At 37.3% G+C, this 144,179-nt stretch overlaps 1 protein-coding gene, 1 long non-coding RNA gene and 1 pseudogene across 7 annotated transcripts; 1 reads left to right on the top strand and 2 right to left on the bottom strand.

Annotated features, from left to right (window-relative positions):
* Positions 1-40,025: 40,025 nt before the first annotated feature.
* On the bottom strand, positions 40,026-43,327 carry LOC131502682 (uncharacterized). Its single transcript, XR_009257113.1, has 2 exons — positions 41,583-43,327; positions 40,026-41,332 (listed from the first exon to the last, which is right to left on the bottom strand). It is a non-coding gene; the product is annotated as an uncharacterized LOC131502682 (long non-coding RNA).
* A 2,815-nt stretch (positions 43,328-46,142) lies between these two features.
* HEPH (hephaestin) lies at positions 46,143-136,172 on the bottom strand. Of its 6 annotated transcripts, XM_058713002.1 has the most exons (22): positions 135,967-136,171; positions 134,363-134,716; positions 127,133-127,335; positions 124,795-125,039; positions 120,508-120,720; positions 119,189-119,371; positions 117,590-117,844; positions 115,549-115,717; positions 114,195-114,331; positions 108,587-108,718; positions 104,367-104,578; positions 101,733-101,883; positions 99,133-99,345; positions 84,606-84,819; positions 82,606-82,745; positions 81,586-81,717; positions 57,111-57,217; positions 55,467-55,692; positions 52,839-52,978; positions 51,804-51,966; positions 48,967-49,011; positions 46,143-46,875 (listed from the first exon to the last, which is right to left on the bottom strand). In XM_058713002.1, exons 2-22 carry the CDS (start codon positions 134,390-134,392, stop codon positions 46,643-46,645), a joined length of 3,543 nt encoding a protein of 1,180 aa, XP_058568985.1. In that variant the 5' UTR covers positions 134,393-134,716; positions 135,967-136,171; the 3' UTR covers positions 46,143-46,642. The 6 variants fall into 6 exon arrangements, with proteins under 6 accessions (XP_058568985.1, XP_058568990.1, XP_058568986.1 ...); XM_058713007.1 differs by lacking the exon at positions 120,508-120,720 and having other exon boundaries at positions 135,967-136,172; XM_058713003.1 differs by lacking the exon at positions 134,363-134,716 and having other exon boundaries at positions 127,133-127,338.
* Positions 136,173-140,753: 4,581 nt separating this feature from the next.
* LOC131503317 (U6 spliceosomal RNA) lies at positions 140,754-140,854 on the top strand (annotated as a pseudogene).
* The last annotated feature ends 3,325 nt before the right edge of the window (positions 140,855-144,179 follow it).

The raw sequence follows: 144,179 nt of genomic DNA, 5'->3' as shown, positions 1-144,179 counted from the left end.
AAGCTGAAAAGGAGAGGGAAAGAAAATTATTGCATCACAAATGTAAACTTAGGTAACTCAGTGACTCCATAACGTGTAATAACATTCATTATCATAGGAGTCCCTGAAGAAGAGAGGGGAAAATGGCAGAAGGTTTATTTGAGCAAATTATAGCTGAAAACTTCCCTAATATAGGGAAGAAAAATAGTCATCTAAGTCCAGGTGGCACAGAGTTAATACTTATTCTCAGACTATTAAAAAAAAATGAGGAAGAAAATCTTCCAAGTTCATTCTATAAGGCCAGTATTACCCTGATACCAAAACCAGTATTACCCTGATACCAAAACCAGATAAGACACTACACAATAAAGGGAACTGTAGGCGAAAATCTGTGATGAACATATACAAAAATTCTCAACAACTACTAGCAATTTTCATGCAAAAATATATTTAAAAAATTATTCACCATGATCAAGTCAGATTTATTCTCAGGATGCAAGGATGGTTCAATACTTTCAGATTAGTCAACATGATACATCGCATCAATAAGATTAAAGATTTAAAAAATATGATCATTTTAATACATGAATATAAAGCATTTGACAAAGTACAGCATCCATTCATGATAAAAACCTTCAACAAAGTAGGTCTAGAGGGAATACACCTCAGCATAATAAAGGCTATATATAAAAATCCCACAGCAACCATCATCCTCACCAGTTTCACTCAATACTGTACCAGAAGTCCTATCCACAACAATTGGACAACAAAAAGAAATAAAACACACCCAAATTGGTAAAGAAGAAGCAAAACTCTATTTGCATATGACATTATACTCTGTATAGAAAGCCATGAAGACCCCACCAAAAAAACTATTAGAACTGATAATTAAATTTGGTAAAATACAGGAAATAATACCAAGATACTGAAATTCATTGCATTTCTATACACTAAAAATGAAGCAGCAGAAAGAGAAATTAAGAAAACAATCTGATTTACAATTGCACCAAAAAGAATAAAATACCTAGGAATAAACTTAACTGGAGGTAAAAGACCTGTACACTGAAAACTATAATACCTTAATGAAAGAAGTTGAATATGACACAAACAATACTCCATGCTCATAGATGGGAAGAAAATATTATTAAAATGTCTATAATATTCAAAGCAATACTTATCAAAATACCAAGAGAATTTTTCACATAACTAGAAGAAAACAACTTTAAAATTTGTATGTAACCAAAAAAAAGAGCCTAATAGACAAAGAAATCTTGAAAAGAATAGTGAAGCTTGAGGTATCACTACATGAGACTTCAAATTATATTACAAAGCTGTAGTAATTAAAAGAGCATGGTACTGGGGCGCCTGGGTGGCGCAGTCGGTTAAGCGTCCGACTTCAGCCAGGTCACGATCTCGCGGTCCGTGAGTTCGAGCCCCGCGTCAGGCTCTGGGCTGATGGCTCGGAGCCTGGAGCCTGTTTCCGATTCTGTGTCTCCCTCTCTCTCTGCCCCTCCCCCGTTCATGCTCTGTCTCTCTCTGTCCAAAAATAAATAAAAAACGTTGAAAAAAAAATTAAAAAAAAAAAAGAGCATGGTACTGGTATAAAAAATAGACACATAGATCAATGGAAAGAATAGAAAGCCTAGAAATGAATCCACAATTATGTGGTCAACTAATCTTCAACAAAACCAGAAAGAATATCTAATGGGAAAAAGACAGTCTCTTCAACAAATGATGCTGGGAAAACTGGATAGCTACATGCAAAAAAGTGAAACTAGGCCAGTTTCTTTCATCAAACACAAATATAAACTCAAAATAGATTAAAGACCTAAATGCAAGACCTGAAATTATAAAAATCCTAGAGGAGAGCATAGGTAGTAATTTCTCTGACATTGGCTGTAGCAACATTTTTCTAGATATGTCTCCTGAGGAAAGGGAAGCAACAATAACCTGTTGGGACTACATTAAAATAAAAAGGTACTGCATAGCGAAGGAAAGAGTCAACAAAACTAAAAGTCAATCTACTGAATGGGAGAACATATTTGTAAATGACATATCTGATAATGGGTTAGTATCCAAAATGTATAAAGAACTTCTACAATTCAACACCCAACAAACAAACAATCCAATTTCAAAATGGGCAGAAGAAATAAACAGACCTTTCTCCAAAGAAGACATATAGATCACAAACCAACACATGAAAAGATGCTCAATATCACTTAGGGAAACTCAAATCAAAACTAAAGTGAGATATCACATCAGACCTTTAAGAATGGCTAAAATAAAAGACACAAGAAATAACAAGTGTTGGCTAGGAGGTGGAGAAAAAGGAACCCTTTTGCACTGTTGGGAATGCAAACTGGCACAGCCTCTGTGGAAAGCAGTATGAAGTTCCCTCAAAAAGTTAACAATAAAACATTTTATAATCCAGTAATCACACTACTGGGTATTTACCCCCAAAATACAAAACCACTAATTAAAAAGGATACATACACCTCTTTGTTTATTGTAGCATTATTTATAATAGCCAAATTATAGATGCAGCCCAAGTGTCCATCAATAGATTAGTGAATAAAAAAGTGGTATACATACATTGTGTGTGTGTGTGTGTGTGTGTGTGTGTGTGTAAAATTCAGCCTTAAAACAGAATGAGATCTGTTCGTTTGCATCAACATGGATGGAGCTAGAGAGTATAATGCTAAGCAAAATAAGTGAGTCAGAGAAAGATAAATACCATATGATTTCATTCATATGTGGAGTTTAAGAATGAAAAATGAGCAAAAGGGAAAAAAAAGAGAAAGGGGCAAACCATGAAAAAGGCTCTTAAGTGTAGAGAACAAACTAATGGCTACCAGATGGAAGGTGGGGAGGGGGGCTGAGTTAAATAGTTGATGGAGATAAAGAGTATACTTACCTTGTTATGCACTGAGTAATGTATAAAATTATTAAATCATTATATTGTACAGTTAAGCTAATATAACAGTGTATGTTAACTATACTAGAATTAAAATTAAAAACTGATAATTTAAGAATGTATTTTGTTTGTAATCAAGGAGAGCAAAATACATTTATTTGGAACCACTGAATTTCAATGCACCACATTATTGTTTATAGTTCTTAGGTTTTGAACAAATCTCCAACGTGTTTCCTTCCTTCCTTCCTTCCTTCCTTCCTTCCTTCCTTCCGTCCTTTCTTCCTGGTAAAATAAGAGTGTTACAAGATCTAGCACAAGGAATTGTGAGCCCACCTATATATATATATATATATATATATATATATATATATATATTCTTGAACAATAGTTTTATTCAACTTAATGCATCTTATTTGAGTGGATATTGTCAAATATTAAGTAATAGCTTAATGATATTGACAGTCACCTTACTAGGGGCTGGTGATTTAATTTTTCCAACATTAGAAAAGGACCATAATTCCCTCAGGATTTGAAATAACAAATGTTTACCTTCCTGCTGTTTTGTTTGGTATATTTGTTTTGTAATAAATCAGATTGTGGCCTTTACATATATCTTTTAAATCTAAAAACATTTCACTTTTTTGAGAAAAGGTCATTATACACCTCTAAAAGTGCTCATCATATAAAATGAATAGGGACACAATTGGGCAGCAAAACAAACAAATATCAAAAGCCAAACAAAGCATACTTTTCTATAAAATTTCATATGTGAAATTTTACTGGTTATGACTTAAATACTGAAATTGGTAGATTTAAAACTCCTACCTTTTGAACTAATTTTTAGCCCAAGGGAGAGGGCAATAGAGAAAAATAGGGTTAAGAATAGCTAGTGTAGTTCCAGGTCTATTTGGGTCTTTGAAGTTTTCCCTACAATAGTGATACTGACCTTTCCTAAAGTATTAGTGAGGAGGAAGGGAAATGCCCTCTCATTTTCCTCTGAGCATTCCTATTTTTTTTATTTTGCTCAATGTGCCATTTAATTTTTCAACTGCATCATTTGAGATGTCCAGGGTTTTCATAATAATAGAAGATACAGTCTTCTTGCCTTTGAGTGTTTGGAAAGACATTTTAGTGAAACCATGAAGATGTTGTAATTGTAAATTCATAACTTTAGCTGTTTTTCTTTCCTTATTTTTTCATTGGAAGCTCTTAGAAATTTGATCCACAAAAGAAACAAGGTTATTGGTAGGTAATGTTGCCTTTTCTAAGTCAAATCTCCTTACTAGTGAAACCAATTCTTCATCTAGATCTTCTAGGTAGGCTGAATTTAAGAACAAATCACTTTGATGACTTTGAAAACTCTCAGGAACCATTTCAGAATATTGTTAATTTTTTTTTCAAATCTTTCAAAATAGTCGAAAGTAGTCTCTCCAGGCTTTTCTTTATATTGTTGAATTTTTGTCCAATCTACTCTTTTTGTGGAAAATCTAAGGAATTTCCAGTACAATCCATGGGCAATTCTTCTACAATTTTCAAGATCACTTCATGTCTAAGGAAATCTTCCATTTATGTTTTCCATTATGCCTTCTTTAACCATTCCTTTGTTTTACTCTCAGATATGAGCATATGCACAAGCTGGTATAAGCCAGCATATCCACAATTCATATGCCCTAACAGTAAAATCAAAATTCTCTAGCAAATCCTATGGGATCTTATAAATAGTCTAGGAATTCTTCAATTTTTTAAGCACTATTCTGGTCCAGCAGGGTATAAATAAGTGTCAGATCACCTCTCCCTGACATTGGTTTTTCCTTAAAGGTTACTTAAATAATTGTTGATCCCTCAGTATTAATTCCTTGAGTTTTGGGCGGTTCTTCTTTGGGAAAGTAGGTGGAGGTAAAGCAGATAAATAGTGGACAAACAGCAGATAAATAGGGGATTTCATAGAGAAAGGGATGCAAAGAAGTGAAAGGGGGCAAAGGTGGGAAAAAGTTATTGGCAGTTGTTTCCATGGTGTTTTCTAGCTTACCACTAGATTCTAAAAGTTTGTTGTTGTTGTTGTTGTTGTTGTTAGTTTCCTGTAAGGAAGACATCTTGTTACCACATTTTTAAGCTTCTAAATACCAATCAAAATAAACTTTCCTTTCCATTTCTTTAATTTTATAGCTGTTTTAAAAATAAATAAAAATAAAATAAAATAAAATAAAATAAAATAAAATTATAGCTGTTTTTCCAATTGTGCATACAATACAATTATTTTTGGTAAATCAAATGAATCCCATTTTGGCCATCTAAGACTTAGATTATCTTTTGTTAAATTTTCTCATTTAATTGAGTACTTAAAAATAGGAATTCTGTATGCATTTTCCATATATAAAATCTCCCTGATTTCCTGTGTGTGACTGTTTTATGTTCAAAGGTTGTTCAGCTTTAGAAACACAAATTCCCATATTACTTGGGTTGTAGTTTTAGTATAAAGACTGAACAATTTTCGTGGGAGAGGAGAAAAATATAGTGGATAAAAATGTGCTGTTTATAAGTGACACTTCCAAGAGGCCATGAAACACACTCGTACGTGTCTCTGGTTTCCCACTAATCATCTAAACTGCTGTGAGGGTTGGGGAGCCAGATGATCAACCCTTATCTGTGCAACCCTGGATGAGCAAAACTTTACTCACTATGTTAAAAAGATGGAATTCCCAGGGCGCCTGGGTGGCTCAGTCGGTTAAACGTCCAAATTCAGCTCAGGTCACGATCTCGCGGTCCGCGAGTTCGAGCCCCGCGTCGGGCTCTGGGCTGACGGCTCAGAGCCTGGAGCCTGCTTCCGATTCTGTGTCTCCCTCTCTCTCGGCCCCTCCCCCGTTCATGCTGTGTCTCTCTCTGTCTCAAAAATAAATAAACTTTAAAAAAAATTTTTTAAAAAAAGATGGAATTCCCTATGGCACCATTTTTTGTCTTGAGGAATAACTTCAGAAACTTTCTATAGGTTCTGGGTCTCCAGAGAACATCTTTCAGCTGGAAAAAGAAAGTGTCCCTTATTTTTGGAGCTGAATAATTTTTAAAAGATGTAAAAAATATATATATATATAAATTTTTAAAAAGAGCTCATTCTTCAGAGCATTTCCTCCCCTGTAAAGGTTCCTCCCCTGTGTTTCAGCTGGAAGGGGAAAGTGTCCATTATCTTTGGAGCTGAATAATTCAGTCTCTTATTTTCTGACCAATTAGCATTGTGCAGTCTTTAAATTTTTATGCTAAATCAAAGCCAAATATGAATTAGCCAACCCAAGTTTTATTACTTTTCCTTAGGTTTTGTATCTAGAAAAATGTACTGGTATAAACAAAATCAGTCTAAATAACATATTAAATAAAAGTCAGGACCGTCAATGTAAAATAAGGAGATCCACATATCAGGAGAATTCACCGATCCACCAGAAAGGTGGCAAGAAGTCAGAGGGGCACAAGGAGCCTGTGCTGTTACCAAGCATCAAGTTCCAGAAGATGTCAGGTGGCCTCAGGTGGGTATCTCTGATATCCTGACAACTATGCCAAGAAATGTTGACACAAATTTACTAGAGAGAGGACTCTATAATTAAAAAAAAAACAGAGAGTTTTATTCAGGCCTAAATTAAGACAGTTGTCCAGGAAACACAATATTCACAGGGAAGAAAGTGCTCCAGAAAATAAACAGTTTTTACAGGTTTATATACATTTTTAAAGTTTATTTTTGAGAGAGAGATAGAGGAAGAGAGAGAGAATGAAGAGGAAGGGCAGAAAGAGAGGGAGAGAGAGAATTCCAAGCAGGCTCTGTACTGTTAGTGGAGAGGCTGATGTGGGTCTTGAATCCATGAACCGTGAGATCATGACCTGAGCCAAAATCCGGAATCAGACACTCAACCAACTGAGCCACCCAGGCACCCCTATACTTTTTTATATCTTGCAAAATCTCAAAAGATTATAGATTAACATATAGGCAGGAATTGCAAGTTTTAACATCAAGAAATACAGGGAGTAGGAACAGTGATTGATATCACAAAGAGAGATGGTTTTCCTTTAGGCTACTCATTCACAAAGCAAATGTACAATGCCTATGTGATGGGCCATAAATCAGGTTTTAGTTTGAACAAAGTTTATGTACAGTCATGCTGATTTAGGAAGAACTCTAAAATGGCTTTCCTTGTATATCAGACTTTAGAAAGTTTTTTTCTCATTTTTTCATTTGTGTATATTTATGTAATTATCTGTGTATGAATGTGTTTATGTTTATGTGTATTAAAATGGATACTTTTAAGGGTTTGTTTTTATGTGTGTTTAAGCATAAAATGAAGTGAATTTTCTTTAGAACAACAAATACCCAATAATTGGCATTCTTATACACATTTGCTAATAAGATACTTACTATGTTATTATGTCAGAAATGTAAATGATACAACAAATTTTAATAAGTTAGGATTAGAAACTGCAACGATGTACAAAATAGTCATCTAATCACCCAGAATGATGAAACTGTTGAAAAGATTACAGAGTTCATTCATTAAAACAGATAATTGACTGAAAATTAAAATTAAAATTTGAAATATATGTTATGAGAAGATTCAGTGTGTTTCTTCTAAGAACACAATAAATCTGTGTGTATTTTTCTGTATGTGTGTGCATGTGTGTGTATGTGTGTGTATGTGTGAAGGTATTTATGTGTATTCATACCTGTGCAATGTGTAAAGGGTATCTGTATGTGTGTATGTTTTGTGTGTGTGTGTGTGTGTGTGTGTGTATGAAGACACCTTAAATGAAGGAGGGGAGAGAATTTTCAATGAAAGATGTCTTCAGCTCAGAAAACCTAAAAGTGAATCTACATTACACATGCATACATGACTAACACATAAGATTGATTACCATCTAGTTATATGTGTCAGAGGATAAATTCCTCCTCTCCAACTGTTTCAGTGAAGTGAAACATTGGACAAAATGCATGTAGATCTTGCTTTCTCCAAAGTATATCTCCAAATGTCCTAGGTTGGACCACACTACAGTTTCTTGGCATTGGACAAAGACTAGTATATGCATTTGGATGTGTGAAAGGGGAGAATTTGGCAACTTCTCCTATCCACCATTGCTTTAACTCTCTTTGCTCAAATACACATTTCAAAAATAATGTCCTTCTAACAAAGTGACATTACTACACGCTATTATTAAGGAATACACTTTAAACTGTTTCTGCATACATGAAAATTTTGCAGGGCTATTGATACAATGGTTTTGCTGGGTCTTCCAGGTAGCTGATAATCCATGTTCAGAAAAAGTCTGGTCCAAGTGAGTGGTGCAGTCTATTACAATCACTCTTGGGGTTTTGAAATCACATGACCATTGTTCTCTGGCACCATTGTCAAATCCATGGAGCTAAATAGCTGTACATGGGTTACAGTCAAATGCCTAGAGCTCCCCAGCACCATGTTCCAACCAAATTAGCCCACCAGTCAGAAACTACTTACAATGGCAGCGTCCTCATACTTGCCAAGTTCAGATTAGTTGCTGCTGAAAAAAGTCTACAAAAAACTCACAAGAAACTCAAAGTATCAAGAGGCCCAATTCTTCCAACATCCTGTATACACCAAAGTTGACAGATAGACAAAGTTCTATGAGTGTGGCGTTGAGGTAACAGCAAACTTTGAAGCTGGATCATCTGTCAATCATGGAATTTTCCAGATCTTCAGCCTTGCTGAGCGTAAACAAAAGTGACTTTTTGGAGGATAAAGATGAGAGTAGGGAGGGGTTTTCCTGGGAATGAAAAAACATGAGGTGAAAATATAATAGCACAATAATCACTTAAAATACAATAATAGCCCATTTATCTGACTTATTTCTAAGTCAAAGCAGGAGAAGGAGCATCACAAAACAAGATATGATTTATCCAAGAAGCACAGGTACCTAGGGGTATTTTCATTCTTTTCTCTCCTTTAGGGAGACCATAGACAGTCAGCCTGATTGTTCTGGGATATATCCATTCGACAAAAGGAGAATAGGAAGCATAACTCTCTGTCCTTAGTTAAAAGAGTGAGAAGGATTTACAAGAGGAAAGACGAAAAGATACCAGCAGAGCTCAACACTCACAAAAACTACTAATTTCAAAAACAGCTAAAGATAAAAGATGATAGGTGGATGTGCAATTGACAACAGTGGTGATAGGAGATTGGCCATCTGCTCAGCCCAGGACTTCTCTAAATATTTAATCTTATACTTGTGTGGAAAAGTAATATATACAGGCAGTGGTAAGATTTCGAAGAGAGAGGAGATAAAGGGTACATCAATGAAAGCAAAAAAATGGAAAGAAAAAAAGACAATTTAAACTACAGATCTTTTCCCTTAAAATCTCCTTGACTAAAAAGGTAGATGCAATACTCTAACACGTATGGAAATTTTAAAGAGATTCCTGGAGTTCTGAACCCAAAATCCACCTTTCCCTGTCACAAGGTGGGACAAAACTACCAGAAGTTAAACTCCAGTTAATTTGCTTTATGCTTTTAGAGATTGGCTTGCCCTTTTCCAGAGGAAACTCAAGGACACAAAGGACTTTGAGTAATATGTCCTCATTACAAAGAGAATGATCAAGGTAGAAGAAGAAAGAGAAGATGGTTGAGGAAAAAGAAGAGGAAGGAGATAAACGCATAAACTCTAATCAAATGATGATAATCCATTTTCTAAACTGTTAAACCTAATGGAGTAGGAGAGCCATTATGAAGTTGACAACAAAGGCAGCAGCAGAAATCTGAAGCCAGTCAGCTGGGCCTGGGACTTCCAGGAATCTCCACAGTTGTCCTGTGTTGATAAGAATCTATTGTTGTTATTGTTGTTTTTAGTTATTTTCTATTTTATAAGTTATTTTGCTTCCTTGGGAATGGCTATGTGAAAGGGATCAAGAGAGGAAAGTGAACAATAGCTAAAATGCTATAAAACAGACTTTGAAAAAAAAAACACAAGTGGCTAGAGATGAAACATGCTTGAACTGGGTATAATTCCTTCAGAGTGAACTGAGCCATGTTCTAGGTGCTCACTGCATGGTAATAACTTCCCTGAAGACACAGAAGTTATGGCCGAAGTCTGTACAATTTCCGCTATTATCCTAAGGTGAACCATCCTATCCCTCTAGAGGGCACAATGGCCAGTCACCTTTTAATAGTTACAATTGTATGAGAAAGAGAAATATAGAAGAGAAAAACATTTGGTGGTGGTAAGATTTGGAAGACAGAGGAGTTAAATTTACATCCATGAAAGCAAAAATGCAAAGAAAAAAAGACAGTTCAAACTACAGATCTTTCCCCTCAAATTCTCCTTGATCTAATAAGGATATCAAACGCTCTAGCAAGTATGGAAATTTTCCAGAGATGTCTGGAGTTCTGGCTCCAGAAATCCACTGTGGATTCTTGTAATCAGTGACTACCACTCATTCTGACCATCACACATTCCACACAGAGGCCTATGCACCAATGAAGAGACTGCAAAGTTTAAACCCAGAGACAGTTGCTCCCCAAATCCTTACCTTCCAATAAGGATAAAAGATAAATCCAAATTCTGAAGAGAAGAGAAGAGAAGAGAAGAGGGATATGGGAGGAAATTTATAAACACTAGCTAGAATGCAATGGGAAAATAGTAGCTTCAACTATACATCAGAGTACAAAGAAGTAAAGAATAAACAAATAATCCTGGGAAGAAGGTGGCGTAGAAGGACGCTGGGCTCACCGTGTGTCCTGCTGATCACTTAGATTCCACCTACACCTGCCTAAATAACCCAGAAAACAGCCAGAAGACAAGCAGAACAAAGTCTCCGGAGCCAAGCACAGAGGAGAGGACCACGGAAGAGGGTAGGAAGGGCAGCGAGGCAGTGCACGCTACACAGACTGGCGGGAGGGAGCCCGGGCAGAGGGGTGGCAGGCCAGCCAAGCAGAGCCCCTGATTCTGGCTTGCAAAAGTGGAGGGGCCGGAAAGAGTGTGTTCTGACAGCAAGAGGGACTTGACATCTGGAAGGTTATAAGCTAACAGTTCTGCTCAGAGAATGGGAGGGCTGGAGGACAACGGGAGGGAGAGTTGTTGACCCCCTGACAACAGAGCTCAGCTTGGCGGGGAACAAAGGCACTCGCCAGCACCATCTCCCTCGCCCATCCACCAGCCAAAATCCCAAAGGGAACCAGTTCCTGCCTGGGAACTTGCTTGCTCCGCATAAACACCCAACACTGTGCTTCTGCAGATCCATCCCTCCGGCAGGTCTGACTCCCTCCCGGTGCCACAGGGACCCTCCCAAAGTGGATGACCGAAGGGAAAGCCAGCTGAGCCTGCCCCTCCTGCCCCTGTGCACCTTGCCAATCCAGCCCAGCTAATACGCCAGATCCCCAGCACCACAAGCCTGGCAGTGTGCAAGTAGCCCAGAAGGGCCACGCCACCCCACAGTGAATCCCGCCCCTAAGAGTGGGGAAGAGAAGGCACACACCAGTCTGACTGTGGCCCCAGCGGTGGGCTGGGGGCAGACATCAGGTCTGACTGCGACCCTGCCCACCAATGCAAGTTATTCAAGACAGCACAGGGGAAGTGCCCCACAGTCCCGCACCACTCCAGGGACTATCCAAAATGACGAAACAGAAGAATTCCCCTCAGAAAAATGTCCAGGAAATAACAACAGCTAACAAACTGATCAAAAAGGATTTAAACAATATAACAGAAATTGAATTTAGAATAATAGTCATAAAATTAATCGCTGGGCTTCAACACAGTATAGAGGACAGCAGAGAATCTCTTGCTACAGAGATCAAGGGACAAAGGAAAAGCCAGAAGGAGCTAAAAAAAATGCTATCAATGAGCTGCAAAATAAAATGGAGACAACTACGGCTCAGATTGAAGAGGCAAAGGAGAGAATAGATTAACTAGAAGATAAAAATTATGGAAAAAGAAGAAGCTGAGAAAAAGAGAGATAAAAAAATGCAGGAGTATGAGGGGAAAATTAGAGAACTAAGTGATGCACTAAAGAGAAATAATCTACCCATAATTGGTATTCCAGAGGAGGAAGAGACAGAGAAAGGTGCTAAAGGTGTACTTGAAGAAATCATACCTGAGAACTTCCTGATCTGGGGAAGGAAAAAGGCATTGAAAAGCAAGAGGCACAGAGAACTACCTTCAGACGTAACTTGAATCAATCTTCTACATGACATATCATAGTGAAACTGGCAAAATACAAGGATAAAGAGAAAATTCTGAAAGCAGCTAGAGATAAACGTGCTCTAATATATAAAGGGAGACCTATAAGACTTGTGACTGATCTCTCTACTGAAACTTGGCAGGCCAGAAAGGAATGGCAGGAGATCTTCAATGTGATGAACAGAAAAAAATATGCAGCCGAGAATCCTTTATCCAGGAAGTCTGTCATTTAGAATAGAAGGAGAGATAAAGGTCTTCCCAAACAAACGAAAACTGAAGGAATTCATCACCACTAAACCAGCCCCACAAGAGATCCTAAGGGGGATCCTGTGAGACAAAGTACCAGAGACATCGCTACAAGCATGAAACCTACGGACATCACAACGACTCTAAACCCATATCTTTCTAGAATACCACTGAATGAAATTGGACTAAATGCACCAACCAAAAGACATAGGGTATCAGAATGGAAAAAAACAAGACCCATCTATTTGCTGTTTACAAGAGACTCATTTTAGACCTGAGGACACCTTCAGATTGAGAGTGAGGGGATGGAGAACTATTTATCATGCCCCTGGAAGTCAAAAGAAAGCTGGAGAAGCCATACTTATATCAGACAAACTATACTTTAAAATAAAGGCTGTAACAACAGATGAAGAAGGGCATTATATAATAATCACAGGGTCTACCCATCAGGAAGAGCTAACAATTATAAATGTCTATATGCCAAATACAGGAGCCCCCAAATATATAAAACAATTACTCACAAACATAAGCAACTTTATTGATAAGAATGTGGTAATTGCAGGGGACTTTAACACTCCACTTACAGAAATGGATAGATCATCTAGACACATGGTCAATAAAGAAACAAGGGCCCTGAATGATACATTGGATCAGATGGACTTGACAGATCTATTTAGAACTCTGCATCCAAAAGCAAGAGAATATACTTTCTTCTCCAGTGCACATGGAACATTCTCCAAGATAGATCACATACTGGGTCACAAAACAGCCCTTCATAAGTATACAACCATTGAAATCATACCATGCATACTTTCAGACCACAATGCTATGAAGCTTGAAATCAACCACAGGAAAAAGTCTGGAAAACCTCCAAAAGCATGGACGTTAAAGAACACCCTACTAAAGAATGAATAGGTCAACCAGGCAATTAGAGAAGAAATTAAAAAAATACATGGAAACAAATGAAAATGAAAATACAACAATCCAAACGCTTTGGGACGCAGCGAAGGCAGCCCTGAGAGGAAAATACATTGCAATCCAGGCCTATCTCAAGAAACAAGAAAAGTCCCAAATACAAAATCTAACAGCTCACCTAAAGGAAATAGAAGCAGAACAGCAAAGACACCTTAAACCCAGAAGAAGAAGAGAAATAAAATCAGAGCAGAAATAAAGAATATAGAATCTAAAAAAAAAAAAAAACCCCTTTAGAGTAGATCAACGAAACCAAGAGTTGTTTTTTTTTTGAAAAAATAAACAAAATTGACAAACCTCTAGCCAGGCTTCTCAAAAAGAAAAGGGAGAGGACCCAAGTAGATAAAACCATGAATGAAAATGGAATTATTACAACCAATCCCTCAGAGATACAAGCAATTATCAGGGAATACTATGAAAAATTATATGCCAACAAACTGGACAACCTGGAAGAAATGGACAAATTCCTAAACACCCACATGCTTCCAAAACTCAATCAGGAGGAAATAGAAACCTTGAACAGACCCATAACCAGCGAAGACATTGAATCAGTCATCAAAAAGCTCCCAACAAATAAGAATCCAGGACCAGATGGCTTCCCAGGGGAGTTCTACCAGACGTTTAAAGCAGAGATAATACCTATCCTTCTCAAGCTGTTCCAAAAAATAGAAAGGGAAGGAAAACTTCCAGACCCATTCTATGAAGCCAGTATTACTTTGATTCCTAAACCAGACAGAGACCCAGTAAAAAAAAGAGAACTATAGGCCAATATCCCGGATGAATATGGAAGCAAAAATTCTCAATAAGATACTAGCAAATAGAATTCAACAGCATATAAAAAGAATGATTCACCATGATCAAGTGGGATTCATTCCTGGGATGCAGGGCTGGTTCAACATTCGCAAATCAATCAATGTGATATATCACATTAATAAAAGAAAAGATAAGAACCATATGATCCTGTCAATCGATGCAGAAAAAAGCCTTTGACAAAATTCAGCAACCTTTCTTAATAAAAACCCTTGAGAAAGTCAGGATAGAAGGAACACACTTAAAGATCATAAAAGCCATTTATGAAAAGCCCACAGCTAACATCATCCTCAATGGGGAAAAACTGAGAGCTTTTTCCCTGAGATCAGGAACACGACAGGGATGTCCACTCTCACCCCTGTTGTTTAACATAGTGTTGGAAGTGCTAGCATCAGCAATCAGACAACAAAAGGAAATCAAAGGCATCAAAATTGGCAAAGATGAAATCAAGCTTTCACTTTTTGCAGATGACATGATAATATACATGGAAAACCCGATAGACTCCACCAGAAGTCTGCTAGAACTGATACATGAATTTAGCAAAGTTGCAGGATACAAAATCAATGTAGAGAAATCAGTTGCATACTTATACACTAACAATGAAGCAACAGAAAGACAAATAAAGAAACTGATCCCATTCACAATTGCACCAAGAAGTATAAAATACCTAGGAATAAATCTAACCAAAGATGTAAAAGATCTGTATGCTGAAAACTATAGAAAGCTTATGAAGGAAATTGAAGAAGATATAAAGAAATGGAAAAACATTCCATGCTCATGGATTGGAAGAATAAATATTGTCAAAATCTCAATACTACCCAAAGCTATCTACACATTCAATGCAATCCCAATCAAAATTGCACCAGCATTCTTCTCAAAACTAGAACAAACAATCCTAAAATTCATATGGAACCACAAGAGACCCCGAATAGCCAAAGTAATTTTGAAGAAGAAGACCAAAGCAGGAGGCATCACAATCCCACACTTTAGCATCTACTACAGAGCTGTAATCATCCAGACAGCATGGTATTGGCACAACAAGAGACACATAGACCAATGGAATAGAATAGAAACCCCAGAAGTAGACCCACCAATGTATGGCCAACTAATCTTTGACAAAGCAGGAAAGAACATCCAATGGAAAAAAGACAGTCTCTTTAACAAATAGTTCTTGGAGAAGTGGATAGCAACATGCAGAAGATGGAAACTAGACCACTTTCTCACACCATTCACAAAAATAAACTCAAAATGGATAAAGGACCTGAATGTGAGACAGGAAACCATCAAAACCCTAGAGGAGAAAGCAGGAAAAGACCTCTCTGACCTCAGTCATAGCAATTTCTTCCTGGACACATCCCCAAAGGCAAGGGAATTAAAAGCAAAAATGAACTACTGGGACCTTATGAAGATAAAAATCTTTTGCACAGCAAAGGAAACAACCAACAAAACGAAAAGGCAAGCAATGGAATGGGAAAAGATATTTGCAAATGACATATCGGACAAAGGGCTAGTATCCAAAATCTATAAAGAGCTCACCAAACTCCACACCCGAAAAACAAATAACCCAGTGAAGAAATGGGCAGAAAACATGAACAGACACTTCTCTAAAGAAGACGTCCGGATGGCCAACAGGCACATGAAAAGATGCTCAACGTCGCTCCTCATCAGGGAAATACAAATCAAAACCACACTCAGATATGACCTCATGCCAGTCAGAGTGGCCAAAATGAACAAATCAGGGACTATAGATGCTGGAGAGGATGTGGAGAAACGGGAACCCTCTTGCACTGTTGGTGGGAATGCAAACTGGTGCAGCCACTTTGGAAAACAGTGTGGAGGTTCCTTGTAAAGTTAAAAATAGACCTACCCTATGACCCAGCAATAGCACTGCTAGGAATTTACCCGAGCGATACAGGAGTACTGATGCATAGGGGCACTTGTACCCCAATGTTTATAGCATCACTCTCAACAATAGCCAAATTATGGAAAGAGCCTAAATGTCCATCAACTGATGAATGGATAAAGAAATTGTGGTTTATATACACCATGGAGTACTACGTGGCAATGAGAAAGAATGAAATATGGCCCTTTGTAGCAACATGGATGGAACTGGAGAGTGTGATGCTAAGTGAAATAAGCCATACAGGGAAAGACAGATACCATATGTTTTCACTTTTATGTGGATCCTGAGAAACTTAACAGAAACCCATGGGGGAGGGGAAGGAAAAAAAAAAGAGGTTAGAGTGGGAGAGAGCCAAAGCATAAGAAACTCTTAAAAACTGAGAACAAACTAAGGGTTGAGTGGGTGTGGGAGGGAGGGTAGGGTAGGTGATGGGTATTAAGGAGGGCACCTTTTTGGATGAGCACTGGGCGAGGTATGGAAACCAATATGACAATAAACTTCATATATTGAAAAAAAAAGAAGTGAAAAGAAAAACAGAAACAGGAATGCCATGATCAAAGGTCAGTAGTTTGTGTAAATACTGTAGGAAAAAAAATTAACCCGAGACTTCAACTTTAAAAAATATCATTTGCAAGGTAGCTTTAATATTTTATTCTAACATTACTTGTTTTCTTGTATTTTGATTTGGCATTTGTCCTCATTTTGCAGACACTTATGCATTTTGTTCATTTTTCTCGTCCAGTCCCCTAGGTGTTAACTTCATTAACTGTGAAAAATAAAATTTCCACCATAAGGACATTTAAAAAAATAGGTATAATAATTTGTGTCTTGTTTCCCTCATAGGATATCTGTCAGGGTCATGCATATTTACCTATAAAGAAACAATGGTTATTGGTAAGATATTGTTGCTGTTGTGCATTTCGACCATTGCTTGGCATCTGTTTGATTTTTTCACTCTCTTTCTCACCTGTTAAGCTCTCTGCCATGAGAATTTCAACTTTTTAATTTAGAAGTTCTTTTATTTGTGTTTCAGAAATTATTTCCTTTTTATATATAATTTTTTAACATTTATTTATTTTTGAGAGACAGAGACAGAGCATGAGCAGGAGGAGCAGAGAGAGAGAAGGAGAGACAGAAATCCGAAGTAGGCTCTAGCTTCTGAGCTGTGAGCACAGAACCTGATGCAGGGCTCAAACTCACAGACCACAAGATCATGACCTGAGCCGAAGTTGGAAGCTCAACTGACTGAGCAACCCAGATACCCCTAAAAAATACCTGTGCTGCTGTTTATGTTGTTTACTCCTGTATTGTTCAATATAATTTTCTCCCAATAGTTCTCAATTAAAAGCACAAATATACTGCTGCAAACACCCTAAGCTATTTTCTTGGCAAAAGTATTTTTTTAAGTTTTTATTTTAATTCCAGTTAGTAAGCATACAGTGTTATATAGGTTTCAGGTATAAAATATAGTTATTAAACACTTCCATTCATCATCCTGTGCTCATCATGACAAGTGCCTGCCTTAGTGCCTATCATCTATTTAACTCATCCATCCATCCTACTCCCCTCTGGTAACCATCAGTTTGTTCTCTATAATTAGGAGTCTGTTTCTTGATTTATCTTTCTTTCTATCTTATTTTTTTCTCTTTGCTTGCTTGTTTGTTTCTTAAATTTCACATGTGAGGGAAATCATATAAAGATATATATATCTTTATATATTATATATTATAATCATATATATATATTATATATTTATATATTTTATATATTATATATTATTATATATATAATATATAATATATTATATATTTATAATCATATAAAGATATATATATATATATCATATATATATATGCACATTGAGATATATATTGAGAAATGCAACTAGGCAGCAAATAAGCAGTAGGACATGTGAGTCAGGGATTTAAAGGAGAAGTCCATATATGAAATCATATTATAGATATGCATGGAGATAAGTGAAATAAATCAATCAGAGAAAGACAAAGTCTGTTCTTTTGTGCAACCCTGCATTAACTTCCTTGAGGCATGTCCACGGGATGCCTATTGACTCTGTCTTATTTATATATATGATGGAAGTCTTAGTTGTACCCTGTAAACTAGCAGGGCCTGCCCTAACTTACTAGAAAGTAGGAAACTAGATGAAGAAAACAAACAATGTGAAAAATCACTGAGAGCCAAAGCTAACTGATCAACATGCAAACAATGAAAATTTACAAGCAGTAAGTCCTTGAAATTACTATACCTGCCCAGGCTTGCCAATCATTCTGTTTAGGATCATTCCTCTTAAAAATCCTTAGTTGTTCCCAAATTAGAAAGAAACATTGATAGCCAAAGACAAGTTTTGTAAGTGATCACAGACTGAGAAAACTAAGGTCCAAAGAGCAGAAAGTGCTTAATCAAAGTCACATAAATATACAAATGTTTAGGTCTGGAGTTGTGTCCACTAAAACCTACTAACTACTCATCAATTACTGACTTGTATGAAAACTTTTTAAGAACGGCGCAGTAGAATATTAAAACAGAAATTGTATTTCTATTTTAAGGATTCTTATTCATTCAGTTAGTCGTTCATTCAGTAACTAGTGCATGATCTGTGATTTCATTGTGATGGGTACTGAGAGATCCACAGGTAACCTAGCATTTAAAGCCAATTAATTAAATGTAAGTTGGTTACTGTGTTTGCTTATTACATCATAAAATATTGCACTTTTATGGTGTTTTACTGGTGCCTGCCTTTCTATGCCAACATACCTGGGAGGTGTGAGCCTTGTCTTAGGGCCATAAGAAGGATTGCTTATGGCAGCAGCTTTAACAAGTACCTCATGGGTAACAGAGGTGGTTCCTAGGTCTCATTGACTCAGCCCCATGTTTTGTTCTGATTATCATACCTCATCAGGCTAAGAGTTTCCCAAGGGTTGGAAGAATGACATTCCATTTCTCTTTTTTGTCAGTAATTAGGTTCTATATGCTGTAAGTACTATAGTTGTGCTGAGAGATAGAAGTCAGACACATTATCCTGAGTCTTATGGGCTGGGAATGAAGGAGGAAAGAAGAAATCATTTCCTCAATGTAGACACAAGGGGGAACTAAATGCAACCATAATTCCAATCCTATATGTATGAGACATTTTAGAACTTAGAGAGGGCCTTTTAAAGGCCATTATCTCAAGGCTCTAGAACGTTGCAAAGTAGGTGGTGTAGAATTCATTGGTTCTACTTCACAACTACAAAAACTTAGATTCAGAGGTTAATGTGACTTGCATAAAATCACAAGCCTGCAAAGCGACAAAGCAGATTTCAAACCTAGGTAAGTATTCTGATCAAGCATCCAGAAGTCCTTTTTCTAAGGGCAGATCATCTGCAGGCGGTTTTATTTTGGAAACTTGGATAAAAGGAAACAGTACAATGGGAGATATTTGCACTGGGGAATAAACAGATTTTGGTTTTCTTTATTCATTCAGTTCACAAGAATTTACTAAGTGTCTACTCTATGCAAAGACCTATCTTCAGCTTTGGGATACAGAGATGACTAAGACACATCTTTTGACTTTGAGGAGTTCACTAGTCAATGATGTGACAGACTTGTCTATAAATTATTGCACGGAGTATGATAAAGTTATATTCAAAATAGAAAGGGAACAGTGGTGATTTAGGAAGATCTCAGGGAGGAGTTGATGCCTGAACTGACCACGTGGCACTGGTTTCTAAATTGCATGATCTTTTAAAAACTGTTTCTCTATTTTTACCATGAGGGTTTGAACTAGATAGTCTCTAAGGAAACACGTAGTATATTTTTTAAAGGTTGTAGTTCACAATAGGGGAGAGTTACAAGTCTGTAAACTTTCAAAAGGACTGAGATTTATTAGTTATGCATCTTCTTTGTCCTACTGCCTTGATACACAGAACCACCTGGAATGGTGCTAAGGTTAATTGGCCTGAGATGTCTTGAATAACTAGTTATAGGTGCTATCTGAATTTTCAGGCATATTCTGCGTTCCTAATCTATTTTTCCTGTCTACTCTCTTTTTCTGTTCCCACTGACATATCTCAGTCATAATTTCATCACTCCTTTCTCTATCCATTCTACCCCTAATAATCATCTTGGACACTTCAATACCTAGCAGGCCCTGTCTTCTTCAACATTTTCATGTATTCAATTTACCACAATGTTTTGGATACCTACCATACACCTGATGTGGCACTAGTTTCTGGGGATACAAGCATGAGCCAAAACAGATTTGGCTTCAAACTTCAGTGAGCTTACAGTTTAGTAAGGTAGATTTTAAGGTAATTGTAAAAATCATACAAAAATGTAAAAATACAGGTGGGATGATTTGTAAGAGGTAAAAGTATGGGGCTATGAAAATGTAAAAATGTGAGACCTGAAACCATAAAAATCCTAGAAGCAAACTCAAGCAGTAATTTCTCTGACATCAGCCATAGCAAATTCTTTTTAGATATGTCTCCTGAGGAGAGAAAAACAAACGAAAAAAATAAACTATTAGGATTACATCAAATTAAAAGCTTTTGTATAGCAAAGGAGACAATCAACAAAAGTAAAAGGCCACCTACAGAATTAGAGGAGATAATTGCAAATGACATATCTGATGAAGGATTAGTATCCAAAATCAAAAAAAAAAAACTTATACAACTCAACAGGAAAAAATCATTAAAAAATGGATAAAGACATAAACACATATTTTCCCAAAGAAGACATACAGATGGCCAAAAGACACATGGAAACATACTCAATATCATTCATTGTCAGAGAAAGACAAATCAAAACCATAATGAGATATCACCTCACACCTGTCAGAATGGTAAGAATGGCTAAAATCAACAACACAAGAAACAATAAGTGTTTGCAAGGATGTGGAGAAAAAGGAACTCTTTTGCACTGTTGGTAGGAATGTAAATTGGTGCAGCCACTGTGGAAGACAATATGAAGGTTTCTCAAAAAATTAAAAATAGGACTACCCCATGATCCAGTAAATTCCCTACTGGGTGTTTACACAAAAAATACAAAAATACTGATTCAAAGGGATATATGCAACCTTATGTTCATTGCAACATTATTTATAATAGCCAAGTTATGGAAACAATCCAAGTGTCCATCAATAGATAAATAGATAAATAATATAAATAGGTAAAGAAAACAATATGTATAGCAACTATACATACACATATACATACCATGGAATATCAGTCAGCCACAAAATAAATGAAACATTGCCATTTACAACAATATGAATGGAATCTAAAGGGCATAATACTATGTGAAAGAAGTCATTCAGAGAAAAATAAATACTATATGTTTTTATTCATATGTGGAATTTAAGAAACAAAAAAAATTAATAAAGAAAAACAGAGACAAACAAAAAAACCCAGATTCTTAAATGTAGAGAATCAGCTAATTGTTACCAGAAATGTAGAGAATCAGCTAATTCACAATAGGGGAGAGTTACAAGTCTGTAAACTTTCAAAAGGACTGAGATTTATTAGTTATGCATCTTCTTTGTCCTACTGCCTTGATACACAGAACCACCTGGAATGGTGCTAAGGTTAATTGGCCTGAGATGTCTTGAATACCTTGAGGGGAGGTAGGTGGCAGGATGTGTGAAACAGGTTAAGGAGATTAAGAGTACACCTATCTTAATGAGCACTGAATAGTGTCTGGAGTTGTTGGGGGACAAAAGTTGGGACTTAAATTAGTCAAGGATGTCAGGGAATGTTTCCCTGAGAGTGGCACAAATTATTATCTGAAGAAAGAGCAGAAGTCAACCAGGTAAGAAAGATATGTGTGGGAGAGAGTTGGTCCAGGGAGAAAAGCATGCACAGAGGCCTTGTGGTAGGAAAGAGTGCAACCGATTTAAGAAACTTAAATAGGGGCACCTGGGTGGCTCAATCAGTTAAGCATCGAACTTTGGCGCAGGTCATAATTTCACAGTTGGTGAGTTCAAGCTTCACTCTCTGCTGTCAGTGTAGAGCCTGCTTCAGATCCTCTTTCCCTTTCCTTCTGCCTCTCTCTCTCTTTCAAAATTAAATAAACATTTAAGAAACTGAAATAAAGACAATGAGTTTTGAGTCAAATAAATGAAGTAAAATATGGTGAAAGTAGAGCTGGAGAAATGGGCCGGGCCAGACTATTCAGGACCTGTAGTCCATGGTAAAGACTTTAGTCTTCATTCTAAGAGTAAGAGAAAAAAAAAATTAACGCGTTTTTAGGAAAAGATAAGGTTGCGTGAAATGATCAAATTCATGTTTTGGTAAGACCACTTCGGCTGCATTAAAGGAGTACAGGTCAAGTGTGGATTCAGAAACAACTAATAGAAGGTCCTTTTAGTAATCCAAGTAAGGGATTAAGGTTGTGCCAGTGTAATTGGAAATAATATTATTCAAAATAGTAACAACATACTTGAGATATTTAGGAGTTAGGTATCATTGGCAGGATGTGGTGATAGACAGGATGTGGGTAAGGGAGAGAAAAATGTCAAGAATGACTTTAAGGTCTCTGGATAGATGGATCCATTCACTGAAAAAAACTCTGGAAAAGAAACAGTTTTGAAGAGCAAGAGCATGTTGAGCAATACGGAGATCGAGATGCTTCTGTGACATCCAGTGGAGAAGTCAAGTAGATGGTTGAATATAGAGGACTGCTGTTAATAAAGAATAACTTGGCTAGAGTTATAATTTTGGGAGTTTTTAACATATACATTATTACTAAAGCCCAGAGTTTGGATAAGATCACCTACACAGAGTGTATGTATAGATAAAAAGAGAATGAGGTACAATAAAAGAATATAAGACTCACTAAGGACTCAGGGACACCTGTTATCTGTCTTTGGAAGAAACATATGGGTTCTGTGGGGTCCTAAGGTGACAGCTAGTCAGGAAGGAGCCAAGGGCAAGTAAAATAGCGAGAAACAAATTATCACACTGGGGACCCTGCATGGAGAAGATAAATCCTTATAACATTTGGCTCTGAAAATGAGAAGGGCTGGATTTCACAAGTTCTTACAACCAGCAGAACTTAAAACCTGGAATTTTAAAACTCGGTAGGATCAGCTTTGGGCGAGTTCAGAGGACTTTAGGAAGCTAAGTCCCCACCCTTAAATAGATAAAAGGACAAAAAAACCTCTTGGATTTACAACCTGGAAGCAGCAGTTTCAGAAATGCCTGGGGCATATAGGAGGGAGAGTTGTTTACTTATCTCAGAGGATGTCCCAGAGAGGCAGGGATCACAAGAAAAGCTGTCCAGTAGCAAAGGAGCAAGTAGTCACCATTTCCCTTTCTTAGAAAGTAACAGAGAAAATCTCTGGAAACAGTGATAAAAAAAGTAATAAAATGGCACTAAATACATATCTGTCAATAATTACTCTGATGTAAAAGGACAAAATGCTCTAATCAAAAGACATAGGTGTCAGAATGGATAAAATATAAAACAAGAGCCATCTATAGCTATGTACAAGAGACTCATTTCAGATATACAGACACCTGCAGAATGAAAGTGAGGGGACTGAGAAATATTTACCATGCAAATGGATGTCAAAAGAAAGCCAGACTAGCAATACCTGTGTCAAATACACTAGACTGTAACAAGAGATGAAAAAGGGCACTATATATATTTTTAATTTTTTAAAGATATATATATACATGTATATATATATACATATATATATGTATATATATATAATTTATTTATTTATTTATTTATTTTGAGAGGGGGAAGTTGCTGAGGGAGAGAGAGATTTCTGAGCAGGCTCCACACTGCCAACATGAAGGAAGGGCACTATATTATAATTAAGGGGACAATGAAACAAGAAGATCTAATGATTGGCCCGGATCTAACAATCCGAAGTTTCCTCCTCTCTCAAACAAAGCAGGGTTGAGGCCAAAGGACTTTGAACTCCAAGAGTCTGGGTGGAAAAGTGACAGAGATGCTTCCAGAGACCCACTGGAACAACCTGACAGGTCATAGGTGTGTGATTGTTAATGGAGAGACATAAAATGAATGGTGGGGAGGGATCCCTTTCTGTGGAGAGAACAAAGGGAAAAGAAAGACAGGCTGGGGAAACATAGGACTATATCTTGACAGGAGAAAAACCATGGACTGGGATGGGAAAAGATCCAATCTCTAATAGTGGGGCTTTCTCCAGACTGGGGTCAGCTGCCCTATTCCTGCACCTGGAGAGGAGGGGAGCCAGCCCTGGACTCAGTAACTAGTTCAGAGGCACAGTCTGTAGTGGCAGAAATTGATCCCCTACCTGAACTGCTGTGGGAAGAATGTCCGCTCAAAGAAGCAGCACTTCCCAGAAACCAGGAAAGATGGAGTGGGAACCTTAAAGACTTCTGGGTTTAAGTCCCAGCTAAACACCAGGGAGGTGCGGGAGTTGGCAGAGCAGGGACAAACTGCACACACAGCATTGTGAGGCGGTGGGGCAGCTCTTCCCCGGAACTGGGAAGCACGGAGTGGGAATCTTTAAGACAAAGGGGTTTAAACCCCAACCAAGTGCCAGGGAGGCATGGGAGTCAAAGGAGCAGGGCAAACTGCTTAATTTGCACCCTCAACACAGTGAGGATGGCTTGAACAGAGTGGTTTGGGACATCCGGTCCATGAAGGAGAAACTAGGGAGTCGCCATTTTTCTCTCCATCACCAACAAGGTGGGGCTTCAGGGAATGGGCAGTGGGCCCACAGTGGATGCAAGACCCGCCTACAACAAACCACACCCCTCCACAATGGTTAACTGCATGTCTACAAGAGCAGGATTGACTTTGACTAACCAGACAGCCCATCCTCCAGACCAGTGCTGTTGTATTTCTTGATTTAATTCTCTGACAATTCTAATTATATAGATATATTCTTCCTTTTTTTTCTCCTTATCTCTTCCCTCCTCTAGTCTGATTACTCTGGTTGTTGGTTTGTTTAAGCAGACATATTTAATCTATTCTCTTGATAAATGTTCTACAACTTCTTTATTCTCCCTTCTCTCTCTCTGGATTAAGCCATATAGTTTCTCTATCTGATCAATTTTCTTTTCTTTTCTTTTCCCTGCCTCCTTCTTTAATTTCTTTTCTCTCTCTTTGGAGTAAGTCGTATAGTTTCTCTTTCTGGTCAATTTTTCTTTTCTTTTCTTTTTCCCCACCTCTGTCATTTATCTCTTTTTATGGGATAAGGCCTCTTCCATCATCAACACCACCTCCTCCCTGTTGTTTACTTGTAGCTGGTGTTTATGGTTTTTTGTCTTTTTTTTCCTCCTTGTGTGTTTGTTATTGTTTTCTGTTTGGTTTTGTGGTTTTTTGTTTGTTTGTTTGTTTGCTTGTTTGTTTTCCTTTCCAGGACTACTTCAATGAACAAATCAAAGAACATCTAGTGGAGGGTCCAAAACATCACTAAGAGTAGGGAGATAAAATAACCAAAGTCATAACAACAGAGAGCAAGTAACACTCTCCAAAACACCGCCTGAAGGACCAGGCCCTGGACAGTGTATTATCCCTCTTTTATATAGTAGTGCTCACAGGTGCAGGCCACATAACAAGCTTTTAAAACACATAAGGGACAGAAAACTAGCGACAATGATGAAATGGAAGAATTCTCATCAAAAGAAATTCCAGGAAGAAATGGCAACTAAAGAAGTGATCAAAACAAATATAAACAGTATAACTGAACAATAATTTAGACTAAAAGTCATAAGATTAATTTCTGGGATTGAAATCAGCATAGAAGACAGCAGAGAATCTATTGTTGCAGAGATCAAGGAACTAAAAAATAGTCATAATGAATTTAAAAATGCTGTAAATGAGGTGAAAAATAAACTAGAGGCGGTGACAGCAAGGATTGAAGAGGCAGAGGGCATATTAAGTGAAAAAGAATATGAAATTATGGAAAAAGATAAAGCTGAGAAAAAGATAAAAAAAAATTCTGGACCATGAGGGGAGAATTAGAGAACTAAGTGATTGAATTAAACAGAACAATATCCATATCATAGGAGTTCCAGAAGAAGAAGAGAAAGAAAAAGGGCCGCAAGTGTACTTGAACAAAACATAGCTGAGAACTTTCTCAATCTGGGGAAGGAAACAAACAGTGAAATCCAAGAGGCACAGAGAACTCCCTTCAGACATAACTTGAATTGATCTTCTGCTGAACATATCATAGTGAAACTGGCAAAATACTTCTGCCCAACATATCATAGTGAAACTGGCAAAATACAAAGATAAAGAGAGAATTCTGAAAGCAGGTAGGGATAAACGGGCCTTAACCTAGCATACTGGACACATAAGGGTAGTAGAAGTCCTATCTACTGAAACTGGGGAATTCACAGAGTGGATCTTGAGAAATTTAACAGAAGACCATGGGGGAAGGGAAGGGGAAAAAATAGTTACAGAGAGGGAGGGAGACAAACCGTAAGAGACTTTTAAATACATAGAACAAACTGAAGGTGGATGGGGGTGGGGGAGAGAGGGAAATGGGTGATGGGCACTTGTTGGGATGAGTACTGGGTGCTATATGTAAGTAATGAACCTTCTCTGACTGATATATGTCCTTCTCTGACTGACTTACCTCACCCAGGATAATACCTTCCAGTTCCATCTACGTTGCTGCAAATGGCATGATTTCATTCTTTCTCATTGCCAAGTAGTATTCCATTGTATATATAAACCACATCTTCTTTATACATTCATCAGTTGATGGACATTTAGGCTTTTTCCATAATTTGGCTACTGTTGAAAGTATTGCTATAAACATTGGCGTACATGTGTTGCTATGAATCAGCACTCCTGTATCCCTTGGATAAATTGCTAGTAGTGCTATTGCTGGGTCATAGGGTAGTTCAATTTTTAATTTTTTGAGGAAACTCCACACTGTTTTCCAGAGTGGCTGCACCAGTTTGCATTCCCACCAACAGTGTAAAAAGGTTTCTGTTTCTACATGTCCTCACCAGCGTCTGTAATTTCCTGAGTTGTTTATTTTAGCCACACTTACTGGCGTGAGGTGGTATCTCAATGTGTTTTTTTTTAATGTGGTTTTGATTTGTATTCCCCTGATGATGAGTGACATTGAGCATCTTTTCATGTGTCTGTTGGTCATCTCTGCCTATCCCCTGCTTGTGCCTGCATTCTCTCTCTCTCTCTCTGAAAATAAATTTAAAAAAAAAACTTAAAAAAATGCAAACATGGAAAAACACTGTCTCTTCCTTCTTCTTCCTTCCTTAAATACAGTTATGATTGCTGGAATAACAGTAACTATTTTGTGATGTGAGAAAATAGCTCAAGAGTATCTCAATGACTTCACCCTAATGTCACTGGGTTACTAAATCACTAGCAACCACTTTATATTTCTTGTTATGTAAATATATATATATATATATATATATATATATATATATATATATTTGTTTAAGGTACTATAGATGGATTTTCTCTTACTTACAGCCTAAAGAAACCATAATTGAGACTACTAGTGTGGGGTAATAATTCATTACAGGTGTGCCTGAATATAACTCTTACTTTATTGACCAGTATCCTATACCATATGCCATAATTAGACACAATTTATAAATAGAACACAATACTGTAGATTTAGTGATAAGTGAAATGGTACAGATTCTTTGTGGTATGGAATAGAAAGATAGGTAAAGTCTGGTGTTGGCAGGAAAGGCCTCTTCCAAGGATGGAGTTGGGCATTTCATGTCACTGAAAGTGCATAAACACTGGGCATTACTTTTGCTCCAGAAATGATTAGCTCCTGCCTGAGGTTCCTTCATGAGTCCCACTCACTTCCCAAAGGAGCCCTTATCTCTTGGCTCCATGAAATCAGACATCTTAAGTGTACCTCTCAACTAAATAACAGCCTATAGTAGGCCTGGTATATTCCATAGAGCAGAGGTCAGTGGAGGTTGTGGCAACCCTGTCTGCTTTATTGAAATTCTCCTGGTAGGGATCAAAGTACTGCATACAGAAAAATCCAAAAATACCTCATGGACTGCTATAGAGCAGATGTGTAGGATCTCTCCAAGAATCTTACAAATTGTCTTGGGACCAAAATTCCTCAAAATTTCCACCTGACTTGCACCCCAATTAATTCAGTGGGCCTGGCCTTACTTGTTTATGATTATCAGCCTCAGTTCCACATTATCACCCTCAAAACTTCATGTCATTGTAGCTCAACATCAGCTATTAGATTCATACTAAGATACTTAGCACTTACTACAGGATTTAGCAGGGATGGGTGTCAGTGGGCAGAGAGTGAGAAGGTAGGAAATAACCAAAATTTTCAGTGCACTTGCCTGTCATTTTTAATGCTCCATCCATTTATGTTAAATCATCATTACATCAAGTTTTAACCTTTTAAAATGGAAAATATTTTTTCCAGCTTTATTAAGGAATAATTGACACACAAAGTTGTATATATTTGAACTACACAACATGCCAATTTGGCATAAATCAGTCAAATGATTACTATGATCAAATTAATTAACATGTCCATCGCTTCACATAGTTTAATTAATTTTTCTCTTTTTGTGGTGAGAATGCTTATAATCCACTTGCAACAAGTTTCAAGTATGCAATACTGTATAATTAACTGTAGTCATCATGCTAGGTATTAGATACTCAGAGTTTACTCATAACTAAAAATTTATACCCTTTAACTATTTCCCACATCTCCCAGCCCCTGGCAACCATCACCATTCTATTCTATGTTCCCACGAGATAGGCTTTTTTTTTTTTTCAGATTCCACATAAAAGTGATACTACACAGTATTTTCTTTTCTCTGTATGGCTTATTCCACTTAGCATGATGCCCTTCAGGTTTACGAATGTTGCTGTAAATCGCAGGATTTCCTTATTTTTCATGGATTAGTTATATATACACACACACACAACATTTTCATTATCCATATTCATCCATCAATGAACAGTTTCTTTCCACATCTTGGCTATTGTGAGTAATGCTGAAATGAACATGGAGGTGCAGATATTTCTTTGAGATATTAATTCCATATATGTTGGTTATATAACCAGAGTGGGGTTGTTGAATCATATAGTAACTCTATTTTTTTTTAGGAACCACATTACTGTTTGCCATAATCGCTGTACCCATTTCTATTCCCACTATCAATACACAAGACTTGCCTTTTCTCTACATCCCTGCCACCACTTCTTTTTTCTGGTCTTTTTGAGAATGACAATCCCAACAGGTGTGAAATGATATCTCATTGTTTAATTTAATTTAGTCTTATTTCATATTTTTAGGTTTTTTTTAATGTATTTAAATTCAAGTTATTGAACGTATAGTGTAGTATTGGTTCAGGAGTAGAATTTAGTGATTCATCACTTAAATATAACACTCAGCCCATCCTAACAAATATGCTCCTTAATGCCCATCAGTCATTTAGACCAACCCACACACACTTCCCCACATCAACTTTAATTTTGTTCTCTGTATTTAAAGGTCTCTTATGGTTTGCCTTCCTCACTGTTTTTATCTTGTTTGTTTTCTGTATTTAAGAGTCTCTTATGGTTTGGCTCCATCACTGTTTTTATCTTATTTTTCTTTCCCTTACCGTTTATTCGTCTGGTGTATTTCTTAGATTCCACATATGAATAAAATCATATATTTGTCTTTCTCAGACTAACTTGTTTAACTTTTGATAATACACTCTAGTTCCATTCACATTGTTGCAAATGGCAAGATTTCATTCTTTTTGATTGCCAAGTGATATTCCATTCCATGTTTGTCAATTTCATTTGCATTTCCCTGATGATTACTGCCATTAAAGCACCTTTTATTGTACCTGTTGGCCATTTGTATGTTTTCTTTAGGGAAATGTCTATTCAGGTCCTTTGCTCATTTTTTGATTGAGCATTTGCTTGCTTGTTTGTATATTGTATCCTTTCTCCATTGTACATTCTTGAAAATTTTGTCAAATATTAGCTGATCATATATACATGGAATTACTTCTGGACTCCTTATTCTATTTCATTGGTTCATGTGCCTTCTTTTGTACCAACACTGTACTATCTTGACTACTATAGTTTTGTAATATAGTTTGAAATCAAAATGTGTGATATATCCAGCTGTGTTCTTTGTCAAAATTGCTTTGGACATTTAAGGTCTTTAGTGATTCTATAAAAAAAATTAGAAATTATAGAAAAAAATTTTTTTCTATTATTGTAAAAAAATGCCATCGGAATTTTGAGTCACATCATGCTTTCAGCTGGTAACAGTCATTAGTTCTGCACTTTGAATTAGTGATCTGACAGCAGAGGTTAGTGGCCTGAAGGAATACAAATTTTAATGTTACACTGTCAAAGATCTTTGCCCTTCTATACTTCTTCAAGTTTGATGCAATATATTTTGAGAAGTATAATTTAAATATTAGAAGACAGAACAATATGTAGCATTGTTGTTGACACAAATCTCCTCTGCAATATTTACAGATGTGGATAGATAGTAGATAACAAGCTTTTTGTTTTCTCAACATTTGTCAATTTATGATGCAGAAGAATATAAAATGCCCACTAGATTGTTTTCTAATATTTGTATTTTATTATATTAAGTAAGTTATAAAATAATAAAATCATTTTTGATAAATTTTATTTGCAATAAGCATATTGTTTTAATAAAAACAAATCCCACTTCTTTTGTAGACAAATGTGTATCATACACTGTTCTTACCCAAACAATATTTAATTTGGTTTGTATAAGTGGTTTACAGATCATTCAGATCTTATTAATTAAAAATTAAAAAAAAACAGAATTCAAATGAAAAGAAGGCGGAATACATTTGAAATATATGGCACTAGTATAGGAGGGCCATTGTAAAAAAAAAAAGAAAAGAAAAAAGAAAAAAAAGAAAAAAAAAAGAATCATGAGGATATTGAGAGTTAGGTAAAACATTAGGAAGTGTATATGGATATTTGTCTTTATTTTACTTATTTATTTATTTTCTTAGCTGCTTATTCTAAAAACTCCCTTCATATGTTTAGGGAATCCATCATTGTGTGAGTGTTGGCAGAAGGTAAGAAGACTTGTCCAATTGATTTTACTACATAAGACTATAAAAATGGAATGATAGCAAAGAATAAGAGAATAATTAAAAATTTACTCCACACGTGGCAATAAAAATAACACCCAAGTTTAGAGGATCATAAAGTGAATATTTTCAACTCTTTGAGCCATCCAATATTCTGTAAATAAATCATCTTTCTTATTATGTTAACTACAGAAAGTTTATGTTGCTTGCAACCCAGAACTCTGACCAGCACAAAGAAGATGAAAGCTGATGAATAACGTTATTTGCAACATCATGAGGCAGATATGATTAATTCCAAGACTGAAAATAGATAAGCCCACTTGGGTGGAACTGGCACACTGGCATAGTTCCACATTTTTATTTTTTATTTTCTTTACCTTTGGTATCAAATGCAAACAAATCATTACCAAGATCAAAGTCTAGGAGCGTACAATTTTTTTTCTAGGAGTTTTATGGTTTCAGGACTTAATGTTCAAGTCTATAGTCCATTTTGAGGGGTTTTGTTTTTGTATATGATATAGGATAGTGGTCCAGTTTTATTTATTTATTTTTCATGTAGCTATCCAGTTTTTACAACACCATTTATTGAAGGGACTGTCCTTACCTCATTGTATATTCTTGGCTCCTTTGTTATAAAGTAATTGATCATATTTGCATGGGTCTATTTCTGGACTTTCTACTCTGTTCTATTGATATATGCATCTACTTTTATGCCATTTTAATACTTACTTGATTGCTATAGCTTTGTAATATAACGTGGAGTCCAGAATTGTGAAGTCTCCAGATACATTTTTCTTTTTCAAAATTGCTTTCGCTATTCATGGTCTTTTGTGGTTCAATACAAATTTTGGGAATGCTTGCTCTTGTTCTGTGAAAAATGCTGTTGGGGTTTTGATAGAGATTGCATTAAATGTGCAGCTGCTTTGGGTAGTATAAACATTTTAACAATATTTTTTTCTTCCAACCCATAAACATGGGATGCGTTTTTTTTTTCATTTCTTAGTGTTGTCTTTAATTTTCTTCATCAGTATTTTATAGTTTTCTGAGTGCAAGCCTTTCACCTCTGTGGTTAGGTTTACTTTTAGGTATCTTATTATTTTGGGTGCAATTGTAAATGGTTTGTTTTCTTAATTTCTCCGTCTGATGTTTACATTATTAATATATAAAAATGGAAGATATTTCTCTACATTGATTTTGTATACTGTAGCTTTACTGAATTTGTTTACCAGTTCTAGCAGTTTTTTTTTTTGTGGAATTGTTCAGGTTTTCTTTATATCGTATTATGTCATCTGTAAATAGTTAAAGTTTTACTTCCTCCTTATTGATTTGGATATCTTTTATTTATTTTTGTTTTCTGATTGCTGTGGCTAGGATTTCTGGTACTATGGTGAATAAACGTGGTGACAGTGGACATCCTTGTCTTCTCTCTGAACTTAGGGGGAAAGTTCTGTTTTTCCCCATTAAGAATGATGTTGGCTGCGGATTTTTCATATATGGCTTTTATTATGTTGAGGTATATTCTCTCTAAACCTACTTTGTTGAAGTTTTTATCATGAATTTTGTCAGTTTTTTTTTCATCTATTGAAATTATCATGTTCTTATATTCTTTTATTGAGTGATGTATCACTTTGATTGTAAATATTGAACCACACTTGAAACTAAGGAATAAATCCCACTTATTGTGGAGAATGATTTATTTTAATGTATTGTTGAATTCAGTTAGCTAATATTTTGTTGAGGTTTTTCACATATATATTCATGAGAGTTATTGGGTCTATAGTTCTCTTTTTTTGTGGGTCTTTACCTTGTTTTGGTGTCAGGGTGATACTGGCCTTATACAATTGTCATAGACTCTAAGTCTAAAGTTCTCTTTTGTCTAGCAGAAGAGCAGATGCAGGATTAAAACGAGAGATGGCTAATGTCCGGGAAAAAGACAAGAGCCCTGAATAAGGGTCCTTGCCCCATATTTATTCAGATCAGAAGGCTTGCAAATGTGATGGGCATGTACAAAGAGACAAAGAATCTAGGAACATTAACGTGGGGACGTGAAGAGGAAAAGGGGATTTTGAAGATATACAGTGTTTGGGGTTTGGGCCAATATAAAACATAATACAGGCGCTGGGCAGATGGGCAGATGTGTGCTGTTGTTAACAGCAGACAGGAGGCGCCATGCCTGTTTATCTTTGCCAGCCTAGGGGATGAGACAGATAGGGGGAATAACCTCAGGGTTAACAAGACACCTTTTCTTTTGTTAACCATCTCAGCTCTGGGCTGCCTTGCCTGCAGCACAGGAGTCCAAAGTCCAATTCACCAGTTTACCTGACCTGGCCCTATTCTCCTAAAGCAACTTTCTGCTATAGTACTAAACTTAGGGTGCCTTCACCCTTAATATCTAATCTTGTTATTCTTATGTATTTGGAACCTTTGCACCGATTCTATTTCAGACCTTTGCCTCTCTCCATATATTTTTGGGGGTTCAGCACCCTCTCCCTATTTTGGGGAGCCTTGCACCTCCCTATTCCTGGCACCTTTGTGCCTCCCTATTATTGGGGTATCTTTGCACCCCCCTATTCTTGGAGTGCCAAACTGGTTTACCCAAACTCGGGTGTGAGCATTTTATTGACTTTGTATTTCTTTGTGTCTTGTTAAGCCATTGGTATAAGCCTGGGTGATTCTTAAGCTTATCCCCCACATACATTGAATTTGGAAGTTTTCCTTCCTCTTCTATTTTTTGGGAAAATTTGAGAAGTACAGGTATTAACTCTTCTTTAAATTGGTAAAATTTACCTGTGAACCCATCTTGTCTTGGACTTTTGTTTATCAGAAGTTTTTGATTACTGATTCAATTTCATTTCTGGTAAATGCTATGTTCAAATGTTCCATTTCTTCTTGCTTAAGTTTTGATAGGTTGTATGATTTTAGAAATTTATCCATTTCTTCTAAATTTGTCCACGTTTGGTGACATTTTGATTTTCATAATATTCTATTACAGTTGTTTGTATTTCTGTTTTTATCATTACTTTTTTTTCCCATTTTACTTACAATGTGTTGATGTGAATCTCTTTTGGTTGAGTTGTTAGGGGCTCTCTGTGCCTCTTCAATCAGAATTGTGTTTCCTACCACAGATTTTGGAAGTTCTCAGCTATTATTTCTTCACATAAATTTCCTACCCCACTATCTCTTTTCCCTTTGAATATTATCAGTGTTAATGATTTCACAGAGTTTCAACCTATTCTCATTTTCTAAATTACTTTTTTTTCCATTTTACTGTGCATCATGGTTGTTTTCCATTACCTTGTCTTCCTAATCATTGATTGGTTCCACAACTTCTAATGTGGTGTTGATTCCTTTTTGTGGATTTTTAATTTTTTTAATGTTTTTATTTATTTTTTGAGACAGAGAGAGACAGAGCATGAGCAGAGGAAGGGCAGAGAGAGAGGGAGACACAGAATCTGAAGCAGGATCCAGGCTCCGAGCTGTCAGCACAGAACCCGATGCAGGGCTCAAACTCACAGACTGTGAGACCATGACCTGAGCTGAAGTTGGACGCTCAACTGCCTGAGCAACCCAGGCGCCCCTCCTTTTTGTGGATTTTTAAATCTTCAGTTATTAAATTATTCCTCTCTGACTGGTTATGTTTTATATGTCCTTTTTTTTTTTTGAAATTCTCACTGAGTTCTTCCACTTATTTCACAAGCCCAGTGAGTATCTTTATGACAATTACTTTATGTCCTTATCAGTCACATTATGTATCTCTCTTCCATTTACGTATCTCTTGTATTTAGCTGTTTTTCTGTGATTTTTGTCTTGTTCTTTCATTTGGGACATAATCATCTTTATTTTCATATTTTTATATTTATCTTTGTATGTCTTACTTAGGTCAACTATGTCTTTTGGTCTTAAAAATTGTGGCCTTGTGTAGATGAGTTCTTATGGTGCCCTGTAGAACAATTTCCCTTGGTCAATAGGACCAGACACTCCATGGGTGTCCTTTGTATGGATTGTGTGTGCCTTCCTGTTGTGTCTGAGATTTGGTTGCCTTCATCCCAGCAGATGTAGTGACCTGCTTTGCCTGTTGTGGGGACACCAGGCAGAGTTTGTTCTCAGTTCTTTTGAGTGGGCTGTCTGTAGCTACCACATTCTGATTTGTAGGTAGGGTTGAAAGTAAATTTATGTGTCTACAATTATCTTCTCTTCCATAGCTCTAGGTATGCCAAATGGCAGAAGACTGCCTGCTAGGTGTGGTGGGTCAGAGACTGCTTTGAAAGGGTGTTTGCTGAAGCAGGTGAATTGGGTGAGGCAAGTACACAAGGGAATTCTGGGACAGAGCATATAGTGTTAGCTCCTATAAATATCCAACTATCTAGGTTGGATGAGGGGAAGAGAAATGGCAACCACCAGCTCTTGGAAACTAACAGAACTTTTGTTCCCAGGGAGATCTCCTAAAGATCCCTGCCTCTCCATAGCATGTTCTAAGATTAGTACTAATATAACTCTTGTGTATTACACCACAGCTTTTTTTTTTCTTTTCCTTTCCTTTCCAAGTGCTTTTCCTGTGCTGTGTCTTAGGCTTGTTTTGTAATATGTCTCTATAAGGGTGGGGACTCAGGTTCCTATCACCCTCTGGCTCTCCTGGAGTTAAGTCAGCTGATTTTTAAAGCTCCATTGGTTTTTCAAAGCCAGATGTTATGAGAACTTGTCTTCTCAGTACAACTCCCTAGAGTCAGGGGTGCCTGCTGTGGGGTCTGATCCTCTTGCTTTTTGTTTGTTATACCCTTTTTGTTTACACTTAATTTTACTGGAGGTTTGGTTCTCAACCACATCTCTGTCCCTTCTACCCTTTTTGATATTGCTTTCTTCCCTTCTACCACTTTTTATATTGCTTTCTGTCTATAATTAACTATGGAAAATTTGTTCTGCCAGTCTTCAGGTCATTTTCAGAGTTAGTCACATAGATGTAGTTGTTACATCATTGTGTCTGTGGGACAAGTTGAGCTCAGAATCCTCCTACTCTGCTATATTTCCTGAGTATCACTTTTGATATATATCTTTTGTGTGTGTGATACTTGCCTGTTCAGTAGTGCATGGTTTTATTTCCATATATTTGTGTATTTTCCAGTTTTCCTCCTGTTATTGATTTCTACTTTCAAATAATAGTTGTCAGAAATAAATAATTTCTAACTTCTTGAAATTTTTGGACTTGTTTTGATGGCTAATACTTAACTTTTCGTTAAAACATGTCTGTGTGTATGGGTGCCTGGGTGGATCAGTCAGTTAACCATCTGACTCTCGATTTCAGCTGAAGTCATGATCTCACAATTGTGAGTTCGAGTACCACATCAGGCTCTGTGCTGACCGTGTAGAGTTTGCTTGGTATTTTCCCTCTTTCCCTCTCTCTCCACCCCTCCCCTGCTCATTCTCTCTCTCTCTGTCTCTCTCTCTGTCTCTCTCTCTCTCTCTCAAAAATAAGTAAAACTTGTAAAAACTTATGTGTGTGCATCTGAGAATGTATATTCTACTGCTGCTTAATGGAATGTCCTGTATATGTCTGTGAACCCATTTGGTCAATAAAGTTTTTGATATCCACTGCTTTTTATTGATTTTTTCTTTGGATGATCTGTCCATTGCTTATAGTAAAAAATTATAGTCCCCAAGTGTTACTGTATCGTTGTTTAGTTTTCCTTTTAGTTTTATTTGCATTTACCTCATGTATTATGTGCTCTGATGATTGGTGAATAAATATTTATATTTGTTATATCACCTTGATCAATTGACCCTTATATCATTATATATACATACACATTATATATTCTATATCTTTTTGTCCTTTTGACCAGTTTTCACTTAAAGTCCATTTTGTCTGATACAAGTATAGCTACCCCTGATTTTTATTTTGGTATTCATTAACTCAAAATATCTTTTTACATCCTTTAATTTTCAACCTTTCTGTGTCCTTAAACGTAAAATGAGTCTCTCTTAGGCAGCACATCATTGGATCTTTTTTGTTTTTAATCAGTCCAGTCATTGGATGTCTTTGGACTAGAGAATTTAATCCATTTACATTTAAAGTAATTATTTATGGTAGTTAAAGACTAGTACCATATTATTAATTATATTTATGACTGTTGTAGATCTTTTGTTCCTTGGTTCCTGTCATGTTGTCTCCCAATTTAATTTGATTACTTTTTGTAGTGGTATACTTTAACACCTTAACAAAATTTTTTGTCACAACTTAACTTCAATAGCTTAAACAGAGCTATATTTTTACTTTTTTCCTCTTACCTTTAAATTTTTGATGTTACAATATACATTTTTTGAGTTTACTTATTTATTTTTAAAGAGGGAGAATAAGAGCAGGGGAGGTGCAGAGACAGAATAAGAGAGAGAATCCAAAGCAGCCTCCAAGTGTGAAGCCTGATGTGGGACTTGAACCCATGAATCATGAGATGGTGACCTGAGCCAAAGTCAAACACTGAACTCACTGAGCCACCCAGGTGCCCCATACAATGTACATTTTTAATAACATGTATCAAATAAAAATTACTATAGTTATAATTACTTTATATATACTTTTCTTAATGTTTATTTATTTTTGAGGGAGAGAGAAGGAGAGAGACACAGAGTGTGAGTGGAAAAGGGGCACGGAGAGAGAAGGAGACACAGAATTCAAAGTAGGATCCAGGCTCCGAGCTGTCAGCCCAGAGAGTGACATGGAGCTTGAACTCATGAACTGCAAGATCATGATCTGATCCAAAGTTGGACACTTAACCAATTGAGCTATCCAGGCACCCCTACTTTATATATCCTTTTTAAAAACTATTAAACTGAGGTTGTAAGCAATTTACACACCACCATTACAATATTAGAGATTCTGGCTTTGACCATATGTTTACTTTAATCAGTAAGTTTTATACTGATTCATATGGTTTTACATGTGAATTAGCATCTTTCCATTTCGGCTTGAAGGGCACCCTTTATCACTTCTTGTAAGGAAAGCCTACTGGTGTTGTACTCCCTCAGTTGTTTGTTTATTTTTTGTTTGGGAAAGCCTATCTCTCCTTCATTTCTTTTTTATTTTTTTTAAATTTTTTAATATTTATTTATTTTTTTTGAGAGACAGAGAGAGGCAGAGCATGAGCAGGGGAGGGGGAGAGAGAGACACACACAGAATCCAAAGCAGTCTCCAGGCTCTGAGCTGTTTGTTATCACAGAGCCTGACGTAGGGCTTGAACTCATAAACTGCAAGACCATGACCTGAGGTGAAGTCAGACACTGAACCGACTGAGCCACCCAGGCAACCCTCCTTCATTTCTGAAAGACATCATTGCCATGTATAATATTCTTGGTTGACAGTTTTTTTTTTATTTTAATATTTTGAATATGTCATCCTACCCTCCAGGCCTACAAAGTTTCTTCTGAGAAATACACTAATAGTCTTATGGGGCTCCTTTGTATGTGACAATTGACAGGTGACTCTTGCTGCTTTCAAAGTTTTTTTTGTTTTTGACATTTGATCACTTAATTGTAATGTATCTCAGTGTAACCCTTTTCCAATTTTTCTTATTTGCAATTTTTTGAGCCTCATGAATTTGGATGTTCATTTGTCTCTTCATGTTTGGGAATTTCTCAGCCATTATTGCTTTAAATCAACACTATGTCCTTTCATTTTCTCTCCTTGTAATGCCATGATGTGTATTTTGTTTCTCTTGATAATATCCCACAAACCTCACAGGATGTTTTTAGTCTTCTTTTTCACATTTGTTTTGGTTCCTCTTTCTGCAAAATTTCAAATGACTCACCTTCAAGTTAATTGATTCTAATGTCTGCTCAGTTGAGTCTGTTCTTAAGCTCTCTGTTGAATTCTTCAGTCCATTCTCTTTATTTTTCAGTCTATGATTTCTGTTTGTTGCTGTTTGCTTTTATTTATTTAACTTATTATTTTGTCAATGCATTATTTTTCTAGATTTATTTAGTTATCTGTGTACTTTTGCATTCGGTGGACTTCTTTAAGAGGATTATTCTGAGTTATTTGTTACACAGTGTTTATATCTCCATTTTTAGAGGCTCATTTATAGCTTTATTAGTTTCCTTTTGTCATTCCAGTTTTACTTGATTCTTCATGATCCCTGTATCCTTGCATTGGTATTTGCACATTTGAGTAAGCAGTCTCCTCTTCCAGAACTTACAGGTTAACTGCATCAAGGAAATAACCTTCACAAGTGAGCTTTGCTTGAGACACTGAAAGGGTCAGCTGGTAACATCCACAGGCTGTCAGTGTTTATCATCAATGTCTGTAGTTAGGTGAGGCCAATTGTGGAGGCAAGCGACCAATGGCTGGGCTCTGATGTTGAGTGGGTCTGCTGGCTGAACTCAACACTGGAGGGTGGCCACTGGGTAGGCTTCTTGGTTGGGCAGGATTATTTGGTTTTATAGTCAAGTGGGGATATTAGCTGGGCTCTAGTCACTTTTTTGTGGGTGATATTGAAGACTGTGTTCATTAATCAGGCATGGCTCTTGGTTGGGCTCATGGGTGGGCAAGACAGTTAACAGTACTCAAAAGCTACACAAAGTCACTCTTTGGGCTTCCTGGTTATGCAGATTTAGAGACTATGTTCAATAGTTGGCCAGGAGATTCCAACAATACATTAAAAAAATCATCCACTGTCATCAAATAGGATTTATTGCTTGTGTGAAAGAGTAGTTCAATATTTGCAAACCATTCAATGTTAGGAATCACAAAAATAAGAGAAACAATAAAAATTAAATGATCATTTCAATAGACATAGAAAACTTATTTGACAAAGTATAACATCCTTTCATGATAAAAGCTGTCAGAAAAGTAGAGAGAACGTACCTCAACATAATAAAGGCAATGTATAAAAAAAAATCTACAGTGAACATCATTCTCAATAGTAAAAAAAAAAAATCTGAGAGCTTTTCCCCTAAGGCTAGGAACAAGACAAAGATGTCCATTCTCACCACTTTTATTTAAAAGACTACTGGGAGTTTTAGCCACAGCAATTAGATAACAACAAAACAATAAAATGCATACAAATTGGTAAAAACAAAAGAAGTAAAACTCCTTATTTTCAGGTGACATGATGCTCTATATAGAAAAACTTAAAGATTCCACCAAAAAACTACTGGAACTGATGAATGAATTCAGTTCATTTGAAGGATACTAAATCAACATGCAAAAATTTGTTGCATTTCTATACACTAATAATGAAACAGCAAAAAGAAAAATTGAAAAAAAGTACCATTAAAACTACACCAAAAATAATAAGATATCTAGAAATAAACTTCATCAAAGAGGTAAAAGATTTGTACTCTGAAAACTATAAAACACTGATGAAATAAATTGAAGAGTACATAGAAATGGAATGACATTCCATGCTCATGGATTAAAAGAATAAGTACTGTTAAAATGTCTAGACTTCCCCAAGCAATCTATGCATTTTAATGCAATCCCTATCAAAATATCAGTATGTTTCACAGAGTTAGAACAAGCAATCTTAAAATTTGTCTGGAATCACAAAAGACCCTCAAGAGTCAAACAGTTTTGAAAAATAAAAGCAAAGCTGTCGGTATCACAATTCCAGACTTCAAGTTATATTACAAAGATGTAGTAATCAAAACAGTGTGGTACTGACACAAAAATAGACATGTAGATCAAGGTAACAGAACAGAAAACCCAGACATAAACCCACAATTATATGGTCATATAATCTTTGTCAAAGCAGGAAAGAATATCCAATGAGAAATAACACAGACTCTTAAACAAATGGTGTTGGAAAAACTTCTCAGCTACACGCAAAAGAAAGAAACTGGACCAATTTATTACACTATACCCAAAACATAAAATATATTAAAGACCCAAATGTAAAAACTGAAAACATAAAAATCCTGGAGGACAGCATATACAGAAAAGGTATTTGAGAAAGTATAACATCATTTATGATAAAAACCCTCAACAAAGTAGGTTTAGGGTAGGTTTAGATGTCTTTGAAATCAGCCATAGCAAATTATTTCTGTATGTCCTGAGGCAATGGAAACAAAAACAGCAATAGTCTATTGAGCCTATATCAAAATAAAAAGTTTATTCATACAAAAAGAAACAATTAAAAATTTAAGTTTCCACCCTTGAAATGAGAGAAGTTATTTGCAAATGATATATCTGATAAAAGGTTAGTATCCAAAATATATAAAGAACTTATGCAAATCAACATCCCAAAAACAAATAATCAAAATTAAAAATTAGCAGAAGAGGGGCGCCTGGGTGGCGCAGTCAGTTAAGCGTCCGACTTCAGCCAGGTCACGATCTCGCGGTCCGTGAGTTCGAGCCCCGCGTCAGGCTCTGGGCTGATGGCTCGGAGCCTGGAGCCTGTTTCCGATTCTGTGTCTCCCTCTCTCTCTGCCCCTCCCCCGTTCATGCTCTGTCTCTCTCTGTCCCAAAAATAAATTAAAAACGTTGAAAAAAAAAAAATTTATAAAAAAAAAAAAAAAATTAGCAGAAGAGATGAACAGACATTCCTCCAAGGAAAACATCTAGATGGCCAACATTCGCATGAAAAGATGTTCCACATCACTCATCAGTAGGGAAATGCAAATCAAAACTACAATGAGATATCACCTTGCACCTATAAGAATGGCTAAAATCAATAACACAAGAAACAAGTGTTGACAAGGATGTGGAGAAAAATGAGCCCTCATTCACTCTTGGTGGGAATACAAACTGGTGCAGACATTATGCAAAACAGTATGGAAGTTCCTCAAAAAATTAAAAATAAAACTACCCTATGATCCACTAATCATACTAGTTATTTACCCAAAAAAATAAAAAGACAGTAATTCAACAGGATACACGAACCTCTCTGTTTATAGCAGCATTATTTATAATTGCCAAACAATGAAAGCAGGTCACGTGTCCCTGGCTAGATGAATAGACAAAGAAGATGTGTTGTATATATACAAAGGAATATTATTCAGTCATAAAAAAGAATAAAATCTTGACATTTGCAACAACATGGATAGAATGAGAGAGTATATTGTTAATTGAAATATGTCAGTCAGAGAAATAAAAATACCATATGACTTTACTCACATGTGAAATTTAAGAAACAAAACAAATGAGCAGCGAAAAAAAGAGAAAGAGAGAAACAGACACTTACCTATTGAGAATAACCTGATGGTTTACCTGGTGAGTGGTGATCTGGGCAAAATGAAACTGCTACTCTACCTTTCCTTTTCTTTTTCCTTTTTCTTTTTCTTTTTCTTTCTTTCTTTTTTTTTTTTTAAGTAGTCTCTAGGCCAATGTGGGGCTCCAATCACAACCTGGATATCAAGAGTCACATGCTAAACTGACTGACCTAGCCAGGTGCCCTCCCTTTTACCCTTTTACTACTGTTATTCTCCATCTCTCTGATCCAGTGTGGTGCTTGTGCCTCACCTATAGGTTCTAGGGTTTTCCAGTGGCATTTTGTCTATGGATACATTTTGTTGGTCTTTTTGTGAGAAAGACTAAAGTGAAATGACCTTTGTTACAATCTTGATGATATCATCATCCATGAATACAGGATTTGCAATGAAAATCCATTTCAATTCTGATACTGGTGGTTTTTACCTTTTCTACTATTTTTATTTTTGTCACTATTGCCGGTTTTTCACTTTTATTTTATATTTTATTGACTTTTTTAAGTGACCAAGTTTTGTTTCATTTGTTTTCTCTGTTATTTTTCTTTTTTCAGTTTCATTTATTTCTGCTTTTATCTGTATGTTTCCCATTATTTTGTTTTCTTTGGACTTACTTCCTCTTCTAATTATAGTTTCTTTATGTAAGAATTTATTTTTTTAATCAGCTCAAGAAGTTTTATCTTTTCTAATGCATTTTAGTTCTATAAATTTGCTTATCAGCACTGCTATAGCTGTATCTTACATTTTTTTTAAAAAAAGTTTATTTATTTATTTATTTATTTATTTATTTATGTATCTATTTATTTATCCAGAGAGACAGAGCACACAAGTGGGAGATGGGCAAAGGGGTGGGGGGAGAATCCCAAGCAGGCTCCACACTGCCAGAGCAGAGTCCTTGAAATTTTGAGAGCTTTTTTTATAGGTAAGATTCCTTCTCTCTGCTACCTTAAAGCGATATTTCTTTGTTGCCTGTAAGTTCAAGCCTCTCTGAAATTTTGGTGTGAGACTGCAGACAACCAAGTTATAAAGTAGGGATGAGATAAGATGATCCACCCTCACTATATATCCATAATACCATTTTACATGGTAAACGGAGAACAGAAAATATATATACATAATATATATTACATATATATTATATATATACATGTGTATATATATATACATAATATATATATATATATAATATATGTGTGTGTGTGTACATATGTACCCATATGTATGTATGTATGTATATATATATATACACATACATACATATATATTTTTTAATTGCTTTGCTGAATTTTTCTATTTTCTTAATTTGTCTCAGAGACATTTGTAATTGCTTGTTGTAGCAGTTGCATTATAGCTATTTTAAAATCCTTTTCAGGTAATTTGAACATCTGCTTCATTTCAGTTTTTGTGTTTGGTGATCATCTTCTCATTCAAGTTGTGATTTTGCTGGTTCTTGATATGATGGAAATATGAAGCATATTTAAGCAATCTATTTTAGAAGATATTCATCTTGTTTATATTTAGCACACAAGTCCTGGCATAATTCTGTGTTCCAATGACAGTGTAATTTTCAGAGACCTTGCTGTGGGATTTTGGTTTGCTTGGTTTCTCTGGTGTCACTAGTGTTTTTGTTGATCCCTGACAGAGCCACTTATTATTTCTGGATAGTGAAAGGGATTGCAGCTCACAGCAAAATTGCTTCTTGGGCTTGGCAGCTTGCTATGTTGAGATTCCCCCTGCAGGTCCTTCCCAATGTCTAATTAGGAAAGGGGAGTCTCTGACCAAAAGAGATGAATACCAGTTTCCCTGCCTATTTGATGTAGGCAAGGCTCTTCCTCAATCCCCCTTTTTGTCTCCAGGGCCATCTGGGGTTGTCATTAGGATTCCTCGTTGATCTTGGTCTGTATTCTGCTAGGTTGGATGTTGGAAAGATACCCAGTTGCTTTGTCATCATGTTCTTTTCCACATTGCCATTTTCTTTCTATATTTTTCAGTCTTTCTATTGCCTCTTTCATTATTTACAGTGTTTATTTATCATTAAACACAGATGACTTTGTGGCATCTCACCTGAAAAGTAAGCCCAATTTATATTTTTAAAACATCACTTTTCTGCATGGAGGAAAAAATGTGAAGGGTTAGAGTAAATGCAAGGAGAGTAATAATGAGGCTACCACTCTAGTCCAGGTAAAAGATTGTTGTTTTTTAGACTGAGGTGGTAGCAGTAAAGATACAAACAAGTGAATCAGTTATAGCAATTTAGGAGGCAAACAGACAAGGCTCACCAACTGGCTTGACCAACTGAACGAATGGAAGTGTCACTTAATTGTCAAAAACATCTTCTACATCCCCACTGGGAGCAAAACCACCACAAAATATATATATATATATATATATATATATATATATATATATAGGCTTGAGCTTAGTTTCCCCAATCTGTAGGAGGGTTACATCCTCAGGGGAAACTTATCCTCATTCCACTTACATTTCTTTGTCTCTGATTCATGACCATGACCAAGATAACAACATCCCAGTTGTGTGCAAATCATAGCTATTAATTGACTCGAGTCCTCAGTGTGCACTGGGTTTTCAATAACCTCCACATTTACCATAGACCAAAATTGTTTGCTTTTATGTGCATTGATTTTGCAATGGCTTAAATACCCCACCATTTTATTTTATAACTAGCAATTTAAACCTTCCATCATCTCCTTCCCCTGTTATGTTTCTGAGATTTCCAGTAAAGCTCACCAGAAAGCCACTGACCACAGTAAAGCAAGATGAATAATAGTCTCAGGACCATGTTTTCTCTTCCAAACTTCAACATTATATGGCAACTGAATACTAGCCCTGTGGGTTTCTACATTTGATCTGTATAGGATACCTAATTAGGCAGAGAGATTGGCTGGGAAGACAAGAAAATTGCAGTTACTATGGGTACAAAGGATGGAGATTGGTGGATGTTTCTATGATACACCAGGATAAAACAAGTATTTGGAGTCAAATAGATTGACATGAATCCTTGCTCAACTTCTAGTTGAATGTCCGTGGATAAAATTACTCTATCTGATCATTTGTTTACTCAAATATAAAACAAAGTATCACTCTGATAAAGCTAAGGCGAGTTAAATGCAATCAGGTATTAGATGTTTTGTAAAGTGTAAACCAGTACATATTTCAGTTATTATCTTAATTCTACTTCTAATGTCTTCTTTTCTTCATTTCCCATGTGAAATGGTATTATGGATATATAGCGAGGGTGGATCATCCTATCTCATCCTTACTCTACATCTTGTTCATCTGTGGTCTCCCACCAAGATTTCAGAGAGGCTTGAACTTACAGGCAACAAAGGAATATTGCTTTAAGATACCAGAAAGGAGTCTGTCCTATTTAAAAAAAACTCCAAAAATTGCAAGTAGACCTCTCATACGCCCAATTGCCAAAGAGTCCACAAGATTGGTGCCCATCTCACCTTGCCCAGTGGATAGGTTTAAGCTTTGTCTCAGACTTCTGTTTCTCTCTGGAAAATTTTCTTAGAATTCAAAAGTGTTTTGGCACCTATGTGTTAGAAGATGGTACCCACCAGTCTGACTTATTTTTTTTTTCCAAAACACAAACACATATGCCCCACAAAAAGGATAGGTAGACACATATTATACCCCCTCCCAGTGAGTGTTCTTTGTTTCAATCATGGTCACAGATTCCCAGAGGCCACAGAGATCATTAAAATCACCATATTCACTCTTATAGTGTTCTAACAAGTACTTTAACATACAGTATTTTTTGCCTACAGTATGGAGTGGAAAACTGTGCCAGAAATTTTGAAGACTGACTTCCTGAGGAGCTTCTGGCTCCAGAGGTTGTAGGTGCTCATAGCAATAATATTCCATCTACTTCTTTTCCAAAATAGTTTATTTCCAAGGAGAATCAAAATAAAATTTGGATCTTCAAATCCCACCCCACACATTCTCCATCATGCCCATGTTGTTAGCCCTTAGTTTAGATGTGGATTATCTTCACAGCTCACTTACCTAGATTCTGAAAAAGCAATAAAAACCTAATCAATTGATTTTACCTTAGGTATCTACTTTGTAAGAATAGATTATTAGTAATTTCCAGATCTTCCAAGTGTCAGTGGTTGATATAATCCAGCTGTTGAAATTTGTGATATAAGATAATATGGGACTCTCTTGCCCCAGCTTCCTAAGTGGAGAAAAAAATAAAGAAAAAGAGAAGGTACATAATTTCCATGTAAATAAATAGGTGAAGAAATTCCCAGATGAGTTTATTTCCCTACTCTGCCTACCACTCATGTCCCTTTGACAGTGGAGTCAGTTACTAGAGCATGACCTGCTGAGACTGCATTCAAGATGTGAAGTTGCAGGACCCAACTGCTACTGTTTGAGGGACAGAAGCTTGAAGCTGTCATCCAGGATGGACCTCCTGTTGCGTCGTAGCTTTCTCTGTTGAAACTGGTACCAGATCACACCACCAAGAGCTAGAGCAATGAGGAGGAGAATGATACTCATGGCAATTAAAAGAGAAGCCAGTATCTCAATATTCTTTACAGGGATCTGCATGCCCAGCACTCTCACATTGCCTTCTCCAATGTCTCTGAGGATTGATGCTGAAATAGAACAAGAGAAAAATGGCACCCTGAGCTGGAGAGTACTCTAATGTGGCACCATTCGCGGTCAACTCGGGAAATAGGAAATAACTCCATCAACATAGGGCAGAGGAATTGCTCCTATCCCTAAAAAGACCAGCTGATGAATACAGGTTTATAGGTTATAAAGAATTTGTGTAACAGGAAGTCACTGCTAAGAAAGCCCTTAGGAATCACTGTGTTCTTTACCCCCATGGAAAGAACTAAAACTGAGTAGAAAGGGCCCTGATATATGTCTTCAAATATATAAATGTTTGTGATGTAAAACTAACAATAAAAAGAATTGGGTTTGGTTTATATGTTTCCACAGGATAGAATTGGGAGCAATGAGTGGAATTTTCAAGGAGGCAGTTTGACTCAATCATCTAGCTTATAAATGCTCAATTTGACTATTTGTACCATGACAACAGCCTACCACTGTGCCGTCTTGTCTCTCAGCTCTTTTAGTCCTGATACACTGATGTCACATCGATCTTTTGAGGTGAAATAATATGATTGTTTAGTTACAAACTTTTGGTGATCTCCAATCAACCTACACAGCAAAGCTATGAATCAAGCCAGGCATTCCAACTCTCACAATCAGGCTCTAACTTAACATTTTGGTTTTATATTATACTCTTTAGCCACAGCAACTGATTCTTTGTTTCCAAGAACAGGTGACCCTCTTTCAGGCCACCCTTTCTCCCTCTTCACTTTTCTATACACATATTAAATGTTACATTTGAGGTCAGTTAATGGTCCTTTCTTCTGTGTTCTCAAAGTATATGTACTGTTTGTATTCTCATGATTTACTTGCCTGGGCCAAGTGAACTATCTCCCTCACTTTTGGACTTCAGTCTCCTCTTTTATAAAATGATGATAAGAACTATACTTAGGCCATAGGTTTATTGTGATATTTAAATGAGTTAATATTTATAAAATATTTAGCATAGCACCTGGAAGATAGCAAATGAACAATAATTAATAGCTGTCGTGTTGCCCCTTTTTACAATATATGCCAGCAATGCAATTATTGTTTTTGTATCTCATTCCATTTATAGATGTAAATCTCCTGGATAGTAATATCTTACTTGTTTTGGTTTCCCTGGAACTCAGCACATGTTTGATAAATATATAAATGGATGAATGAACATTATTAAAGAAATAAGAAAAGATGAACTGTGAGTTAAAGTGGAAGCTGGAAACCTCATAGTTCTAAGTTTACATTCTACTACTTACTCCTCTTGTGATCTTGGACAAATTACTTTCCATTTCTCAATTTCTCATGTAGAAAATTATTGGGCTTTATTAGACCAAGAGTTTACACTATCCCAACCTCACTTTTACTATTCCCAATCCCTCCAAAACATACCTTAGTCTCCTGGTTCACAGTTTATAAAATACTTGGGGAGATCATTAGGACTTTTCAAAACATAGCTGAAAAAAAATCCCCATATTAAACTGATGGTCTGTAGCATCCCTTCTACTTCTCATAACTCTCTGAGCCTTTCTCAGTCCATGTACAAATGGGATGGGGGAGAGTGAGGTAGGTAAGGTCCACTATTTGGACCTAGTTTAGGTAGGAAAATAATTTCTACTTTTGTGAATGGCAGAAATGGCTGGTTCCAAAGAGTCAACTATTTGGTATTCCATAGAAATAAGAATAAAAAAGCTGATGTAGACTGTATGGTATTTATACTAGTTTCATACTGTCTCTGTGAATAATTTATGTCTGTGTTACAGCTCCTTCATGTCTAACCCAAAGAAACCTTGAATCCACCACCACCACCCCCTTCACACATTAGGTGAGAAGCTAAGATAGCAACTTTCAATTGGGGTAAGGCTGTTTTCCCTAACTTAGGATGTTGGGAATAGGGGACAGAGAGAGTAAATATGCTGAGAAAAACTGAACCTTGGGTTCCTGACTTTTGAAGTATTACAGAAATTTCAGGGTGTTTCCTGCTAGTATTGTAGTCCATGTTTTGGTAGTGAATCTCATTTTCTAGAGGCACTACACCTCCCCCCAAGTACATACCACATATAACTACACAGTTTATACATTATCCTTCCTACCTTTTCCAATCTCTTTGGTGATGGTGGTGATAGTGCTTACGTGTTCTGGTAGAAAAGAAAAAAAAAAGAGGTTAGTTAGCGCTGTTATTCTTCCCACCAATCCATAAGTTTGCTGTGGGCATTGGCATTGGATAGAGGAATTTCTCTGTAGTATCCTAAGCAAAAGGAAGGTGCCTGGAATTAATTACCTTATGGTCAAAGTCATTATTGGCATATGTATTTGATTTTGAGTAGTGACAAAAATATAAGCAAAAACATAGGCTTAGGAGTCCAAAAGGTAAGTCACCCCTCTGCCATTATGTACATATTTATTGATATTTCCTACCCACATTCTTGTGTTCTTTGTCACCCTTTCCCACCCTCCCTTCAATAAATCTCTGCTCCTTGTCAAAACTACATCCCTACATATTCAAACCCTTTCGAGAACACTGCTTCCTCTTCTTGCTTTAATGAGGCTGAGCTCTTCTCTGAGGACTATGTTTCCTTTATATCCTCTCAATACTGCTTTTAGATAATTGTTCCTCCCTTTTTGTGGTAAATATTTATCTGTTTCGAAGATTATATTATTTGGCTACAAAACCCACAACCACTTTTTGTTACTGTTACCTAGTAGTTCTTTTCATTCACGGAAGTCTTTGCTACCTGACTCAGTGTTCCCATTCCTCCATTCCCACCATAGGTGTTGACCTATTCATCCTTCAAACTTCACAGTTTCTGTACCTTTTAATTCCAACAACTTTTATGTCTACTCTAATTCTATTAACAATTCCCATGGTCACATTGAACTTGTTATTCAGAACTGCTCCATCTCAGAAATATAAAATCTAACAACAGCCTCCTCTTCCTTACATAGTTTAATGATACTTATTCCATTTAACCTGTTATCATCACCTCATACAGATCTCTAGCTCCTGGATCCTTCCATTTTTTCCCAAACTGTCAGCTTTATCATGCCTTTTTTTGTTTACCCCATTCTTGGTCTAGCTAGACTCTATGGTCTATCACTTCAACCACTGACTTACCAATCAGTCAATTATAATTGACTGATGAAACCACAGTGAGTATGATTTCTCTGTGTTTTGTCTGGTATGCTGAATGTTGGTGCATAAAAATCATGTAATTGTAAAGATAAGTATTCTTTGTGTCAAACTTTAACTAAGCCCTCAATTTTTCCTGCCAATAATTATTTTCCATCACTCAGAGTAAGCTTTGTTTTCCCATCTCCCAAAGTGGTTATTTCAAACCTTAGCCCACTCTCTTCAAGTTCCTTATCCTACTTTCTATCCTTCACTCTAAGCAGATGAATTCTCTCCCACAAATGAACAAATGAAGCAGAGACCAGGAAATAAATATTCTTTCTGTCAGACTCTTCACCCAAATTTATACAATGATCATTTACTTTTCTGTCTTCTCTTCTTTTAGTAAAAAAAAAATCTATTCCAGTCTAATTTTTCATTTTATCTCTGGTTTTCATACCCTGTTTCCTCATCAGGAACGTTGTTTCAACAATTAGCCCTTTCTTCCCTGTCTACAACTATTCCCTCTGGTTGGCCAGGTAGCATATATGTGGTTGGAGCAATACCGAATTAGACTATTGTGAGGTATAAACAAACAATAAAAAGCAAATAAGTAGGCTTTGTAGGCTGGCTCATTGTCAGAGAGAGATATGAGTTATCTTTATTCATAGAAGTTCTTTGATGTTATATATTGAGATAATTTTGTGAAATGGTCCAGATTTTGGATGACCCATTACTATACACAGACATAACCTGTTGTCTTGAACCTATAGCATCTTGATGACACATCAAATTATCACTTGACTTTGTTTCTAAGGGCTGACAAAACACAACAAAGAGTTTTGTGTACCTGTCTGAGTAGTAAGGAATAGTACTATAGTAGTAAGTTGAAGACACATTTTAGCAGTATAGATTATTAGAGAACAAAGCTTTTCAAAGTTACAGGTTATTATAATGGAAAATTTCTCTTCCCCTGGGGGTAAAGAGCAGAGTTGTATTCTCTACCCTGGTTTGCTAAGCTTGTTTAAAAGCCCAAAAACATTTTCAAACTTTGTATTTCTGCTGATAGAGTGCAAATGACTGAAAATCCTAGACACAGGTCAAGAGATTCCTAAACAATTAATGACCAAAATACAAAATCCATAGCCAGCCAAAACTTTTATGTTCTTGGTAATGATCAAAAATTGACTGATAAAGAAACCAACCCAGCAATTCACTCTCCATATTAAAAAAGAAAAAAAAGGCAAAACCTTTTTGCACCCTTGGTAGCAACTCTTTCTGAGATAAGCCATAACTAAAGGCCAATATGTCCATCTAGCTTTAGACATAGTTGTTCCAAGACAGACAGAACTTTTTCACAAGATCCACAAAACAAATCAATTAAGGGGTGACTATTAGAACTATATTTTTTAAAGGACTCATTAGCAAGATTTCTTGAAATAGTGAGTACTTCTAATGAATCCTAAAATAATAGATTTCTATTTAAGTGAAATATATTTCAAAGGAAGTCATATTTCAAAGGAATATATTTCATAGGCTCTATGCTAAGCAACAATGCATAGAGCCTAATGAGTTTCAGGCAGGGTCAACCCATGTGAAATCAACAAGTGTCAAAGTAATTAGGATGGGGAAGGAGCAAGGGAACAATGGAGAATGAGAAATATAGTCGGGAGAACACCTGAGTGTGGCATGCACTGTCTTAAGTCCTGGTTCTTCTGGGATCAGAAAGACAGGGGTAAGGAATTTCTTGGGATTATCTGGTTCCTGTAGACTACATAAAGTATTCAAAGATTTCCAATCTTGGGGGAAGTTATACGTTACCTCTTTGGGACAAGACAGTAAAAAGGGTCTCCATGCCAGCATGGACATGGTCAGAAACGTGGCAGTGCATCAGCCATGTCCCAGGGTTGCTGGCTACCATCTCCACAACCTCAAAGGTCCCTGGGAACAGATCTACAACATCTGCACGGTAGCTCTCTCCATTCTGCAAAAGAGATTGGGGTGGAGGAGAAGAAATGAAGGGTAAAGAGTTCATCTTAGAGCTTATAGGAGCTAAAAAACTTGGATGCCCAAATCAGGGACATGGGGCTTCAAGATTCATAGATCAGAGAGCAGCTTAACAAGTACACCTGATCCATCTCCTCTATAAATCTGCCCACACAAATTGAACCATCAGCGGAGACCCTATCTTCCTACTTTTCCTTAAAGTGTCCCAAAGGACGCTTTGAGAGCTAACATTAGTATCTCCATACTTTTCATCATGCTGACATCTGGGGAAATTGGCTTAATCCTTGACTCCTAGGAAGGAACTACTTATTTCCTTTAGAAATTGATCTCAATTTAGATTCCTCCTCTATGCTATCCTTCAACTCCCTTTCCCTTCAACTGCTCCCTTCCCCTAAGGCTAAAACTTCTTTTTCAAAACCTACATGTTGTTCCATGTAGCTTCTGAATTGAAGTTTCTTATAATGGATTAAGAACTTTCATAGATTCTGAGACATCACTATGAAATTTCTTGCTCTTAGGATCACTGTTTACTGGCACTCCAGTCCTTGACTGATGTTCAATTACTTCGGTTTCTTCAATCTACTTACACCACAAATGAGCTACTCACTTCTTTTTTTTTTCCTTTGAGCTACTCATTTCTTCTATATCAGAGGGGAAAGCCAAAGACTAGAGGGAAGTGACTAACCCTGGAGTACACAGCCAAACTAGAATTCCCAGTTCAATTCTCCATGTACAAGACCTCTCCTCTTTTAACTATTATCTTGTTCCTTAAGAAGCTATCCCTTTCTTAATGACTGTTAAAGCATTCCTCTAATTGTTCCTGAGGTACTCAGCCCTTTGCCAGCTCACCCGATATAGGAAGCTCTCTGCATGGAAGTGGATAGTGTGTAGGTCAATATCTTGGCCCATGGCCAGCATGTACCATGCCACTCGTTCTCCTTGATACATGGTAAGACCCCTGAGGTTGCTGTAGAGCTTTCCATTAATGGCTGTAAAAAAAAAAAAGTCTCATATCTTGTTTTGATTTCCCATTGCCATTGCCTTAGGGCTAGTCCCTATCATGTTTGATGATAACAATATCTTCTTAATTACTCTAATCTCTATAACATTTGCATCCCATAAGTCTATCTTACACATTGGTGTTGTAAGAGTGGTCTTTCTAAATATCTAATCTGACCATTTCTTTCTACTGCTTAAAATACTCTAATAGATGCCTCATGCCTAAAAGATCAAGCTCCTTAGTTCAGCCAACAAGGTCCTTCACAATATAAGGCCAAACCACCTTCTCAAAATCATTTCCCATTATCTAACACATTTTTTCCAATGAAGGTGATTTATTCACCATACCCAATATGGCCTCATATTCATGTTCTTTGTGTCCTTGCTCATGCTTCTGATATTTCCCCCTAGAAATCCTGCCTTCTTTTATTCATCTTTTCAAAGCCCAATCATAACTTTACCTTATCCAAGAACACTTCCTTGATCTAGCTCCTCTTAGTAACTCTCTTTCCCTTCATTTACTTCTACCTCTGAACTCCTCCAGTACTGTCTGTACCATATTTGGAAGTCACCAAAACCTCCCTTATATACTTACCTATCTTTAAATTGGTGGAAGCTCATATCCCCAACTGGACTATAGGTTCCTAGTAAGCAGGAAATGAAAGTATATACTATACTAATATAGTTTCCTTATATTCTTCAGAGCACCCAGAAGACACCTGAGCCTACAATACATGTTAAATAAAAAGTACTTGCAATATTCTTGGAATTAATAATTATATTAATTGCATAGGCTTCATTATCTGTTTCTTCACAGGCCACATCCTATGCTCTAAAGACAACAAACTACTCATAGCCATGTTAATTCATATTGTCAGGACTATGCCCAGAGCACATTCCTGTACCCCACATATTCTTATGGAGGGAAAGTCATTTTTACTCTACGTTTCAAGAGTGGAAATAATGGAAGGAACATTTGTAAACTGTCATTTATTTACCCCAATCAAATTGTGAATTTGTAAAAAAGGAACTAAAGATGCTCAACTCTACCCTTTGTGAATCTTCTCTCTCTTGAATCAGTCTTGACATAGAAAAGAATTCAAATTGATTTAATATTACATTGTAGAGAAGATTCTACTGCTGCAAAGGGGAGGCTATTGTTGTTTATCTATATCAATGTCAGGGTAGAAAATCTATTCCCTGCAGGAGGAGTATCAGCAAGCCCATTTAGCTTCAGAAATAAATTCAGTGTCCTTCTCAGGAACTAATTCTCAGTAAGCCCACATTTGGTCATAAGCATCTCTATCTTTTTTTTTTTTTTCTCAAATGTTTCAAGAATCTGGAAGGGAAAGGAAGGATATATTATTTGTTTTCCCTCAGAATCTAACATTATCTTTCTATCTTCAGTACCAGCATTTAGAAAGTGTTCAACAAATTCCTGATACATAAGTAGATGGATTGATGTCTGAGGAGTTTGGATGAATGAACATATAAACAAACAGATAGAAATGGGCGTTAACCAAATAAATGGACACTAGCAAGTTGTAAATGTGCCCTAATTCCCTTTTTCTCCTGGGCAACTAATTTCTCTGATTTGTCAGAAGATACAAAGTTCATATTGTTCAGTTTGTGAATCTTCTATTTCAATGTGAATCATTTTTATCTCCAGCAAGGGGAAATAGCTAGAATCAATGCGACAATGAGATACTAATTTTGAGTTCCATTGGAATCACTATCAAAGCTGCACCTTATCCTCACGTCAAAGAAATATTACACTAGAAAGGATGGTGAGAAATCACTTCACACATTTAAATGTATTTAAGTTCTCACTCTTATTTTAGATTTTCTTTTGTTTGTGAAATGCTACACAGATCTTTGAAACAAAGGAAGGCTTGGATGCACAATTTTTTTCCAAAATCCATTCAAGCATCAAAATCTCTTCATTGTATGTAATATAAATCCAGCATTATTTTCTCTGAGGTTCTTTCCTATTTGTAAATTGAAACTTTGTTGTGAAATTAGACTAAAAGACAAGCTGTCCTTCATTTGTCTATCTTGGAATCTATTGAGAAAGTACATTCCAGATCCAGGGGGGGAAAGAAATAAAATGATATTGAGAGACTAAACTCAGGATTTTGAAATAGAAGGACCCTAAACAACCAACCTACCAGGTACATTGAGAGTCACAAATCTCCATCTTTCTTTTCTAGTGTGTTAAAGTATGCTGGTGTCACTACAACAACTTTACAGAGTCAGTTTCTTGCTTTATGTGCACCTGATCTAATGCTGACTACTTATATATTTTGTGTATATAAATGTACAATAGTAGGAGACAGTTATTTTAATTTGCCCACATACCACCTTCCTACTTTCCCATAGTTTCAATTATGCTCCCTTAAGTAGTGATGGGCCTATCATATACCTCCATGAAACCAATGGGGAGTTCTTTGGAAGAAAGGTAGGTTATTTTCTACAGACCATGCATTTTATTGCTCTCCAAAAAAGTCTCATTCTGTAGGTTAACACGGCCTGGCTCCTGGGCCCCATGGGTTGCTACATTCTCCTCTAGATACCAAGACTGGTTCTCATCAAAGATCAAGAATAACAAGGCAAATTCTCTGTCCATGTCACTCCGTCCTCCATAAGGCTCCAGGATGCCCTTTCGGCAGATGGTCAAGGGTCCAACAAGACCACTATACATGTCCTGAGGATGGGAGGAAGGGGGAGACAGTAAATCAAATGGAGTTGTTCCTGGGTAGCAGTGTTGTACATGGTGCCAGACTGACTTCTAAGTCAAGCCTACTGTACTCAGCACTTGATCATAATGTCTTACATTTATAAGCACCTCTAATACATTATCTGAATTCATCCTCACAATAATTTGAGATACAGATAAGAGGTACCTATGCAACCTATGTTTTAGCTAGGCTGGCCTATCCATTGATCTCCAAACTCACAAGGCACTTTCACAACCCAGTGCCTTTCCTTATGTTGTTTCTTCTTTGTATAATGCCTTCCCTCTGCCACATACCTTATCTTAAGGTATACTGCTACTTAGTCTTCAAGGCTTAAAGTATGAAATACATGTACCTTTCATTGTGGTGCATTCTCCAGCTTCCCTTTAGTCATCTCCTCCAACCAAAAGTAATCATTCTCTCATGGGCCCCTCACAGCACTTTCTATTATATGGGTTCTTTTATTATTTTTTAAAGTTTATTTATTTATTTTGAGAGAGAGAAATAAAGAGCACATGAGCAGGGGAGAGGCAGAGAGATGGAGAGAGAAAATCCCTAGCAGGCTCTGCACTACCAGTGCAGAGCCCAATGTGGGGCTCAAACCCACTAACTGTGAGATCATGACCTGAGCTGAGGTCAAGGGCTGGATGTTTATCCAACGTAGCCACCCAGGCACCCTTCTATTACATGTTTTTTTAAGGAACTGTTACTATTTTACTTATTTGTATATATAAAATATATATATATATATATATATATATATATATACATATACATATAATATATATTTATATAAATAAATATATGTAAAAATAAATTTATATTATATTTAATTTATGTTATATTATATTGTTATTTATTATAATTATAATATATTTAATTATATATATATATATATATATATATGATTGAAGATGGGAACTGTATCTTACATTTTTATCATCCAAAGCACCAAATAAAATCCCTAAAATATAGTAGTCTCTCAATAAATTATGCTGACAGATGGCTGTGAATGGTTGGATAAATAGATACACTCATTTTCCAGATGAGGAAATGGGGAGATAATGCCCTATCGAAATTCACTCCAAAAGCAATATTGAAACAAATTTTGGGACTAAAACTCCAATTGTTTGACAACCAATCCTAGGCTTTTTAAATGGGAACATACTCACCTATAGGATCCAAAAGGAAAAAGAAAAGAAAAGAAACAAAGTAGAAAACCCTTAGGACAAAGATATGGCACTACCTATTCCCTTCATCCCTCCTTCTGTCTTTAAAATAAGTACCACATTTGAGGAATTTTCCCCAAACTCTGGGCTGCATTATTTCAGGGTTGGGCTCTGCCCATTTATGAGACTCACCTCCAAGAAATCAATATTGTCTTTACCTTGATGGGATCCACTGCAGAATAATAGATCCAGGAAACACAAGCAGAATCATTAGGCCCTGGGCCAGATCTTTCTGGGATGTTCCATTGGTAAGTGAGAACCTCACCTAGGAAGGGTAACAGGGATCTCCAGTTGGGCCAAATCAGCTTTTTCCCAACTCTCAGGTTTTCCAAGAGGCTATGGTGGATAAGCCTCAGGACTTTTAAGATCTTTTTCCATTATTTCCATACCATTCTCCGTTTTAGTTTTATGATGTTGCTCTTCTAACTCCTGGGACACATTCAGCCTCTCTTCTATACCTCTATCTTTAAAAGTCCAGTTCCAATCCCCTGGTAAATCCACTCTGATATTGTTCTTTCATCTTATAATGTCTTCCCTCCTTCCTTTTTTAGCACTGCTTTGTTCTCCTTTTCTTGCTGCTGCTTCTTATATTCAACTATTTTCTCAAGGCTCTGTCTCTAGTTCTCTTCTCGTTTTTTTTTTTTTCCCCATACTCTCTCTATGAACGCTTTTAGCTACCTTTCCGGTGTCAATTATGAACTATGTATTGATGACTCTTAAATACTTAACCAGAACTCCCTTGCTAGCATTAAGGTCCAATCTGAAATTTTTAATTAGATACTGAGCATCTTTTAAAGATTGTCCTGACAACACATCAAAAACTAAAATTGTTCTGAATTCACTTACCTCCTTTGAAAAAAGAACCTATTAATCTGTGCTCCCAGTATCTAGTAATGATAACAAAACCCCCTTACTTACCCGCACACAACACTTTAGTTTTTGTCTTCTAACCTTTACACACTCCAAATGCAACTAAATAGTAAGTTCTACTGATTGTACCTCTACAATATATTGTGTTGCCATGCTCTCCTCCTTCCAATTCCCAAGAATATTGCCCTCGTATAGACCTTTATTTTCTCAACCAGACTATTACAAAAACCCCTAACATGTTTCTCTGCCTCCAAGTTCCGTCCTCTCCAATCCTTTTTCCAACTGATGCCATATTACTTTTATAACATTTCTATTGAGATAGAATTTGTATACCATACAATTCAACCATTTAAAGGGTACAATTCAATGTTTTAGTATATTCACAGAATTTTGTAACATAACCACATCAATTTTAGAAAGATCACTACCTCTGAAATAAAATATTCACTCTTTCTCCATCATTCTGTAATCACCCACTCACTCGAGCCCTGGACAACCACTAATCTACATCTTTATAGAGTTGCCCATTTTGAGTATTTTATACAAATTCAGTTATATAGGATGGATGTCAGCAAATTAGCAAAGTAAGAAGGTCTCAATGCTCATTTCCTTCCACAATAATAACAAAAATAAGGAATAAGCAACTATATACTCACAAAAATATATCTGAGAGAGCTCCAGAATATATGAAATAATTATAACAATCCAGGGGGGTAAAAACCTGAACATGGCCATACAAAAAAGTATAGGAAGTATCTTACCAACCTTGTCCCAGTCTGGTGCAGCTGGTACCAAGAGGGAACACTCATGGGGGAAAAGAACAGAAGGTGAACCCCAGCAGCCCTCACCACCAGGGAGTCTTTCTTGGCACTGACCCCAGTTGATGGTGCTGCCTGGATCCCATGCTGCTCTGCCACTTCTATAAGGAATCATTACAACTTTACCCCAACCCAAGAAGTTGTATCTTATCTGCATCCTCAAAGGAGCTGCCATTCCCTTGCTCCCCAAGAAGGATCCTCCACTGCACTGCCCCCTAAGGATCCACTATCAATCTTCCTTCCCCCAAGGAATCACAGGTTATTTGCTTCCAGTTCCACAGTCATTTCTGTTGTATTTCATCAGAAAACGAGCTGCTACTAGTCTACTCCCTTAGAAGGAGACACCACCACTGCATCTTCCCAAGAAGAAGCTGCTACCACTAAATGCCCCACACTCAGAAAAAAAAAACTGCTGCCCTTCTTCTCACTGTCCCCCTGAGATGCATCAGTGCTGCATTTCCCAGAAGGGCCCATTGTTTCTTTGCCTAACCCCAGAAGGAGCCGCTAGGGCTCCACATTCCCCTCAAGAAGCTGCTTCATTCAACTTGCCACCCAAAGAGCCACATTCTGCTCTCCCATAAAGAGCCATTAACAACCTCAACCCGCAAGAGGGAGCCACTTATGTCCCCTCACCCCACAAGGAGCCAACACCTCTGTGTTCTCCAAGAGTAGGAACCACTAATGCATTGATCCTCCATGTAAGAAGCTGCTGTTGCTGAGCCTTCCAAAGGGGTCAGCTCTGCACTGGTTAGAAGGAACCACTGATGCTTCACTCCATCCAGAGGCAGCGGCCACCTTTCACTTTCTTGATGGTACACACTGAAGCACAAATTTTTTGATTTCAAGGAAGTCCAAATATTTATTTATTTATTTATTTATTTATTATTTAGTCACTTCTGCTTTTAGTTTTATATTTAAGAAACTTTTCTAACTCAAGGTCACAAAGATTTACTGTTATGTTTTAAAAGTTTTGTAGCTTTAGCTATTACATTTATGTGCTTGGTTCATTATGAGTTAGTTTTTATATATGGTAATAGGTAGCGGGTATGATTCCATTGTTTTGTATATAGATATTTAGTATGTTCCAGCATCATTTGTTGAAAAGACTATTATTTATCCATTAATTAGTATTGACACCCTTTTTAAAAATTAATTTGCCATAAATATGAGTGTTTACTTCTGTACTGTCAATTCTGTCCATTAATCTATATATCTTTATGCCATTACCACACAGTCTTGATTATTGTAGCTTTTTATAGTAAATTTTGAAATTGGTAAGTCTAAGTTCTCCAACTTCATTACTCTTTTTGAACATTGTTTTTGCTATATTATTTCAATCTTCCCAAACTTCTGTTTATTCATGTTATTCTTCTGTTCAAAATTTTAATGGCTCCCTTATACCCAAGGAATGAAGCTCAAACACTTCATCCAAACATCCAAGCCCTGATAACTCAGACCTAACCTACCTTTTAGCCTTAATTTTTACTCTTCTTACTTTTGCAAAATGTACACTGGAAAAATTTAAATTGTATACTTCAGCATATCCCATACTTTCACATATCTGTGACTTGATCATGTTCTTCTCCTTACCTAAACTATTCTCCAACCTCTACATTGAATTCTAGACTCCTTTATTCAATTTCCTACTTGATATTTACATTTGTCTAATTTTCATCTCAAACTAAACATATCCAAAGTACATCATTGACTTCTCCCTCAAATCTACTCCTCCTATCTCAGTAAATAGTGAAACCAGTTGTTGAAGCCAAAACTCAGGAGTTATTTTTTTAAATAGTGTTTATTTATTTTTGAGACAGAGAGAGACAGAGCATGAGTGGCGATGGGCAGAGAGAGATTTAGCCATAGAATCCAAAGCAGGCTCTGGGTTCTGAGCTGTCAGCACAGAGCCCAACGTGGGGCTCAAACTCATGAACCTGTGAGATCATGACCTGAGCTGAAGTCAGATGCTTAACCAACTGAACCACCCAGGCGCCCCAGGAGTTATTTTTTATTCTTTTCCCCTATAGTTCATATCCATCAGCAAGTTATGAGGGATATACCTAAGAAATATATTCCCTACCCATCCACTTCTATTTGTCTCCACTGTTAATACCCTAGTCTATGCCATCATGTTCTGTCACCTGAATAACCATAATAAACACCTAAATGGTCCCTCATAACACATGACCTACATAACAAGAAATGTAATCCTTTATAAAGTCGACATGAGGCACCTGGGTGTCTCAGTCGGTTGAGCATATGACTTCAGCTCAGGTTATGATCTCACAGTTTGTGGGTTTGAACCCCGTATCGGGCTCTGTGCTGACAGCTGAGAGCCTGGAGCCTGCTTCAGATTCTGTGACTCCCTCTCTCTCTGCTACTCTCCATTCATGCTCTGTCTCTCTCTGTCTTTCAAAAATGAATAAACATTACAAAAAAAGAATACTTCCTTAAAGCCATTGGTTTGAAAAACAAGAGGGCCTGAATTTTGTGAGTTCTGGAAGTCACCCAGGCTTAAAGCCTGGAGTTTAAAGGTCAATTGGCTTGCCTGGGGTAGAGCCTGGAGGGCGCTGCACTGCTCCTGGTAAGAAAGCATGCAAATAATTCTGGGGCAGAGAGCATGGAAACAACTACCTGAAAAATGCCTGGGGACCACAGGGGGAGGTGATTTGGTTTTCTCAGAGTATGTCCCTGAGATGCAGTGCTCAGGGAGACACCTCTTTGGGAAAAAAAAAAACATCTGGCAGCTGCCATCTCCCTCCCCCACTCTTCAGTATAAACACAGAACCACCTGCAGGAAGTGGCACAGCACCAACTCTGCCTAACTTGTTTACACCAAGTCCCACCATCTTCCTTCTGGTGGAACTGCCCTTCTCAGTCATGCTAGTCTCAATTCCAGTGCTGTGGGCCCTTCCCCAAGAAGACCAGCACAAACATCTGCCCACACCATTTTTCCAGATCAGAGAGTTTTCAGGGCCTCAGTTACTGTGGAAGTGATGACAGGACTCATTTCACAAGCAGATCAGAGCACACTGAATTAAAACTTGCCACATTCAGGCCAGAATCAAACACTGCCCACATCAGACAAGAATGACTACATATTACTGGCCTGAAGGGTAGAACAACCAAAACAACAGCAGAGTGCATACAGAACACACCAGAGAAATTCCATGCAACACCAGGCACTGGACATTGCATGATATCTTCTTCATAGAGTCATTATTTTTAGGAGCAGGAGACATAGCTGTCTTTTCCAACACAGAGAAGAAGACAGACATTTAGACAAAATGTGAAGAAAGAGGAAATTATCCCAAATGAAAGAACACAATAGGTGAAAGACAGAGATCTAAGCAAACAGGTATAAGTAACATGTCTGATGGAGAACTTAAAGCAATAATTATAATGATACTCACTGGACTTGAGAAAAGAATAGAAGACATCAGTGAGACCCTTACCACTGAGATAAGAATTAAAAAGATTCAAACAGAGATGAAGAGTGCAATAAAAAAGTTTAGAAGAACATTTGATGCAGGGGCATCTGGGTGGCTCAGTCAGTTAAACATCTGACTTCATCTCAGGGCATGATCTCATGGTTCATGAGATTAAGCCATATGTCGGATTCTGTGCTGACAGCTCAGAGCCTGGAGCCTGCTTCTTATTCTGTGTCTCTCCCTTTCTCTTCCCCTCCCTGACTCACACTATTTCTCTCTCTCTCTCTCTAAAAAATAAAGAAACATTATTATTTTTTTTAATTTTTTTAATGTTTATTTATTTTTGAGACAGAGAGAGATAGAGCATGAATGGGGGAGGGGCAGAGAGAGAGGGAGACACAGAATCGGAAGCAGGCTCCAGGCTCTGAGCCATCAGCCCAGAGCCTGACACGGGGCTCGAACTCATGAACCGTGAGATCGTGACCTGAGCTGAAGTCGGACGCTCAACCGACTGAGCCACTCAGGCACCCCTATTATTTTTTTTTTTAAGAAACATGCTTAATACAATGAACAGCAGGCTAGAAGCAGAAGAATGAATTAGTTACTTAGGAGACAAAGTAATGGAAAGTAATGAAACTGAACAACAACAACAAAAAAAAACCCTGAAAAACAAAGTATGTAACACAAGGATAGACTTAGGGAACTCACTGACTCCATCAAATGTAGTAACATTTATATTATAGAAATCCAAGAAGAAGAATAGAGAGAAAAAGAGACAGAAAATTTATTTGAAGAAATAATCGTTGAAAATGTCCTTAATCTGGGGATGGAAACAGATGTCCAGATCCAAGAGTCACAGAGAACTCCCAGCAAAATAAAGTAAAGCAGACCAACACCAAGACATACTGTAATTTAATTGTCAAAATATAATTACAAATAAAAATCTTAAAAGAAGCAAGGCAAAAGAAGTTCTTAACTTACAAAAGAAAACCCATAAGGCTAGCTAAATATTTTTCAACATAATCCCAGCAAGTCAGAAAAGAATAGCATGAATGAAAATAAAAACTCTGCAGCCAAGAATTCTCTATATAGCAAGGTTATAATTCAAAATAGAAGAGATAAAGAATTTCTCAGACAAAAAACAAACAACAACAATAAAAAAACCGACATAAACTCATAAAGGAGTTTATGAACACTAAAGCAGTCCTACAAGAAATATTAAAGGGAAAACGTTGAGTGCAAAGGAGAGACCAAAGTGACAGTATAAACGCAGGAAAAACCAAAGCAGTAAAAATGAATATTTATGTAAAAATCAGTGAGGGAACGGACATGTACAAAAAGGATATAAAATATAACATACACCTGAAATATGGGGAGAAGAGAAGTGAATGTGTTCAAACTTGAATGACCATCAACTTAATATAAACGGATATTTCCAGAAGAGTTTATATAAAAAACTAATGGTAACCATACATCAAAAATAACTAAAAAACATACAATGAATAGATAGAAAGAAATCCAAATATATCACTAAAGAAAAACAGCAAAACACGAAAGACAAAGACAAGAAAGGATCAGAGAAAATTTCCAGAAACAACAAAATAAGTAATAAAATGTCAATAAATACATATCTATCAAAATTGCTTTAAATGTAAATGGACTAAACACTCCAATCTAAAGCCATAGCAGGTCAGAATGGATAAAAAATAAGACACATCATATGCTGCCTACAAGAGACTCATTTTAGACCTAAAGACACCTGTAGATTGAAAGGAAGGGGAGAGGAATTGGATTTTGAAGATGGTGATGTAGGAGGATGCTGGGCTCATCGCGTCCTCCTGATAACTTAGATTCCACCTACACCTGTGTAAATAACCCAGAAAACCTCCACAAGACTAGCAGAAGAGTCTCCGGAGCCAAGCGCAGCTCGGAGAGTGGGAAGGCTAGAGGACAACTGGAGGGAGAGTTGCTAAGCCCCAGGACGACAGAATTCAGTTTGGCGGGGAGCAAAGGCGCTCACCAGCGCCATCTCCCTCGCCCATCCCCCAGCCAAAATCCCAAAGGGAACCAGTTCCTGCCAGGGAACTTGCTTGCACCGCAAACACCCAACACTGTGCTTCTGCGGATCCACACCTCTGGGGGTGGGTCTGACTCCCTCCCGCTGCCTCAGGGACCCTCCCTGAGCAGATCACTGAAGGAGAAGCGAGCTGAGCCTACCCATAATGCCCCCGAATACCTTGCCTATCCACCCCAGCTAATACGCCAGATCCCTAGCACCACAAGCCTGGCAGTGTGCAAGTAGCCCAGATGGACCACGCCACCCCACAGTGAATCCCGCCCCTAGGAGACAAAGAGAGAAGACACTGTGGCCCCAGCAGTGGGCTGGGAGCAGACAACAGGTCTGAATGCAGCCCCACCCACCAAGGCGAGTTATTCAAGACAGCACAGGGGAAGTGCTGTGCAGTTCCGCACCACTCCAGGAACTATCCAAAATGACCAAACGGAAGAATTCCCCTCAAAAGAATCTCCAGGAAATAACAACAGCTAACGAACTGATCAAAAAGGATTTAAACAATGTAACAGAAAGTGAATTTAGAATAATAGTCATAAAATTAATCGCTGGGCTTGAAAAGAGTAGAGAGGACAGCAGAAAATCTATTGCTACAGAAATCATGGGACTAAGGAACAGCCAGGAGGAGCTAAAAAATGTGATAAACGAGCTGCAAAATAAAATGGAAATGACCATGGCTCAGATTGAAGAGGCAGAGGACAGAATAGGTGAACTAGAAGATAAAATTATGGAAAAATTAGAAAATGAGAAAAAGAGAGATAAAAAAATCCCGGAGTATGAGGGGAAAATCAGAGAACTAAGTGTTGCACTAAAGAGAAAAAATCTACTCATAATTGGTATTCCAGAGGAGGAAGAGAGAGGGAAAGGTGCTGAAAGGGTACTTGAAGAAATCATAGCTGAGAACTTCCCGGATCTGGGGAAGGAAAAAGGCATTGAAATCCAAGAGGCACAGAGAACTCCCTTCAGACGTAACTTGAATTGATCTTCTGCATGACATATCATAGTGAAACTGGCAAAATACAAGGATAAAGAGAAAATTCTGAAAGCAGCGAGGGATAAACGTGCTCTTACATATAAAGGGAGACCTATAAGACTCTTGACTAATCTCTCTTCTGAAACTTGGCAGGCCAGAAAGGAATGGCAAGAGATCATCAGTGTGATGAATAGGAAAAATATGCAGCCGAGAATCCTTTATCCAGCAAGTCTGTCATTTAGAATAGAAGGAGAGATAAAGGTCTTCCTAAACAAACAAAAACTTAAGGAATTCGTCACCACTAAACCAGCCCTACTAGAGATCCTAAGGGGGCTCCTATGAGACAAAGTACCAGAGATATTGCTATAAGCATAAAACATACAGACATCACAATGACTCTAAACCCATATCTTTCTATAATGACACTGATTGTAAATGGACTAAATGCACCAACCAAAAGTCATAGGTTACCAGAATGGATAAAAAAAAAACAAGACCCATCTATTTGCTGTCTACGAGAGACTCATTTTAGACCTGAGGACACCTACAGATTGAGATTGAGGGGATGGAAAACTTTTTATCATGCTACTGGAAGTCAAAAGAAAGCTGGAGTAGCCATACTTATATCAGACAAACTAGACTTTATATTAAAAGCTGTAACAAGAGATGAAGAAGAGCATTATATAATAATTACAGGGTTTATCCATCAGGAAAAGCTAACAATTATAAATGTCTATGAGCTGAATACGGGAGCCCCAAAATATATAAAACAATTGCTCACAAACATAAGCAACCTTAAGGATAAGAATGTGGTAATTGCAGGAGACTTTAACACTCCACTTACAGAAATGGATAGATCATCTAGACACACGGTCAATAAAGAAACAAGGGCCCTGAATGACACATTGGATCAGATGGACTTGACAGATCTATTTAGAACTCTGCATCCCAAAGCAACAGAATATACTTTCTTCTCGAGTGCACATGGAACATTCTCCAAGATAGATCATATACTGGGTCACAAAACAGGCCTTCATAAGCATACAAGCATTGAAATCATACCATGCATACTTTCAGACCACTATGCTATGAAGCTTGAAATCAACCACAGGAAAAAGTCTGGAAAATCTCCAAAAGCATGGAGGTTAAAGAACACCCTACTAAAGAATGAGTGGGTCAACCTAGGCAATTAGAGAAGAAATTAAAAAAAGATATGGAAACAAATGAAAATGAAAATACAACAATCCAAATGCTTTGGGATGCAGCGAAGGCAGTCCTGAGAGGAAAAAACATGCAATCCAGGCCTATCTCAAGAAACAAGAAAAATCCCAAATACAAAATCTTACAGTACACCTAAAGGAAATAGAAGCAGAACAGCAAAGACAGCCTAAACCCAGCAGAAGAACAGATATAATGAAGATCAGAGCAGAAATAAACAATATAGAATCTAAAAAACTATACAGCAGATCGAAGAAACCAAGAGTGGGTTTTTTGAAAAAAATAAACAAAATTGATAAACCTCTAGCTAGGTTTCTCAAAAAGAAAAGGGAGATGACCCAAATAGATAAAATCATAAATGAAAATGGAATTATTACAACCAATCCCTCAGAGATACAAGCAATTATCAGGGAATACTATGAAAAATTATATGCCAAAAAACTGAAAAACCTGGAAGAAATGGACAAATTCCTAAACAAACACACATTCCAAAACTCAATCAGGAGGAAATAGAAAGCTTGAACAGACCAATAACCAGCGAAGAAATTGAATCAGTCATCAAAAATCTCCCAAAAAATAAGAATCCAGGACGAGATGGCTTCCCAGGGGAGTTCTACCAGACGTTTAAAGCAGAAATAATACCTATACTTCCCAAGCTATTCCAAAAAATAGAAAGGGAAGGAAAACTTCCAGACTCATTCTATGAAGCCAGTATTACTTTGATTCCTAAACCAGACAGAGACCCAGTAAAAAAAGAGAACTACATGCCAATATCCCTGATGAATATGGATGCAAAATTTTCAATAAGATACTAGCAAATCGAATTCAACAGCATATAAAAAGAGTGATTCACCATGACCAAGTGGGATTCATTCCTGGAATGCAGGGCTGGTTCAACATTTGCAATCAGTCACTGTGACACACCATATTAATAAAAGAAAAGATAAGAACCATATGATCCTGTCAATCGATGCAGAAAAGGCCTTTGACAAAATTCAGCAACGTTTCTTAATAAAAACCCTGGAGAAAGTCTGGATAGAAGGAACATACTTAAAGATCATAAAAGCCATTAATGAAAAGCCCACAGCTAACATCATCCTCAATGGGGAAAAACTGAGAGCTTTTTCCCTGAGATCAGGAACACGACAGGGATGTCCACTCTCACCCCTGTTGTTTTAACATAGTGTTGGAAGTGCTAGCATCAGCAATCAGACAACAAAAGGAAACCAAAGGCATCAAAATTGGGAAAGATGAAGTTAAGCTTTCACTTTTTGCAGATGACATGATATTATACATGGAAAATCCGATAGACTCCACCAAAAGTCTGCTAGAAATGATACATGAATTCAGCAAAGTTGCAGAGTATAAAATCAATGTACAGAAATCAGTTGCATTCTTATACACTAACAGTGAAGCAACAGAAAGACAAATAAAGAAACTGATCCCATTCACAATTGCACCAAGAAGCATAAAATATCTAGGAATAAATCTAACCAAAGATGTAAAAGATCTGTATGCTGAAAACTATAGAAAGCTTATGAAGGAAATTGAAGAAGATATAAAGAAATGGAAAAACATTCCCTGCTCATGGATTGGAAGAATAAATATTGTCAAAATGTCAATACTTCCCAAAGCTATCTACACATTCAATGCAATCCCAATCAAAATTGCACCAGCATCCTTCTCGAAACTAGAACAAGCAATCCTAAAATTCATATGGAACCACAATAGACCCTGAATAGCCAAAGTAATTTTGAAGAAGAAGACCAAAGCAGGAGGCATCACAATCCCAGACTTTAGCCTCTACTACAAAGCTGTCATCATCAAGACAGCATGGTATTGGCACAACAACAGACACATAGACCAATGGAATAGAATAGAAACCCCAGAACTAGACCCACAAACGTATGGCCAACTCGTCTTTGACAAAGCATGAAAGAACATCCAATGGAAAAAAGACAGTCTCTTTAACAAATGGTGCTGGGAGAACTGGTTAGCAACATGCAGAAGATGAAAACTAGATCACTTTCTCACACCATTCACAAAAATAAACTCAAAATGGGTAAAGGACCTGAATGTGAGACAGGAAACCATCCAAACCCTAGAGGAGAAAGCAGGAAAAGACCTCTCTGACCTCAGCCGTAGCAATTTCTTCCTGGACACATCCCCAAAGGCAAGGGAATTAAAAGCAAAAATGAACTACTGAGACCTTATGAAGATAAAAAGCTTCTGCACAGCAAAGGAAGCAACCAACAAAACTAAAAGCAACCAATGGAATGGGAAAAGATATTTGCAAATGACATATCGGATAAAGGGCTAGTATCCAAAATCTATAAAGAGCTCACCACACTCCACACCCGAAAAACAAATAACCCAGTGAAGAAATGGGCAGAAAACATGAATAGACACTTCTCTAAAGAAGACATCCGGATGGCCAACAGGCACAGGAAAAGATGCTCAACGTCGCTCCTCATCAGGGAAATACAAATGAAAACCACACTCAGATATCGCCTCACGCCAGTCAGAGTGGCTAAAATGAACAAATCAGGAGACTATAGATGCTGGAGAGGACGTAGAGAAATGGGAACCCTCTTGCACTTTTGGTGGGAATGCAAACTGGTGCAGCCACTCTGGAAAGCAGTGTGGAGGTTCCTCAGAAAATTAAAAATAGACCTACCCTATGACCCAGCCAAAGCACTGCTAGGAATTTACCCAAGGGATACAGGAGTACTGATGCATAGGGGCACTTGTACCCCAATGTTTCTAGCAGTACTCTCAACAATAGCCAAATTATGGAAAAAGCCTAAATGTCCATCAACTGATGAATGGCTAAAAAATTGTTGTTTATCTTCCAATTACTTTCAAATCCATTCTAATATGACCTCTTTTCCACCAATTAAAAATAACCAGCCTCTCCCTTATTGCTATATCCAAAGAGAAATTTTCCATTCTTATTTAACCTCTGAAGCACTTGAAATTGTTGATCTTTTCACCCTTGACATTATCTTCTTAACATCTTTGACACCATCTTCTCTGTTCTAATGTCTTGCTCACTTTTTCCCCAGGCTTAATTTTTAATCATTACCTCCCTTAAAAATAGGTCTTCCTTCAGTCTTATTCTAGGATTCTTATGATTTCATTTAATGTACTCTTCTAAGGGAGCTGTGTTCGTTATTTTGCTTTCAATTATACTTAAATGTTGATGCCTTTCAAATCTATTCTTTCCGATTATACCTTTATCCTGAGCTTTAGACCTTTGTGACTATTAGATGCCTCTATTCGGTTGCCTTACAAACATTTCAAATTCAACAAAGTCAAAAATGAACACATCATTATCCAATCTCCCCCATCCCAAGTCACATTCTACCCATGTTTCCTATCTTGGATATTGGCATCACTATTAGTTTCTTTAAGCCAAAAATGTGGGTATCATTTCAGAACTTTGGGTATCTTTCCAAAATCCTTTTCTTTCTCACCTTAAATATCCAATTAGTCCCTGAATCCTATTGATTTCACTTCATTGATCTTTTTTAGAGCCTATCCCCATTCCTCTACACCAACTATCACTACTCTTACTAGGTCATTACATATTGCATTCCCTACAACCGAACTTTTTTTTTCTCTGTGTTTCTTCTGTACTATACCTTTGCCTGTATGCTTTTTCATATCCTTCAGATCAGTGGTTCTCATAGTGCTCTGAGATTTTCTGATCCATCAACACAAGAATTACCTGGAAACTTTTTGAAAACCACTTTTTTTTAGAGAGAAAAAGAGAGAGTTCAAGAGCACAGGAAGGGCAGAAATAGAGGGAGGGAGGGAGAGAGAGACAGAGAGAGAAAGAGAGACAGAGAGAGAGAACACCAAACAGGCTCCACACTGTCAGCACAGAGCCCAATGTTGGGCTCAATCCCACGAAATGTGAGATCATGACCCGAGCCAAAATCAAGAGTTGAACTCTTAATTGACTGAGTCACCCAGGTACCCCTTGAAAAAACACATTCTTAAATCCCATACCAGACGTACTGAATCAAATATTCTTGGAATTGATCCCAGAAATTTACTAAATTTTGAAAACTACTGATTTAAATCTCATCTGATGTATCATCTGCTCTGGAAAACTACCCTTGACAGTCTAAACATTAATTAGGTACCTTTTCTTTTTTGTTCTTTTTTCATTACAAATTTTATTTAAATTCCAATTAACATAAACTGTATGTTTCAGATGTAGAATTTAGTAACTTATCATTTACATACAACGCCTGGTACTCATCACAATTGTCCCCTTTATACCTATCACATATTTAAATCATCCCCCCACCCAACTCCCCTCTGGTAATCATCAGTTTTTTTTCTCTCTGGTTAAGAGTATGTTACTTGGTTTTCCTATTTTCTTTTTCCCCATATATCTATTTGTTTAGCTTCTTAAGTTCTCCATATGAGTGAAATCACATGGTATTTGTCTTTCTCTGACTGATTTATTTCACATAGCATAATGTCTTTTAGCTCCATCCACATTGTTGTAAATGACAAGATTTCATTATTTTTATAGCTGAGTAATATTCATTATATATTATATTCATTTCACACACACACACACACACACACACACACACACAGATGCACCCACCCACCATATGTTCTTTACCCATTCATTGGTCAATGAACATTTATGCTCTTTCCATAATTTGGCTACTGTTGATAATGCTACTATAAACATCCAGGTGCCTGTATCCTTTCAAATTAGTATTTTTGTAACCTTTGGGTAAATACCTAGTAGTGAAATTTCTGGATCATAGGACAGTTCTATTTTCCACTTTTTTTGGAGGAACCTCAATACTGTTTTCCAGAGTGGCTGCACTAGTTTGTATTCCCACCAACAGTGTAACAGAGTTCCTCTTCCACCACATCTTCACCAACGCCTGTTATTTCTTGTGTTGTTAATTTTAGCCATTCTGACTGGTTTGAGGTGATAGCTCATTGGAGTTTTGGTTTGTATTTCTCTGATGATGAGTGAGGTTGAGCATTTTTTCATGTGTCTGTTATCAACCTGTATATTTTGATAAAATTTCTTTTCATGTCTTCTGCCCATTTTCAAAGTGGATTATCTGCTTTTTTGTTGTTGAGTCTGATAAGTTCTTTATATATTTTGGACACAAACCATTTATCATATATGTCATTTGCAAATATCTTGTCCCATTCTGCATGTTGACTTTTAGTTTGTTTTCTTCACTGTGAAGTTTTTTATTTTGATGAAGTCTCAATAGTTTATTTTTGCTTTTGATTGTTTTATTTCCAGAGATATATCTAGGAAGAAGCTACTATGGACGATGTCAAGGAGACTGCTGCCTGTGTTCTTCTCTAGTGTTTTGTCTCACGTTTAGGTCTTTAATCACTTTTGAATTTATTTTTGGGTATAGTGTAAGAAAGTGGTACGGTTTCATTCTGTGCTTATGTTTATGACATTATTTGCTGTCCAGTTTTCCCAACATAATTTCTTGAAGAGACTGCATTTTGTCCATTGGATAGTCTTGGTTTGCCAAATATTAATAGACCACATAGTTGTGGGTCCATTTCTCGATTTTCTGTTGTGTTCCATTGATCTATGTGTCTGGTTTTTTGTGCCAATAACATACTATTTTGATAAATTCAGCTTTGTAGTGTAACTTGAAGTCAAGAATTGTGATGATTCCAGCTTTGCTTTTCTTTGATAAGTTTGGCTATTTTGGGGGTATTTTGTAGTTCCATATAAATTTTAGGATTGTTTTTTCTAGCTTTGTGGATAATGCTGGTAGTATTTTTATAGAGATTGCATTAAATGTGTAGATTGCTGTGGTTAGTATCTACATTTAACAATATTTGTTCCTCCAATTCATGAGCATGGAATGTTTTTCCATTTCTTTTTGTCATCTTCAATTTCTTCCATCAATGGTTTATATTTTTCAGACTACAGATCTCTCACTTCTTTTCTTAGGTTTATTCCTACACATCTTTTTGGTGTATTTGGAAATGGGACTAATTCCTTGATTTCTTTGTGCTGCTTCATTATCAGTGTACAGAGTGCAACAGATTTCTGTACACTGATTTTATACCCTGTGATTTTAATGAATTTGTGTATCAGTTATAGTAACTTTTTGGTGAAGTCTTTCAAGTTTTCTATATTGAATATCTTGTCATCTACAATTACTGAAAGTTGTACTTATTCCTTGCCAATTTGGATTCCTTTTATTTATTTTTATTGTCTGATTGCTGAGTCTAAGACTTCCATTACTATCTTAAATAACAGTGGTGAGAGTGCACATCCCTATGCTTGTTCCTGACCATAGAGGAAAAGCTCTCAGTTTTTACTCCTTGAGGATGATATTAGCTGTGTTTTGTTTTGTACAAGGCCTTTAGTATGTTGAGGTATGTTCCCTCTAACCCTACTTTGTTGAGGGTTTTTATCATGAATGAATGTTGTACTTTTCAAATGCATTTTCTACATCTATTGAGAGGATCATATGTTTCGTATCTTTTTTTATTAATGTGGTGTATCAAATTGATTGATTTTCAAATATTGAGCCACACTTGCATCCCAAGAATAAATCCAAGTTGATCATGGTGAATGTTTCTTTAAAAAAAATTTTTTTAATGTTCTTTCTTTTTGAGACAGTGCGAGGGTAGAGAGAAAGGGGGACACAGAATCAAAAGCAGGCTCCAGGCTAATAGTTGTCTGCAGCACAATGCCCAGTGCAGGGCACAAAACCACAAACTGTAGGATCATGACCTTAGCTGAAGTCCGACACTCAACTGACTGAGCCACCCAGGCACCCCTGAATATTTCTTTTAATGCACTTTTGGATTTGGTTTGTTAGAATTTTATTTATTTATTTTTCATTTGTTTTCATCAGGGTTATTTGTTTATGCTCTTTTTGTAGTGGAGTATTATCTAGTTTTTGTATCAGGGTAGTGTCAGGGTTATCTGTCTATGCTCTTTTTGTAGTGGAGTCTTATCTAGTTTTTGTATCAGGGTAATGCTTGTCTCATAGAATGAATTTGGAAGTTTCCTTGCATTTCTGTTTTTTGGAATAGTTTGCAAAGAATAGGTATTAACTCTTCTTTAAAATGTTTGATAGAATTCACCTGTGAAACTATGTGGCTCTGAAGATTTTTCATTCCTGGTTCAATTTATTCCCTGATTATTCTGCTGTTTGAGTTTTCATTTCTGTCTGTTTCAGTTTTGTTAGTTCATATGTTTCTAGGAGTTTATCCATTTCTTCTAGGTGGTCAAATTTTTTGGCATATAGTCTTTCATAATATTCTCTTATAATTCTATTTCTCTGGTGTTGGTTGTTTTTCTCCTCTCTCTTAGTTGTAATTTCATTTATCTGTGTATTTTCTCTTTTTGGTATGTGTGTCTAAAGCTTTATAAATTGTATCAATCTTTTCAAAGAAGCAGCACCTTGCTTCATTTGCCTGTTCTGTTTTTTTCTTCTTATTTTAAATGTTATGTGATTTATTTTTACTCTAATATTTATTTTAATTGTTCTGCTAGTTTTAGACTTCATTTGTTGTTCTTTTTCGAGCTCCTTTAGGTGTAAGTTTAGATTTTTTATTTGAGATTTTTTCTTTCTTCTACTGTTTTATACTTCCCTTTTGCGATAGCTTTTGCTTCATCACAAGGATTTTGGGCTGTCGTGTTTTCATTTTCACTTATTTCCGTGTATATTTTTTATTTATTTTTTGATTTCCTGGTTGACCCATTCATTGCTTAATAACATGTTGTTTAACCTCCATATATTTGTGGTCTTTCCAAATTTTTTCTTGTGACTGACTTCAAGTTTCATAAAATTGTGATAGGAGAATTTGTATGATATGGTCTCAATATTTTTCTACTTGTTGATGCATGATTTCTGGCCCAATATGTGTTCTACTCTGGAGAATGTCCCATCTGTACTAAAGAAGAATGTGTATTCTGCTGTTTTACGATGAAATATTCTGAATATGTCTGTTAAATACATCTGGTCCAGCATGTCATTCAAGGTCATTATTTTCTAGTTGATTTTCTGTTTAGATGATTTCTCCATTAATGTAAGTGGGGTGTTAAAATCCACTAGTATTATTGTATTATTATAAATGAATTCCTTTATGTTTGGTTTAAATTGTTTTGTATGTTTTGGTGTCAGAACTTGCAGGCATAAATATTTACAGTAGTTATATCTTGTTGGATAATTTATTCAGAGTATTTATTTATTAATTTAACTTGAGAGAGAGAGAGAGAGAGAGAACAAGTGGGAGAGGGGCAGAGAGAGGGAGAGAGAGAGAATCCCAAGGAGGTACCTCAAGACTCTGCATCTGAGGACTACCCTTTGGGCTAATTGTAGAGGAGTTGCTCCTGCACCCCAGTTGGGGTTAGAGTAGGAGTGCTCACCCGGGTTATGCTGAGTAAGCCACCTTGTCTGCATTTCCCCATGCAATGGATTACTTCAATAAACAAATCAGACCACACCTGGGTGAAGGTCCAAACACTCCACCACTACAAACAAGAAAAAGCTTTGTAGATGACTGACGAGTAGGATAGAGCAGCCAAAAGGCAATAAGAGTGCATGCAAAACACTCCAAAAACTCTCCCTGAAGTGACAGGCCCTGTAGAGTGTATGACCCTTTTTTAATATAGTAGTACTTGCAGATGCAGGACATATAACAAGCTATTAAAACATGTAAAAGACATAAACCTACCATAAATGATGAAAAGGAAGAATTCTCCTCAAAAAAAATCAAGAAGAAATAACAGCCAGAGAATTGCTCAAAACAGATGTAAATAATATATCTGAACAAAAATTTAGAATAATAGACATAAGACTAATAGCTTGGTTTGAAAAAATATTATAAGACAACAGAGAATCTCTTGCTGCAAAAATCAAAGACCTAAGAAATAGTCAAGGTGAATTAAGAAATGCTATAAGTGAGATGAAAAATAAACTAGATACAGTGACAGTGAAGATGGAATAAGCAGAGGAGAGAATATGTGAAATGGAAGATACAATTATGGAAAATGATGAAGCTGAAAATAAGGAAAGGAAATTACTAGATTATGCGAGGATAATTAGAGAGCTAAGTGAGTCCATGAAATTAATTAATATCCATATCATAGGAGTTCTGGAAGAAAAGTGAGAAAAAAGGTCAGAAGGCTTATTTGAACAAATTATAGCTGAGAAGTTCCCTAATCTGGGAAAGGAAACAGGCATCCAAGTCCAAGAGGCACAGAGAAATCCCTTCAAAATCAACACAAACAGGTCAACACCACAACATATCATAATGACACTGGCAAAATACAAAGATAAAGAGAGAATTCTGAAAGCAGATAGGGACAAACAGACCTTAACTTATAAGGGTAGACATATAAGGGTACTAGCAGACCTGTCCACTGAAACTTGACAAGCCAGAAGGGAGTGGAAGGAAATATTCAATGCGTTCAATAGGAAAAATATGCAGTGAAGAATCCTTTATCCAGCCGGACTGTCATTTAGAATAGAAGGAGAGATAAAGGCTTTCCAATATGAACAAAACCTAAAGGAGTTCATGACCACTAAACCAACACTGAAAGAGATCCTAAGGGAGACTCTGTGAGTGGAAAGACTACAAAGGACCAGAAACATCACCACAAGCACAAAACCTATAGATAATACAATGACACCGAATTTATATATTTCAATAATCATTCTAAATGTAAATGGACTAAATTCCCGAATCAAAAGACATAGGACTTCAGAATGGATAAAATACAAGATTCATCTATATTCTGACTATAAGAGACTAGTTTTTGAATGGAGGACACCTGCAGATTGAAAGTGAGGGGATGGAGAATGATCTATCATGCTACTGGATATCAAAAGACAGCTGCAGTAGCCATACTTATATCTGAAAAACTAGATTTAAAAACAAAGACTGTAACAAGAGATGTAGAAGGACATTATATCATAAGTAAGGGATCTATCTATCAAGAAGAGCTAACAATTATAAATATTTATGCCCCCAATGTGAAACACCCAAATATAGAAATCAATTAATCACAAACACAAAAATGTATATAAAATAAAATCATAATTTTAATTTAATAATTTTATATTTAATATCTTTAATACTCCACTTACATCTAGGTAGAAAATCAATAAGGAAACAATGACTCTGAATGACACATTGGACCAGATGGACTTAAAAGATATGTTGAGAACTTTTCATCCTCAAGCAGCAGAATACACATTCTTCTCAAGTGCACATGGAACATTCACCAAAATAGATCATATACTGGGTCATAAAACAGCCATTTACAAGTATTAAAAAGACTGAGATCATCCCACACATATTTTCAGATCACTATGAAACTTGAAATCAACCACAAGAAAATATGTGGAAAGTCCTCAAATACACTGAGGTTAAAGAACATCCCATTAAAGAATGAACAAAACCAGGTCAAAACCAGGTCAACCAGGAAATTAAAGAAGAAATTAAAAAATATATGGAAGCAAATGAAAATGAAAACACAACAGTCCAACCCTTTAGGATGCAGCAAACACAGTCCTAAGAGGAAAATACAGTGCAATCCAGGCCTATCTCAAGAAGAAAGAAATGTCCAAAATACACAACTTACCTTACACCTAAAGGAGTTAAAAAGGCAGCATCAAATAAATCCCAAAGCTAGGAGAAGAGAAATAATAAAGACTACAGCAGAAATAAATAACATAGATTAAAAAAAACAGAACAGATCAAGATCTGGTTTTTTGAAAGAATAAACAAAATTAATAAACACATAGCTAGACTTCTCAAAAGAAAAGAGACAGGACCAAAATAGATAAAATCACAAATAAAACAGGAGAGATCACAACCAACAGCACAGAAATACAAAAAAATATATATGGAACACTGAAAAATCACTTGCCAACAACCTGGACAATCGGGGGGGGGGGGAAATGGACAAATTCCTAGACACTCACACACTTTCAAAACCCAAATAGGAAGAAATATAAAATTTGAGGAGACCCATATCCATCAAATAAATTGAATTGGTTATCAAAAATCTCCTGAAAAATAAGAAAGCTGGGACTGACGGCTTCCCAGGGGAATTCCACCAGACATTTAAGGCAGAATTAATACCAATACTTCCTAAACTATTCCAAAAAAATGGAAGGAAATCTTCCAGGCTCATTCTATGAAGCCAGCATTTCCTTGATTTCCAAGCCAAAGACCCCACTAAAAATAATTACACGTCAATATCCCTGATGAACATGGATATAAAATTTCTCAACAAGATACTACAAAATTCAACAGTACATTAAAAAAAAAATTATTCACCGTGATCAAGTGGGATTCATTCCTGGGCTGCAAGGCTGGTTCAATATCCACAAATCAATCAATGTGATACACCACATTATAAAAGAGAGGATAAAAACCATATGATTCTTTCAACAGATGCAGGAAAAGCATTTGACAAAATACAGCATCCTTTCCTGATAAAAACCCTCATGAAAGTCATGATAGAAGGAACATTCATTAACATCATAAAAGCCATACATGAAAGGCCCACAGCTAATATCATCCTTAATGGGGAAATCTCTCAGTTTTTCAGGAACACAACAGGGATATCCACTCCCACCACTGTTGTGCAACATAGTGTTGGAAGTCCTAGCATCAGCAATAAGATAACAAACGAAATAAAAAACACCCAAATTGTCAAAGAAGAAGTCAAACTTTCACTCTTCACAGATGACATGATATTCGACATGGAAAACCTGAAAGACTCCACCAAAAAACTGTTAGAGCTGATAACAGTATTTAAACAATGTAACAATATATAAAATCAATATACAGAAATTGGTCACACTTCTGAGAAGCCTCCTCACCATGAGCATGGAGCCTGGTGTGGGCCTTGATCTCATGAACCATGAGATAAGGACCTGAGCTGAAATCAAAAGTTGGATACTCAACCAATTGAGCCACCCAGGTGCCACATTCAGAGTAATTATTGATAGGTTTGTTTTTATTGCCATTTTTCTACTTGTTTTGTCATTGTTTCTGGGGATTTTCTCTGATCCTTATTTCTTTGTCACTTTTGATCTTTCCTTCCCATTCAAAGAGTCCCCTTTAATATTTCTTGCATGGCTGGTTTAGTGGTCAAAAACTCCTTTAGTTTTTGGTTTTTTTCTACTTGTTTTGTCATTGTTTCTGGGGATTTTCTCTGATCCTTATTTCTTTGTCACTTTTGATCTTTCCTTCTCATTCAAAGAGTCCTCTAATATTTCTTCCATGGCTGATTTCGTGGTCAAGAACTCCTTTAGTTTTTGTTTGTCCGGGAAACTTTTTATCTCTCCTTCTATCCTAAATGACAGTGTCACTATATAGACTATTCTTGGCTGCATATTTTTCCCACTCATCACTTTGAATATATCATGCCCTTTTATCTTGCCAAATTTCTTTTGAGTTATATGCAGCTAACCTTAGGGTCTTCTCTTGTAAGTTAGGGACTTATTTTGTCTTGGTCCTTTTAAGATTTTTTTTGTATAGCTAATATTTTACAAATTTAATTACAATGTATTTTGGTGTTTTCCTGCTTTTGTTGATTTTGATGGAGTTCTCTGTGCTTCCTGGATTTGGATGTTTGTTTCCTCCTTCAGATTCAGAAAGTTTTCTTCTATTATTTGCTCAAATAAAAATTCTGCCCTCTTTTCTCACTCTTCTTCTGGGACTCCTATGATACAAATGTTATTATGTCTGATGTTGTCACTGAGTTCACGAAGTCTATTCTTGTGTTATGTAATTCTTTCTTTTGTTCAGCTTCATTATTAGCTTCTATATGTATTCATTTCTCTGCATTTTCCATCCTTGTGTTCATTACTCTTAGTCTGTTTTGAATCTGTTATTGTGCTTTCAATTTCTGACAGATTTGTAACTCTTATATCTCTGCTTTAACAGCGTCCCTGAAGCCTTCCATTCTTTTACCAAGTCCAGAATTATCCGTATAATTGATGCTTTAAATTTTCCATTAGGCATATTATTTACATCTGTCTCAATTAGATTTCTGGCTGTGACCTTATCTTTTTGTTTCATTTGGGATGAATTACCCCATCTTGGTATTTTGTCTAAGTTGCTGTCTTCTTCTCTGTGTTAGATAAGCCTGCTATGTTTTCTATTACTGAGAGTAATGGCTTTATGAAGAAGAGGCCATATACTGTCCAGATCCTGGAACTTTAGAGAGTGTCCTTGGTGTGTGCTGCGTGCACACTGCTGCTGTGTTTTGGCTGTTCTATCCTTCAGGCCAATCCTCCGCAGAAGCTCTCCTTCCCTGAATTGGGCAGGGTTTGGACCTTGGCCAGAGTGTGCTGAGTTTTAACTAGGTGTGTACTGGTCTGCTTGTTAAATGAGAACTGATGTTACTTCCACCAGAACTGAAATGTTGTAGAACCCTCTGGTCCAGAAACATAGTGTGCATGGTGTTTTCTGCTGGTCTTCTGGGGAAAGGTCCCAGATTGAGGCAAACTTGACTGAGAAAGGCAGTTCTGGCAGAGCGCAGGTTGTGGGATTTGGTGTAAGTAGGTTAGGCAGGCACTGTCAGCACTGTGCTGTTTACTGAAGGTGATTCTGTGCTTACACTGAAGGGTGGGGGGGCAAATGGTGCTGGCCATCTCCTTTGTCCATGAAGAGTGGTCTTCAGGCTTGATATTCTCAGGGAAGTACTCCCAGAATAGTGAATAATCTCCCCCCTGTGCATCTCAGGTATTTTTCAGATGGCCATTTTAATGCTATCCGTGTCTGAGTTGTTTTCCTTCCTTCTCTACAGTAGTAGCTCAGTGCCCTCTAGGCTCTATTCCAACCAAGGCTGCTGACCCTTAAAGTTCCAAACTTTAGGAATGTGTTGTATGCCAGGGCCCTTGCTGGTTTTAGGAGGGTCTTACCATGCTGGTACTGGTGTAGTTTAATCCAAGAAGATCAGTTTCACCAGAGCACAGGGGCATGGAACTTGGAGCAAGCAGGCTAGGCAGCCAGTATATAGGCTCTGCTCATATACTGAGGAGTGGAGGAAGTATATGACACCTGCAAGCTCTTTTGTACCCAGAGAGGCATCTCTGTGAACACCACCTCTCACAGATGCACTCCAAGAAGAGTGAACAGTCTCCCCCCATGCACGACTTAGGTGTCTAATGACCTTTAAAACTCCAGTCTTCAAGCACTGCTGGTTACAAGAACTCACAAAAACCAGCCTCTCTAATTTTCCTAACCAGTGGCCTTGGGAAATGTTCTTGTGTGTTATCCTATGTGCTCCACTCTTGTGTTCCTTTCCCTGAAACCAGGGCTTGCTGCCCTCTGAAGCAACTGCAATCTGTTGCTCCCCCAAACTGTGTCTTCACACTTCCTACCTTCTTCAATGTGGCCTCTTTTCTCCCTTATTTGTGTAGTTTGTTATGTTCATCCTCAGATTGATCACTTGTGTGTTCAGAATAATATGATAATTATCTAGCTTTTCTTTTTCAAGGGATGAGAGGAGATTTTAGTCCTCCTTCTACCCTGCCATCTTAGCGCCCCTCCCTAGGTAGCCTTTTCTGTACCTCTCCAGCACACTTTTAGAACTCTTATTAACACATAAAACATAGAATTATAATTACCAGTTTATTTGTCTGTCTATAATAATTGCCTGTTTTGTAAAGGTAGGAGCAAGTATTATTTCCTACTGCATCCATAACTTCTAAAATTGTTTCTGCACCAACTAGGCTGCCTGAAAGATTTACTCAATGAATAAATGGATGGAAGATAATGTGGTCAAGATTATGATCACCCTACATTTTAATATTAGAAACTTAGTATATGAATGGGATTATAACTTAGCCTGTAATAAGATGACAAGAACCTTATCTATGACTGAGATTAATGATCAATTTTTGGTATGGCACATGTCGCTCTCTAGTCATGTTTAGAAGCTCACATTATAGCCAAGGTTAACTTCAGATCTAGAGAGAGTGAGAAACTCAATATGTATCCAGGGTTAAGGCCAGTATAAGGCTCCATGTGTGATCAATATTAGACATTTCTTTGGTGAAACTAAGTACCCTATTCTGAAATTGAAAATGAGTGTTTCATAGAGACAAACTCAGGCTGTGACTTTATCCTGGTTAATATTATATTTTAAGTTCTCAAAGAGAAATAAAAAAAAAAAGAAACAAGTCAGAGGGCTAAAGCAGAGGTGCTACACATCTTTTATCCCTTCAGCTAAGTGTTTCAACTCACCAGGATCAGCAGCCAGTGGCCAACCAGTGCTAGATTCTACCACTCCATGAGCATGCACAGAGTAGGGGCGGCTGGCATTATTCTTGAACACCACAGTTAGAATATCACCAACCTCTCCTCTGAGAAGTGGACCTAAAATATGCAAAAGAAGGAAAAGTCTCATTAGTGGAGTGTTGGAACAAGGGTACTAAAGGAATTAAAGAAAGGACACACAGAGGAGCTCTCTAGAATTAAGGTTTTCAGTCATTAGACTGAAAATCATGACCAGTTCCATTTTTTTAAATCCAGAAGCCCTTTAACTGATACTGCTACTTACAGGATGAGGATACTTCAACAAGAAAATTGTGGCTCCAATTATCCTTATTTTACCACCCCAAATGTATGTATGTAGGTATGTATGTATGTATGTATGTATCTAATCTATCTGTCTATCTATCTATCTATCTATCTATCTATCCATTATCTATAATATCCCAAGGATCTAGGTAATCAGGGCTCTGTGAAATAATTGTCAGTAAGGAGTTTAGCACAGAGTAAAAAAATGTTGGGGTCTCTGTAAGGGCCAATGGGTTTCTTCTCTGTGAGGACAAGAATGAGGAAACTCATTGGCCCATAAAAAGTGAATAAATTGTATGAATAATTAAACTGGGTTCAAGGGTAATACTGATTCCCTGTACAGTGCTTTTCCTATTCTTTCATGTTACTAAGTTCCCCTATCATTAGTATATTTAAAAAATCTATCACAATCAAACATCCCTAGAGAGATTGCTGGAAAAATATGGTTCATGTTACAGCAAAATTAATAAATCCTCCCTTTGATTGCTTATTTTTATGGTTGATTAAAAAAATATATGACTAAAAAAACAAAAAAAAATTAAAAAAAATAAAAAAATAAAAAAAAATATATGACTATTGTTCCATTATATAATAGGGAAAAACTAATTGAAAGAAAAAAAACGTCCTTATATGGCATGGCATCCTTAGGATCAGCATAAACTTCTAACACAAGGAAGAACTCACCTAATATTCCCAAGTGTTCCTCTGGTCCAGTCCTTTGCCGAGGGATCTTGAATGTACCATCCGTGTATTCTCTGAATACAGCTTTCTTGTATCTGGAACCCAGGAGTCCATCCTGGTTGCTCAGGAAAATGTGACCATAACTAGTGGAATCCAAAGAATGGTATCATCACCTGGCCTTCAACTCCTTAATTTCACTTATGAGAAAGCTAAGTCAGACCCAACGTCATATCACAAATAGAATCCTTCTAATGTCAGATTTCCCACCACATTGGTCGTATAACTGCAGTAAAGATAGCAGATTTAAGTATATATTAATGGTTCCTTGTTTACCATAATCCAGATAGGAATTTTTAGTACAATTAATATGGCCAGAACACTGGAATAAGAATCAGAAGCCCTGGGCTTAACTCCAGTCTTAGTGATTTCTCAGATGGAATCAGTTTGACAAAAGGACGAGGTACAAGGTGCAAGGAGAGTACTAACTTTTGCTGCTGCTGCTGCTGCTGCTGGAGAGTAAGGAATTGGAAGAGGTAAGGAGGAAATGGCATTTTACAGATTCCTCCTTAAGGGATGCTTTCTGGTTTACAAATACCTTATTATTCATTTTATCATTTGACATTTACAATAAGATAATGAGATAGATAGAGGTGTAATCAGTGGTCCAGAGGTGACAGAACTTATCTTCATTTATACTGTCAGCCAGAAGGTATCAAGGGATCATGCACTTGGATTCAAGTTTGCCGCTTCCTCCTTATCTCTTTCTAGTCAATTTCTTTTAACTGTATCACGTCACTTTAAAGGTGAGTAAACTAAGGCCCAGGGAAGAAAATTCACTTTTTCTAGGTTTCAGAACAACTTAGCAAGGAAATGTCAACAATCAACAACCAACATAAAAGGCAAGAATTGCTAAATTGTTGCGAGAGCACCAAAATTGTAGTGGAAATTAATAAACTGTATTTCAGTTTCTGTTCTCCTCTGCTTCCTTGTAATGATAGAATCACCTAGATTGAGCTGAGCACATGGCCACCTAACCATAGATTATATTTTCCAGGCTTTATTTATTTATTTTTACTATAGTTGACACACCATGTTACATTAGCTTCATGTGTACAACTTAGTGATTTGATAAATGTATATATTTGTGCTATGTTTACCACAAGTGTAGTTACTGTCTGTCCCAATACATCTTTATTACAAAATCATTGACAATATTTCACATGCTGTGCTTTTTATTCCATAACTTACTTATTCCTTAACTGGAAGCTTGTACATCACCCTCCCCTTCATTCATTTTGTCCAACCATCTACCACCTCCAAGTCCCAGACTTTCTTGCAGCTAGGTATGGCCACATTAATAAGTTCATGATAATGGATTATGAGAGAAAGTGATGTCTAGAACTTTTAGGTCATTGTCTTATAGACAGTGATGCTTGCCTTGGACAGCTTTCTCCTTTTGTGATAGCTTGGAATCTCTACAACAAAAATCGGCATCTTAGTTACAGAGATGAAAGAATGTATTACGAGTGATTAGTTTAACTACTGGTTCTGGTATGTCCATATTTATACTAATATGTGAGCAGGAAATAAAATTATAACTCACGTAAGGCACTCTATGTTGAGCTTTTTCTGCTATAAAGCTTAGCCTGTAGCTTAATGGCATTTTGTCAAGTGATGGGTAAGCTTGGGGTGTCTAGTCTTTTGAGTGATACCTCTACAAAATTTAACTTCTGGTATAGGTGCTACTAGCTACCAGAAGAAAAGAGGCAAAGATTAAGAGCATGAACGTGTGGATAAGATCTTTTACTTCGGACCTACAGCATTGCAACATAGAAGAAGTGCTGAGTTCCAGCTTATCTGCATTCCACCACCATTTCCAGATTTCCTGGTATCTTATTACGTGACCTTAGATAAGTCCTCTTCTCAGAATTTCAGTATCCTCCTTATTGGTAAAATGATGCAGAGTCTCTGAAAGTGTGATATCTTATTTTCTGAAGTCTTACCTGTCCTTCTCAGACTGGTTGTGCCATTCCAGTTCCCAGCTCCTGTCAGGGCAATAGTCCCACTCCACCTCTTCTGCCATGATGTAGTAGATTCTTGCAGCCTGGTATCGATGATGATAGTCAGGTTGGTGGCCAGGACACTGGGAGACATTATAGATTGCCTTCATCCCTGATTCTCTATGGCTGCCTGCCTGGCAGTAAATCTCAAATATCCCTAAAGAAAGAACAGAGAGCAAAACCTGAATCTGAATATCCCTGCATAGCGCCTGGGGGATTCCCTGCCTCTCTCTAGGGATACTGCAGAGAGTGTGTAGTTTCAAATAAGGTTCTTCTATGCATTGGATAAAATATTATTATTATTATTTTTAAAGTTTATTTATTTTTGATAGAGAGAGGGGAGACAGAGAGAGAACAAGCAGGGGAGGGGCAGAAAGAGTGAAAGGGAGACACAGAATCCAAAACAGGTTCCTGGCTCAGAGCCTGACATGGGCTTGAACCCAAGAACCTGAGCCATCTAGGCACCCCACAGATTATTATAAGTGTATCGAGAGCAATGAGAACGGAGGTTAAGAAGCTCTGCTTGCAAAACTACCATTGTTTAGGTTTAAAACTAAACTCTGCCTCCAGGATGGACAACTTTTCTCTGTTAACCCAGGGCTTTCCCAGTTTTAGCACTGAAAGTCCCATACTCTGTGAAAAATCGTCAGTTCTGAGCAAAGTGGGATAGTTGGTCACCCTATCTGACATTTATTAGCTATATAATTTGAAGTAAGTTAAGCCTCTGTATGTTTCAGAGGTACAATGGGAGTCATTTTACTTATTTCACTGGGCTGTTTTAGAATTAAACATAATAATGTTTACACATTGCTTAGCATAATGCATAGTAAATTTTAATAAGTAAAGTTATAAATAAGAAAATAAAATTGTAATAATTATTATTCCAAACAATTAATTGACCAGTGTCTCTATTTTCTACCAAGTACCAAATAAATAAAGATGGGCTTAAATAGAACCCCCCAAAACAAAAAACAAACAAACAAACAATAAACTTGGCTATAGGGATGCTTATATCAGAGGGCTTTAGATTGGCCTTACCTAGGTTTTTATAATAAAAGGTTTGGATACCAGGCTTAAATGTGAGAGTTGTAGAGCTGCCTGGAACTGATATCAAGCTCCAGTCTTTCTATGTCAAGAACATTAAGGCTTATAGAATGTTAATCAGGAGAAAATGACTTTCTTAGAACATTTTTTTTCATCATTCCTTCCCTTGCTGTCCACTACCTATCCCATCACTACAAATTCTTTTTTCCTGGTTTTCAAAGGCCTCTATGAGGTGGCTCCAGACTATGATCCAGTCCCAAATGCAACTAGTGATCCAACTAAAGCTGTCCCTGACATCCCTTATCACATATCTCATTTCTATCTTGGAATTTTCGCTCATGTTGTTACTCCCTCCCTAGAATGTACTCACCCACCCCTCCCCAAAATACCTAAGAGAGCTCACTCATTTTCCAAGACCCAACTCATGTTTCATTTCTTCTAGAAATCTCTCCATGACTATTCTGGCCCACAATGACCTCTACATTCTTGGCCTCTCTATTTTTAACTCATTTTATATCTAAATCACATGGTTAAGGACTAAGTGCTCCTCTCTTTACGAAAGAGTTTTTCACTCATTTACATACTTCTTGAAAGAATCTACTCTTTTATTTCCACAACTACCCCCCAACTCTTCTCTGTACCCTACCGTCCCACATCTATTCCATCAGTAAATCTTATCAGCTATTCCTCAAAAATTACCCTTCCATTTTCACCCTCACTCCCCTAGTCAAAACCACCATCATCTATCACATGGAAAACCTCAGTAGTATTCCAAATTTCTTCTCTGCTTCTTCCCCTTCCTTCTTCAACCATTCCTCACATAGGATTCGAGGCTCTCTTTAACGAATATTATTCAGAACACATTGCTCCAATACTTTAAATGCTTCCTTTATACTAAGAATGCAATCCAACCTCCTAAGTATAGTCTATAAGACCCTACATAATATGAATCTTGCCAGCCTGATATAATGTCAATCACTTTCCTAGCTTACTACAGTCCAATGGTACTGACCTTTCTGACCCTTGAAAATCCATGCTTCTTCCCAGTTTAGGACATTTTCACGTGCTTATCCCTCTGTTTGAAATATTCTGCTCAGAAAACTTTATATAGCTCTTTTCTCCTCATTATTTAGGCGTTAGCTTAAATATCACATTCTCAAAGATGTCTTCCTGATCATCCTGTCTAAAGTAATGATGCTCCTATCATTTTATCACATCACTGTATTTTATTTCATTCATGACATATATCCCAATCTAAATTTATTTTATTGTTTTATGTAGGTTTTGATGTGTTTATTGTGGATCTTTCCTGAGAATAAGAATCATTGTCTTTTCACCTTTATTCCCTAGTGTTAACACATTTTCAATGTGTGATAAATACGCTTGAGTAAATAAATGTATGTGCAGATGAATGCATATATAAACATATATGCTGCCCAAAGTCATAGATCAGAGGTTGGTGTGGAGAAGAAAGTCTGATGATCACTGAAAGGAATGAAACAAATAGAAGACATTCTAGAAAGTCATGTGACTTTGGACTGGTACATCATCTAAATTTTTTTCATATGAACATTGTTATCCAAGCCACTTTTTCAGTACTCCTCTGTCCTTGGAATCTGAGCCTCCTCCTAACTCTTTGACCACTTATTTGCTGGTTCCTTACTTTGACTTCTCTTCTCCTTCTTGGCTCTTAAATGTTGATTTCTGCTTTTTCTTTCCTATCACTTTACATGCTTATGGACATGAACTATGAGACCATTCAAATTTGCTCCCCAAACTTTACATTTCTACCCATAACTACCTACTGTGAAATCCACACCACCTGTATTTCATGAGGAACGTAAAGCTCAACATGCCTTAAAATGAGTACTATCTCTGCAAACCTTATTACTCTGCCCTTGTTTCTGTATTTGCTCATTTGGTTAATGGTGCCACAAAACATATAATATATAAGCTAGAAACCTTGGGTGTCTTTTATTCTTACTCAGCCCCTCAGAAAAGTTCTGTATTTTCTCTGTCAAATGTCCCTTAACTGTAACCCTTCTTTCCATGTTGCTTCCACCCATTGGTAGCCTCTTATCACCTCTTGCAATAGCTTCCTACTTTACATCACTTAAGCCTTACTTCTCAGTATTCTTTCACAGGGCTGATAGTAACATTTTGCATGGGATTATTCTTTATTGTTTAAGACTGTCCTACATAATTGCATAAAGTTTTAGCATCTCTGACTCCCATTTTCTAAATAATAATATGACCCCCTACATATCCCCTGTCATTGTGAGAACTAAAAGCACCTCCAAACATTTCCAAACACTTTTTAGCATACTGCCTTGAGTTGAACGTCACTGAATAAAACCAATTTATGTAACCTTTCTCAGGCAGATGCTTCTACCAAGTCACTATCATAAGCTTCCTGCTGCCTATAATAATGCTCCCTTCACCACCCATCCCCTTTCTTTGCTGGGTGACAGTTTACTCATACTTAAATGCTCAGTTTGAAGGCCTGATTCTCTAGGAAAGCTTTACTCTACAAGTCAGACAGAATTTGTTATAGCTTGCTGTGTATTACCATAGCTCTTGGGACAATGGTATCATCATTTCCATTTCACAATAACTATGAGCTGCCTAATTCATCTTCACATCCTTATATCTAGACCAGTAAGTGGAAGAAAACATATTAATCATGTTTTGTGAAAATGTAATTGTAAAATAAAAGGAAAATAAGATGTGAAGACTAAAAATGAAGGAAAAACAAAGAGGAAAACATAGAGAAATAAAAGATACATACAGATTGAAAGAAAAATGATAAAGAAGAAAACAGGAAGAAGGGGAAAGAAAAGACATAAATAAAAGAGAAAGAAAGAAACATGAATAAAAAGGGGAGGTAATGGGAAAGAAGGAAAGTCAAAAAAGAAGGGGAAAACAAAGGAAGAAAGAAAAGTTGAATAAAGGTGAAAAGAAAGGGAAGGGAAGGAAAAAAGAGAAAAAAAAAAGAAGAAAGAAGAGAGATAAAAAGAATGGAAGAAAAAAAAGAAAAATAAGAGACAGAAAGTAAGATACATAAAAATAGATGGGAGTAAAAGAAGGAAAGAATGAACAAATGAAGAGGGATAAGAAATGAGAGATAAAAAAACATAAGAAAGGAAACAATAAAACTAAAAGGCAGACTACAGAATGGAAGAAGATATTTGTAAATGACGTCTGATAAAGGGTCAGTAGACAATATCTTATAAATAACATATCAAATTCAAAACCCCACAAAATAAATAATACAGTTAAAAATGGGCAGAAGACATGAACATACATTTTTCCAAAGAAGACATCCAGATGGCTAACAGACACATGAAAAGATGCTCAACATCACTCATCATCACTCATTATCAGGGAAATACAAATCAAAACCACGATGAGATAGCACCACACACCTGTCAGAATGGCTAAAATTAACAACACAGGAAACTACAGATATTGGTGAGGGTGTGGAGAAAGGGAAACCCTCTTGCACCATTGGTGGGAATGCACTGGCACAATCACTCTGGAAAACAATATGGAAGTTAGTCAAAAAGTTAAAAATAGAACTACCTTATGACACAACAATTGCACTATTTGCCCAAAAGATACAAAAATACAGATTTGAAGGGTCACATGCACCCCGATGTTTACAGCAGCATTGCCAATAATAGCTAAATGATGGAGAGAGTTCAAATGTCCATCGACTGATGAATAAAGAGGATATATCCATATATAGTATTATAACATATATATGTAATACATATATAATATGTATTTTAATAAATAATATAATATATAATATTATATATTATATATAGTGGAATATTACTCAACCAATAGTGATATCTTGCTATTTGCAACAATGTGTATGGAGCTAGAGTGTATCATGCTAAGTGAAATAAGTCAGCTAGAGAATATACATGTATATTTATATCATCTTTATGCATTCATCAGTCGATGGACATTTGGGCTCTCTCCATAGTTTGGCTATTGTTAATAATGCTGCTCTAAACTTTGGAGTGCATGTGACCCTTCAGATCTGTACTTTTATATAATTTGGGCAAATATCTAACAGTGCAATTCCTGGTCATAGGGTTGTTCTATTTTTAATGTTTTGAGTAACTTCCATACTATTCTCCAGAGCGGCTGCACCAGTTTGCATTCCCACCAATGGTGCAAGAGGGTTCTGCTCTCTTCACATCCTCATCAATAGCTGTTGTTTCTTGAGTTGTTAATTTTAGCCATTCTGACAGATGTGAGGTGATATCTCATCACGGTTTTGATTTGCATTTCTCTGTTGATGAGTGATGTTGAGCATCTTTTCATGTGTCTGTTAGCCATCTGGATGTCTTCTTTGGAAAAATGTATGTTCATGTCTTCTGCCCATTTCTTAGCTGGGTCATTTTGTGTATGTTTTTTGAGTTTAATATGTTTTTTATAGATTTTGGACACCAGCCCTTTATCATGTATGTCACCTGCAAATATCTTCTCCCATTCTGTAGGCTGCCTTTAAGATTCCTTCACTGTTCAGAAGCTTTTTATCTTGATTAGGTCCCAATACTTCATGTTTGCTTTTGTTTACCTTGCCTTCAGTGACATTTCTAGTAAGAATTGCTCGGGCTAAGAAAAAAGGCCTCTGGTCAAAATCCTCTAGGAATTTGATGGTTAATGTTTCCTATATTAAACTGTATTTTTTTCAATATGATATTATCTGTTATTAACATGAAGCATGTGGTTTAATATTGTTTACTGTTAAATATTTTTATTTAAAGAGAATAATTAGAATTTTTATTATTAAATATTTGAAGTAAAAAAAGATAAGAAAAACAAAAAGAGAGGATGGGTGAAGAAGAGGAGAAATGAGAAACGGCAGGAAAAAGGGGCAGTGGAAAGAAAACAAGTTTTTAAAAGGAGGGAATAGAGGAATGATGAATAAAGAAAGCTCCAATGATGAAGGAAAGGAAAGACACCCTGAAGGACAGGACAATAATAAATAATGAATTCTTCTCTTTGCTGCTGAGATCTAACATGAATTGGGTGGAAATAAGACATTACAAGCCCTAGCTTTTTATCTTCCAGTTTCCCTGTCTATTAAAATTCCAGTATCATTAGTTGTATTGGAAGAGATGAGGTATGCAAGATAATATTTTAAATACAATTGTTCATTTTTATTAAATGTGATCTTATTTAAATTTAAAGTAAATAAAAGAGGATTAAAAATCACCAATAAACCCACAGGAATCAAACACTCTTAACCTTTTGCTGCATTTTTTCTGGGGATTTGTTTTTCTAGTTTGTTAAACATAACTGTAAGCCTCCAGTACACAAAATGTTGAATCTTCATGGTGGTGTTTTTAAGGCATCTGCAAAGTTACTTAATTACATATGTATATTTACCAATCCCCATTGCTACTCCTTCCTCTAGAATTTCAAAGCCAAATTCTAGTGCTGGCTTTTCCATGAACTCGGTATTTTTTTCTTGGGCTTGGAGAGCTATTCCCAACAGTCTCTCTCAATCTTCATTGGATATCAAGCCCCCAGGGAAAGAATGAAGGAAACTTCAGATTCAAGAGATCATATAGGAGTAAGAATTAATAGAACTTGACAGGGAAAGGGCAAGACAGTAAGAAAAAAAAAATAAAGCCAAGGTATTTAACCTGAGTAAATCATCACCCCCTCCATCCAGGTCTCTGTCTTTCCTCTCATTAGTAAAGTAACTAAATTGAGATTATCTCAGAATGTTCTACCACTTCCAACAATTTATTACTCATTAATTATTCATAAAGAAAAAAGAGTTTGAAAGATCTGGAAAATGCAAAGGTAAAAAGAGTCTGGGCTTTTGCGAATATTTAAGGGATATTGGAACAAGAGTAACCTTTCAAGTCTTTAATAAACCCATTCACTCCCTCTCCCCCCATATCACCAATTATAATGTTTTTAAATCATCTACAGCAACCCTCCTTGGGACTCCTTTTGTGTGGGTACAAAAATAATTTCATTTATCCAAAGTAAGAGTAAGCATAGGGACACATATAAACTTGGCTGAGGAGCCTGGCTATGTTTACTCTCTGAAGGAGAGTAAACATAGGGTTTGATTTTGGGATCAAGGCTAGAGAGGAGGGTATTTTTTCTTCCCCTTCACCTTTTGCTTCTTTGACTTCTCTACCTGCCTTCCTTGTTTCTTCCTTCCTTCCTTCCTTCCTTCCTTCCTTCCTTCCTTCTTTCCTTCCTTCTTTCCTTCCTTCCTTCTTTCCTTCCTGGAAAGTCTTTTCATTTAGAAGTTTTCCACCCTAGGCCTTACTACAAACATTTGTGTCTTTGTTTTTTTTTTTATCTCCATAAACCATTGTTTCTAATTTTCTTTTTTTTCTTTTTTTTTCTTTTTTTCTTTTTTCTTTTTTTATTTTTTAATATATGAAATTTACTGTCAAATTGGTTTCCATACAACACCCAGTGCTCATCCCAAAAGGTGCCCACCTCAATACCCATCACCCACCCTGCCCTCCCTCCCACCCCCCATCAACCCTCAGTTTGTTCTGTTTTTAACAGTCTCTTATGCTTTGGCTCTCTCCCACTCTAACCTCTTTTTTTTTTTTTCCTTTTCCTTCCCCATGGGTTTCTGTTACGTTTCTCAGGATCCACATAAGAGTGAAAACATATGGTATCTGTCTTTCTCTGTATGGCTTATTTCACTTAGCATCACACTCTCCAGTTCCATCCACGTTGCTACAAAAGGCCATATTTCATTTCTTCTCATTGCCACGTAGTATTCCATTGTGTATATAAACCACAATTTCTTTATCCATTCATCACTTGATGGACATGTAGGCTCTTTCCATAATTTGGCTATTGTTGAGAGTGCTGCTATAAACATTGGGGTACAAGTGCCCCTATGCATCAGTACTCCTGTAGCCCTTGGATAAATTCCTAGCAGTGCTATTGCTGGGTCATAGGGTAGGTCTATTTTTAATTTTCTGAGGAACCTCCACACTGCTTTCCAGAGCGGCTGCACCAATTTGCATTCCCACCAACAGTGCAAGAGGGTTCCTGTTTCTCCACATCCTCTCCAGCATGTAGAGTCTCCTGATTTCTTCATTTTGGCCACTCTGACTGGCGTGAGGTGGTATCTGAGTGTGGTTTTAATTTGTATTTCCCTGATAAGGAGCGACGTTGAACATCTTTTCATGTGCCTGTTGGCCATCCGGATGTCTTCTTTAGAGAAGTGTCTATTCATGTTTTCTGCCCATTTCTTCACTGGGTTATTTGTTTTTCGGGTGTGGAGTTTGATGAGCTCTTTATAGATTTTGGATACTAGCCCTTTGTCCGATGTGTCATTTGCAAATATCTTTTGCCATTCCATTGGTTGCCTTTTAGTTTTGTTGGTTGTTTCCTTTGCTGTGCAGAAGCTTTTTATCTTCATAAGGTCCCAGTAATTCACTTTTGCTTTTTTTTTTTTTATTTAATTTTTTTTTCAACATTTTTAATTTTTTTTTTTTATTTTGGGACAGAGAGACAGAGCATGAACGGGGGAGGGGCAGAGAGAGAGGGAGACACAGAATCGGAAACAGGCTCCAGGCTCCGAGCCATCAGCCCAGAGCCCGACGCGGGGCTCGAACTCACGGACCGTGAGATCGTGACCTGGCTGAAGTCGGACGCTTAACCGACTGCGCCACCCAGGCGCCCCTCACTTTTGCTTTTAATTCCCTTGCCTTTGGGGATGTGCCGAGTAAGAGATTGCTACGGCTGAGGTCAGAGAGGTCTTTTCCTGCTTTCTCCTCTAAGGTTTTGATGGTTTCCTGTCCCACATTCAGGTCCTTTATCCATTTTGAGTTTATTTTTGTGAATGGTGTGAGAAAGTGGTCTAGTTTCAACCTTCTGCATGTTGCTGTCCAGTTCTCCCAGCACCATTTGTTAAAGAGACTGTCTTTTCTCCATTGGATGTTCTTTCCTGCTTTGTCAAAGATGAGTTGGCCATACGTTTGTGGGTCTAGTTTTGGGGTTTCTATTCTATTGCATTGGTCTATGTGTCTGTTTTTATGCCAATACCATGCTGTCTTGATGATTACAGCTTTGTAGTAGAGGCTAAAGTCTGGGATTGTGATGCCTCCTGCTTTGGTCTTCTTCTTCAAAATTACTTTGGCTATTCGGGGCCTTTTGTGGTTCCATATGAATTTTAGGATTGCTTGTTCTAGTTTCGAGAAGAATGCTGGTGCAATTTTGATTGGGATTGCATTGAATGTGTAGATAGCTTTGGGTAGTATTGACATTTTGACAATATTTATTCTTCCAATCCATGAGCAGGGAATGTCTTTCCATTTCTTTATATCTTCTTCAATTACCTGCATAAGCTTTCTATAGTTTTCAGCATACAGATCTTTTACATCTTTGGTTAGATTTATTCCTAGGTATTTTATGCTTCTTGGTGCAATTGTGAATGGGATCAGTTTCTTTATTTGTCTTTCTGTTGCTTCATTGTTAGTGTATAAGAATGAAACTGATTTCTGTACATTGATTTTGTATCCTGCAACTTTGCTGAATTCATGGATCAGTTCTAGCAGACTTTTGGTGGAGTCTATCGGATTTTCCATGTATAATATCATGTCATCTGCAAAAAGCGAAAGCTTGACTTCATCTTTGCCAATTTTGATGCCTTTGATTTCCTTTTGTTGTCTGATTGCTGATGCTAGAACTTCCAGCACTATGTTAAACAACAGCGGTGAGAGTGGGCATCCCTGTCGTGTTCCTGATCTCAGGGAAAAAGCTCTCAGTTTTTCCCCATTGAGGATGATGTTAGCTGTGGGCTTTTCATTAATGGCTTTTATGATCTTTAAGTATGTTCCTTCTATCCAGACTTTCTCCAGGGTTTTTATTAAGAAAGGGTGCTGGATTTAGTCAAAGGCCTTTTCTGCATCGATTGACAGGATCATATGGTTCTTCTCTTTTTTTTTGTTAATGTGATGTATCACGATGATCGATTTGCGAATGTTGAACCAGCCCTGCATCCCAGGAATGAATCCCACTTGATCATGGTGAATAATTCTTTTTGCATGCCGTTGAATTCGATTTGCTAGTATCTTATTGAGAATTTTTGCATCCATATTCATCAGAGATATTGGCCTGTAGTTCTCTTTTTTTACTGGGTCTCTGTCTGGTTTAGGAATCAAAGTAATACTGGCTTCATAGAATGAGTCTGGAAGTTTTCCTTCCCTTTCTATTTCTTGGAATAGCTTGAGAAGGATAGGTATTATCTCTGCTTTAAACGTCTGGTAGAACTCCCCTGGGAAGCCATCTGGTCCTGGACTCTTATTTGTTGGGAGATTTTTGATAACCGATTCAATTTCTTCGGTGGTGATGGGTCTGTTCAAGCTTTCTATTTCCTCCTGATTGAGTTCTGGAAGAGTGTGGGTGTTTAGGAATTTGTCCATTTCTTCCAGGTTGTCCAATTTGTTGGCATATAATTTTTCATAGTATTCCCTGATAATTGTTTGTATCTCTGAGGGATTAGTTGTAATAATTCCATTTTCATTCATGATTTTATCTATTTGGGTCATCTCCCTTTTCTTTTTGAGAAGCCTGGCTAGAGGTTTGTCAATTTTGTTTATTTTTTCAAAAAACCAACTCTTGGTTTCGTTGATCTGCTCTACAGTTTTTTTTTAGATTCTATATTGTTTATTTCTTCTCTGATCTTTATTATTTCTCTTCTTCTGCTGGGTTTAGGCTGCCTTTGCTGTTCTGCTTCTATTTCCTTTAGGTGTGCTGTTAGATTTTGTATTTGGGATTTTTCTTGTTTCTTGAGATAGGCCTGGATTGCAATGTATTTTCCTCTCAGGACTGCCTTCGCCGCATCCCAAAGCGTTTGGATTGTTGTATTTTCATTTTCGTTTGTTTCCATATATTGTTTAATTTATTCTCTAATTGCATGGTTGACCCACTCATTCGTTAGTAGGGTGTTCTTTAACCTCCATGCTTTTGGAGATTTTCCAGACTTTTTCCTGTGGTTGATTTCAAGCTTCATAGCATTGTGGTCTGAAAGTATGCATGGTATAATTTCAATTCTTGTAAACTTATGAAGGGCTGGTTTGTGACCCAGTATATGATCTATCTTGGAGAATGTTCCATGTGCACTCGAGAAGAAAGTATATTGTGTTGCTTTGGGATGCAGAGTTCTAAATATATCTGTCAAGTCCATCTGATCCAATGTATCATTCAGGGCCCGTGTTTCTTTATTGACTGTGTGTCTAGATGATCTATCCATTTCTGTAAGTGGAGTGCTAAAGTCCCCTGCAATTACCACATTATTATCAATAAGGTTGCTTATATTTATGAGTAATTGTTTTATATATCTGGGGGCTCCGGTATTCGGCACATAGACATTTATAATTGTTAGCTCTTCCTGATGGATAGACCCTGTAATTATTATATAATGCCCTTCTTCATCTCTTGTTACAGCCTTTAATTTAAAGTCTAGTTTGTCTGATATAAGTATGGCTACTCCAGCTTTCTTTTGGCTTCCAGTAGCATGATAAATAATTCTCCATCCCCTCACTCTCAATCTAAAGGTGTCCTCAGATCTAAAATGAGTCTCTTGTAGACAGCAAATAGATGGGTCTTGTTTTTTTATCCATTCTGATACCCTATGTCTTTTGGTTGGCGCATTTAATCCATTTACATTCAGTGTTATTATAGAAAGATACGGGTTTAGAGTCATTGTGATGTCTATATGTTTTATGATTGTAGTGATGTCTCTGGTACTTTGTCTCACAGGATCCCCCTTAGGATCTCTTGTAGGGCTGGTTTCGTGGTGACAAATTCCTTCAGTTTTTGTTTGTTTGGGAAGACCTTTATCTCTCCTTCTATTCTAAATGACAGACTTGCTGGATAAAGGATTCTCGGCTGCATATTTTTTCTGTTTAGCACACTGAAGATATCGTGCCAAGCCTTTCTGGCCTGCCAAGTTTCAAAGGAGAGACCAGTCACGAGTCTTATAGGTCTCCCTTTATATGTGAGGGCACGTTTATCCCTTGCTGCTTTCAGAATTTTCTCTTTATCCTTGTATTTTGCCAGTTTCACTATGATATGTCGTGCAGAAGATCGATTCAAGTTACGTCTGAAGGGAGTTCTCTGTGCCTCTTGGATTTCAATGCCTTTTTCCTTCCCCAGTTCAGGGAAGTTCTCAGCTATAATTTCTTCAAGTACCCCTTCAGCACCTTTCCCTCTCTCTTCCTCCTCTGGGATACCAATTATGCGTATATTATTTCTTTTTAGTGTATCACTTAGTTCTCTAATTTTCCCCTCATACTCCTGGATTTTTTTATCTCTCTTTCTCTCAGCTTCCTCTTTCTCCATAACTTTATCTTCTAGTTCACCTATTCTCTCCTCTGCTTCTTCAATCCGAGTCATCGTGGTTTCCATTTTGTTTTGCATTTCGTTTAAAGCGTTTTTCAGCGCCTCGTGACTGTTCCTTAGTCCCTTGATCTCTGTGGCAAGAGATTCTCTGCTGTCCTGTATACTGTTTTCAAGCCCAGCGATTAATTTTATGAATATTATTCTAAATTCACTTTCTGTTATATTATTTAAATCCTTTTTGATCAGTTCATTAGCTGTTGTTATTTCCTGGAGATTCTTCTGAGGGGAATTCTTCCTTTATGTCATTTTGGATAGTCCCTGGAGTGGTGAGGACCCGCACGGCATTTCCCCCGTGCTGTGGTGTATAACTGGAGTTGGTGGGCGGGGCCGCAGTCCGACCTGATGTCTGCCCCCAGCCCACCACTGGGGCCACAGTCAGACTGGTGTGTGCCTTCTCTTCCCCTCTCCTAGGGGCGGGATTCACTGTGGGGTGGTGTGGCCCGTCTGGGCTACTTGTACACTGCCAGGCTTGTGGTGCTGGGTATCTGGCGTATTAGCTGGGGTGGGTAGGCAAGGTGCACGTGGGCAGGAGGGGCAGGCTTAGCTCGCTTCTCCTTAGGTGATCCACTTCAGGAGGGGCCCCTGTTCCGTGGGCCTCTCGTCTGCGCTTGGCTCCGGAGACTCCGTTCTGCTAATCCTCTGGCGGTTTTCTGGGTTCTTTAGGCAGGTGTAAATGGAATCTAAGTGATCAGCAGGACGCGCGGTGAGCCCAGCGTCCTCTTACGCCGCCATCTTCCAGAACTCCTCTAATTTTCTAATACCATCTCTCCTTAACCAAGAAAGTATCCCAGGTAGATGGCCAGCAATGAAGTTCCAAGAAGTCTGTGGAGACCAGCTTTATGTCAAATGTTTTTCAAATGTAGTGCCAGAATGAAATTATTAAATTGTCAAGGAGACTTGTTTGGTTTAGGATTTTTTTTTCCAAACACTAATGGAATTTACAGAACTAAAATAAAAGTTTAGTGGAGACTGTATGGAACTCACAAATTTTTCTGAAAACGCTATTGCCACCTACTGCCTAAAAAAAAAAATACACACTACAAACTGCAAAGAAAAAGTACTATTGCATTATACAATGTCAGACATAGATGGAATCTAAAGAAATACTCTTGAAAACTAAGAACAATCCGAGGGTTGATGGGGGGTGGTAAAGAGGGGAGAGTGGGTCATGGGTATTGAGGAGGGCACCTGTTGGGATGAGCACTGGGTGTTGTATGGAAACCAATTAGACAATAAATTCCATATTAAAAAAAAGAAATATTCTAGCTAATTTTCTTTATGAAAGAAAGATATGGAAATGAGGGAAAGTGGTAGACAAAGAGAGGGAAGGGGAGGGGCATGAGCAATGGGAGAGAGAGGGAAGGAGAGAAAGGAAAGGAAAGAGGGAGGAAAAAGGGAATATGGGAAAGGAAAGGGAGGGAGGAAAGGAGGGGGCGGGACAGAGAAAGAAAAGAATGATGAAATGCAGCCACAGGGTGGGGGTTGGTTATACCACAATTAAATAGCAAATTAATTAAATACCTTAGGCTAAAAGGTTTTATGTTCTTATTCCTGGGCTGAAATTGTTACAGCACACCCCACCCCACTCCCACCAGAAGTTTGCACAAATCCTCATAGAATATCAGAGTTAAAAGCACTTTATAGATAGGTACATCTTGTGGACCTCCCTCACAATGCAAGGATTTTAGCTATAAAATCTCTATATAGTTATGGGACTACACAGTTAAGTCCACCCTCTACCCATATAAGAATTGCTCTGTTGGGCAGTATCCATATTTCTTTCCTGTTGTTCCAGAAAAGAATTTCCTTAGCTCTTTACTTTTTGCCTACAGCTAAGAAAAAATCCAAATAACCAGAACAGAGTGCGCATTGAGGAGAGGAGATAAGAGTGTTTTGAAAACTTCCCATGAACCCTTAACTTGTCCTCTTTTCTCTTCACCTTCCCCCCTCACCCAGCACCATACCCAACAGAGCCTCTCAGCCTAGAGACAGCTGTTGAGTCACTTACCAGGGTTTTCAGGCTGCATGATGGCCATGACAAAGGTATGAGGAAAGAGCATGGCTGCACTCTTCCTCATGCCCTGAAGCTGCACAGTGTTGCCCTGGAACATGACCCCATGCACATCAGTCTCTGTGCCCAAGCCAAGCAGGTGCCAGGCCACTGTGTCACCCTTGCACATGTCCAGCCTGGGCAGGTTAGAGAACAGAAACCCATTAATGGCTGGAAAACAAAAACACAACACAAAACAGAAAGATGAGAACAGATTCTTCAAGCACTGGCCAGGAGCATAGCATCAGTTCTGTACTATGGTTACCCACAATTTGAAATGTTGGATTCATCCTCAACTTGTCTGCCTTCTTCCCTAAGCCACTTTAGTTCTACTTATGAAGATCTGCCTCCTTGGGATGAGGGCCCAGCTGTCCTTTCTGAACTCACCCCCTGTAACTCCTATATCACACTTCACGTTCTTGAAAAACTGAAATTCTTTCCACTACAACTCTTTCACACACACACACACACACACACACACACACACACCAGTGTCTATTATTCCCACTCTTTTGAAACTCTCCTCCGTTGGCTTCTGTGACACCACACTTTCCTGGTTTTCTTACAACCTCTCTGATTGTTTCTTTTTCATCTTGTTCTTGTTCTTCATCCCTCCAGAAAGTATTGGGGTTCCCTCAAGTTTCCATATTCATCTTTCAATCTGTCTCTTTTTCTTCACTTCACTGCTACGGCCTACTATCTGGCTCTCATAATTTCTGGCCTGAACTCCTGAAAAAGCCCTCTCCCTGGTACCCTTGCCTTCAGTCTATCCTCCTACCTTATCTCACACACAGGAACACACTATTCCTGTGAGCTCTATTTGTCTCTGTATCCCCAAGGCCTTAAAAGATGCTAGGTGTTTATAAAACACATGTTGAGTTTTCACATGCTATTCCCTCTGCTTGGAATAACATTTTCCTCTAGTTTCTCTACAGCAAACTGCTACTCATCCATTATACCTCAGCTCAAATGTCAACTCCCCTGTGAAGTAGGGCTACTTCTCTCTCCCCCCCACCATGTCTCTCTGTGTGTGCCTGTCTCTCTCCTTCTCTCTCATTTCCATGAATTTTCCCCCCTACAAAATTCTTCCATATCACTTATCACAGAGTCCAATGATTTACTTATAAATGTATCTCCCACACTAGATTCACCTAGAAGCAAGCACATTTTTCTATATTTGTGTGACTGCCCAAGCACCTGGCATATTGTCTGGTACTACTCACGTGCTCCACAAAGTCAAACTGAAATGAACTTGGTTCACAGGACTTGTTTACTTTTTCCAGCTGATATAACTGGTTATGAGAACCAAAGAGACAGTCAAAAGACAACACAGTCATTCATGACTCCCTCCCTTTCTTCACACTCCTTTTGAAAATATAGGGAGGTCTGCTTAAATCTGACCCCTTTTTAATGTCCTCACATCCACTGGAACCACCTTTAATGAGTAATCCTACTTGGTAATTCCTCAAAATGCTGATGAGAATGTTGATAATCTCCTGATTCTGCTTCCATTGCCTGTAATGTATAATTGCAAACCTATTTAGCTTCCAAAACCAGCTCCAGCACTCCCTTCTCCCAGGAATCCCTCAATTGGATTGTTCCTCATTAACGTTCTCCTATGAACTCCATGTCACTTGAGAGCTGTTTCACATAATTTAGCACTTCATTATAATTGATCTTGTATTGTTCTATAATTATTTCATGTGTGTTATTAGTCTTATTTCATTGCAAAATGTTGGGAGCTCTTTGCAAACTGGGACCATTTCTTCACATTTACTCACTCACCCACCTACATACCTACCCATTAATTTGGTAGTTCACTTGTTCATTAAACATTTACTGTGTATTAGAAAATGTAGACTATACAGAGAGCAGCAAACAATACCCACCTTTCAGGAAAGTACACTCTAGCAGAAGTCAAAAGCCATGTAACAAATAACTATATAGAACATGCTATTAAAATAGTCTGATCAAATTGAATAGTGGTTCAGAAAAGGGTGTCATTATCCTGGGATTGGGTGATAAAAATGGTTACATGGATTAAGTCGCTTTTGAGTAAGACCTTAGGGAATGGAAAGAATTTCCACAGGCTAAAGGCAAAAGTATAAGGAAAGGCGCTTCAACTGGAGGGAAAAGCATTGTAAAAGCACGAAGTCAGAAAAGTACAGGGTATGTCTATATAGAGAAAAATAGTCCTGTTTGGCAGGAATATGGAGTTCGGGAGTAAGGATAGTGGTCAATAACAGAGAAAGAGGTAAGACTGGAAAGATATCATCCCAGCTTACTCTCTTCACTCTCTGGTGGATGCCTTGTTTGCAATTATCATTTCATAGCACCTTTTTCCTATGTCCCCCATACTTTGTAACACAAGATAGAGCCCAAGAAGTCACAAAATATAAGATCTGTTGTCTTAGATTGAATTATTCAATCTAGCTCATATTTTGGGTAGAGCTGACCATGGGATCAGTGCTTTCACAGATGGGACATGATTACGTTTAGGTTAGGTTTTTACTTGTAACCTCTCAATTGTAGCTCGGGGGAAAAAACACTCTCCATACCATGCATCCGATTGGAGTCTTGGAAGCCTTTGACATCCTCTGAGAGCAGTCGGGAATCCAACATAGCAGTTGCTTGATTGGCATTGCTGTACCAGCTCTTGTTCTCATCCAACACAGTAAAAAGGAGAAAAAATTCCTTATCCACCCCTTTCTGTAGGTCCATGGTAGAGAACATAGGAAAAAATGACAATGGTTTCAGCAGTTGTGGGTTGTGCAGCTCTAGACCTAAGAAGCCTCGATTTTTCCCATTTATTTTTCGAGATACAAAGTGATGCCCATTTCTCCTGCCTAGGGTTGTAGTTGTTGCTACACAGTTTTTCCTTTGGAAATTTCAATTTTCTAAATGTTTATTTTTGAAAGAGAAAGAGACAGAGTGAAAGCGGGGAAGGGGAGAGAGAGAGAGGGAGACACAGAATCTGAAACAGGGTCCAGGCTCCAAGTTATCAGCACAGAGCCAGACGCAGGGCTAAAACCCACAAACGGTAAGATCATGACATGAGCTGAAGTTGGATGCTCAACCAACTGAGCCACCCAGGCGCCCCTCCTCTGGTAATTTCAAACTGAAGGTGGGTGAAAGAGGTCAAAATAAAATAAAGTGACGAGACTGGAGGGGAGGAATATATGAAAGTGGACATGAAGAAGCACAAGATGGGGATTATGGAGAAATAAAGAGTGATAGAAGAGAGCATAGAGTCACCCAGGGAAAGGTGGCTTGGAGATCAAGAGAAGACTCTGAAGAAAATAAGAGAAAAGGATATATAATTATTATTAATGTACTATTATTATTATAATGATGATGATCATTATCATCATCATCATCACTATTATTATTACTTCTAACATTTACTGAGTGCTTATTATGTATCAAATACTGTGATAAAGAAACTTCACATGGCTTATTTTAATTAATCCTTGCAAAAACCCAAGATACCGGCTTTTATTGTTAACCTTTACTACAGCTATAGAAGCTGAGGCAACGGGAGGTTAAGTAACTTGCCCAAGGTTATACAGCTAGAAATGGTGAGATGGACATGAAAGAACACAAACAAATATTAAAATACATTTAGGAATTAGGATCACACTGGATAGTGACATGCAGAAGAATGAAACTGTACACTTTCTTACAGCATACACAACAATAAATTCAAAATGGTTATAAGACCTGGATGTGAGACAGGAAACCATCAAAATCCTACAGGAGAACACAGACAGCAACCTCTTTAACCTCAGCCACAACTTCTTACTAGACATGTCTCCAAAGGCAAGAGAAATAAAAAATGGACTATTGGAACCTAATCGAGATAAAAAACAAACAAACAAAAAAACTTCTGCACAGTGAAGGAACCAAAACAAGAAAGGCAACCAATGTAATGGAAGAAGATATTTGCAAATGATGGCAGAAAAAGAGTTAGTATCCAAAATCTATAAAGAACTTACAAAACTCAACCCCCTAAACACAAATAACACAGTTAAGAAATGGGCAGAAGGCATGAATGGACACTTTTCCAAAGGAGACATCCAGATGCCTAACAGACACATGAAAAGATGCTCAACATCACTCATCATCAGGGACACACAAATCAAAATCACAAAGAGATACCATCTCACACCTGTCAGAGTGGCTAAAATTAACAACTCAGGAAACAGCAGATGTTGGTGAGGATGCAGAGAAAGGGGAACCCTTTTGGACTGTTGGTAGGAATGCAAACTGGTGCAGCCACTCTGGAAAATGGTATGGAGGTTCCTCAAAAAATTAAAAATAGAACTACGCTATGACCCAGCCATTGCACTACTAGGTATTTATCCAAAGGATACAAAAATGCAAATTTGAAGGGGCATATGCACCCTAAAGTTTATATGCTATCAACAATAGCCATTTATGGAAAGAGCCCAAATGTCCATCAACTGATATAAATGGATAAAGAAGATGTGGTTTATATAAACAATGGAATATTACTTGGCAATGAAAAAGAATGAAATCTTGCCATTTGCAATAACGTGGATGGAACTAGAACGTAATACTAACTGAAATACGTCAGTCAGAGAAAGATAAATATCATATGATTTCACTCATATGTGGAATTTGAGAAACATGACAGATGAACATAGGGGAAGGGAAGGTAAAATAAGATAAGAAAAGAGAGGGAGGCAAACCATAAGAGACTCTTAAATACAGAGAAAAAACTGCAGGTTGCTGGAGGGGAAGTGGGTGGGAGAATGGGTTAAGTGGGTGATGGGCATTAAGAAAGGCACTTGGGATGAGCACTGGATATCATATTTAGAGTTGAATCACTGGGCTCTATTCCCAAATCCATGACAACACCATGTGTTAATTAACTTTAATTCACATTTAAAAAATTAAGATCAAGGTTTAGAGGAAGCTGAGGTTTAAAAAATGAGGAGGTGATGAGAGGATAAAGAATAGAAAGGAATAGAAATTAAGAAAGATATTTGTGAATGAAAGAATACCATGCAAAATAGCATGAGGTCACCAAGTATCCATTTCTGATTAAATAGCCTGGTTATTTTTTCCATTCCCTTATCTCTAGAACACATTCCATTTTTAACTCTTATTTAACAACATAGCCTTGTCTTCTTCCCAGCAGGCTTTCCATCCATAAACCTTGGCAATACCTGTTTGCCATCTGCATTCAAGGCACCAGCCTTGCACACCAATAGGGGCCCCACCAGACCAGAATTTGTATCTCTTATGGGATCTGCAGCAGAGAAGTACATCCAGGTGAGACAGGCAGGATCCTGAGCAGCAGGGCCAGCGTGAGAGGGGACTGTCCAGCGATATGTTACTTTCTCAAAGGGCTTGGCCACCAAGCCAAGGTTGGATGAACCTGCAGGGAAAAGTATGACTAATTATCATATTTGCTACAGTGAGAATCAACAACTCCAAAGAGTGTGGTTAATATTATAAACCACAAGGTATTTTTGAGCAGCAGCAAAATACAATATAGAATATTAAAAAGAATCGTTACTAGGAGTGAAGAGACCAAAGTTAGTTTCTGGGTCTGTTAATGGTTGTTATGCAAACTGGGGAAATTTAAACTTTGCCAAGTTACAGTTTTCTAAACTCATAGGACTGAAGGACTAAAAGGGCCTTTAAAACTTATTTGGCCTCTTTGGTTAGGTTTATTCCTAGGTGTCTTTTGTTTTTTGGTGCAATTTTAAATGAGATCAATTCCTTGATTTCTTTCTGCTGTTTCATTATTGGTGTATAGAAATGCAACCAATTTATGTAGGTTGATTTTACATCCTGTGTCTTTGCTGAACTCATGTATCAGTTCTAGCAGTTTTTTGGTGGAGTCTTTCAAATTTTCCATGTAAAGTGTCATGCCATTTATGAAGAATGAAAGTTTGATTTCTGTATGCTGAAAACCATAGAAAATTTATGAATAAAATTGAAGAAGACACAAACAAATGGAAAAACATTCCATCCTCATGGATTGGAAGAATAAATATTGCTAAAATGTCGATACTACCCAAATCAATCTACACATTCAATACAATTGCTATCAAAGTAACATTAGCATTATTCACAGAGCTAGAACAAACAGTCTTAAAATTTGTATGGAACCAGAAAAGATCCCAAATACCCAAAGTAATACTGAAAAAGGAAACCACAACTGGAAGCATCACAATTCCAGACTTCAAGCTGCATTACAAGGCTGTAATAATCAAGACAGTATGCTACTGGCACAAAAACAGACATGTAGATCAATGGATGATAACAGAGAACCCAGAAATGGACTGACAAATTTATGGCTAACTAATCTTTGACAAAGCAGAAAAGAGTATCCAATGGAAAAAAGAATCTTCAGGAAATGGTGTTGGGAAAACTGGACAGCGACATGCAAAAGAATGAACCTGGAACACTTTCTTACAGCATACACAAAAATAAATTCAAAATGGATGAAAGACCTAAATGTGAGACATTAAACCATCAAAGCCCTACAGAAGAAAACAGGCAGCAACTTCTTTGACCATGGCCACAGGAAATTCTTCCTAGACATGTCTCCAGAGACAAGAGAAATAAAATGAACTATTGGAACCTCATCAAGATAAAAGTCTTCTGCATAGCAAGGGAACAATAAACAAAACTAAAAAGCAACCAACAGAATGGGAGAAGATTTTACAAATGATATATCAGAAAAAGGGTTTGTACCCAAAATCCATAAAGAATTTATCAAACTCAATACTCAATAAACAAATAACCCAGTGAAGAAATGCACAGAAGACATGAATAGACACTTTTCCAAAGAAGACATCCAGATGCCTAACAGACACATGAAAAGATGCTCAATATCACTCATCATCAGGGACATACAAATTAAAGTCATAAAGCGATACCATTTCACACCTGTCAGAGCGGCTAAAATTAACAACTCAGGAAACAGCAGATGTTGATGAGGATGCAGAGAAAGGGGAACCCTTTTGGACTGTTGGTGGGAATGCAAACTGGTGCAGCCACTCTGGAAAATGGTATGGAGGTTCCTCAAAAAATTAAAAATAGAACTACGCTATGACCCAGCCATTGCACTACTAGGTATTTATTCAAAGGATACAAAAATGCAAATTTGAAGAGGCATATGCACTTCAACGTTTATAGCAGCACTATCAACAATACAAAGTTACTGAAAGTGCCCAAATGTCCTTTGACTGATAAATGGATAAAGAAAATGTTGCATGGGAGCACTTGGTGGCCCAGTTAGTTAAGCATCCAACTTCAGCTCAGGTCATGATCTCGTGGTTTGTGGGTTTGAGCCCTATATTGGGATCTGTGCTAATAGCTCAGAGACTGGAGCCTGCTTTGGATTCTGTGTTTCCCTCTTTCTCTGCCCCTCCCTCACTCACACTCTATCTCTTTCTCAAATATAAACTTCAAAACAATATAAAAAAGTAGGCAGATGTGGCTATATATATAGATATATATAGTCACTTATTTATGCATTCACCTATTGATAGGCACTTCGTCTTCTTCCATAGTTTGGCTATTGTAAATAATGCTGCTATAAACATAAGGGTGTGTGTATCCCTTTAAATTAGTGTTTTGGGGAATTTTAAAAGTTTTTATTATTTAAAGTTTAGTTCACTAAAATACAGTGTAATATGAATTTCAGGTGTACCATATAGTGATTCACCACTTCCATACAACACTCAGTGCTCATCATAATAAGTGCACTCCTTAGTCCCCATCATCTATTTCACCCATCCCACATCCACCTTCCCTCCAGCAACCAATAATTTGGTCTTTTCCACTGTGGTCAGGAACAAGATAATGATGTTCACTCTTACCAATGTTATTTAACATTGTACTGGAAGTCCTAGCCACAACCAGACAACAAAAGAAATTTAAAAAAAATCAAAATCGGGGCGCCTGGGTGGCGCAGTCGGTTAAGCGTCCGACTTCAGCCAGGTCACGATCTCGCGGTCCGTGAGTTCGAGCCCCGCGTCGGGCTCTGGGCTGATGGCTCGGAGCCTGGAGCCTGTTTCCGATTCTGTGTCTCCCTCTCTCTCTGCCCCTCCCCCGTTCATGCTCTGTCTCTCTCTGTCCCAAAAATAAATAAAAAACGTTGAAAAAAAAATTAAAAAAAAAAATCAAAATCACCAAGGAAGAAGAAAAACTTTCAATATTTACAGATGACATGATATTCAATGTAGTGGTTTTTTTTGTATTTTGTGGGTGTATACCCAATATGAAATTAATGGATCATAAGGTAGTTCTAATTTTCACTTTTTGAAAAAAGTCCATACTGTTTTCCATAGTGGCTGCACCAGTTTGTATTCCAACCAACAGTGTAAGAGGGTTCTCGTTTCTCCACATTCTCACCAACACCTGTTGTTTCTTGTGTTTTTGATTTTTGTCATTCTTACAGGCATGGGGTGATATCTTATTGTAGTTTGATTTGCATTTCCCTAATGATGAGTTGTGTTGAGCATCTTTTCATGTGTCTGTTGGCCTTCTGGATGTCTTATTTGGAGAAATGTCTGTTCATATCTTCTGTCCATTTTAATTGAATTATTTATTTTTTTGAGTGTTGGGTTGTATGAGTTCTTTATGTATTTTGGATACTAACCTTAAAGGCCATATATGAAAAACCTACAGAGAACATAATACTCAATCGGTGAAAACTGACAGCTTTCCCCCTAAAGTCAGAAACAAGGAAAGGATGTCTACTCACTACTTTCATTCAACATAGTACTGGAATTTATAGCCACAGCAATTAGACAACAAAAAGAAATAAAAAGCACCCAAATTGGTAATAAAGAAGTAAAACTTTCACGGTTTGCAGATGACATGATACTATCTAAAGAAAACCCTAAAGATTCCACAAAAAAGATACTAGCAATGGCAAATTAATTCAGTAAAGTCCAGGATACACAAATTAAATGTACAGAAATCTGTTGCATTTCCATACACTAATAATGATATAGCAGAAAAAAATTAAGAAATAATCCCATTTACAATTTCACCAAAATAAGAACCTAGAAATCAACCTAACCAAAGAAGTGAAAGACCTGTACTCTGAAAACTATAAAACACTGATGAAAGAAACTGAAGATAACACAAAGAAATTGAAAGACATTCCATGCTCATGGATGGGAAAAACAAATATCATTGAAATGTCAATCATATTGAAATATATATGTGAAATATATTTGAAAGAATATGTCTCTTTTTTAGCCCAGCTCTGCTTCACTGTAATATCATGCATGTATTCAGCAATATCCATGCAAGGCAATTAATTCCGTCTCTTCTCTCATTTTCTCCCCTATTTATTTGTCCTCAAGAGCTACTTGATATTTACTGCAGCCCACATCAGTTGGAAACCCTGCTTGCTCACCATTATTGTACACAGTTCCTTCGTAATCTTTCTCATAAAAGACTCCATGAGGCTGTATGCTGAATGGCTGGGAAGCACGGTTGTAAAAGATCACCTGGATGGTGTCACCCACCTCAGCCCGGATCACTGGTCCTGGAAGATGGAAAGGAGAGACAATGGGAATGAAAACAGAGATGACCAGGGAGGATGGAAACAAAATAAGAGGGAGGGAAAGAAAAAGAAAGTGAAAAAGATAAACCCTCCCTGTGTAATAATAAAAATAATCCCTTATAAGTGTGTTGCAATTTACAGCTATAAAAAACATTTTTTTAAAATTCATTATCTCATTTGGATCTTCAAACATTATATTGGGGATATTTTTATTTTACAAATGTGGAAACTGCAGCTCAGAGAGGTTGAATTGATGTTCCCAAATTCAAATAACTGATTAGAAACAGATCATGACTTAAAGCCAAGTCTTTCACCCACCCCCACTGTCAGGTTCAATCCCATTTCCCTTACGTTTATTGCCCCAATTCCCATAGCTGCATTTGCTAGTCAGATACATCTAACTATCTGATCTTGCCTCAAGCCTAAACCAATTCTGAGCATATAAAATTATTATATCCTCTATCCAGGTCCTGAACTAGGTAGTTGAGCCATGATTCCTGGAGCCTTTTTTGTTCCACTATTCACCACCTCTAACTTAGCTCAGTCATCTTTGAGATTAACCAGAAGTACCAAGACAATACCCTGAGCATTTGTGCAGGCTTAAACCCTAGTTCAGTGTTTCTGGTTTGTTTTCTACTCACTTTCCACACCTAATGCTGCACCTATGATCCAAGAATTAAATGAAAATGAAAACACAACATAGCAAAATGAGATGCCATGGAAAATGTGCTAAGGGAGACATTTACAACTATAAATATTTACATTGATAAAACATCTCAAGTCAACAACTTACTTTACAAATTAAAGAATTAGGAAAAGAAAACAAACTAAATCCAAAAATAGAAGAAGGAAGAAACTGATAAAGACTAGATCAGAGATAAATAAGATACAGAAAAGAAAAACAATAAAGAAAATCAATGAAACCAAAAGTCGGTTCTCTGAAAAGATTAACAAAATTGACTAACTGTCATAGATATGGATTAAGAGAAAATAGATAAGACTCAAATTACTAAAATAAGAAATAAAAGTGAAGACTTTATTACCAATTCTACAGAAATAAAAAATATTGTAAGATAGTACTATGAATGATTGTACACTGACAAATTGGGTAACCTAGATGAAATGGAAAAAGTCCTAGAACAGAAAACCTACCAAGACTAAAGCATAAAGATATAGAAAGTCTGAATGGAATTGTAACTAGCAAGGATATTTTCTTCTTTATTTTTATTTTTACTTTAACTTCAGTGTAGTTAACATACAGTGTTATATTAGCTTCAGGTGTATAATATAATGATTCAACACTTCAATACATCTGGTGCTCATCACAAGTGTCCTCCTTAATCCCCATCACCTATTTCACCCATCCCCCCATGCACCTCCCCTCTGGTAACCAACAGTTTTTTCTTTATAGTTAAGAGTCTGTTTCTTGTTTTGCTTCTCTATTTCTTTCTCTCTCTCTCTCTTTGTTTTCCTTTGCTCATTTGTTTTGTTACTTAAATTACACATAGAAGTCAAATCATATGGTATTTATCTTTCTCTGACTGACATTTTTCATTTAGCATTATACTCTCTAGCACCATCCATGTTGGTGCAAATTGCAAGCTTTCATTATTTTTTATGGCTGAATTATATATAAAGAAGATATATGTATATATATACACACACACACACATATATATGTATATAGATAGATAGATGTATATCTATATCTATCTATCTATATATCTTCTTATATCAATGGACACTTGGGCTGCTTCCACAATCTGCTTATTGTAAGTAATGCTTCTATAAAAATACAGATGGTTGTATCCCTTTGGTTTAGCATTGTATTTTGATTTAGTGCTTGTATTTTGGGGGTAGATATGCAGTAGTGTGATTACTGGATTCTAGGATAGTTCTATTTTTAACTTTTTATGGAACCTCCATACTGTTTTCCAAAGTGGGTGCACCACTTTGCATTCCCACCAACTGTGCAAAAGGGATCTCTTCTCTCCAAATTCTTGTCAACACTTGTTTCTTGTGTTTTTGATTTTAGCTACTCTGACAGGTGTCAGGGGATACCTCATTGTAGTTTGGACTTGTATTTCCCTAATGATGAGTAATGTTGAGCATCTTATCATGTGTCTGTTGGGTATCTCAATGTCCTCATTGGAGAAATGTCTGTTCATTTATTCTGCCCATGGTTAATTGGATTATTTGTTTTTGAGTGTTGAGTTGTGTAACTTCTTTATATATTTTAGATACTAATTCCTAATTGGATAATAACTTGCAAATATTAGGTTGATAATTTGCAAATAGGGTAAGATGCTCTTTAGCTTTGTTGACTGTTTCCTTCACTGTGCAGAAGCTTTCCTATTTTTATGTTGTTCCAATAGTTTACTTAGCTTTTATATCCCTTGCCTTAGTATACATATCTAGAAAAAGGTTGATACTGCCAATGTCAGAGACATTTATGCTTGTGCTCTCTTCTAGGATTTTTATGATTTCAGGTCTCACATTTGGGTCTTTAATCCATTTTGAATTTATTTTTGTGTATAGTGTAAGAAAGTGATGCAGTTCCATTATTTTGCATGTAGCTGACCAGTTTTGCCAATATTTGTTGAAGAGACCTTTTCTGTGGGAACAGTCTTTTAAACATATAATGCTGAGAAAACTGGATTTCCACATGCAAAACAATAAAGTGGGACTTCTATTTAATACCTTATTACCATATATAAAAATTAACTCAAAATATATTCAAGACGTAAATTTAAGATCCAAAACTATACAACTCTGGTAAGAAAACATATGGCGAAAATTTCCCAACATTTGTTTTGCTAATGATTTCTTAGATATGACACAAGAAGCATAGGTAATAAGAGAAAAAAATAAACATAATGAATTTCAGTATTTTTTAACTGTGCATCAAAATACACTATAAATAGAGTTTAAAAACACCCACAGAATGGGAAAAAAATATTTGCAATTCCTAAGTCTGATAGGAGATTAATATCAATAATGCATATGGAACTCCTAAAAATCAACAACAAAAAATTAAAAAAAAAACTCAATTAAAAATGGGCAAGTGACTTAAATAGACTTTTCTCCAGTGAACACACAAAGGACCCTGAAGCCAAGACTACCCTGTATGTTAACTAACTTGAATTTAAATTAAAAAAAAATGCTCAAATGACCAATAGGAACATGGAAGGATATTCAACATTACCAATCATTAGGGAAATGATAATCAAAAATTCAATGGGATACCTCCTCATACCTCTTAGGATGGTTACTATCAAAACAAAAACAATACAGTACAAAACAAAACAAAAGAGAAAACAAGCATTGGCAAGGATGTGGAGAAATTGGAACACTTGTGCACTGTTGGTGGAAATACAAAATGTTACAGCCACTATGGAAAAGAGTACGGTGGTTCTTTAGAAAATTAAAAAAATAAATTTACCATATTATACACCATTTCCACTTCTGTGCACATAACAAAAGGTATCCAAAGCATGTCTCAAAGAGATATTGTACACCCATATTCATAGTAGCATTATTCTCGATAGCCAAAATGTGGATGCAACCAAAGTGTCCACTGATAGATGAATGGATAAACAAAATATAATATACACATACAATGAAATATTATTAAACCATGAAAAAGAATGAAATCTTGTGATGTGCACTGACTTGGATGAAGCTAGAGAGTATAATGTGAAATTAGTCAGCCAGAGAACAATAAATACCATACAATATTCATCATATGTGGAATTTAAGAAACAAAACAAAGGAACAAAGGAAAAGAGAGAGAGAGATAGAGAAACCAAGAAAGAGATTCTTAACTATAAAAAACAAACTGACTATTTACCAGGGGCAAGGGACATGGGTGTATGGGGTAAATAGGTGGTGGGGATTAAGGAGTGCACTTGTCATGATAAGCACTGGGTGTTATATGCAATTGTTGAATCACTGTATCATACACCAGAAACAAATATAACACTGTATGTTAACTATAATGGAATTAAAATTTTTAAATTTAATAAAAAATAAAGACATAAGAATGATACATGGCAAGAAAAAAAGGAAGGAAATTCTGCAATATGCTGCAATGTGGATCAAACTTGAAGGCATTATGCTAAGTGAAATATGCTGGTCATGGACAAATACTGCATGATTCCTCTTATATGAGGCACTTTGAGTAGTCAAAATCATAGAGACAGAAAGTACAACAGTTGTTGTCAGGAACTAGGGAGAGGGAAGAATGAGAAGTTATTGTTTAATGGGTATAAAGTTTCAGTTTCATAAGATGAAAAGATTTATGAAGATGGATAGTGGTGATGATTTCACAACACTATGAAATGTATTTAATGCCATTGAAGTGTACACTTAAAATGGTTAAGATGTTAAATTTTATGCTATATGTATGTTTTCCCAATAAAAATGTTGAAGAACAAAGAAGACTGAAACTCATACTGGACACCAGCTAATGATAGCTTCTTCATACTCAGGGCCCACCTTCTTTCCCAAAGTGGCTTTCTGCTCCTTGTATCTTCCTGTCCAGCAGATGTAAGACCTGTTGTCTATGTTCATATTTCCTAAAATCAACTGACACACACTTAACCCCAGAACATGGCCAATTCCATTACTTTCATTACAAAAGTTTTCTTCTATCCAATCTATTTTACTTCCTGGCTCTACCAAGTGGCTAAACCACACCCAACTTTGCTATATCTGTGATTTACTGAATATTATTCTTCTGGATGCCTTATCCAGGATCAGGCTTTAAACCTTGTACTATATCCCTCACGATAGCAAGCATGTCTGCATGTCATGCCAATCTGTTCCTGGCCTCATATTGCCAGGAACCTGAACAGTCTTACTGCCTTGTATATCCCTTCAGAAATATACCTAGGGAAGCACTTCTAAAAGTGTAATCTGGGGACGCTTGGGTGGCTCAGTCAGTAAGGCATCCAACTTCAACTCAGGTCATTATCTTGCAGCTCGTGGGTTCAAGCCCCATGTTGGGTTCTGTGCTGACAGCTCAGAGTCTGGGCCCTACTTCAGATTCTGTGTCTCCCTCTCTCTCTGCCCCCCCTCAAGAATAAACAAATGTTAAAAAAATTAAAGTGTGATCTGTATAACAGTGTTACCAGAAGATGTTCACTAATAAAAAGTTCAGTAATTAAGTATGATGAATTCTATATATTCTTCACATTTTGAATATTTTTGATGAACAAAAATAAATACAAGTTTATGAGAAGTCCTGCAGCAAGCACTATTTGGCCACGTTTAACCTAGTGTTTTCAAACACTTTCAGACTTGTAGCCTTTTTTTCACCAGATAGTCATCCCTCAGGACTCAGTTTGGGAGATGCTTGTTTCAAGTGTACCTCTGAGGTGCCCCAGGTTCCAGTGTCTAAGTCCTCACCAGTTCTCAGGTTCCAGTAAATGAATTTCATATGTTAAGAATTCCTCACCCAGGATTCCAAGATGCGTATTTTCCTCCATCTGCACCTTTTCCTGGAATGTCTCATCTTGGAAGGCTTCATATCGGACTTTCCAGTAAGTGCCCCCAATTCGACTGGAGCTCTTCTGGAAGAATTTATCTGAGCCACTGGATATAAAGAGGTAAATGTCATATGATTTAATTATGTATCATATAGATCCCCACCTCATCCTTGGTCTCATTAAGTTATGGGTACTTATGTTTAGTAAGAACCTCAGGGATAACCCAGGTTAAATTCCACACAGTGAAGTTATATCCTTTGATGACACCACTAATTAGTGATATATAGCTTCTGCCTGCTTGAGTCTTTCAAAGATCAGGGGACTTATTTTCAGAGAAAACAAATCCTTCTTGCTATTGGAGTTTTAATGGTTGGGATTCTTTATAGTAGACTGAAATCTTCCCTTTGCAAGTTCCAGACAATGGGAAAAGTTCTGCCCTCTTAAGTTACATAGCCTTATACATGTCCTAATTATCCTCACGTATTCAAGATCCTTTCTCACCTTAATCAAAAATATTCTTAACTTAAAAATGAAAGCCAAAAAACTTAGCAAGCACAGTTGGAGATTCTAGAAGCTATGCTGAGATCCAAGTTCCTACTTTCTTATGGTTTCTGCAGATTCATTCCATTATTTCTCACTAGAAGAATAAACATGACAGGTGCCCTAGAATATTCCTCCCAAAACTCTCCTAGTCATTTACTAAGTACCTCTTCTGTAAAAGATCTGGAATCACTGATAGCCCAGTGAGTCAGTATAAGTTAAGGCCTAGCAACTGAATAGGGAACTAACCTTCTGCTCTATTCTCCCTACATGATTCATGGGTAAGGTAGAAGGATTTGGAGAAGTTCTTCCAAAAGGATGAGAATGGAATGGCTACAAGGTGGGTTTCTCCCACTTTTCCTACATTTCTCACAGTGCTTTTTACACTCCTTTTCAATTGCCTCCTTCAGGCTGTAGAAAAGAAAGGAAGGGACCATGAGGTAAACAATGAGTCAAATAAAGAAGAATTGGATAAATGCCATTTCAACTGTTCTGGTTTCTTTTGAGTTTTATTTTCTGAATGTGGCCTGGGATCATAACAGGAGAAATCTCAAACTCTACTTGGATCCTTTGCTGAGAATATGACATAACCCTACAAAAATCTTTGTAGCTTCCCAAGAGCAAACTCTCTAAGGGACCACAAGAATTTGGCTAAGAGTTGTGTCATGTAATTCCAGCCAGACAATGATTGTAACATCTGAGTGAAGTGAAAGATTTCTGAGAGGCTGTAAAAGGTGGTGGTCTGGTCCCAGGAGCTGGGGGAGGAAGCCCACTGCCTCTTACCTGCCTGGTTCCTTCAAATTCTTCCCAGTACTCCCATCATGCCCCATCGGGCCATAGTCCCATAGAATCTCACGGGCCTCAATGAAGTACTGCCGGATTTTGCCTGTGAGTTGGTTCATGGGAGGAGTCATGGAGCAAGACTTGACCTGGTAGAGTGCTTGCATGCCATCTGGAGGAAGAACATAATGGCTGGATCCATTCTACCCAACAGGTCGTATACCCAGATGACCCACCTTCCTCCTTCTCCTGTTACCCCCTCCTTCACTATGCCACTTTCTTTTACTCCTTAACAGCGTGACTGGGAGAAAGGGAGCATTCCATGTGGGAATTCCATGTGGGAATTCAAGTACCTTCACTTGCTCACCACCACTTGTTTGTTTACTAGATCACATTCTTGCTTCTTCAAAAGGCTTACATTGTAGCAACATCACAGAGTTTGAAGTCAGAAATACCTGAGTTCAAATCTAATCCTTATCACTCGCTATATGACCTTAGGCCAGTCACTTCCTAGATCTGAGCTCTAACCCCTGTTTTGTAAATGAGAATAAGGAAGTCTACCACTGGGCTGGCAGGAGCATCACATTTTTTAAAAAAGAGGAGTAAGAAGAAAAAGGGAAGTAAGTTACATGTAAACTGGAAAGTTCCCAAAATAATGGAACTTCTATACATAGAGATGAAGCTGCAGACTTGGGAATGTCAGGAAAATTAAAATTATAAATAATAATAATAATGTTTATTTATTCTTGAGAGAGAGAGAGAGAGAGAGAGGGACAGACAGAACATGAGCAAGGGAGGGGCAAAGAGAGAGGGAGACACAGAATCTGAAGCAGGCTCCAGGTTCTGAGCTGTCAGCACAGAGCCTGATGCGGGGCTCAAACTCACAAGCCGTGAGGTCATGACCTGAGCTGAAGTCAGATGCCTAACCAACTGAGCCACCCAGGCACCCCAGGAAAATTTGAATTCTAAATAGTATTTCCAAATGTGCAAGAATTTACATTGTGGTATGCATAGTAATAACGGATAATAATACCTTATGTTACCTTTACATGTTACCTCCTTCAATCCTCATATGATTATGAGGATTAAAAGTCTTGTGAAACAGACTTTTAATGTGCCCTTTTGCAGATGAAGAAAACTAAGGATCAGAGAGGTTAAGAAACTTGCCCAAGATTACACAGCTAGTCAATGGTGAAATCCTATCTTTTATAATCCTATCTCTTAACTGCAAATTGGAATGCTTATTTTCTTCTCTCAGAGAAGTTACCTGAGCTCAACCAAAGTTAATTAAACAACTAGTAGAACCAAGATTTGAGTTCAGGCTTTTCTGGCTGGCTCATATTACCTTCCTGAGATCCACCTAATTTATTATATATCAAATCATTCTAGAAAGTGTGAGCTCAATATTATACTATATGTTATCTAACTAGAATTTAAATAAAAACTTGAAAGAAAAAAAAGAAAGAGCTAACAATGATCTAACAAATTTTATAGATGTGGAAAATGAGGTCTATACATGGGAAAACACTTTTCCAAAGTCATACAGTGAGTTTTTCACAGAGGTGAGACAATATCTCAAACCTTCTAATCACTCATCTAGTGCTCTTTTCATTGTCTCATATATTCTCCCTCTCCTTTGATGCTCCTCAATGCACTGTGTCATTACTCCAACAATGTTCTCTCTGAAAACCAAATCTTCTACCCCTATAACTGTTGGTTCCCAACTAGAGCATCACTACTTGCTCACAGTACTATATGATCTCCTGAAGAAGCCTTACTCTTCTTTAATCTCTCCTTCATTCCCTGTTCAATAAGCTGCAAATTGCTCCAGATCTTAATTCCTTTGAATTCCGAGCAAAGAGGACAGCATGTTAACTGCTGAGCTAGGGAAAGTCCTGGCTAGGTCCCAGAATTCTAGTCTAGTATTTCATTCTTTATACCTAGCTGTCCCACCTGAAAGACCTATCTTATGGCTCCAGACACCTGATGACCATTAATGCCGTCTCCCTTCTATACTGCAAGGGTCAGAGTTGCTTAATCTCACCTCGCAAGTGACTATTCACTTGACAGCTAATCAACCAGGTGCCAGGTTCCTGAGGCACCATCTCAGCAGTCACAAAGGTGGCTGGAAAGATGTGAGCCACATCAGTGCGGTGGCCCCGGATGGTTAGTATTTGTCCATGGAAGAAAGCTGTGTGGACATCTACTTCATTTCCCATGCCAAACAAGTGCCAGGCCACACGCTTCTGTGCACACATGCTTAGATCCGGTAAGTTACCAAAAACAAAGCCATTGATTGCTGCAAATAAAAATCCAAATAAAATATCAGAGTTAGAAAAATACAGCCTAATGGGAGAAAGTTTGCCATCGGACAATAATAATAGATAACATTTAAATACATTTTTAAAAAGCAGACTATGTTGACCATATGCTTTATTTCATTTAAAACCTTACAAACACTCCTGGGAAATAAGCAGATATTGTTGCTCTCAAGCAAACAATGAGAAAACCAAGGCTCAGAGAAATAAAGTTACCTCTCTCCCAAAGCCACAGAGCTATTAAGTGATAGAACCAAGATTCCAACCCAGAAATCTGAAGACGTTTTCTAAAGAATGGGGTTTATTTTGCAAGCTAATCTTTCATTCCAGGCCAATTTCCCTCGGAAATTTCCACAGGACAATTGTCAAGTTAACTAATTACAATGGTTATCAAAAGCAATTGTTGTTGGGGCGCCTGGGTGGCGCAGTCGGTTAAGCGTCCGACTTCAGCCAGGTCACGATCTCGCGGTCTGTGAGTTCGAGCCCCGCGTCAGGCTCTGGGCTGATGGCTCGGAGCCTGGAGCCTGTTTCCAATTCTGTGTGTCTCCCTCTCTCTCTGCCCCTTCCCCGTTCATGCTCTGTCTCTCTCTGTCCCAAAAATAAATAAAAACCGTTGAAAAAAAAAATTAAAAAAAAAAAAGCAATTGTTGTAACACTAAAGATAAATTTGAACTGTGCAAGCCATCCTTACATCTTCCATCTGAGTTTTCATCTCCCCTTGGAATTGTCTGGCTTTGAGAAGAAGTAAATCCCTTTCTTAATTAAACAAAAATAAAATCAAATTGTTTCTATTACTAAAATAAGTTATCTGCTCATGACTCAGGGCTTTTGTGTCTTTAGTTTGTTTTAGATTTAATTAAGATGATCAACTCCCTCATTGCCAACCATTTCCCCCCACAAAGTGGGTAGTTCTTCTAACCTTTTTAGGACAAAGAAATGTTGACTAATTGTATCAGTGGGCAATCCTCACCCTGAGTGACTGAGCATATGGTACATGACTTTGGAATTGATAATCTAGGCCAGTCCACATTAGAAGGCAGGACATCTAACGGCAAGAGCACAGACTGTGCAGTCATACAGATAAGGGTTAGAATTTTAGCTGTGCAGTTTATCTGTTAGCTGGATAACAGCTGACAGATCTGTTAGCTGTAATCCTGGATCCTCAGTTTCCTTATAGGTAAAACAGGGAAAAGACACCTACTATTTTAAGTTCTTGTGAAGTTAAAAAGAACCAAATATGTGAAAGTATCCACCAAATGCTAGGCCCAGTACAAACTCTCCATCAGTCTTCACTGTCATGGTGTGGCCACCCTCTCCCAGCTCACCATGCATCCTATTGCTTTCCTGAAAGGCTTCATCTTCTTTGTCTACTGAGGCAGGGTCTGAGCAGTAAGTGACAATGTTCTCATCAATATGCCAGCTAAGGTTCTCATCTACCACACTGAAGAGCAGGAAGAAATAACTGTCCACATCCTTCCGCTGAGGAGGGGAATTCCCATCCAGGGTTCCTAGAGTAAGAAAGAAAGATGCCCTTGAAAACATCCCTTCCTTAGCAACAGTAACCTGCAAAGGGTACTCATAAGAAAGAAATAGCAAGACAGGGTGACTTAAGAGTCTGTTGTCAACAGGAAAACAGATGAGGCCTTTTGCTGATAATTTCTTTTATTTTCCTATTTTTAAATGTTTATTTATTTATTTTTAGACACAGAGAGAGCAAGTGGGGGAGGGGCAGAGAGAAAGAGGGGGGAGAGAAAAGATCCCAAGAAAGCTCTGTGCTATCGGCACAGAGCCCAACATGGGTCTCAAACTCACAAACCGTGAGATCATGACCTGAGCCAAAATCAAGAATCAGATGCTTAACTGACTGAGCCACCCTGGCACCCCTTTTGCTGTTAATTTCGATTTCCAAATTTCTATTACCCCCGTTAAACCCAATTCAGTTGAGCCTAGGACTTGAAGGTTAAGCATATACGATTAATATCCCTCCCACCATCCCTACCTATGCCTTCAACCCAGGGCTTTAATCTGACCATACTTCTGCAACACCCAGGTCTTCTGGGCCTGGCAGTACTTAAACTTATCATATTTCCAACCAAGTTCAAGTCCTCCCCAAATCCTATTGGCTCCACTTTTGATATAAATCACACTTAAACTCTTAATGCACACCTTACTTTTATGTTACTTGACTCTCATCATTACTAATTCAAGGTTTTAAAATGAAGTAAGAAAAAATAAGAAAACATTATTATTTTTAAGTGTTTATTTATTTTTTTGAGAGAGGAAGAGTTGGGGAGGGGCAGAGAGAGGGAGACACAAAATCTGAAGCAGGCTTTAGGCTCCGAGCTGTCAGCACAGGGCCTGATGCAGCACTTGAACTCACAAACCACAAGGTCATGACCTGAGCCAAAGTCAAACACTTAACCAAGTGAGCCACCCAAGTGCCCCGAAAGTTTTTTAAAAGGTAATGAAATTAAAAAAAATAGTAGAAAGAAAGTTTAGCGTGGTTTATTCCTAATAATAAATAAAGGTGCTGGATTAACACTCCTTGAGGTTGCTATTTAATATGTAGGTGATCCAACACACATCACTGCTTCCTGGAAATATCCCACACCACATCTCAGTAGCTCACCCATGGGGTCTGTACCTCTTTTACAAGTGATAAGGGGTCCAATGAGGCCAGTAGCAATGTCTCGTGGAGCATCTACATGAGAATGGTAGATCCAGGTGAGGCATGCTGGGTCAGCATCAGTGGGTGCATGGCCTTCTGGAATGGTCCAGTTGTAAATGTGGCTGCCTCCCGGGGGAACAAAGTCATCAGCTTTTAGCTGACCAGAGGAACCATCTGGGTATAGGGAGCCTAGAAAATGAAATTGCACATCCCCAGTGTCAGGGTGAGTGAGAATGAACGTAACAGATATAGAAGCCAAGAGAGGGATGATATATGAGACAGTGGTCCTCACAACCTGAAGAGGGCAACTGTTCAGGTAATATCCAGCCAAAGAACCACAGACTTTATATCAACCTCCCAGCACCTGGAGAGGTGCCAGCCATTGGAGAAGGAGCTGTGGCCATGGAAAGTGCTGCACAGCCTGATCCAATAGTATCCTCATGCAAAACCAATGGCATAGAAGCAAGAAAGAAGACAGAATTCCTGCCCCCACCGCCCTTTCTTCAGGCCCTCTTTGGAAAATAGACAATTACAGAATTTCAATCTAAAGCTGACTGAAGTTCCTCAAAATATTAAAAATAAAACTACCCTATGATTCAGTAATCACACTACTGGGGATCGACCCCAAAGAAGAAGAAAAAGAAAAAGAAACTGAGAAACTCTTTATCTCTCCTTCTATTCTAAATGGCAGCCTTGCTGTATAAAGAATTTTTGGCTGCATATTTTTCTTATTCAGCATGTGAAATATCTCCTGCCACTCCATTCTGGCTTGCCAAGTTTTAGTGGACAAGTCTGATTCTAACCATATATGTGTCTACCCTTGTAGGTTAAGGACATTTGTCCCTAGCTGCTTTCCAAATTATTTCTTAGTTTTGTATTTTTCAGGTTTCACTCTGATATGTCAAGCTGATGACAGGTTTTTGCTGATTTTGAGGGGAGTTCTTTGTGTCTCTTGGACTTGAATGCCTTTTTTCGTCCCCAGATTAGGGAACTTCTCAGCGATAATTTGTTTGAATAAACCTTCTGCCCCTTTTTTCATGTTCATCTTCCTCTGGGACTTTTATGATATAGATATTGTTTCATTTTATGGAGTCACTAAGTTCCCTAAGTCTCCCCTCATGATGTAATAGTTTACTTTACCTCTTATTTTCAACTTCATTATTTTCCACAATTTTATCTTCTGTATCACCTATTCTCTCCTCTGATTCTTCAGTCCTCATTGTGACTAATCCAGTTGGTTTTGCATCTCAGTTATAGAATTTTTATTTCAGCCTCACTAGATTTTAGGTCTTTGATCTATTCAGTAAGGGTTTCTCTGGTGTCTTCTATGCCTTTTTCAAGCCCAGCTAGTAGTCTTATGACAATTGTTCTAAACTCTTGTTCAGATGTATTGTTCATCTATGTTCATCATCAAATATATATATATATATATATATATATATATATATATATATATATATATTGAGCAACTCCCTGGCTATGGTTTCTTCTTGACCTTTCTTTTGGGGAGAATTCCTCCTGTCATTTTGGCTAAGTTTCTGCCTTTTGCATGTTTTAAAAGCTTGTTATATTTCCTGAAACTGAGAGTACTGCTATATTAAAAAGGGGTCACATGGCACTTCAAGAAGTATTTCTGGTATATGCTGTGTGCACTCTGCTGTTGTGTTTTGTCTGCTCTTTCCCACTGGTCAGTCCTCTGTTGAGTTTCTACTTGTTTTTAATGGGAAGTGTTTGGACATTTAAATAGGTGTGATTTTATTTGATTGTTAAAATAAGCCTGGAGGAAAAAATCCTGATTCCCCAAAACAAGAGAAATGGAAAGGGAATTTAAAAAAAGCAGAGAATTAAAAAAACTATACAGTCGATTCCAGAGAAAAATAAAGGAAAAAAAAAGTAAAGTAAAAAGAAAAAGAAAATACACAAAGAAGAATGATCAAAAAAGAAAGAAGAGAAAAGGAAATTAAACAAACAAGAAACTATGAACCTGATTCAAAAAAAAAAAAAAGGAAAAAAAGAAGAAGAAGAAAGAAAAAACAGGAAAAAAATAAGCCTGGACCTATTTCCACCAGAACTGCAGATGTCATTTTGAAGCACTCAATTTTCAGTATATTTAGTGCATGTTGGGTGCTGCCTATGCTGGTCTTCTAGAGGAGAGACATTCTGTACTGGCTTAAAGTCAGTCTTGTTCTAGTAAATATGCAGTTTCCAGTCACAGGGGGGTGGGTTTAGTGTAAATATGCCCTGCCTACACTGGAGGCTGCTGTGCTGCTCTGAGGTCCCATCCTGTTGGTGTTGGGGGGGAAATGGCACCACCCTAATCTCTTGTTCCCAGACAGGGGATCTCACACCCTGCACTGTTCAGGCAGCCATCACAGAATAGCAAGATCAGTCAACTTACCCTGCACCACAGCTCTCCTGTGTGCTTTCTTTGGCACATGGCTGGGATTCAAAACTTGAAGTCTTAAAGGACCCAGCACTGTGTGGACCCACCCCCTTCCTCTAGAGTAGAGCAAAAACACTAATTCAAAGGGATACATACACCCCTATGTTTATAGTAGCATTACTTACAATAGTCAAGACATGGAAGCAGCCCAGGTGTCCATCCATTGATGGATGGATAAAGAAGATATGATATCTATCTATCTATCTATCTATCTATAATATAGATATCTATAGAGTTATGAGTCTGTTTCTTGGTTTCTTCCCCCTCCCCGTTTTATTTCTGTTGCTTATATCTATAATATAGATAGATAGATAGAGATATAGATATAGATATATAGATATAGATATTGATATATAGATATATATGCAATGGAGTATTATTCAGCCATAAAAGGAATGAAATCTTGCCATTTGCAATGACATGAATAGAACTATGGAGGATTATGCTAAGCAAAATCATTCAGTCAGAGAAAGACAAATGCCATGTGATTTCACTCATATGTGGAATTTAAGAAAGAAAACATATAAGCAAAAGAAATAAAACGGGGAGGGGGAAGAAACCAAGAAACAGACTCATAACTATAAAGAACAAATTGATGGTTATCAGAGGGAAGGTGGGTGGGGGGATGGCTTAAATAAGTGATGGGGATTAAGGAGGGCACTTGTGATGAGTACTAGATGATGTATGGAAGTGTTGAATCACTATATTGTACATCTGAATCTAATATAACATTGAATGTTAACTATATTAGAATTACTTTTTTAAATGAAGCCAACTTAATGATCAGTTGGTCCACTTACCTATTCTACAGAGAAGAAAACTGTGGAAAATAACTTACCCAAGGTGATACAGGGCGTTAGTGGCCCAGTCAAAACCTGATTCCCTTCTACTTCCCTCACTCAGTGTTGTGTCATTATCATAGGCCATTGGATGGGGGTTACAGATTAGTAAACTGAACTTCCTCTTAAGAAGAAAACCGGACCTTTCAGAAGACTGTGACACTGTGCTGAGATGAACACTGGATGTTATATTTAAGTGATGAATCACTGGGTTCTACTCCTGAAACCAATACTACACTCTATGTTAACTAACTTGAATTTAAATAAATAAATTAAAATTAAAAATAAATAAATAAATAAACCCATGGGCACAGTACCTGATGCCTGATGGTCACTAATCTTTTCAAGGGCTTATGGAATTATTTAAGATTCAGAAGAAAGAATGTGTTGTTCAAAATGTTAAGGTAAAATAATGAAATTAGGATTATAAATGTTTACAAAATATAATATGTTAACTAGTCAAGTAAAACCCACCTCAACATATAAGTAAATTAAACATATGTAAATTATATTAAATGTGGTATATAAGTAAATTAAACATATGTAAATTATATTAAATGTGGTATATGGATGCAAAAAAAAAAAGAAGACTGTGACACTAGAATAACACTCCATTACATTTGAAGCTCACTCTTCTCTTCCCAAAGTACAGTCAAATATTTTATGTATATTATGGAGGGCACTTGTTTTGATGAGCACTGGGTATTATATATAAGTGATGAATCACTAAATTCTACTCCTGAAATCAATATTATACCATATTTTAACTAATTATAATTTAAATAAAATTTTGAAAAAATCTTATTCAAGTAATTCTTTATGATAAAAGGTAGATTGAATCTCCATATTATATACCCTGCCAATTCAGATCAATAAGGAGATTAAATATTATTTTCATTCCCAACTCCTCTCTCTAAAATGACACTAAAAGAAATGCAGTCTTTGTTGTGGATAGGAGAAAGAAAGGGTGGTCTGATTTACCTTCTGAGTCCTTCTCATAGAAAACACCATGGGGGTGGATGGTGTAAGGACGAGTGGCAAAATTCTTCAGGTGGATAAGGATGACATCTCCCACCTCAGCCTGCAACACTGGCCCCAAGAAGCCCAGCCAAGTAGGCTGGGCTATTTCATCCACATAAGAGCTATCTCTGTATTCCTTGTAGATGGTCTTCTTGTAGCTGCTCCCTATCCGGTTCTTGTCAGATTTTAAGAAGCTGGAAGCTACTCTGGGAAGAAAGAAAAGAACGATGCACAATTTTGCCACAGTTTTTAAACATCTGGAGACCCTTTCCAGAGGAAGCTGACCAAAAAATGTCTATTTTTGTTTAAGAGAAGATGTGATTGTACTGATCAAAACACAGAAGCTTTAGGTTAGAATCTAACTGTTAGACAATGGGAAGCATTAAATTCAACTATATAAAATTGAAATTAGACTATATTAAATTGTTGATATTTGACCACTTTTAAACTACAAAAAAAAGGCAATTTCACACTTCAACCTAATATATAGTAATGAAGAGACAGCAACTACGGACTCACTCTTTTTAGGTGATCAACTCCCAATCCATATGACCTGACCTTGAGTCATCTTGCTATATATGAAAGGTCTTCTAGCATAATGGTTAAGATCACAAGCTCTGGAGCCAGATGATTCCCATACTGCCCATATTGTCACTTACAAATTTGTGGAACTTTGAGAAAGTTACTTAGATTTTTTATAAAGTTTATTTGTATTTAGATTGAGAGAGAGATAGCAAGTGGGGGAGGGACAGAAAGAGAAGAAGACAGAATCCCAAGTAGGCTCCGCACTGTCAGCACAGAGTCCAATGTAGGGCTCAAACTCATGAACCGTGACATCATGACCTGAGACAAAGTCAAGAGTTGGGCGCTTAACCAACTGAGCCACCCAGGTGCCCCAAGTTATTTAACTTCTTTATGCATATTTTTCCCATTGTAAAATGGACATAATCATGGTACCCAACTTGGACAGTCAATACTGGTGACTAAAAAATTTTAAATACATAAAGAGCTTAGGACAGTGCCTGGAAAATAGTAACAGCTTAATAAATGTTAACTATTATCTCAAAGTATTGGGAATGGAAGATAATAAAGTTATCCCTCAAGGACACCTTTAATAAAAAGACTGTTACTCCAAAACTAGATGGATAGGAAGGTGGTTTTTCAAAAAAAGTTAGCTGCTAGTCTTACTTTAGTTTTTCTTATAGAGTTCTAAGACATTACAATCAACTTTAGAAAACTCTGACACTGTGGGGAGACAAAGTGACTCAAGATCAAAAAAGATTCTTTAATACATTTCTTTTTTTTCCCCAATAGATATTTGTGGAGAATCTTCAAGCCTCTAAGATTAAGAAAGGTTAATCTCAGGAAGCCTGGGTGGCTCAGTTGGTTGAGTGTCCGACTTCGGCTCAAGTCATGATTTCACAGTTTATGGGTTTGAACCCCGTGTTGGACTCTGTGCTGATAGCTCAGAGCCTGGAACCTGCTTCTGATTCTGTGTTTCCCTCTCCCTCTGCCCCTCCCACTCACACTTTGTCTCTCTCTCTCTCTCTTTCTCTCTATCACACTCTCTCTCTCTCGAAAATAACCATTAAAAAAGAAAGGTTAATCTTATGGAAACTGTGAAAGGCAGAATGGTGAGAAGAGTACCAATTTTGTATTCACTTTACCCAGGCTTAAATTCCAGCCCTTCCATTTACTAGCTGTGGGACTTGGGCAGGTCACTTGCTCTTCCTTAATCTCAGTTTTCTCATCTATAATATGAGGATATTCATACTCACATCCTAGAGTTTTGTGAGAATTAGGTGAGACAAAGTATGTAAATTTCTAGTATGGTGACTGTCATAGAGAAAGTGTTACATAGTGATAGCCATTACTGTTGGTTACCGGATTCTGATGGATTACCATAATTTTTCAAATTTTCACATATCTGAAATCAATATAGTTACACCGACTATGGTAGCATGGTTCCATCACATACATCTTAGAAATACTGTATATTTTTCACATTTCTTTCTTCTTTGAAAGCATTGTAGATAACATTTTAGAATCAAGAGAATATGGAATTACCTTTAGGACCCTAAAAATGCTGGGACACCTCAGTGTGGAAAAGCAGACTCCATATAGGATGCTGGCACCTGAGTCAACTAACCGTCTTACCAGGAAACGTGCCACTGGGTGTATGGCCATGGAGATCAGGAGCTGGCTAACCACACCCTGAAAAAAGGTCTTCAAAAGGCTACCTCCTGAGCTCAGTGGTACCCCCCCCCCCAGCTATAATTGCACAAATGATTAAACATACGTATCATTGTCCAGAGGCTGGTTCATGACGACATTCCTTCCCTTGGGAGCATAGTTCCACTGCACATCCAGGATGCCCAAGTAGTAGACTCGAGTGGCCCCATCAGTCAGTCGGGGCCACAAAGGTTGCAGAAACAACACAGCCCAGAAGAGATGGCCTGGTTTCATGGCCCACATAACTCTGGGAAACAGGCAAATGAATAGCTGCTGGTATGAAAGAAAGAAGAAAGAAAGAAAGAAAGAAAGAAAGAAAGAAAGAAAGAAAGAAAAAGAAAGAAAGAAAGAAAACAAAAGGGCTTTGTGTGTGTCTGGAAAACTGAAAAGGCAAGAGCCAAACCAAGTGCCTGAGAAAGTAAAAACCAATTAGCCAAGAATCTCTCTCTCCCTTACCTGATCCCTTTCAGTTCAAGAAACATTCAGTAATCTCTGTATACTGGACTTTGGAGAGCAAAGTTAAAAGGTCACTTATAGTAATAATTATGTATCATTTCTTTCAGATTAGAAATCTGGATAGAGTTCCTTCAACAGTATAAAAGTAAGAATGTACTCTGGCCCAAGAATCAGGAAACAGGCACTAGAAACCTGATTTGGCCACTAACTCACTTATTACCTAAGCCAAGTCACCAATTCTTCCTCTGCTTCTTTTTTCATTGTTGCCACTTCCCATCCTCTTTGAATTGTGTTTAAAAACAAATGATAATTAAAAGTCCATGAACACTAGAATGAATGACTAAATTGTATTTTATTCATACAATGGAATTCTATATAGCAATGATAATTAACCCACTACAACCTTACATAAAAATATGGATGTCTCGCGCAAAAGTAATGTCACAGAAAGAAACAAGACCAGAAACCAGAGAAAAAGGTACATTCTATATGAATTAATTTCTGTAAAGCACAAAATCAGGCAAAACTAATCTATGTTGTTAGAAGTCAGGAGAGTGTTTACCCATTAGGAAAGGAAAAGTGACTAAGAAAAGAAGAGGATAAAAGCTTCTAAGTAATGTTATGTATCTTGATCTACACATACTGGTTACATGCGTGTATTCGGTTTGTGAAAATACATTGAGCTATAAACTTGGAAAATATATTGAGCTAAAAATTTAGCATTTGTGCACTTTTCTGCATATATGTTATACTTCAAAAAAGTGAAAAATGAAACAAAACAAGTGAGAATATGTGAGGGAAATATTAACTTCTCAGATGAAATGTTCTCTGCAATGCACAAACCCTTTTTATTGGACCAATCCTGAGTCAGAGTGAGAACAAAAACCTCTAGGCTTTCATTCTAGGTTTTCATAGTACATCAGCCAAGATGTTAGACTTGTGGGAGGGGATGAAACATTCAGTCATACCATACACAGCTACAGTCAAACTCAGAAACACAGACAATAATATAAATACACATACATAAGCTTATGCAATCTTATCTAAAAGCAGAAATGCATGCACTTGCATCCACACATAAAACCACACTGTCACAAAGAGCCTTTGTACTTTAATAATAATAATAATAATAATAATAATAATAAATTGATATTTATTGAGTGTGCATAAGCCAGACACTATTCCATGTGTTTTATGTAGATTAAATCTTTTTTTTAAATTGTTTTAAGTTTATTTTTTTAAACTTTTTTTTAAAGTTTATTTATTTTTGAGACAGGGAGAGACAGAGCATGAACAGGGGAGGGCCAGAGAGAGGGAGACACAGAATCTGAAACAGGCTCCAGGCTCTGAGCTGTCAGCACAAAGGGGGTTCGAACTCACGGACTGCAAGATCATGACCTGAGCCGAAGTCAGCCGACTGAGCCACCCAGGCGCCCCAAAGTTTATTTATTTTTGACAGAGACAGAGTGCGAGCATCAGCTGGGGATGGGCAGAGAGAGAGGAAGACACAGAATCCGAAACAGGCTCCAGGCTCCAAGCTGTCAGCACAGAGCCCAAAGCGGGACTCGAACTCGCAAACCGCTAGATCATGACCTGGGTTGAAGTCCGACGCTTAACTGACTGAGCCACCTAGGCAGCCCATGTAGATTAAATATTTTAATCCTCACAACCGCACTATGAAGCATATGCCATTATTATCCCTACATTATGGAGGAAGAAACTACAGAATAGAAGTGTAAAGTAATTTGAACAAGGTCACCTCATTAACAATCAGTTGAGTTGGGTTGTTAGCCCAGAAATTATGATTCCATTGTCTATATTCTTAATCACCTTACTATACCACTTTCCACAAAATATACTTGCACACTCACATACATATATACACAGAGAACATGAATATGCCATATCCATAGCCATATCTGGGAAAACCCTGTACATTCTGAAACATGCAATCACATGTAGTTATAATCACTTCTAGAAACAGACATGCAAACTCATATTGGAAGGGAGACACTGAATTGACATCATTTATGATTATGATAATTGTGGAAACTCCCATTTATTGAGAAGTTACTATATACTAAACACCATGTTCAGTGGTTTATATAAATTATTTCACTAAATCCTAGTCCTACACTCATGAGATAGGGACTGTTAATCAAAAATAGAAAATCGAAAATATGCACAGACTCACATATGGATAGGAAATTCCCAGATATTTATTTGGGCTAGGCCTAGATATTTACCTTGATTAATAAACAGAACAATAGACTTGCCTACAAAATCTCAGGCCCTTCCCTACACAGCAGTGGCCAAAGTGTTAATCCCCAGTCTCCATATGTCATTTGGCAGAAAGCCCTTGATATAGAGGAGGACCTTTCTTGGATTTTTCTTTCCAAAACCTAGGCCTCCTACTGACCAGTTGGGTAGCCTTTGGTAATATTTAACCACGCTAAACTTTTTTTCCTTACCTATGAAATATATATAATAATATCAACGTTGGAGAAGTAAATTTGAAAACTTACACAAAAGGGCCTCAGTACAATTAGAGTTTAGAACATAACAGAAAGTAACTGCTTGTTTTCTTCTCCTTCTCCCCCCTGGCTATAGTGTTTGTTTGTTTGTTTGTTTGTTTGTTTGTTTGTTTTAATAATCTGCACTGTCCCCACACACCATATGTTCTATATTTCTACTCTAAGGCAAATCTAAATCCTAACTTCCCCAGAAAGTCCTTTGTAGGCTCTCTATACCAGTATCCTCTGAAAGACTACTTACTCTCTATAACACCCAATTACATTAAGTCAGACTTTGTATTTTTGTTACCTTTCTGTGAGCTGCCTCATGAACTGTTTTTATTTCCCAAATTGGACTATAAACTCTCTGGAGGTGGACATCATGTCTTAGAAGTCTGTGTATCTTATGCCAAAAATGGTGATGGGGGCTCTGCAGGTATGCCATAAACAGCTACTACTAGAGTGTCATAAAGTGACACAAACATACATTTTTCCACCAGTTGACACTAGTTCAAGTTTGCCACTGATTTAAAGAGTGACTTTACACAAGTTACATCACCTTAGTGAGCCTGAGTTTCCCTATCTATAAAATAATAGAGCTGCATTATATAGTTACTACTTTTGTAGGGTCAGAATATTTGAGAATATAATGAAATGCAAATTGCAGAACTACAAAAAATATTTTACATAAAGAACTCTCAAAAAGTCATTTTAAGCTCTCACACTCTGCCAATACTCACATTCACTAATGAAACACAGGTGCATTTACATGTGTCTACACATAGTACCACATATGGTCACACAAATTCCTTGGAACACTCAACAGGAAGGGAGTGTCTTAATTCAACAAAAGCCTGGATATAACATAGACCTTGTGTAAGCAAAGATGCCAGCAAAGCTGTTGTGCCTTAAACTCACTTAACTAGAGAGAAAACTGCCCCAGGTAAGAGTTTCACCATTAGAGAAGTACATAATAAATGTGAAAACATTCTATAAATAAACCAGTACAGATCTTCATCATACAATGAACAAGCATTAAAAGATGGTGACTAATGACCAGAAGAACTAGATAATAAATCCTGGGAGAAAAATGCTACCTAGCATTTTTTTATACAGCATGATTTTTATATATGCCATCTTGTTAATTCTAAACTTTTGTGAGATAAGGATTGTCTTCCCCATTTTTCATCCAGTGCACAGGGTTTGAAATCAGACTACCTAAACAAAATCCTGGCTCCACTTTTCCAAGCTCTGTGATTTTATTAACTGCTTCATTTCTCTAGACATAGTGTTTTCATCTTTGAAATTAAATTAATACTATTAGTTACATCTCAGAGTAGCTTTGAGTATTAAATAAATTAAAATCTGTAAGTTCATAGGACACAAATAAGTGATCAAGTTGCCCAAGTCAGTAATCAAAAAGTATTAATAGCTATTATTATTACAAATGGGAAACAGGTTTAGAAATGAAACTTGACAGGATCATGAAGCTTTAACATTTTATAGATAGCTACAACATGTACACACTCATAAGTTCTGATACACAGTAACACATACTAAGCATACATGTACATGTATATGTATATGGCTGAGATTAGTCTCTTTGGAAGCAACATGATATAATGAAAAAAAATCAAAACTTTTGAGTCAGATAAACTCAGGTTTGAGTACTGTTTTCAGTTGTGTTTGAATGAGATAGCATTGAGTACTTAATAAGCATCTGATAAATTAGTTTTCTTAGTTTGTAACACACTGGCTAGTCCTCTTTTTCTTCCCAAAACTGCATTTGTTGTTGCTACTGTTCTTGTCATTTTTAATTTGTTTTTACAATACAGTATAAGAATAGAAGAAAGGGAAAACCCGTAAAACTCCTTAAGGATCACTTGGGTATTTAATGGTAAAACTGAAAGTTTTCATATTCTAGAAAAAAAAGGGTTATAGTTCTGGAATCATCATGTATTAGTTGTGATATTGAGCAAGTCACCTAATATCCTGAGCTATAAGTGGAGGTGATCTGTTAAATGGAAATAATCTCTCCTTTGGGGTTCTCGAAAGTTTGCTATGAAAATCTGGTGAGGTAAAGGATGTAAAACCCTATGTAAACTTTTCACTTGGGCAGGGCTATTTTCTCCCAGCTGAGTCCACAGGAGGAAGTCTTAAAGAAAGGCCAGACTGAGGATGGAAAATAAGAGGGAAAGGTAAAAAAAAAAAAAAGAAATGAAATAAGCAAGGTGAGCAAGAGTCCTGGATGAAAAGAAAAAAGAAAAGAAAAGAAAAGAAATAAATAAAATCAAAAGAAGAAAACAGGAATGAAGAGATGACCAAAGGAGGAAAGGGGGAAATAAAGAGAGAGAGATGGAGAAAGAGAGAAAGAGAAAGGGTGAATGAATTTTTGGGCTACTTGGAATTAGATATAGTTTAATTAATATACACTTGAAAATAGCCTTAGGGGGAAGGTCAGCTAGGAGTAGGTCAAGCCTCTCTTTCCTTTACCTTATCTTCCTGTCATCTCAGTATCATGTGGGCCTGATCCCCATTACCCAGGACAAATTGCATTGTTTTCCCTAGAATTTGCAAGTTTTCCCTTCAACAAGACAATGCTCTTTTCTCTCCCTCCATCTTTCTCTCTGCATTGGGCTACAATGGGCTGGACAGGTTTATTCTAGAGTGAAAGGATCACTCAAGGGAACACAGGAATTCTTAGCTACTCTTGGCAGCCTGTCTTAATCTCAGCAGCCTTCCTAACAGAACCCTCTGTCAAGACTGACCTTTTGGTTCTCTGTTTTTTAAAGGTTTAATGCTCTTTCTTCACTCTGTAACTCAAAACAAAACAAATGAGCAAAGGGGGGAAAAGTGAGAGAGAGAGAGAGAGAGAGAGAGAGAGAGGCAAGCCAAGAAACAGACTGTTAACTGTAAAAAATGAACTGATGATTACCAGAGTTGGTGGGGGTGGGGGGATGAGTGAAATAGGAGATGGGGATTAAGGAGTTCACTTGTGATAAGCACCAGGTGTTATATAGAAGTGTTGAATCACTAAATTGTACACCTGAAACTAATATTACACTGTATATTAACTAACTGGAATTTGAATAAAAACTAAAAAAAAAAAATAGATTCCATATAGGGATTTTCTCACCTTCAATAGGTATAAGTCTTTCTTTTCTGGGATGGAAAATGGAGGGAGTGTTAAAAGCCCCAAGAGGATCCAGATAGTACAAATACAATTTGTATTATTGTTTAATCATTATTACTGTATCCTAGCATGCTGGAGGTAGGAAAATTGAGGCCCAAAAAGGAAGGGACTCACCTAAAGTCTTCAGAACTAGTACTAGAACCTAAGAGTCCTGATACCTCAGCCTGGCAATAATTTCTGGCATATCACCTTTATATCATTCCTGGGACAATATGATTCCACTACATATTTGCATTTGTAGTAATAAGACTGTTTTATTTCTTCATGCTCCAATTGTGGTATCATAGAAGCAAACTAACTTGAAATCAGAAGATCTAGAATCAAATTCTTCCTCTTGCCTGTAATAGCTATGTGATCTTTCAACAAATCACTTTTACCTCCCTGAGCCTCAGTTTTCTCATCCAAAAATAGGAATATTTATCTTACAGGAGTATTTTGAAATTAAAATAAATAGATGGATTTGAGACCCTAGCAAAGGGCTTGGAATACAATAGATGCTCTGTAAAAAGACTGAATGCATTATAGATTCATACATCCATAAAGACTTTTAGAAACCATCTTATTTCAACCCCAGAGAGGTGAAGGGATTTGCTCAAAGTCAACCAGCCAGTTACTGCCAAAGCCAGAATTTGAAAACATGTTTTCTAAAATATTTCTACTATTTAGACATTATGTATGAGAAATAATTTAGATTTTAAGCTTATAGTTTGGTTCAGCTATCGTTTATTGGCTTAGTCTATGCCAATCTGGATCTCAAAACACGAAACCAAGTGGTTGTTTCAAGCATTTGAGATTCTCACGTTAGTCTTCAGATCCATCACATCAATAAACTCCTCAATTTGTGAGACAGAGGACTAGCACATTATTTCAACAAGAAAATTAACTACTCTCTACAACTCCATAACCATTCCTGAAGCAGTTAAGCCAGGGTGGTCCTGGTCATTTTGGCCAAAGGAATGAAAGGAGCCTATTGTTCACTTTAACTTCCCTGCACACCTAGCCAAGCTTCCTCCAACTTCTCTGCCATTGACTTTCTCTCCCAGTGGCCAAAAATCCCCCTAAATCCAGCCACATAAAGGTTTTACAAAGAAAAGAAGGTGAGGTAGGGTTTGGAAAGGGAAGAAAGAAAGCTTACCTTTGCTAGAGTAAATCCTTCCATATTCATGTCAGCAGCCTAGTGATGCTGCACTGCAGACCCCAGCAAGAGACAGCCAGCCCTGTTCAGTCAGTATCCTGGGTTACAGAGCCTTTCTCATAAATTAAGTCCAAGATTCCAATTTGGCTGGTGTTACTGGGGTGGGGTGAATGGACAAGGGGGCAGTGCTGGGTGCCTTATATTGGAATGTCTTGTTTATCCTGGTTTGGTACAAAACACTAGATGGTTTTTTGACCATATCTGGGTGTTTTCCAAATCCTGGTTAGGATCTCAGGAGGAATCACAAGGGGTGGGCTTCATTTTTGTTTTTGAAGCTTGGTAGTTGGTCTTTTGCTGAAAAGGGGAGGAGAATGCACTGCCAGTTGCCCATTCAAAGCTCACAGATTCCAGCAGCTCTATTTCAGAAATGGGGCCCTTTGCAAAGATTATTAAATGTGGGAAGGGACCCCACCAGCGCCAAATTTTTTCCTTCTTGCTGTGAAGCACAGTTATCAGCCATGTCTGTTATTCTGAGGCGATCATTGCTTGGTAATAGAGAAAAATGAATCTGGTAATAAAACAAAAGAGCTTCCTACCTGTCAGGCCCTAGGCTAACCACTTTACATGCATTCTTTAAGTCTCATGATTATCCTGTGAAAAGGCTGCTCTTATTCTTATTTTACAATTGAATAAAACCAGTCTTTGAGAAAGAAGGTAAAGTGTTCAAGGTCACACAGTTAGGAAGTAAAAGTTGAGTTGGGGATTTTACTGGGTATGTCTAGACTTTTAGCTGCCACACTACCACACTGTGCTGCTAAGGGGAGAAACAGAGGACCTTTTTGAGTTAGGAAAAGTGACTTCAAAATTATGTGCCTGCTGTCCACTAGTTACTGCTAGTTTTTTTTTTTTAATGTACATTAGTTCTACCTCTGCAATTTCTAGCAACTCCTACAGTGCAAACCCAGGACTATATTACCAACATTTTTCTGTCAAGGAGACCAGATGTAGCTAGAATATAGGTCAACATCCTAAAATCTGAGAAGACCCAGAATAACTGGAAATATTAAATAAAAAAAAAAAACTAAAAAAAAAAAAAAGTAAATGGGCCCTAAAATTTCTAAGTGAAACTTGAGTTTGGATTTAAAAAAAAAACAAAAACAAAAAACAAAGGCTATCCTTGTCCCTGCTGGAAAGAGAGAGTAGTGGAAAGTGATTAGCCTCAGTCAAGTGCCCTAGGTTCCAGCCCTGGTTTGCTCTGGCAGTAATCAGCCATTTGGCCTTGGCCCAGGCTCTTATTTTCTCCCGGCTACAGGCTACAGTTTCTCCATTTGCATAATAAAGGCATAGAACTAGATACAGACTTTCCCAGCTCTATAAACTTAACATATCTGGGATTCCATGAAGACAGCATATTATTTATATTAACAGTAGAAGAAAAAGAGATTTCAAAAATGCAAAGTATAAGGAAAGAATGGGTACTGACTAATTTGTGGAGAAAAGGCAGAGAATTTCATGCCTCTTTGGAAAGGACTGCATCTACCCAACAGAACAAGGTATAAGAAGGAGACAGGTATGATGGTGATTCCACCACTTAGTATCCTTACTTTGTGATGAGAGATCTTGGCTAGAAGCAGATGCTATTCTCCAGGCAGGCTTGACACATCTTTCTCTCCTGGATTCAAAGTGTCTGAGCAGGATCCAGGGAGGAGGACTTTAAAGACTGAACTGGTGGGGCAAAGTCTGGCTCATAAACCAGTGGAGGTGCTTAAGAGTGCCTAGACACTTGGGAGCTGCCCTCACAGACTGCATCCCAGGCTTAGCCAAGTAGAAGCAACTGACGGGGAGAAGGGTGGAGTCGCAAGCTAGAGTTCCCTGAGAAATACTTAGTGATCAAAGGAAGCTGGATCAGACTACAGCAGCCCTTGGAGTTATCTGCCTCTTTCCCTACCTGGCACGGATGCAGACCTTGGAGTTAAAGGGGATCAAACCCATTAAGCTGAGATCCAAGTCCAGGCTCTAAGGCATTTATGACAGGGAGTGGAAGGGATAAGGCCTCTGTTGTGACTCATAAAAGACAACAAGAAAGAGGTCATATAGACACACTTAAGCCAACACAATGAAGGCTGCAGGAGGCAGAGAGGCTAGGTTTCTGAGCTTGTTTTATTCATTCAGCAATTTACTGCAGGGCACACAATGCCTACCTCTTCTACAAATCCTAGGCATATTTCTGGTGTTTTTCCTCAGGAGACACCTAAAAAATGTTTAACTTGATACCTATAGAATAGAGGTTTTTAAAGTATTTCAGTAAAAGGACAGTTAGTAAATATTTTATTTGGAGAACATATAGCATCTCTCTGTCATAAGTATTAAAACAGGCTATTGCAGCACATTGGATATATCTATGAACCAATAAAAGTTAATTTCATAAACAAGAAGCAGGACAGATTTGGCCCACAAGCTGTAGTTTGAATACCACTACAGACTGCTTTGAAATATAAACACTTGCAACATGGCAACTTATTAAGAGCACAGAAACTAGAATCAGACAATCTGGATTGAAATCTCAACTCTACAACTTCCTGAGCCTGTGACCTTGGAAAAGTCATTAAATCCTTCTAAACCTCATTTTTACCTCTGTAAAATTGAGTATAATAATAGTACCTATTTTATAAGGCTTTTATGAAAACTGAAATAAAATTATACATATGAGCTATTTAGCACAGTATCTGGCAAAAAAAAATTCCAAAAAAAAGTTATCACTCCAAATTTTTCAATAAAGAAATTAATCTAAATTCTTCCTAGAAAACAAGTTGTACTAATTCATGGTAAAAATAAAAAAAAGAGTATTTTGGAGTGCCTGGGTGGCTCAGTCGGTTGGGCTTCTGACTTCAGCTCAGGTCAGCTCAGGTCATGGTCTTGTGGTTTGTGAGTTCGAGCCCCACATCAGGGCTCTGTGCTGACATCTAAGAGCCTGGAACCTGCTTCAGATTCTGTGTCTCCCCCTCTCTCTGACCCTCCCATGCTCATGCTCTGTCTCTCTCTGTAATTAAAAAAAAAAGAATATTTCATGAATGCTAGTTTTAAGTTTTAGTTATTTTACTAAAGAAAACACAGGTAATCTTGGATACATGATTTTGCCTTTATGGGACTCAGTACTTCACCTGTAAAATGAAGAAGGTGGTCTAGATTTATCATTTTTCAAACTTATTTTTGACAGCAAAACTATTGACCCAAACAGAATCTTACAGTAAATGTCCACTACCTATGGAAGATGAAAGTGTAGCTTTTCTGGTAAGGCTAGGAAAAGAAAGAAATTGGTCAGGGCTAAGGATACCTAGGGACTTTCTCACTTGTATGGCTGCGCACCCAGGCAATGTGCTTAACCCTGGAACACCAGCAAGGAATGTTGATAGCTTTAAAAGAACATTTGAGAAACACAAGATCAGAATGTACTTAAAAGTCCCTTAAGTCTCAAAACAAAAAGGCACCCTGCTGAATGGGAGAAAATATTTATAAATGATATATCCAATAAGAGATTAATATCCAAAACATATAAAGAATTTATACAACTCAAAACCAAAACCCCCAAAAAACCAAATAATATTATTTAGAAAAGGGCAGAGGGCCTAAAGAGGTCCTTTTTTAAAAAAAGGTTAAAAAATAGTCTCTAAAATACAGAGAACAAACTGGTGGCTGCCAGAGGGGAGGTAGTTGAAGGGAGGGATGAAATAGATAAAGGAGATCAAGAGTACACTTACATTTATGAGCACTGAGCAATGTTTAGAATTGTTGAGTCATTACAGTAAATACCTGAAAGTAATATAACACTGTATGTTAATTATACTTCAATAACAAAAAACAAAAAAAAAGAAGAAAGAAAAAGTCCTTAAAGTTTCAAATACTTTCACTAACCCATCCATTTATCAATTCACCTAATTGATATTTCCAAGTTAACTTTGTATGGATAATCACAAGGCATGGCCCTAGAATGGCTAGATGAGAGGTTCACAGGGTAGCTTACTATCTAATATGAGAAGCATGGTGTTTGAAGTCAGAAGGACTAGCGATTGTATCCTACATGGTTTCTTCTGAACTATGTTACTTAACCTTTCTGAGCCACTGGTTCCTCATCTGTAAAATAGAAACAATAAAACATTCATGACTGGGGACACCTGGGTGGCTCAGTCCGTTGAGCCTCCAACTCTTGATTTAGGCTCAGGTCATGACCTCAGTCATGAGATCAAGCACTGCATCAGGCAGTGTGGAGCCTGCTTAAGATTCTCTCTCTCCTTCTTTCTCTGCCTCTCTTTCTCTGTCTCTCTGTCTCATAAATAAATAAATAAATAAATAAATAAATAAATAAATAAATCTCCATGACTGTAACATTGTGAGGGTTAAATAAGCTTGCATTTGCATGAGCCGTTAGCACACTGCTCAACACATTAAAGACCTTCAATAAATGTTTTATTTTTCCTTTCCATACTTCTTACAGTGAAATTTAGCGACAGCATAAGGTACTTGGTGAAAATAAAAGCCATGGGCAGGGTTGCCTAGGTGGCTTAGTGGGTTAAATGACTCTTGACTCAGATCATGATCTCGCGGTTCATGAATTAGAGCCCCACATCAGGCTCTCTGCGATCAGCACAGAGTCCACTTCAGATACTGTCCCCCCTCTGTCTCTACCCCTCCTCACCTCTCATAAATATATAAACAGAAACAAAAAGCCATGGGCAGTGTTCCAGCATAGCCAGTCTGTCTGCTTTATCACAGGGTCATTTGATTAGCTTACCCTTAACAGTTCTAAAAGAAAGAAGAAGAAAGAAAAAAGAAAGAAAGAAAGAAAGAAAGAAAGAAAGAAAGAAAGAAAGAAAGAAAGACAAAGTCCTATGGAAAAAAGTGGAGAGGTTCAGGGATGAAAAGGTTTTCCCCTAGAGACCACACCTCTGAAGCCACCACACTCCCTTTACATTCCCCACCACCACTTCTGACCAGCAGGCTCCATCATGCTTTGAAAGGATTCTCATCTACACTGCTGCAATGTGTAACTGTCCTGGCTCTCTCAGGAAACACTAGTTCTTGAATTCTATTTGCCGCTTTCTTCAGCCCTCCAAAGCAATGGGTCTCACCCTTAAGTATGCACCAGAATTCCTTGGAGGATTTGTTAAGGCAATGAGTGTCTGCTTCAGTAAATCTGTGGTGAGGCCTGATAATCTGCATTTTCAACAAGTTGCCAGGTGATGCTGATGCTGCTGGACTGAGGACCACACTTTGAGAACCACTGCTCAAATCTCAGTTGCTTTGAAACTCCCCCCCTGCTGGCTAACTTGAAAATGCAGACTGATTCTTGGATTCTTGACAACCCTAGTCTTCAGGTATCCATCTATGTCCCAAGACCAAAGGTATATTTCCTTCAGCCTCCTGGTACTTTATTCATGTACACACTCCCTGAGCATCCTCCTAACACTTATTTACCCACTCCTTTGTCCCAGACCCTTCCTACCTGTCTTGGCAAACCTCTCTTTCCCCATCATGCTCAGTTAATATGTCTTGTTTTTTGGCTGCCTTCCTTGAACAGCTCTATGAATGGCATTAGCTCCTACTGTACTCTTCTTTACATTATGTGGCTTCCTGATTGTGGGTTTTGGGCATGGACAATTCTGGTTTTAATCTTGTTTCTGCCTCTTCCTGAAGTGTGTGATCTTGGGGAAGTTGCTTGAATTCTCTGAGCCTTAATCTGTCACCTGCAAAATCAGGTTGTGAAAACAAAATGGAAGAATGTCTATAAAAGGGCCTAGTACAAAATAGTTGACCAATTAATGGTACTCTCTTTCTTTACCCCCTTTACTTTTCTTACACCTGCCTATCTTCCCCCACCCCCCAGTAAGAAGCTGGAAGTAAATAAGAATTAGACAATGCAGGAATAAAGTCTTTCATTAGTATTAAAGAACATGGTAAATGAGAGAGGGAGGCCTATACAAAGTGATATATCACTTAAGAGAAAGGAGAGATCATTTTCAATGAGTGGGCATCGGGATAAGCTTCAGGAAGATGATAGCATCTTCCCTCCCACTCCCATTTCTCCAGCTAAAAACCTGAATGTCATCCAAGTTTCCTAGTTTTTGTCTCACTCTCCACATGCATTCCATTGACAAATGCTGTCATATCAGTATTCTAAATGTCTTTTGAATACACCTACTTCTCTGTTTCTCCACTGCCATAGCCTTGGTCTGAGCCATATTCATCTCTTAACAGGATCATTATAATAACCACCTTGCTGTGATTTTTGCCTTAATTCCTGTCCCACATATTCTGCTCTTCAAATAACAGCCAAAACTACTTTTCCCAAACCACAAAGGTGATTTTTACTTAATACCTTACTTAACACCCTGCAGCAGCATTTGCTGTATTGACTGAAATTAGAGTAATACAGAGTTTAGCAGGGCCCCTGAGTAAGGATGACATTCAAACTGGTAGAATGTGTTGAATATACGTATGTGTGAATGCATATATGGAAATATCTCCAAGATATATCATTAAGTAAAAGGCAAGGCACAAAAGAGTGAACAATTTGCATTTGCGTTATAGATACACACATGCACACACATACATCCACACACATCTATGTACGTATGTGTGTGTGTGTGTGTGTGTGTGTACACACACATAGATGGTAGGGTAAGGAATTTTTTCTGATAGTCATAAAAATATGTTTTTTAACAGTGGTTTCCTTTAGGGAGAGTGATCTGGTTGGGAAAGAGTGATTTGCATTTTTCATTTTGAAATTTAATGTTTAAAGTTTAAATTTCAAAACTTCATATATTAATTTTTTTAATTATGGAAAGTGAATATAAACTCACTTTTGTTTCGTTTTTGTGTGTGTTTCTATGCATGAAAAAGAAAGTTATAACTGTATTTTAAGAAAACTAATGACTTCATTTCACTAGGACAAAAGCCAAAATCTTTAACAAGGACTACATGGCCCTTTGTGATGTGCACCTTACTAATCTTTCTAGCTCACTGTTTGACCTTCCTCACCTCATATACTATGATCCACCCATGCCAGAATTATATCAGTTTCCCATTTTGCCAAGGTATTGTGTGCTTTCTCTTACCTCCAGATCTTATGTGTTGTTCTATTTGGCTCCAACATGCTTCACCTTATTTACTCTCTAACTTATCTTTTGGGTCTCTTTTTAAAATTCCCTTCCTTCCAGAGTTTTTTCCTGACTTCCCGTGTTTCTCTTTTAGATGACCTTGCCCTATACTCCTAATACACCCTGTATATTAAACAACAGTTTATTAAAATTTCTTGTTTCACTGCCTGTCTTTAAAGCTTATAATGGTAGCTTTGTGAGACCAGAGATAACCTCGTTCATGCTTCCAATTATAGCCTCAGAGCCTAGCGTAGCATTTGATACAGACTTGATGCTCAATATGCTCGATGAATGAAATACGTGAATGATGAATAAAAAAGATAGCCTTGAGCCGGGCTTCATGATGAGCAAAATCCTACCATAAAATGGCTGCATTTGTAAACTTCACTTTTAGGAAAATGACAGGTGGGACTTTTCCAACTTCAAGGTTGACTCAGTTGTACCTGATAGTTTCACTACTTGATCAACCAGCTTGTTCCCCAAATATGTGTTGTATGTCAATGCCGGTCCCTCTGCTATTCTAATTTATCCATTATAACACTGTCACAACTTTGTTCTTCTAAGCATCTGACCCCTAAATTCTCCCGGGGTATCTTGGATTACAAATATAGTGATCAAAAGGAGACTTCAGAAGACATGGGGAGGTGTTTGCTTCCAGATTAGGTTGCCTCACAGTACTCTTAAGGGATCTTTGGGGCACCTGGGTGGCCTAGTTGGTTAAACGTCCAACTTCGGCTCATGTCATGATCTCAGGGTCTAAGAGTTTGAGCCCCGCATCAGGCTTGGTGCTGACAGCTTAGAGCCTAGACCCTGTTTCAGATTCTGTGCCTCCCTGTATCTCTGTCCCTCCCCTATTTGCTCTCTCTCTCTCTCTCTCTCTCAAAGATAAACATTAAAAAATTAAAGAAAAGAGCCTCATTTACCTGTTTTATATTCTTGGTTAAGCACACGTGTAGATTTTCATTCAAAGAAAAAAAAATATTAGTAAAATAAACCTGAAATTGTAAATAAAGTATTCTTTCCAAATGGCTACACAAACACTACTTGGATGCCTCCAATAACTGAAGGCTCACAATCTCCCAAGAAAACTCATTCAACTTCTGTACTACTTTTCATTATATTAAATAGCCAAACATCTGTCATCTTCTACCTTCTATTCATTGCATCGTTTTTCTATTGAATTGAGGACTCCTGAGAAAAATTCTAGTTAATGCCATATCATCATTTTTTAACAGCAAAAGAACCCATTCTCTTGTGGAGAGTGTTTATCCTCTTGGGTACCTACAATTCAATGCTTGCTCCCAGATCCCATCTTGTCTTTGGTCTCATGCCAATACTTTCTTCATATTGTAGTATAAGATTACATGATGTTATCTGCCCCTCCTAATCTTTCTAGTTCACTGCTTATCCTTCCTTCTTTGTCCACTGTCTTCTCACTTGTAAAATTAGATTTTCTTATTAGCTGATCTTTGAGGTATCTTCAATATTTCTCACTCTGTATTTCTATCATTAAGGCTTTTAGATTAGTGCCTACCAGTATACAGAAAGCATGTGCAGGTGTCTGAAAACAAGTTATAGGGCCGCTGAATTTGCATGAGTTACTTTATGACAAGTTAACCATTTGGAAAAAATAACTGTGTGAAGTTTTGAAATCTAAATCTCTATTTAGATGAGAAGAAGAAAACACAGGCATTCTCAGGATTCAACTGTTGCTTCAGGAAAGGTGAATACAATAGAAACTCAGGGTATAGCCCAGGCTGTGGTAGACTGGTCCCTTCTCAGCCTTACCTTCCAAACAAATTGATCTACTTCTTTGGCTATTTGTTATTCTGTTACAGTGGAAAAGACACTAGTTTGAGGGAATGAGGTAGATAGAATAATGCCTTACTCAAAGATGTACATGTCCTAATACCCAGAACTTGTGAATATGTTAAATTATATGACAAAGAGGAATTCAGTTTGCAGATAGAATTAAGGTTGCTAATCATCTGACTTTAAAATGAGATTATCTTGTATTATCTGTGTGGGCCTAATATTATCACAACAGTGCTTTAAATTGGAGGAGGAAGACAGAGGAGAATTCCAGGGTGACAAAGTGTGAGAAAGACTCCACTCACTGCTGTTGGGTTGGAAGATAGAGAAAAGGACCCATGATCCAGGAAATCCAGGTCATAAAAAGTTGGAAAAGGCAACTAAATAGATTATCTTGTAGAGCCTCCAGAAGAAATGTAACCCTGTTGACATCTTCATTTTGGCTCAGTGAGTCCTATCTTAGACTTCTAACCTATTAGAATTGTAAAATAACAAATATGTGTTGTTTTAAGCTAATCTGTTACAATTGCAATAGAAAACTAATAGAGGGGTAAATAGGCTTAACTTTTTAAGTCCTGCTATTGCCGCATACTACCTGTGTAATACCAGGAAGATTTCTTTACCTCTCTAAGATTTAGAGTTCTCATCTTTATTTTTTTAACTTTTTTAATGTTTGTTTATTTTTGAGAGAGAGACAGAGTGTGAGTGGGGGAGGAGCGGAGAGAGAGGGAGACACAGAATCCGAAGCAGGCTCCAGACTCTGAGCTGTCTGCGCAGAGTCCGCTGCGGGGCTCAAACTCATGAACCATGAGATCATGACCTGAGCTGAAGTCGGACACCTACCCTCTGAG

This window comes from Neofelis nebulosa, chromosome X (genome assembly GCF_028018385.1).
Source record: "Neofelis nebulosa isolate mNeoNeb1 chromosome X, mNeoNeb1.pri, whole genome shotgun sequence".
Taxonomy (NCBI): domain Eukaryota; kingdom Metazoa; phylum Chordata; class Mammalia; order Carnivora; family Felidae; genus Neofelis; species Neofelis nebulosa.
The sequence above is the reverse complement of the archived record's forward strand: the minus strand, read 5'-3'. Positions and strand labels throughout refer to the sequence as shown.

What these genes read in the sequence shown, in the direction of transcription:
- HEPH (XM_058713002.1), bottom strand. Translation starts at nt 134,392, where the DNA reads ATGAATATGGAAGGATTTACTCTAGCAAAG. An exon ending in CTGCAGTGGATCCCATCAAG is followed by an intron (nt 55,693 to 57,110) that starts GTAAAGACAATA and finishes TCCCATCCTCAG; the next exon opens with GACATGTATAGTGGTCTTGT. An exon ending in TACTGTCTTGTCCCAAAGAG is followed by an intron (nt 49,012 to 51,803) that starts GTAACGTATAAC and finishes CTTTTCTACCAG; the next exon opens with AACACGTAAGCACTATCACC.